Source organism: Panthera uncia (genome assembly GCF_023721935.1).
Source record: "Panthera uncia isolate 11264 chromosome D3 unlocalized genomic scaffold, Puncia_PCG_1.0 HiC_scaffold_8, whole genome shotgun sequence".
Taxonomy (NCBI): domain Eukaryota; kingdom Metazoa; phylum Chordata; class Mammalia; order Carnivora; family Felidae; genus Panthera; species Panthera uncia.
Window position 1 is genome coordinate 53028621 of NW_026057586.1, and position 144179 is coordinate 53172799.

General features: G+C 41.2%; 2 protein-coding genes and 1 long non-coding RNA gene across 8 annotated transcripts in view; 1 reads left to right on the forward strand and 2 right to left on the reverse strand.

Moving 5' to 3' along the window:
• Positions 1-2613: 2613 nt before the first annotated feature.
• On the reverse strand, positions 2614-53937 carry LOC125914436 (uncharacterized). The gene is made up of 4 exons (XR_007455306.1): positions 53645-53937; positions 52880-52947; positions 9790-9922; positions 2614-3081 (listed from the first exon to the last, which is right to left on the reverse strand). It is a non-coding gene; the product is annotated as an uncharacterized LOC125914436 (long non-coding RNA).
• Positions 53938-54052: 115 nt separating this feature from the next.
• Positions 54053-63782, forward strand: TGIF1 (TGFB induced factor homeobox 1). 2 transcript variants are annotated; one of them, XM_049619693.1, is made up of 4 exons: positions 54053-55838; positions 55950-56273; positions 61677-61903; positions 62702-63782. In XM_049619693.1, exons 2-4 carry the CDS (start codon positions 56258-56260, stop codon positions 63275-63277), a joined length of 819 nt encoding a protein of 272 aa, XP_049475650.1. In that variant the 5' UTR covers positions 54053-55838; positions 55950-56257; the 3' UTR covers positions 63278-63782. The 2 variants fall into 2 exon arrangements, with proteins under 2 accessions (XP_049475650.1, XP_049475649.1); XM_049619692.1 differs by lacking the exons at positions 54053-55838; positions 55950-56273 and having other exon boundaries at positions 60634-61903.
• Positions 63783-93820: 30038 nt separating this feature from the next.
• The window catches only part of DLGAP1 (DLG associated protein 1), a 933957-nt gene continuing 883598 nt past the window's right edge, over positions 93821-144179 (reverse strand). For 2 of the 5 annotated variants that reach the window (XM_049619698.1, XM_049619699.1), the window contains exons 7-10: positions 122470-122891; positions 105931-106022; positions 100292-100444; positions 93821-97170 (exon numbers count right to left, since the gene is read on the reverse strand). In XM_049619698.1, coding sequence (XP_049475655.1) covers positions 96961-97170; positions 100292-100444; positions 105931-106022; positions 122470-122891 — 877 coding nt within the window. In that variant the 3' untranslated portion in view covers positions 93821-96960. Of the gene's footprint in view, positions 97171-99647; positions 100445-105930; positions 106023-122469; positions 122892-144179 lie in introns of those variants that run through there. The other 3 variants (XM_049619697.1, XM_049619701.1, XM_049619700.1) reach the window with 3 other exon arrangements.

Below are 144179 nucleotides of genomic sequence, written 5' to 3' on the forward strand. Positions count from 1 at the left end.
CACTTTCTGCCCCTCCCCCACTTGTATGTGTACCATGTAGGCTCTCTCTCAAAATAAATAAACCTAAAAAAAAAGGAGGGGAAAAGGCAGTACACTAAGATTAAGGGAAACAAAAGCTACATGACCATTAAAATAGTACATGATGTTAGATTGGGTCATGGATTAAAAAGAGGAAAAAAAAAATCTATAAAGAGTGTTTTTGGAGCAATTGGGGAAATAGGATTTTTGGCTGTGACTCTGTCACCCCAATATATGCCTCTGTTGGCATATATTGGGGTGGATCCTTTGAGCTAATAGCAGAGGCAGGAAAAGCTTGAAAAATGAGGCACAAGTTTTCCTTCTGTAAAAGAAATGGAAATTTCCATTTGTAAAGATGCCTCTCCCTTCCCATAGCAGGAAGAGGAAGTCTCTTCCAATTCTTATCCAAGGAGAAAGTGCTGACCTAAATCTGCATCACAAACCTTACTAAACAACCCTAGTTTACCATAGTTTAAGGTAACCTCCTTACAACTTGCATTCCCTGCCCAAAAGCCAAAGCCACTTTTCCTTTTTTTAGCCTAAGATGGTACATGAGCCTGAGTTTTAATCACCCTTCTGGACTACTCATGGTAGGTGCTCCCATGCAGACACGAGCAGCATACATGTTAACAAATTTCTCTTTGTTCTTCTTTTGTTAATCTGTCTTTGGCCAGTCTAATTTACTAGGTCCCAGCTGGGGAACCTAAGATGGGTAGAAGAAGATATTTTCTCCTCCTCTACTGCTGTTATTTTGAATATTTTCATCATAAATGATTATTAGATAATATTATACCAATGTTAAACTTCTTGTATATGATCATGGTATATGCAGGAAAAGGTCCTTTTTCTTAGGAGTTAGGGATTAAGTGGTTAGGAATATAGTGCAGTGATGTCTGCGAGTTACTTTCAAATGATTCAGAGAAATGATCCAGAGAGACAGACGGAGAAAGAGAAAGAGAGAGGAAGCAGAAGTGGCCAAATGTTAGGCATTCGTGAATCAAGGGAATGGGTACCAGGGAGATCTTTGAGCTATCCCTGCAGGTTTTGGACGGGCGCCTGGCTGGCACAGGCCGTAGAGCACTCAGATTCTTGATCTTGACTGATGGCATTAAGTTTGAGCTCCACACTGGGTGTAGAAATTACTTAAACACACACACACACACACACACACACACACACACACACACAGAAATATTCTTCTAACTTTTCTGTAAGTTTAAAAGTATTCAACATAAAAAGTTTTGGGGAAATTGCATTAAAAGGGTCCTTACCATATGTTTCATTTATTTGTGTTTTTGCTTAAATTGTCTTTGCTGTTACCCAGTCTGGTAAGAGTCTATATTCAGACTCATAACTTATTTTCTAGTACTTCAAACTCTAGGTATTTTTGACTACATGAAATAGAAAAGTAACACCATTAGATTTTCTTCCCAGAGATTATTCTCTTGGTAAAAATACATTGGAAAAGGAATCATTGTAAGTTCCGTGTTTTAAATTTCCTAAGGAAACTGTTTTAAAGTGCAAACATTTGACCTGGGTTACCATTTGGTGTGGTTGGATGGTCAGTGGGAAGACACAACTGGGGTCATGGAATTTTAAGGCCAGAGGGATCTTCAGGATTATGAATACATCATGATTTTTGCTCGTAAGTGCTTCAATATCTGCAGCCACCAGTGAGTTGCTGCCTGGCCATTGGGAAACCCATGCAAGTTGGAAGTACAGAGACGTAGCATGCCACAGGACAACCTTGGACGTTGGGGTGGGGAGCTTATTGATGAATATTCTCTTCTTCTATCCTTCCAGTGAACAATTCTGAGGTGAATTATATATGGCTCCTCAAAGACGTTCCAGCAAGATTAAACTCCAATTTCCCAGAACAGTGAAAATGCAGTTGTCACCCTATTTCACTCTTTTCAGTGCCTCCCACCACTGGGATCACTTCCCAAGATAAAAGGTGTACATTTCCCCGGCTCTGCGTATGATACCCGTATTCTATAGGACCTTACCTGGTGCCTATGAGTCCTGATCCTCTCAGTTTCTATAGACAGAATCATCTTACTTCTCCTTGACATCTTGCTGTGCCAAAAACTGGCAGCGGACCCAGCTTTTTTGCTAAGGTAGTGAAAACTCCTTTATAAGTTTCCCCCATTGTGAGCATTCCTGGATATCTGTTGTCTGGCTCCCATCCTATACCTTTAGTCCTTGCGGGTTACAATCTTTTCCTTCCTGTATTGTTATTTTAGCTGGGGAATGCTGAAATATACAATAACCAAAATGAAAAAAAAACTCACAGAAGGGCTCAATAGCAGGATGGAATGAGCTGAACACTCAGTGAACTTGAAGATAGAACAAAAGAAATCACCCAACTGGGGGTGCCTGGGTGGCTCAGATGGTTAAGTGGCTGACTTTAGCTCAGATCATGATCTCACAGTTCACAAGTTTGAGCCCTTCATCTGCTGTCAGTGTGGAGCCAGCTTTGGATCCTCTTGTCCCCCTCTGTCTCTGCCCCTCCCCTGCTTGTGCTCTCTCTCTCTCTCAAAAATAAACATTAAAAAAAAAAAAAAGACATTACCCAACTGAACAACAGAGAGAAAATAGACTAAAAACAAACAAAAACAGCTTCAGGTGTTAGTGGGACTGTAATACAAGATCAAACATGTGCCCTTTTTTGCATTTTTTGAAATGTTCATACAGTATTTTTCCTCTTTGCATTGTTGTTAATACAGTGAGTTACACTGATTCATTTTTTGACTGTTAGGCCACTCTTGCATATCTTTGTGATGATATATTATCCTTTTCTTAAGTGTTGAATTCTCTTTGCTAATATTTTATGAAGAATTTTTGTACCTGTATTCATGGAGCTATTGAAGGAAAAGACACATGATATAAAAATATTTAAGTAACAACCCCCTGGATTATTAGAGTAGTAAAGGTAAGGGAACCCATTGTTTAAGAAATGCAAAAGTCTATACCTTTTATCTTGAATAGAGTTGGAGAGTTAAGGAGGGCTCCATATCTCTTTCGGCTTTGTCATTTACAGAAATGCAGATTTGTTTGAATCGCCTGAAAATAACCAGAAAGATCGCCATATTAGTTATACCAATGAGTATAAATAGGTTAAACTTCCTATGAAAAGATAAAGATTCCCAGACTGAATCAGAAGACAGCATCCATCTCCAACTCTATGGTATTAATAGGGACACCCTAAAATTAAGTGACAGAAAAGAGTAAAGGTAACATGATTAAGACAGTGTCTTTCTTTTCCTAGTTTTCTGAATTGTATTGAATGCCCTCTAGCATATACTGCTTTTTAAAAGATGTATTGGGAAAAAAAAAAAAAAAAAGATGTATTGGAGGAGTGCCTTGCTGGCTCCGTGGGTACAGCATGCAACCGCTGACCTGAATATTGTGAGTTCAAGCCCCACATTGGGTGTGGAGCCTACTAAAAAAAAAAAAAAAAAAAAAAAAAAAAAAAAAAAAAAAAAAAGGTTCTTTTAGAACTATAGGGGTCGTTCTTTAAAAAAAATAAAGAATAGGGGTGCCTGGGTGGCCCAGTCAGTTAAGCATTTGACTTGGGCACAGGTCATGATCTCACAGTTCGTGGGTTCAGACCCTGCATTGGGCTCTCTGCTGTCAGTGCTGAGCCTGCTTCAGTTCCTCTGTCTCCCTCTCTCTCTGCCCCTCCCTGGCTCACTCTCTCAGAAATAAATAAACATTAGGGGCATCTGGGAGGCTCAGTCTATTAAATGTCCCACTTCAGCTCAGGTCATGATCTCGCAGTTTGTGGATTTGAGTCCCAGGTCGCTCTCTGTGCTGACAGCTCTGAGTCTCGATCCTGCTTCAGATTCTGTCTCTGTCTCTCTCTCTGCCCCTTCCCCCACTTACACTGTCTCTTTGTCTCTGTCTCTCTCAAAAATAAATATAAAAGACTTACTGGACTTATTGATATTGTTAAAAGATGACTTGAAGTATATAAAAAAATTTAAGAGTTCATTTGAGGAAAAATCAATTCAAATCTGTCAGTGCCAAACAAGAAGTATTTAGGGACGCTCCATCAGGAAGCTCAGGGAAAGAATTACATAGAGTGCAAAGGCAAAGAAAGGAAATCATTGATTGGTTATATCGGAAAGCCTACTTGACTGTGATTGGCTGTCCTTAGGTTTCAATTTTGTACCTTGAAGTATTTCCAGGATTAGGTTTTGGTTTGCTTGTGCAGGCCACAGGGCTTAAGAGCCACTTCAATCCGACGGCCTCCTTGTTTAACAATATAATGTTATAGTAACAAATTTTCTCCTTTTTTAAAAAATTTGTTTTTAATGTTTTATTTATTTTTGAGAGAGAGAATATGAGCAGGGGATGGACAGAAAGAGAGGAGGACAGAAGATCCGAACCAAGTAAGTGCTGAGAGCAGCAAGCCTGATGTGGGGCTTGAACTCACCAACTGCGAGATCATGACCTGAGCCAACGTCAGACTCTCAACAGACTGAGCCACCCAGGGGCCCCTATAGTAACAAATTTTGTAACATTGGATGATCCTATAGTTTCTGATATAAACTGTAAGATGGCCAAATATTTATCAGGCAATCCTATGCAAAGAATAAATACATAAAGCAAGAAATATCATACCAATATCATGCAGCGTAGAGGTAAAAGCATAAAGCATTAACATACAAATGACTGTTTTATTTTACTTTATTTTATATTTTGCCTATTTCTTTATCTTTGAAAAATAGAAACAACATGGACAGGGTTGGGAAGCAGAGATAATACAGAATATTATAAAGTTAAAAGTTTAGTTCTGCATTTGCTCTGGCCATGGACCCAGTTCTACTCCTGAAAGGAAGCCACTGTCGAATATGTTAATAAAGGTTATAGTTCATATTCCTTTGAACTGTGAATAAGATTGTGTCAAAATATATAATAACCAAAACAGAAATTAATAGATATAATATTGACATACAGGATATTTTAAAATATGTTTTCAGTCTTTCATAAATCACACAGGAAACAAATAAGGTAGATTATGGAGGCTACAATAATAAAATGAACAAAGTACCTTAATAGCTGCATTAAAAAAAATTTTTTTTAATGTCCATTTATTTTTGAGAGAAAGACAGAGTGCAAGTTGGGGAGGGGCAGGGAGAGAGAGACACACACACAGAATCCGAAGCAGCTCCAGGCTCTGAGCTGTCAGCACAGAGCCCAATGCAGGGCTCAGGCCCACAAACCGCGAGATCATGACCTGAGCTGAAGTTGGACGCTTGACAGACTGAGCCACCTGGGCCACCTGGGCACCCCAATAGCTGCATATTGAATGTTATACCTTTCACATGGATACCTTTCCAGTGTCAGTGGAATTTATTATCAGGCAAGAAAGAACCTATTGATAAAATTTAAGAGTGGAAAGTATATAGAGCACATTTTCAGAGCCCAATACTCTAACATAATTACTAATGAAATTTTAAATAATTTTTTTTTTAGAGTTTATTTTTAAGTAATCTTTACACCCAACATGAGGCTTGAACTCATAACCGTAAGATCAAGAGTTGCATGCTCTATCGACTGAGCCGGGCAGGTACCCCAAAATTCTAAATTCTAAATAACCAAAATACTTGGAATTTAAACTAGAAATGTATTTGAACATGAAGATCCATAATATGTAGGAACGACTATCCAGATTCTAGAATCAATTTCCCTTATGTGTTTTTTTCTTTCATAGACCTATATACACACACAGAAGATTATGAATTAAACCTTAGTTTTAATAATGATACAAAGAAAACATTGATTTTTATTTTGTGAAGAAAGGCATATAAATGTTGTTGTTGTTAACCCTAATGAAATTATAAAAAGTTGAATGAGCACACTACTTATGGGAAAAAGTAGCATTTTCTTAGAATGGATTCTTTTTCTTGTTGATTTTTACTACTGTGACCATTGAACTTAATGAAAGAAAACCAAAAGAAATGCACTTTGCTTATGCACATATACCAGATAATTTATCTCCTATAGAGAAATAAAAGTGATGTTCAGGAAAACCTACCAAGATGTGGCTGAATTAAATCATATTTTCCCAACATAAGAATACGATAATGACGTCATACTCCAGAATAAAGAAGTAGCACAGTTTTCTGTTTGACTTTGAGCAGATGCCTCTTGTCTACTGCTGGTCACATCAATTGTAGCTTCATCCACCATTTCAAATGGTGCCTGAGCGTCTGGCTGATGGACAGCCAATCAGATGAGGATTTCGTCTTTCTCCATAACAAAACCTGTTGCTGGAAGTCAGGTTTTCTTAGTTTACTAACTATTGTGTGTCTCTTAATCTTAAGCACTACCACAGAAACATCCTGCCCCTAGGACTTCATATCAATATGGCTATTGTCTTACTCTCCACTCACTGCTCAGCATTTTCATCTCTAAGGGTTAATTCCAGAGTCTCCTGAACTGTAACTCTCACAAATGAAGCACCTGAAGAAATGGAGTCCTTACCATGAGTTACAGACTAGCGGGTGGAATGGTGGGGCCGGTCTGGATTTTCCTCCTTCCTTGTTTTCTGTGTATTTATGCTTTCTCCAATTTTTCCCATGATGGCCTAAGTACCTTTATTACACTTCCTGGGGTAGGTTTTGTTTAGTTCTTGTGTTCTAAGAACTGGTTAGTTATGTAACACGTTTTCTAGTTCATTTGTTTCGTTGCTATTCTTTCTTTGGAATATTCTTGTCATTCTTTAAACAACTTTTTTAGTTGTTTACTTATTGAAAAATTCTTCCTTTTCCTTGATAAGGAATGAAGGCATTGGAGGTCATGAAGTTTCCTCTTGGTATATTTTGCCTCATGTGTTTTGATCTGTATTATTACTATTTCCAATATTATCATTATTACTACTAATTTATTCTTTTCTACTGATCATCATAAAATTTCAATCTGTTGAGCTTTGCTTTGCCCAGTCACTTTTATTGCTAATTATCTTTTTTATTACATTTTTTAAATTACATTTCTGTCAGAAGAAAAAAGCAGGCCATACTCTCTTCTTTGGGGATATTTTTGAGGTGTTCTTTGTGCAATATTTACAGTAAACCACAGTAATAATTTCTTAATGTTTTCAAAGAAAATGTGTTTGAAAATGTACCCGGGGCGCCTGGGCGGCTCAGTCGGTTAAGCGTCCGACTTGGGCTCAGGTCATGATCTCACGGTTCGTGGGTTCAAGCCCCGCGTCGGGCTCTGTGCTGACCGCTCAGAGCCTGGAGCCTGTTTCAGATTCTGTGTCTCCTTCTCTCTGTGACCCTCCCCCGTTCATGCTCTGTCTCTCTCTGTCTCAAAAATAAATAAACGTTAAAAAAAAAAAAAAAAAAGAAAATGTACCCAGGTTTATAAACTGTTCTAAATTTTCTCTATTTGATGTTTTTCATATTTCAACAATAATGTATAAATGTTTGCTATATGAAGTATGACAATATACTAAAGATGTATAAATGCAAAGTTTATCATCTCCTTGCCCCTTTCCCTAAACTCTTGTTAAGAGCAAGAAAAGTTTCTTCTATTTTTTCATAATCTTTTTTTTAAATGTTTATTTATATATTTTGAGAGAGAGCGCGTGTGCGTGCATGAGTCGGGGAGGGATGGAAAGAGAGGGAGAGAGAGAATCCCAAGTAGGCCACACAGTGTCAGTGCAGATCTCGACACGGGGCTCTTGATGTCACAAACCACGAGACTGTGACCTGAGCTGAAACCAAGAGTCAGATGCTTAACTGACTAAGCCACCCAGGTGCCCCTCGTAGTCTTTAACACATACCTATTTAACCTTTTAATCATTATTTTATCCTCTTTTATCTTAGTTTTTCTTAATACTATCTGAGAAAAGGGTGTTAATTGTTCAGTTTTTATATTTTTGTTGCTTCTTATTCTACCTCTTGAAGTTTGTGCTTCATATATTTTGATGCTTTATGTGTTGTATAAAGTTCCATGATGTTTACTTATTCATTGCGCATAAATATCTTTAATTATTATTAAGTGAACCTCTTTGTCTTACGTATTTCTTTTTGCCTTAAATTAAACATCTCGCTATTACTTTCTTTTTCTTGAATTGGCTGACTACACTTTTGCCTTCTTTCATTTTTAGTCTTTCTGACATCTTTTATTTTCAGTGTACAGATGGTTGGGTTTTGTATTTTCACCTAATCAGTCCTTATACATATAAATTGATTTTTAAAATATTTTTATATTATACTTATTTATATTTATTATATATAATAATATAAATTGATAAAATTTTTAAAAGGAAGAAACTATTTTGTTCTATTTCTTTCCTTTATTTTTATGCATTAAATATAACTTTCTAACTAGGTTTCTTAAAAATAATAAGGAAGTAGGGGCGCCTGCGTGGCTCAGTGAGTTAAGCATCCGACTTCAGCTCAGGTCATGATCCCACAGTCTGTGAATTCGAGCCCCGCGTCAGGCTCTGTGCAGACAGACAGCTCAGAGCCTAGAGCCTGCTTCAGATTCTCTGTCACCCCCACCCCCCGCCCTCTGCCACTCCCCGACTAGTGCTCTGTCTCTCTCAACAATAAAATAAAGACATTTAAAAAATTAAAAAATAATAATCATAAGGAAGTAGACTTACATGGCAAAAGAAAAAAAAGGAAAAACAAAGAAGAGTGTATAATAAAAAATATAAACTACTTTCTGAATTTTTCCTACCCGTAGTCCCACTTTCCAGAAATAACTTAAGATTTTCTGGGTTTGTTTTTCTGGAGGTTATAATTAACACTTTAAAGTATATTGCTGTCTTGATTCCTTCCATATCTTTTAAGTCTCCTTCCCTTTTCAGCTCTCAATATGTATTCATTATAGTATTCTCTTTCATTATCAGTATTTTCAACACTTACATACGGTTGTACAATTTCCAGTGATTCTGTGGGTTGACTGGGCTCTGCTGGGTCAGGCTTCTGCTCTGTGAGAGGTGAGCTGACTCGGATTCTTCTGAGCTTTCCCGAGGGCTATGTCATTCAGATGGCTCACTCTCGGGCACTTGCTGGGGGCTGGAAGTTTAGCTGGGTCTGTTGACTGTAGCACCTTCAGGTGGCCTTCCCACGTGGCCTGCGCTTTTTACAGAGCGGTTTCTGGGTTCGGAGAGGTAGCTGGGTTCCAAGAGCTCCAAGAGGAAAGGAAATAGAAGCTGCCAGTCCCCTCAAAGGCTAGACCTGGCCTGATGTCACCCCCTCTCCAAGTGTGCTGGATGTTTTTTTAATTAAAACAAATTTTTTAATGTTTATTTTACATTTGAAAGAGAGAGAGACAGAGTGCAAGCAGAGGAGGGGCAGAAAGAGAGGGAGACACAGAATCTGAAGCAAGTTCCAGGCTCTGAGCTGTCAGCACAGAGTCCGACACGGGCCCTGAACCCAGGAACTTGAGATCACGACCTGAGCCGAAGTCTGACGCTCAACCTAGTCACCCAGGCACCCCTTTAGTTTTTTTTTTAATGTTTATTTATTTTGGGGAGAGAGAGAGAGAACAGGGTTGGGGCAGAGAGAGAGGGAGACAGAAGATCTGAAGCAGGCTCTGCACTGTCAGCACAGTCCCCAGTGTGGGGCTCAAACCCATGAACCATGAGATTGTGACCTGAGCAGAAGGCGGTTGCTTAATTGACTGGGCCACCCAGGTGTCCCCACTGTGCTAGATTTCTTGTCTCTGAGCATAGAGCCTCTCCAGATGCTTCCCCAGGGAAAAATCTCTCTTACTTCTGATATTTGGGGTTGTGGTATTACTTACTTTTTTTTGTCCCTGCAAACTCTTCTGTCTTCCATGAATACTTCCAACTTTGTGGTCTATGCTCTTTCTCCACTTTCCAGCACTCTTGCCATTGAATTGTCTTTCGGCTTCTTTTCCACCTTCTCAGAGGATCCTGGGGAGGAAGGGGAACATGTCTGTTTAGTCTATCACCGTGAACCAGCTACAAATGTTTTGCTTTTAGTTGGCATATTCTGTAATTTTTTTTTTATCTCCATCTATTATTGCCAAATTATTCTTATATTTTCATTGTGTAAAATAATAAAAACAGGGGCACCTGACTAATTCCATCAGAAGAGTGTGCGACTCTTGATCTCGAGGTCATGAATTTGAGCCCCACATTGGTGTAGAGATTACTTAAATAAATATTTTTAAAAATAATAAAATAAAATAATAAAAACATATTTCTTTCAGAAGCCATAATCACAATATTCAGGAGCAATGGGTACCACAGTTTTAAATTATTTAATTCTGTTTAGTAGACTATAGTATTTATTGCTAATCTATCTCCATTGTAGCTTCTTAACTTATAAATTCTAAATTTGATTATTCTCTCAGATAGCAGGGTTATTTTTAAGTAGATTTTTCAGAAACATTTTATTAATACTAAAATTTACAAAGCTCTTACATATTTAAGATTGTGTTTCTCAAGGCTTTACATTTGGAAGATATCCTGGCTAGGCTAAGAATTCTGTATCATATTTTTTTCTTTGCAACACTGCTCCATTACCTTGTTTCTAGTGTCTCTGTGGATAGACATCCAAGGCTTGCCTGATATATATTATTTTTCTTTAAAGGTGACAAGTCATTCCTGGATGCTTGTAACACTTTTTTCATACTTGAAATTCATCAGGAGATGTCTTGACCTTGATCACTTTTTGATCTTGTCTTGATCTTATCACTGTTTTCTTGATGTTTTCTTTTTTAATGCTCATTTATTTTTGAGAGAGAGGGCGCACACGTGCGCAAATGTGGGCAAGCAGGAGAGGGGCAGAGAGAGAAAGACAGAAGATCCAAAGCGGGCTCTGCATTGACAGCAGTGAGCCCAATGTGGGGCTCCAACTCATGGACCATGAGATCATGACTTGAGCAGAAGTCCGACACTCAACTGACCGAGCCACTCAGCCACTCCTTGATGTCTTGTTTTAACCTGAAGATTTAGGTTTCTTCTTTCAGGAGAATCTTCTTTTATCAACTGTGAATATATATATATATATATTGGTTCTCTTCCCTAGGAACACTTATTATGTGTGTCTTGAATCTTCCTCTTTCTTTTCATATCTATAATTCAGATGTTAGCTAAGGCCTCTTGGCCCTTTGTCAACTTCAGGACCTATAAAAGATCAAAGACCTCACAATATCAGCTAAATCCTGTATCTTTCTTTCTCCATATGTCATAGATACAAAACTATGAGCATACAAAACTACATACCCTTTTTAAAAAATTTTTAAAAAAATTTCTCCCAGAAATGGACTGACGTTGATATTTAATGACCTTTCATTGAATCTGGTTAAAATTTGAAAAGTTCTAAGGAGGGGTTCCTATCACAGGACTGGATCATCTTCTTCTCTCATTATTCTTTTTCCACTTCTTCTCCTCATCCCCTCCTTCCTTGTATTTGTGCACAGTAACTTCCCTCTTTCTTTAATAAGACATTTTTACCAACTTACCAAGCCTGGAGCCAGAATTGGGTGGAGGTGGGGACGTTAGCACTCATTTCCTACTCTTAGGATCCACTCTCCCAAACAAAGGGTTTAGTCACAGCTGCATTCAGGTGTTTAAATGATGTCATCAAGATTATATTTCCCACTTTTCCTCTCAGGTTATGTTTGTCTCTGCTTTTTTTTTTCTCTCTCTGTTCCCCTATGTGACCTAATTCTCTTCTGATACAAATAAATGCATTCTATGTAGAAAATATGACTCCTGGTAGTACCAATCATATGTATAACCATATAATTCATGGTATAAAAATGAGAGACTCCCTCTCTTTCCCAATATTTCATATATCAAATCCCTTGAAATAAATAAGATTGGATTTGCTTGGGTCAGTGCCCAATCTCATTGTGTTAACATGGCTGGGGAGTCGTGATTGGATGGAATGCCTACCCCCATCATCATTCCCATGGGAATCCTATGGGCTCTGGGAAGACCAGCTCCCTGGAGTAGCGAGTGTTGTTGCTCTGAGAAGACAAAAACAACAGGTGTTTACATACCTCACACTCTTTGATATGGAAATGTTCCCTCTCCCTCCCTGGCTCATCCTTCCTTGAGTGAAGGGTTACTTCCAGGACCTTGGGGAAACTTTTCACCTAATATCAATATTGGTATCCTATTAAAGATTTGGGGAACTAGCCTGGCTTGTGTTTTCATCTCTTTTGTGATTGTTTTTTGTCTTCTCAGCAGATTTTGGGGGGAGAAGTTACAGTAGGAAGTTACTTTTATGAAAGGTCTTTTGTTTGTAGCTTGTGAAATCTGGTAGAAACTACAGAGCAAATGAGAATGAAAAGGAATAGGGAATAGACTGAAGGAAAAAAAAATGACCTAATAAACCCCAGCCTCTCAGAGTGAAACGAATTGTAGCAGTGATTCCTCATGCAAGGGGCTCAGTGAGTTACACTGAGGCAAGTCATGGCAGGGTGATTAAATCAGTAAAAATGCTCAGTCAACTGGGTATCTGAGTGGTACTGGAGTCCAAGAAAAATCTTGCTTTGAAGCTATTTGCTAAAGGCAATACGCGTTCACTGAACACTTAAGATTTGTCAGGTGCTGTGCTAAGTACCGACTATAAACATGTCATTAAAACAGGCTATGTTTTAAGAACTTAAAATCTAGCTATTGTGTTGTATAAACTCTTTACTTCCTCCATATAGTTTATTCTTTATTGTAAGTGATGATTTTAGAAGATGCTACTGTATTTATTTCCTTTCTAAAAGATACTTTTATGCTTAGTAATAGCTACCATTTGGTGAGGTCCGGTTCTGTCATATACCCTCTATACACACTATCTCTAATCCTCCCCCAAAGCCTATGAGCTAAGTGTCATTATCTCCATTTACAGGTGAGAACAGTGAGGTTTGAAGGAGTTAAGTAAATTCCTCAAGGTCAAGAGGCTGAACCAGGTTTGAAACTCAAATCTCCAGGCTCTCTGTCTCCCACTGTGTTTTCTCCCTCATCACTTCTCTCTCTGCATGTTCTCACCTTTACCTCCCTCAGGTAACTGCTTCCTGCTCTCATGGCTTCTCAGTTTGACCCAGCTGTCCTCTCCCACTGGCCCATACCATTGCCTCCGGCCTGCACTTGGCTCGATGTCCACCTGGTTCTGTCAGTTGTGACTGGTACAGGGGGGTTCATGGGTTCAGATGAGGACGGTTAAGTTTGGCCCTCAGAGGCAGAAGTCTCCTTAGAAGAGAATCCCACACTAGTGAAGATGACTGGCATTAAGCACAGTGAAGTGTAGTAGGACGTGCCCTAAAATGTGCCACTTGGCATAAGGATTATCTTGAGCTGAGCACCACTGAGAACAAAGAGATACACGAAAAGCTCTCTGCTTTCCCCCCATTTGCCAAAAAGCAAGGCATCAGTTTGTAAAGGTGCTCCCCTCCTTCCCATCTCTACCAGAGAGGAGAGAAATTAACCCCCAGAGACAACCCTAGGCCCTTATCAGCCTGGAGATGATGCCAGAGGAATCTACCTAACAAACTTTATTAACTAGCCTTTATCTTCCTTAGTTTCCCGATTTATTTGCTTTCTTGCAATTTGCCACCACTAGGAGCTCAGAGTCATTTTCTTTTGTCTTGTCACATTTCCACAAAATTATTCTACAGAATTATTATTAAGATGTTACATAAGGGGGCGCCTGGGTGGCTCAGTTGGTTGGGCATCCTACTTTGGCTCAGGTCATGATCTCACAGTGGGTTCAAGCCCTGCATCGGGCTCTGTGCTGACAACTCGGAGCCTGGAGCCTGTTTCGGATTCTATGTCTCCCTCTCTCTCTGCTCCTCCCCCACTCGCACCCTGTCTCCCCCTGTCTCAAAAATAAACATTAAAAAAAATTTGAAAAAAAAAGATGCTACATAGGGGCGCGTGGGTGGCTCAGCTGGTTAGGAATCAAACTCTTGATTTCAGCTCAAGTCGTGATCTCATGGTTTGTGGGTTCGAGCCCCATGTCAGGCTCCTTACTGAAAGCGCAGAGCCTGCCTGGGGTTCTCTCTCTCTGCCCCACCCCCATTCTTTCTCAAAAATGAATAAACATTTTTTAAAATGCTAAATAGGGGCACCTGGGTGGCTCAGTCAGTTAAGCCTCTGACTTCCGCTCAGGTGATGATCTCACAGTTCGTGGGTTCGAGCCCCCCGCATCCAGCTCTGTGCTGACAGCTCAGAGCCTGGAGCCTGTTTCGGATTCTGTGTCTCCCTCTCTCTCTGCCCTTCCGCCATTTTCACTCTGTCTCTCTCTGTCTCTTAAAAATAAATAAACATTAAAAAAATTTTTTTTAAATGCTAAATAAATTCTCTTTGAGTTACTCATCACAGAGTACTCCCACGTGTACAATGCACACGTTAGTAAACCTCCATTTTTCTCTTGTTAATCAATTTAGTCTGATTTGCAGGGCCCAGCCACTAAAACTGAGATGGATAGAGGAAAAATATTTTTCTTCCCTACAGCAGGCCTACCTGAATGGCACACTTTTATTAATTTATCAATTAATATGACTTTTTAAAATTTTGTGTCATAGTTAGCAGGGGACTTGCCCGGAGTCATCCCACACAGATAAAAGAGCTAGCCAACATCTGAATTAAATGCAATATTGAAAAGTGACAGTCCAAATGTCAAAAAAAAATAACAGTTAAAGAATCATAGTACATAAGTTCTCATATTATATAATCATCAAGAGTTATGTTTCCAAAAAAATTTAATTTCATGGGGGAATGCTCAAAATACACTAAGTTTAAAGAAAAGCAGGATAAAATTTCTAAATACACCACATATTGTATGAACATAATGTGCATTTTAAAAAGGGAGGTATAAAGTTAAAACTAAAGACAAGAAGAAAGGAAGGGAGGGGGGGTGTAGTCCTGGAAAATGCCAATCAAAGGAGTTCTAGAAACAGGAAAGGAAGGCAAGGAAGCATATGCTTCTCAGCATCAGTGTTGTGAAAGAGGGTTCCAGATGATCCCAGAGCAGACAAACACATCGCAGGTTCTTGCATTCTGTTAAAAATACTGAGTCACAGGTTAGTTCCCTTTGTTGGCATTGCACACGGCTGATTTACGATTCTGAAGCTCACCAGGTACTTTGGCACAGGGAAGGTGATGCTCTCGCGAGTATGTGTGTCTCTTTGAGAACATGCCCCTGGCTCGCTAGAATACTAGACAGGCTGTCTGGGTTACAAAGCAGCCCCTGTTAGGATAAAGTGAGACAGTTACCTCATTCACCTCCAAGTTCACCAGGGAAGCTCTCAAACTCCAGAGCAGGGAAAGCAAAACCCTAAACCGTGGTCACCTTGCCGCAGCGAAAAGAAACCAAACAGGTTCAACCTGAAACTGCCTACCAACCTTGCCCATTTCCTCACCCCAGAGAGTCTGGAGGTCATTCAACTAAGGGACCAGCTTTTTGTATTTGTAAATGACATTTGGCCCAGAGTAAATGCTCTTGTCCTGGGATCTCATACGGAGTATAGGCTGGCTCCAAGACACAACGCTCTACTGTTCGTCCCTGACAGGCACACCCACATACATTTTGAGGTTACAGAGGTAGATTTTTGTGGATAAGGAACGAATAAATTCCATAAACACACAAACCGGGAAAGCATTGGTCAGATGGAACCACGGAAGAAAGTCTAGGAAGAAAAGCTGACCACCAGCTGGATATGAGTCAACAAAACAACAGAGAACACACATACATGCGCACACACATACATACACAGCATTTGAGAATATTCAATGAAAGCTTTGTTTCTAAGACAATTCTACTTCTTTCTCAGCCCTGTCTCTGGAGACACAAGCAGAATACTGTTACAAAGAGAGCCACAGTGACAGCATGATATCTGGTGCACAAATGAGGAGAGACTGAATAAAAACTGAGACGTTTTATAGCTGTCCAACAGTAATCGATAGATGTACAACGGCTTACGCTGAAGGACCTTGCAAGGTAGAATGAGAAGGGAAGGATTACTGGGGTTAGTTCACATCATTCACTAGCAGACACATAAAGTACAATCATAGGGGTGCCAGCCTGGTTCAGTCAGTAGAGCATGTGACTCTTGATCTTGGGGTTGTGAGTTCAAGCCCCACACTGGGTATTGAGCTTACTTAAAACAACAATAATAAATAAATAAAATACAATCATCACACTCAAAGGTTTCAGTTAAGCATTCTGACCTTAAGTAGTAAAGTCTCCTCAGGGGTGCCTGGGTGGCTCAGTCAGTTAAGCATCTGACTTCGGCTCAGGTTATGATCTCATGGTTCGCGGGTTGGAGCCCCGCATGGGGCTCTGTGCTGACCGCTCAGAGCCTGGAGCCTGCTTCGGATTCTGTATCTCCCTCTCTCTCCCTTCCCTGCTCGTACTCTGTCTCTCTCTCTCTCTCAAAAATAAGTAAACATTAAAAAAAAGAAAAGTCTCAAATCTGGGGCAAACCATCATTAAACTCTCCAGATATAACAGTGGTTAACATTTGTTGTGTTATGCCATTTCTTATGTAAACTTCTACAGGCCTTACACGTATTAGCTTAATTAATCCTCACAGAAATACTATGAAATGGGAGCTGTAATGGCACTTTTTTTTTTTTTTTTTTTTTACAAATGAGGAAATAGAGGCAAAGAAAATTTCAGTATCTCCATCGAAGTCTTGCTGATAGTGGAAGGTTTTGCACCCAGGAGACTGGAGCTCCAATTTTTATGCTCAGTGCTCACCTACAGAGCTCACTCCTTGGGCTTCCTTTTGGAGTTTAATTATTATTGTATCTCATTTAAAGAATTGTTTAATTGTTATTTTATTTTTAATACCTCCATACACTGGGACCCTGGCATAATCACTTTGGATATTATATATGACTGTGTTCAAAGGTGTCTCTTTCTTCCTTCCAGCTTCCAACCAGCTTCCAGAAACATCCCAGAATCCACAAAAACTACTTTCCACAGGACAACTGCCCATCCTAAGAATCTCTTAGGATAGATTGAGACTTAGTAATCATAACAGTGTGCATTTGCATACAATTTTATAAGTGCTTACTTTCTTATATTCTCACTTCCTGCAAAACCCTGAAAGCATATCGGAGGCTAGTATTTTCCTCCCCATTCGAAAGGTGGCGATTACAAAAGTTCTGAGAGTTCAGGTGACCTATCCGAGGACACACAGCTAACACACGACTGAACCAGGACTGGAATCCATTTTCAGTGAGTGGTCCCACTGATGGAAGCTCCGGAGGCCAGGGAAAGTCCCTATTCTTTGGAACCTCTCACGTCACTAACACGGTAGTACCTAACCCATAATAGATCTTCAGTAGGTAGTGTTGACACATATTGGTAGCAGGAAGAATTTTAAAGTGCTGATGTAAAACTGGAGCAGTGTCTGCATTCTGCACAAAAGCTTGAAAGAGACCTTTATTTTGTTCCAGGAGGGACCTTTCATGAGTCCTTTCTGTCCATTGTTCTCAGGGAGAGCTAGCAGTTGAGTAATCCCAATGCTTGTGGTTCAGACTGGGATGGGTTGGTAGGTGCTGTTTGAGAATGTAATGCTGTTATTAATGTGCCTTTCAAGGATGTAAGAGAAGGGCGGGGGGTCTTCATTTGGAGAACAGCTTTTTTTTTCTTTTTTTTCTTTCTTTTTTTTTTTTTTTTTTTTTTTTTAATTATTAGATTTGTTTCCTTTACCTGAAGGTGGTGGAGGTGGGGCAACTGAAAAGGAGGAAGTGGGCTCAGACAACACAGAGGTGGGCTGGGGGTGGGGGTCTGGGAGGGGGGCGGATACAGAACAGATGGCCCAAGGAAACCCCAACTGAAGGGTGTGGCCAATGGATGCTACTGACAGTAATAGGTAATCCAGGCTTCAGTTTCCCTTTTCTGTAAAATAGTTCCTTTGTGTTATTTTCAAGCCTTGATAACGTTTGTTTAACATGGCCGCCTTGCTCTACATCCTTTGAGAAATATGAGAAAGGGCTCTGCACGTGGAGTAAGAGGGGAAGAGATCAGATCAGAGAGAGGGGCAAGTTGTGGAGAAATGTTTGTGAAATGGGAGCGATGAATGACAAAGAAGCCCAGAGGGTGGTGGGAGGGAGGTGAGAAGTGATGACCAGAGTGGAATGTGGAAAGCATAAGCAACCCTCACCCACCCCAAGGATACTCAGAAATAGCTGGGGAGGAAAGTGGACTTGCCTACAAGCAGGCTAGGAGCTTCAGGCCGAGCATGTACGTTTTAAATAGAAATGTTCGCACTCCTCAGTTGAAAAGCTGGAGGGCCTGGGGAGGAGTCGGGTTACTTTTGCTAAACGGATGAACTTCCATATGTCTGGAATCTTAGAAGAACAACTTGGATAACCAGAAAATGATATTGCCTTACACTAAAACTGTCACTCTGGAAGAAGGGGGTTGGTGATCGATAGTAAGTTAAGGGAAATGAAACCACAGAAGTAACAGAACTGCAGCATGAGCAAAATGATTTATGCAAGGCACATGTAAATGTGTGCCCTTTTGCAACTATGACTTTGTCCCTCTTGATAATTTTAGACACCTGAAAGGGGCCCTGTGCTATAGTCTAGAGAGATCATTGTTCCAGCCAGGGGAATTCAAATTCCGTAGACATTCCCTTTTATAAAGAATACAGTAGGTACCTTAATCATCAAAATCATCCTTTATTTATTTGCATTTGTGAAATACCCCTGTCTTAATCTTTGGTATAATCTACTATCTATGCAGGGGCACCTGGGTGGCTCAGTCAGTTGAGCATCCAACTTGGGCTCAGGTCCTGATCTTGCGGTTTTTGAGTTCCAGTCCCACATTGGGTTCGCTGTGATCAGCACAAAGCCCATGCAAAGCCCACACAAAGCCTGCTTTGGATCCTCTGTCCCCCTCTTTCTGCCCTTCCCCTGCTTGTGCTCCCTCTCTCTCTCTCTCTCAAAAAAAATCTGTTTATTCAAAGAAATAAAACATTAGTACACAGCACGTACATCTAGTGTCAATGAGCAGCTAGAAGTTTCTGGAAGAACCATCAGCAATGAAACAATAAAACTTTAAATATTTAAGTGATAATAATTAGACTTGGCATTGAGATGAGCTCCACACTTATTTTAGTCATGCTTCAGAGTCTACAAAAAGGGCAGTATACTGAAGGTAATCTTTACATTCTAAAAGACCTAGTTGTCATCACAATGCATTGTTTAAATACCCTGAAATCACTTTTGGGGAGACTCTTTTGGAGGAATTAATGTAGTTCAATTACTTCTAATGTGATAACAATAACTCCTGGGTATATTTTAACGTGTGAAAAATTTAACACAAATAACAATTATCCATTGAAATGAAATATTTCAATAATATGATTCTAATACAGATTTAACACTTACAAATCAGGTTTCTTTCAATAATAATTTTACCATATTTTTAGAATATTGTGTAAGCTAATTTTATGTTAGAATTTTTAGCTAATGTAGGGGAGCAAAATCACCACCCTGCAATATGTCTCTTTGCCAGATGGATTATTTTAGGCTGATATTTAAAAAACCAAACAAAAAAACATAAGGCTCAGTAAGAACCCTTGATCTTCCCCCTAACTGCCTGAAAGAATTTAGTTAGAGGACCTGCTTCTGGAAAGGAGCTATTGTAATGGATAACTACAGTGTATATAAAGTAGGTATGGTAGACAAGGAGAAGCTTAGCAAAGTCTGTTAAAATTCCTTTCTATGTCCAACTATTCCTGTGTGACCCAGCCAACATTTGTTTATCAAATATTTACTCTTTTTTATCTTCCTGTGAATTGTCTTCCCTTTGAGGTCCCACACCCCTACCTTTTTGTCCTTAGCTCTGGAAGTCATAGAAGCCTCCATTGTCTAACTGCTTGTGGGCCTTATATTCTTATAGAGCCTCTGTACATAAGAAATCAAATTTTATTTGCTACTGTTAATCTGTCTCATGTCAACTTAATTTTTAGACCAGCCAAAAGAACTTTGAAGGGTAATGGAAAACTTTTCTTCCTCAACACTAATACTACCTTTGTTCATGAGCAAATGGTTGAAATTGAGCCTTTATAGAGGAGAAAACCCAAATTATATAATGTTATGGGTTGAATTGTGTCACCCCAAAAAGATATGTTGAAATCTTAACTCCCTGGACCTCAGAATGTGACCTTTGGAAATTAAAAATATAATTAGTTGGATTATTACTTGGCAATCAATAAGAATGAAATCTTGCCATCTGCAACAACATGGATGGAACTAGAGTATATTCTGCTAAGTGAAATAAGTCAGTCAGAGAAAGACAGATATCATATGATTTCACTCATATATGGAATTTAGGAAACACAACAGATGAACATAGAGGAAAGGAAGGAAAAATAAGATAAAAACAGCAAGAGAGGCAAACCATAAGAGACTCTTAAGTACAGAGAACAAACTGAGGGTTGTTGGTGGGGTGTTGGGTTGGGGGATGGATTAAATGGGTGATGGGCATTAAGGAGGGCACTTGTTGGGATAAGCACTGAGTGTCTATGTAAGTGATGAATCACTAAATTCTACTCCTGACACCATTATTACACTATATGTTAACTAACTGGGATTAAAATAAAATAAAATAAAATAAAATAAAATAAGTAAATTATTTTTTTAAATTTTTTAACTTTTTATTTTAATTTTTTTTTTTTGAGACAGAGAGAGACAGAGCATGAACGGGGGAGGGGCAGAGAGAGAGGGAGACACAGAATCGGAAGCAGGCTCCAGGCTGTGAGCCATCAGCCCAGAGCCCGACGCGGGGCTCACAGACTGCGAAATCATGACCTGCGCCGAAGTCAGACGCTTAACCGACTGAGCCACCCAGGCGCCCCGTAAATTATGAAATAAATACCTAAAATGAGGTCATACTTGAGCTGGGGATCAGGGGGTCGGGGGAGGGGGGTGGGGAGTACTGGATCAATTCTGACTGACATCCTTATAAGAAGATGACCATTTGAAGACAAACACACACAGGGAGAATGCCATGTGACCACAGAAGAAAAAAAGCAGAATGATGAGCAGCTGTATACCAAGGAACACCATGGATTGCCTATGACCCCGGAAGCTAAGAGAAAAGCATGGGACGGATTCTCTCCAAGAGCCTTTGAGAGAGCACAACCCTGCCAACACCTTGTATTTCTGAATTCTAGCCTCCAAAACTGTAAGAGAATGACTTTCTGTTGTTTTAAGACACCCATCTGTGGCACTTTGTTACAAAGGTCCTAGGAAATGAATACAGATTGGAATGGATGCCCTCACCTATGTTACAGAATGATGAAGTGCAAAGGGCACAGACTTTGGGGTTCAGCAAAAGTGGACATGAACCCTGACCCAACCAATTCTTTCCTGTGTGACTTTATGTAAGGTAATTACTTTAGTCTGTTTCTTTAGCAATAGAAATAAGATCCTCACAAGATTGAGAGCAATTATCATGAAACATATGAAAGTTACAAAGCACATAGTAGGCTCTCAAGAAAGGCTGATTTGCAGCCTTTACATATGAGCTCATTTAAGTGGTCCATTAATATTCATCATTTTGATATTACTGTTTACATGTTCTTTCCATTATATCTGCTGACATGGGCTTTTTCTTACGTTTATTTGACGTGTTTATGAAAGTTAAGAGCTCTTTTCTTTCTTTTCAATGTAATTATTGAAAAAAATACTGAATTTCAATTGAATAGTGAAAAATTATTTTAACACACACACACACACACACACACACACACACACACACACGTTTTAGAACTGTAAATTTCTAGTGACCTGGATGTTCAGCCACACTTTTGGCAGTAATGGTTAAAAAAAAAATTTTTTTTTCATAACTAATGGAAAATAGGCAGTAGAAACTCTAGTTCCCTGATTGTAATTTGAAGAAAATTCAGGAAAGTGAGTGGGTGAAAATTCCCAGACAAATACAGTTTGTTCATTGAATTTTATCTTGACCGTGCTGAAAAAAGTGTTTTTTTGAGAAATAGTAAGATGATGTTCTTTCACAGAATACTGAAACGTGAATTATCCAATCTAATGACCTGGTTTCAAAGTCTGAATTATTTATTAGTCTTATTAAAAGGGGATAAAACTTCTGCTTCAAGATGGAGGAATGACATATTTATGTGATCTTTTTCTTAAGGCCTCATTAAAATGACAATAAAGAAATAAAGAGGCATAATTGAGGAGCAATCAAGAGATGAGGAAAGGGCCATCGGTGATCTAAATCTTTCAATAAATTTCTGGAAGACAAAGAAGAAAGTTGTAACCAGAGAAACACAGTGAAGGTAATTCCAGCCTGAAGGATGCATGGAGAGGCCATACCTGAGAAGGAAGCCAATCTGCCTACCAATCCCAACATGCAAGGACTCAGAAAATTCACTTCCCACATCTTTTCTTAGGAAGTTACTTGGCAATATGCCTCTGCAAGACAAAGGAATAAGCCAAGGAAAAGCACTGGCATGCAGGAAATGGTGGTTTCCAATGAGGAAAGCAATTAAGGGAAGTCTCAGGGTGACAGCTGGGTAGCAGACCTGGCCAGTAAGCAAGAGGCTAGGAGGAAATTATCTGGGGAAAAAGGGAAGGGGCTGAGTGTCTCATACTAACTTTGTGATTTTAGGCTAATACAAAGATGCCAACAATGCAAAAATAAAAAGAAAGAAAAACAATTAGAAAGCCACATTATTCATGTGGATGGTTTGGCTCCAAACTATAGAAAAACTAATGTGGCTTAAAGAAGAAGGAATTTTTTATCTGACATAACAGGGGCACTGTAGGCAGGGAAGTTTCAGGCTGACTGGTTAATCCAGTGGTTCTGGGTCTTCATCAAGCACATATGTTCTTTCCATCTTTCCCTCTGCCAGCTTTACTTTGTAAGCTTTATTCAAAAGCTGGCTCTTCTCTCAGTAGCAAGATGCCCACTGCTCTTTTTTAAGGTTCACACCAACATGATAGAACCCCAGAGAAGATGCCATGTCTCTCCTGGAGAGAAGAAAACTTTCCCAGAAGTCCTCACCTGACATCTTTTCTTGTCTCAATTGGCCAAAAGTGTGTCATGTGTACCTTGAAACAATTGCTGGAAAGGAGAATGGAACCACTACTGGAGAGATTAATTGCTACTTGATATTCATTCTCTTCTTCTTCCCTTTCTATAATAGAACTCCCTTGAATTTTATCTGGATACATAATCACCAAAGTAGGAGCCACCTTTCCCAGCCTCCCTTGTTCCTACGTGTAGCCATGTGACTAAGTTCTGGCCAATAGGATGTGATTGGAGACGTGTGGGCAATTTCTAGATTATTCCTTTAAAAAAGAGTTATAATCGGGGGGTGAGGCGTGACTGGCTAGCTCAGTCAGTACAGGATGTGACTCTAGATCTCAGGGTCATGAGTTCAAGCCCCAAGCTGGGCATGGAGCCTACTTAAAAGGAAAAAAAAAAGAAAACAAGTTGTATGGAGGTGACTAGCTGGCTCAGTCGGTAGAGCATGCAACTTGATCTCAGGGTTGTGAGTTCAAGCCTCACACTTGGTATGGAGATCACTTAAAAATAAAATCTTTAAAAAAAAAAAAAAGTTGTATGCTCTCCACTGCCTCATGCTTTCCCTTCAGCAAGCACAAAGGTTTAGTGGTAGCGAGTCAGCTTCAAACATGAAGATGAGGGCAATTCCTAAGGAGATGACAGCAACAGACAGAAGGAACCTGGCACCAAGGTGCTCTCATGAAGCTAAGCTTACACTCCTACTAGTTTAGAATTTTATGTGATAAAGAAATGAACTTCTGTCCATTAATTCTGATCACTATTAAACAGCCAGAGCAATATCCTAATTAATGCAATGACCATGCTTCACTTAGACCAGTGAGTCTCCAAGTAAGGTCCCCATACTAGCAGAATTAGCATCACCTAGAACTTTGCTGGAAATTCAAATCCTTGGGCCACACCCCAGATCTACTGAGTCAGAATATCTGTGAATGTAGCTCAGCAGGCTGTGCTTTACCAAGCCTTCCAGGTCATTCTGATGCCTATTCAAGTTTGAGAAACACTGAATAGCTCACGTGGGATCCTTTGTTTGGCTGAAAATAGAGCTGACCTCTGCTGGAAATTTTGGCTAAGTGGATGAGGGCAGACACTTGAAAAACTCAGGGTCCTGTTAGGTTCTGTCAAGTGAAGATGGGATGGATGCCAGGTGGCAAACCAAGAGCATCTGTCCTTGTTATAATATAATAAACATAGTTAACTGATTTTCAACTCTTCGAATTAATCTAAAGATTTACTTACATAGTTGACTCTGGAACAACGTGGGGGTTAGGTGCACCAATTGCCATGCAGTCAAAAACCCTCGTAAATATTTTTACTCCCCCAGAATTTAACTACTAATAGCTTACTGTTGACAGGAAGCTTTACCAGTAACATAAACAGTGGATTAAAAATGTCTTGTATGTCGTATGTATTATACACTGTATTCTTACAATAAAGTAAGCTAGAGAAAAGAAAATGTTGTTAATAAATTAATAAGGAAAAGAAAGACATTTATAATACTGTACTGTTTTTTTTTTAATCTGCATATGAATGGACCTGCATAGCTCAAACCCTTACTGTTCAAGAGTCAACTTTAGTTTCAGAGCAGAATGTAAAGGTCATGGTCATTGACAATATGAAAGTATATATGGCAGACTTGACTGATGGAAATCAAGAGGAGAGGTGAAAGAAAATGGAGAGAAAAGAGATAATGTCAATAGCTGACATAACAAGAAATGAAGGTGCTCATTTAAAATGATAAATGTAGGGGGTTCCTGGCTGGCTCAGTCAGTGGAACTTTTGACTCTAGATCTCAGGGTTGTGAATTCTGGCCCCATGCTGGGTGTGGATCCAACTTAAAAAAAATTAAAATAGATAAATAATAATAACTTAAAAAATATAATTATAAATGTAACTGAGAGGAACTCAAAATAACGCAAATTGGAAGCAGTCCACCTGTCCACTGGCTGATGAATGGATAAAGAAGATGTGGTATAGGGGCACCTGGGTGGTTCAGTTGGTTAAGTGTCCAACTTTGGCTCCAGTCATGATCTCATGGTTCATGGATTCAAGCTCCGCATCAAGCTCTGAGCTGACAGCTCAGACCCTGAAGCCTGCTTCAGATTCTGTGTCTCTCTCTTTCTCTCTGTCCCTCTTCTGCTTGCTCTTTCTCTCTCTCTCTCAAAAATAAATAAATAAAAATTTAAAAAATTAAAAAAAAAAGAGGTGGCATAGATGTACAATGGAATATTATTCAGTATTAAAAGGAATGAAATCTTGCCATTTGCAACAACTTGGGTGGAGCTAGAAAGCATAATACTAAATGAAATAAGTCAATCAGAGAAAGACAAATACCATATGATTTCACTATGTGGAGTTTAAGAAACAAAACAGAGAAGCAAAGAAAAAAAGAGAGAGACAAACCCTGAAACAGAATCTTAATTATAGAGAACAAACTGATGGTTATCAGAGGAGAGAAGGAGGGGAGGAGTGTGAAATAGGTGATGGAGATTAAGGAGTGCACTTGTTGTGATGAGCACCGGGTCATGCATGATAGTGTTGAATCACTATATTGCACACCTGAAACTAATATTATACTCCATGTTAACTAACTGGAATTAAAATAAAAACTTAAAAAAAAACAAAAGAACACAAATCTATTGGGAAAGAGAGCCAAGCTAAATCTTCATCTTTCATGGTAGGAAGTCAACAAATAATTTCAGAAAATACTACACCAAGAAATAGCAATGTTAATATAGTATTTAAAGAAATGAGGCAATCACCATAAGAATAAAAATAGAAGTGACTAGAATAGTTAAAAAGAACTTTCCCTCTTGGAGGGGGGACTGCTGTTCTTTATTAACCCTTCTCTACAATTCGACTTTTATTTTTAAGTTAGGGGATGTATTTTAATAATGAAACATTTTAAAATTATGTTTTCAGAGGTGGTAGGCACAAGGTGAGACAGAGTCCTCCTACAAAGAGTTCCTTTGTGAAATTCTTTGTCCAGGAGTGGGGTCACCAAGAATGTGCACAGAGCCCCAAGTCTCTCCTTTCTTGTGAAGCAGCTTTACGACGGTTGGATTGGGACAGAGTTTCTGACAAAAGGCCTTCTCCTCATCGGCATACTCCTTTGGACTACTGTATGGAGTTCATATGTGGCCAGCCTCAATGGGAACCGGGTCAGAGGGATCTGTTGACAGTCTTGCTGCTGTCACCTTTTGTAGAATTTCCTCTCTTGACCACCCCCACTTTCTCATTCAGTTGTAGGGCACACAGCCTTAGTGGGCAAGGGATGTTTGCACTAGGAGACTTGTCCTCATTAGTCTCAGTTCTGACCGGGCAGCTGAACGCTTGCATCATGGACGGTCACGATATTTCAACAATCAATTGCCCCAAGGCACTTGAGCTGACAGCAATGGTGGTATACTATACAGGGGCAATTAAACCATATCTATGTCTTTAAATTCAGCTGGTCTGTTTCTTCTCACCATACTGTTATTTTTGCGATTTACTCTGCGCCCCAAATTACTCGTCTCACAAGTTGATGCTGGGCTCTGTGTTCTCAACAGAGTAATTATAGTTGGAAATGGGGGAGGCTGAAGTGGTTTGGGAGAAGCATGGTGCAGGGCAGTGGTTTTCAGATTGCTTTCAGTGAAGTCCTGGGGTGCTGCAGGGACACCTCCATGGAAGCACTCCAGGGAGTGGGAGGGAGTAGCCAGGACCCCAGATTCTAACTCATTCCCATTTGAATCAGAATGGCTGATCCAATCCTGTCTTACATGTTGAGAGGAAGAAGTTTCCAGAAATAACTTCCTGGAAATCACTGATGCTGAACACTGGACTAGCACGCACAAGGCCCGGGTTTGCACATTATTTCTCTTATTTACATGATGGTTCTACAACCATGAGCAATCCTATGACTTCTTTGATGATTTCCTGATTTGTAAAATGGAGATAATGGTACCTTTCCCCCTATGTCACAAGATTAACTCGATGCGTCAGATAGAAAAGGTAAATTCTAGACCATTATAAAAACACAAAGGCTTATTACCTAGAAGAGAGAAGGACACAGTCTCAGAAGAGTTCATTTAATTAGGTTAAATATTGATGGAGGATTACACAGATATATTTTTTATAGATTGACCAGGAAAGCTATGGTCAATTATCATGAGGCAGTAACTTTATTTTTTTCCTTTTGAATGATCTCCCCCCAGCCCCCGCCCCACCCCAACATTTGTAATAAATTGCACACACAGAAGAAACCTATAAGTAACCACTGTGGTAACTGCTATTTTGCAGTAATTAATTTCTCTAGAGATAGTGATAATCATCCTGAAATCCATGAGCTGTGTGTATGCTCCTGGCTCCCAAAGGCCCAATGTATTTTAAATGCAACCTTTCAGTTCCTACAACATGGAGGAAACAGAATGCAGCAAGACTGTGAAAGTATACAACTCAGATGTGCAAAAAAAATTTCAAGTTTGTTTTCCTTTTGACTGCTCATTGGCAAGCTGACTTCCCTCTCCCACTCCGCCCTTTTCATTTCTCAGGTTTCAAGAGGAAAGCTTGATTTTATTTCTTTACAATATTTCCATTTCTTCCCAATTATGCAGGTTTGTTTCAGTGTAAACAATTGGTCCATTCAAAGTTCAGCTTCCCATTAGGGCTGATAAAAATCTTTATCTGGTTAAGTAAATACTCTCTCTCTCTCTTTTTTAAAGTTTATTTATTTCTTTAGAAAGGGGAGAGGGGCAGAGAGAAAGGAAGAGAGAGAACCTGAAGCAGCCTCCATGCTGTCCCAACCCATGAGCAACGTGAGATCATGACCTGAGGGGAAATCAGGAGTCCCAGGCCTAACAGACTCAGCCACCCAGGCGTCCCTAAAATACTCTTATCTCTTGAATGTAGTCTCATCCACCTTTTCTTCTTCTGGGGAAACCGGCAGGACTTACATATTTTCTTGATGTCTTCCAGATAAAAGGTGCTTGTATGGTGCAGTGTCCAGGCCTCCTCTGACCTCAGAGACAATGTCCCATGCGTGCTCTGTAAAGTCTGAGGCTAGTCAAGCGCCCAGGGGCTCTCTCCCCTACAGTCACAACCTCTGCACCTATACGTAAGCCCCTCCCCAGTGGGTCCTCCCAAGTTTGCCCCCTTGGGACCCGCCTACGGGAAGGTCTGGCCCTGGTGACCCTTCTTGAGAACGAACAGCAGCCTGGGAACCCATATTCCATTCTCCTCTGTCCCCACCACAGTGTGTGACTTCGGCTCAGCCCAGAAAGAAAATCGCAACAAGCCTAAACATGCACTGCAATACGTCCCCCTTCTGCAATGACCCTAGGAAAAAGGGCAGGCTTTGCCCCTCCTCTTCCTGTCTGACAGAACATTCCCCTTCATCACATCCTCTTTCTTCCGGAGGTGACTCTCGCCCTTGCCCCAGGGTGGAAAGGGTTCAGGAAACAGAAACCAGCTTATCGTAAGGAAACAAAGGCCAGGAATCGTTCAAAAACATTTTATCTGTTACAAGGAGGAAAGAAGTCTCTAGGACAGCAAGGATTTGCCTCAGCAGGGAAAGGCCAGGACCTGGTGGAAGGGACCGCCCTTCACGGAGGGAGCTAGGTGCCCAGGTCGCTGCCCTGGGGGCTCACCCTGCCCTTGTCCACAGGGGTAGGAGGAGCCTGGGTCAAGAAGGACCCAGGTGTGCGAGGTCTGCATCCGCAGTATCAGGCACGGGGTCTGGGTCATTAGATTCGCGGAGAAAGTTATAGTCAATGGAGTGTAGGAATTCTGGCCTTTGCCAGCGACTCACTCTTTGGCATGGTCAAGCTTTATTCGGTGAGTATCTGTTTTTCTGTCTATAAAGTAGAGCTGATAATAAATAAACCCCACCTTACAAGGTTTTTTCCAGTGTGAAAGAGAAATTTCATTGAATGTCACTTGGTGAGCACAGAAATGTAGGGATAAAAGATTCTTAATTCTTCAATACCCCCAGATAGCAAGAAGGTAGTGACTAAAAAGAAATGTTTATTTTCTCATTGGCATTTTTTAGTAGGGTAGGAAGAATAAGAGATTTTTTTTTTCATTGAATCAGTATAACTATTTTCATGTTGATAGAGGAAAATGTGGGTGTGCCTGGCTGGCTGAGTTCCTAGAGCATTCCACCCCTGATATAGGGTTGTAAGTTCGAGCCCCATGTTGGGTGTAGAGATTACTTAAAAATAAAAATCTTAAAAAAGAGAGAGAGAGAGAGAGAGGGAGGGAGAAAGAGTATAACGTAGCAAGTGAACATTTTTATCCTTTGCAGCCTGGGTCTTAATGCAATCAAGTTTGCTAATTACTGCCCCAGACTCATCTTGTTTGCCACTCATTCCAACACAGAGATTAGGATCATTAGGGTAAAATTCTGTCCCCAAACTTGAATTGAAAATTTTTAAGCAGGCTCCCTGCCCAGCATGGAGCCCAACATGGGGCTTGAACTCACAACCCTGAGATCAAGACCTGAGCTGAGATCAACAGTCAGATGCTGCCACCCAGGTGCCCCTTTTAAATTGAGATTTGACTGGGATTTTGTTAAATCTGACATTTTATAATACTGAGCTTTCTCATTCAGGAAGATGGTAGTTCCATTCACTTACTCAGATTATTATTTTTCTCTGAGTACATTTTGGAATTTTCTTCATAGAGTCTAGTATGTTTTACATAAAGAATTTTATAAGGTTTTTTTTTCATACTATAAAAAGAGACTTTTCTCTCCATCACAGTTTAGCTGTTTATAGATGATATACAAGAAAGTTACTATCCTACTAAAAATTTGTCCTTTATAGTTGCCATAATAAAAATAACAATAAGAAGTGATAAAATTATAGTAGTACTGAACAGTTGCCAGATGGCAGGCACTATATTCTGTGTTTACATGTATTTTCCTGTTGAATCTTCACAGTAATCGTCTAGTTATTTATCACTGTTATCCTAATTTATAAATGAAAAAAACTGAAGTTCAGTGAGATGAAGTAACATGCCCAAGGTCACATAGTTCATTCCTGAGCACTCATTAATTCCCTTAGGTTTTCTAAATACACAATCATATCGTTTATACAAAATGAGATTTGTCTACTCCTTTCTGAGGGTTATGTCTCCTATGTTTGTTTCATGCTTCACTGAATTGGTCATAACTATATAGTAAAATATTAAATAGTTATCATCTCTTAAATGTTCCTGAACCCTCATACCTTCGGTGGACATGAGTATATGATGCTTAGTCAGTTGCAGTAATAACAATAATCCCTAACGCTTATTGTGCAGCTAGACAGTCTGAGTCTAGAATTGATGCTCTCCACCACACTACTAATTCAGGAACTACTCTCACTTGTTCTAGCATGTTCCATGCCACTCTAGCATGATCCTCATGCTTCAAACCTTCTCCTCTCCCCTCTCCCCTAAGTTTCCCGGCTTTGTAGCTAAGCTTCATCTCCAAGTCTAGCCCCAGTTGGACTAGTGATCCTGTTTACCATGGATTTTATTTGGTTCTTCCTCGTGATACTATTTGTAGTGGTCTCTTGGCTCTATCAATGAAATTAAATAAAGAGGTGGCCCATCTCTGTGTCTTCTTTAGGCCTCAACACCCATTCTGTTTAGGCCCACAATTTCCTTTTACCAACATACACCATTGAAGTCTCTCCCAACTTCCCTTTAAAATATCTTTGAAAACAACAACAAAAAAAGAGGAATTGCCAATTAAAAACTCACCATACCTAATGTCAGAAAGGCCAAAGAGAAGTGATACTCTTCTAACTACACTTCCATATTCTTTCTAAAGGGAAATTTGACAGTGCATGTAAAAAAAAAAAAAAAAAAAAAAAAATCATAGAATTTTCCATATTCCTTGACTGAGAAATCTCACTTGTTGGAATTTATCCCAAGTCATCATGGATGAACACAAGTATATTTCTACAAAAGTCTTTATTTCAATATTATTTAAGATGGCTAAAAATTTATAGAATCTAGATGTCCAATGATGAATGTTTTGTTAAATAAATTATACTACATCGAGAGGAATATTTCATAACATGGAGAAGTTCATGATATACACTGTCAGGTCCAAAAAAGTATATCACAATTCAACATATGGAGTAAAATCCCATTTTTGTTGTATATAGATATATTCATTTCCCTATAACTATGTGACTATAAATATCGATTGTCTATATATTTGTGTATCACTTTAGAAATCACCACAGCAAACAGAAATATACACCCCCAAATATTCAATTTTGTAATAACTGTGTCTGCGTAATTATGAAGAAGTGGAAATGTGTATTTCTTCTTTTCACTCAATGGTTTCTTTTTTTCTTTTTTTTACATTTTAATTTTCAGTATATATTTGTTTACTGGTTTCTGAATTTTCTACAATTGATATAGATTACATTTGGAATAGGAAAAAAAGTTATTCTTAAAACCATTTGTTAATTAGGTTATAAGCAAAGAGACACAAACTATAGGGCTCAAATAAGATGGAAGAGTTTTTAAATCTCCCCAAACTGTCTCAAGGTGAAAGGTCCAGTGTTATGATGAAGCTGTATTCCACAGTTATTTAGGGAGACAGATTGCTTTCACCTCGTGCTGCTATTATCTGGGTTAATATCCTTTCCATTTGGTAGAAGCTGGCTAACCTCCATATCCCTATTCTAGCCCACAGGAGACTCCAGAACAAGTACATTTGTCTCTAAGGAGATGACCAGGAAGTTGCACACTTCATTTCCATTCTCTATGGGCTTCATCCTGGTCACACACCACACCAGTCTATGATCAAAGCAGGCTGTGATCTGTATCTGCCAGCCATAGATACATGTTTAGCTAAAATTGAGGGTGAAGGAATTATTACTAAAACTCAGAAGGAATCAATTAATAGATGCTCCCTCAGATATTATAAAGCTACAATAGTTGAAATACTGTAATACTGTGGTACAAGAATAATGGAGTAGGCTGGGTATACCAAAAGCAGGCTCAAATTCATATAAGATTTAAGCATATAAAAAAAGGTAGCTTTTCAAGTTAGGATGGTTGACAGAATGAATTATTCAGTCAGTGATGTTGAGAACTGGATAACCATTTGGAAAACAACAAAATTAGATTAAATAACAAAATGTATTCCAGATGTCTTAAATACTTAAAGTGCTATAGGGAAATATTGATGAAAATGGTGACCAGATTGTAACTTCTGCTTTAGTTGGTTCCCCATTCCACAGATCTCTGGGTCTTATTGAGCTTAATTATCTCTTCATTGACCTTTGGCAACCAGAACTGCCATATACCAGATGTAGAGGGCCATGGTTGTGTTAGATCAGAAGAGTGCTTTCTATTTTGTTTTTTTGTTGGTTTGTTTATATCCTTTCTATGATCCTTTTTTCTTTGTGTCGATCTTATGTGTTGCTAAATACAATGCATAAGACTAGTAATCCACCTGAGACTACCCTAAACATGCATCTGATTGTATGTGCTGCATATAAAAAGTAGTTTCCAACTCAACAACAATAAACTCGATTAAAAAATGGGTGAATGACCTGAATAGACATTTCTCTCACGATGATATGCAAATGGCCAACAAACATATGAAAAGATGCTTAATATCACTAATCATTAGAGAGTGCAGGGGGACCTGGCTGGCTCATTCAGTAGAGCATGTGACTCTTAATCTCAGGGACCTGATTTCAAGCCCCACATGGGCATAGAGCCTACCTAAAAAAGAGAAAACAAATGGAAATCAAAATCACAGTGAGAGATATCACATCATGTCATGTTCTACCCACTGATAGGAGGATGGCTACTATTAAACATTAAAAAAACAGAACATTAAAGTATTGGTAAGGATGTGGAGAGATTGGAACCCTTGTGCACTGTTAGTGGTAATGCAGCTGCTATGGGAAAAAATGTGGCTGTTCCACAAAAAATTAATAAAAGTAGAACTACCATATGATCGAGCAGTCCCACTTCTGGGACACATATGTTTTGATTCCATTTATATGAGGTGTCTACAGTAGACAAATTCATAGAAACAGGAAGCAGAATGGTGGTTACCAGGGGTTGGGGGAAGAGGGAAATGGAGAGCTGTTTAATGGGTATAAAGTTTCAGTTTTCCAACATGAAAAGAGGTCTGGAGACTGATGGCCCAACAATGTTAGTATACAGAACACCACTGAAGTGTACATTTAAAATGGTTAAGACAGTACATTTTGTATTATATGTTTTTGACTATAATTAAATTATAATTAAATTATATGTTTTGACTATATGTTTTTGACTATAATTTTGACTAACTTAAACATATATTATATGTTTTTGACTATAATATAAAAAAATTAATCTTGGGGCAGGCACCTGGGTGGCTCAGTCAGTTAAGCATCCAACTTCGGCTCAGGTCATGATCTCACGGTTCGGGACTTCAAGCTCCACATTGGGCTCTCTGCCGTCAGCATGGAGCCCACTTCAGATCCTCTATCTCCCTCTCCCTCTGCCCCTCTCCCACTCATATTCTGTCTCTGTCTCTCAAAAATAAATAAACATTAAACACTCTTTAATAAAAAAATTAATCTTGGGGTGCCTGTGTGGCTCAGTCAGTTAAGCATCTGACTCTTGATTTTGGCTCAGGTCACGATCTCACGATTTGTGAGATGGAGCCCCGTGTTGGGCTTCACCCTGACAGTGCTCTGCACAGCTTGGTTCTCTTGGGAGCCTGCCTGGGATTCTCTCTGTTCCCCTGTCTCTGCCCCTCCCCCACTCATGCTTGCTCTCTCTCTCTCTCTCTCTCTCTCTCTCTCTCTCCAAAATAAGTAAATAAACTTTAAAAAAATAAATAAAAATTAATCTCATCACAGAGTTTGTGGTTTCAGATTGCAAGAATCAGAAATAGAGATTTCTGGGGCACCTGGGTGGCTCAGTTGGTTAAGCACCTGACTTTGGCTTAGGTCACGATCTCATGGTTCATGAGTTCAAGCCCTGCATTGGGCTCTGTGCTGACAGCCTCAGAGCCTGGAGCCTGGTTCAGATTCTGTGCTTCACACTCTCTCTCTCTCTGCCCTTTCCCACTCATGCTCTCTGTTTCTCTCTCTCAAAATTAAATAATAACAAAAAAAACATTAAAAAAATAAAAAAGAAAAGAAAGAAATAGAGATTTCTTATAACCAAGCTGTTCAATATGGTAGCCTCTAGCCACATGTGGCCATGGAGCACTTAAAATGACATTCCTACTTGAGATGTGCTATAAGTTAATAATATACACTGAAGGGGTCCTAGGCTGGCTTAGTTGGTGGAGCATGTGACTCTTGATCTCAGGGTTGTGAGTTTAAGCCCCATGTTGGGTGTAGAGATTGCTTAAAAATGAAATCTTAAAATCATCATCATCATCATCACCCATACCGAGGTTCAAAGAACTAGTGCAAAAAAAATTAAATAAAATTAAATAATGATTTTTATATTGGTTATATGCTGAATAGTAATGTTTTAGATATATTAGGCTAAGTAAAAATATATTATTAAAATTAATTTTACCTGTTTCTTTTTACTTTTTTTTTTTAATGTAGCTACTAGATTTCACAGAGATTCTGAAATTATCAGACCAGGAATTTAAAATAACTATGAATAATATGTCAAGAGGTCTCATACAGAAGGGAGACAACTTAAGAACCGATAAGAGCAGAGAGATGGAAACTCAAAGAAAGAATCAAAACAAAATATTAGAAATCAAAACCACTACGGCAGAAATGAAGAATGAAGAATGCCTTTGATGGGCTCATCAATAGACTACACATGAAAAAAGAAATCAGTGAACTTGAAGATATGTGAATGGAAACTTCCCAGACTGAAAAACAAAGAGAAGAAAAGAATCAAAAAGATGTAACAGGATATCCAAATATTACGGGACAATTACAAAAGGTGTCACATATAGTGATTGCAATTCCCAAAAAAGGAAAAAACAGAAGAAAGACTTAAACTAATAATTGCTGAGAATTTTCCAAAATTTATGAGACACCAAACCACAGATTCAGGAGCTCACAGAATACCACACGAGATAAATAACAAAAACATACACACGGGCATATTATATTCAAACTGCAGAAAATTTGAGACAGGGAGCAAATCTTTTTTTATTAAAAAAAAATTTTTTTAATGTTTATTTATTTTTGGGAGAGAGAGACAGAGCATGAGCGGGGGAGGGGCAGAGAGAGAGGGAGACGCAGAATCGGAACCAGGCTCCAGGCTCTGAGCTGTCAGCACAGAGCCTGACGTGGGGCTCCAACTCACGAACTGCGAGATCATGACCTGAACTGAAGTCAGACGCTCAACTGACTGAGCCACCCAGGCGCCCCAACCCCTAAAAAAGTCTTTTTAAGAACTATAATTGATACACTATGAGAGGAGAGAAAAACTGAATCATATAAAATGCTCAATTAAAATCAGAGAAGGCTGTGATGCCTGGCTGGCTCAGTCGGTGGAGCATGCTAGACTCTTGATCTCAGGGTCATGAGCTAGAGTCTTACATTGGGTGTAGACACCAAAAAACCAAACCAAAACAAAGAACCAAACCCCACCCCTGCCCCCACATGAAAATAAAGAACAAGAGAACAATGAATAAAAAACAGTTATAAATATGGCATATATTAATTCAACTATATCAATAATCACTTTAGGGGTGCCTGGGTGGCTCAGTTGGTTAAGTGTCTGACTTCAGCTCAGGTCATGATCTCATGGTTCATGAGTTGGAGCCGTGTGTCAGGCTCTGTACTGATAGCTTGGAGCCTGAGCCTGCTTTGGATTCTGTATCTCCCTCTCTCTCTCTCTGCCCCTCCCTGCTCACACTCTCTCTCTGTCTCAAAAATAAATAAAACATTATTAAAAAAAAATAATAATCACTTTAAATGTGAATGATCTAAAAATACCAATTAAAAGAGAGACTGTCAGCGTGGATATAGTAACAAGACCTAGCAATATGTTGTCTGTAAGATTAAATATAAAGACAGATTAAAAGTGAAGAGATGGAGAAAGATATACCATGTTAAACCCTCCCAAAAGAAAGCGGCAGTAGCTGTATTAATTTCAGACAAATTATGTCCTGCAATATCTTGGAAGGCAGTGCTCATCCAGTCAGGCTCACAGCTCGAGGAGAAGTGTTTGAGGAAGGTCAGAATGTTTATGTATGTTGACTGCTCTCTCTGTCTTTCGCTAAGTCCTATGAGAGGGATGAGTCCAGGCAAGAGTTAGGTTTGAAAGCAGAGTGAAATGGAATACATTTCTAAGGAGGGAGGTTTGGTGAAACCTTTCTCATGTGCTCTTTACCAGTCAACAGGAGCCAGCCAGATTAATAAAGTTTGGTTGCTTCCCAACCTAAGCCAGTTGCTTCACATAGCATCAGGTTATCCATCATATTTTGAGTGCGGGTGTGAGCCATGTGTGTAAAAGAGGAGACTCTTTGGGCTTTCCAGACATGATGTGTGGTTGTGGTTACTTGACCATGGAGTTGAATGGAAGGAAATATACCAGAAATGTATTAAGAATCCACAAGACTGGCCCTCAAGAACTAGTAATTCTTCAATCCCCAGGGCTCCCACAACTGAACCTACACAAGAGCATTACCCTTCAATACCACTTCAGATGTGGCTATGAAGCATGATTGATGGAAGAACCTTTCAGAGGCAAAGCTGAAGGCCACAGTGAGCAATAAAGAAGGAGATTGTCTGGCAGAGCTCGAGTCTAATGGAGAAACACACTTAAGTGCCAGTGCAGGGAGCCTTTCGCCTTAGCAAGCATTACACCATTGCCGTTCAATGATCGCTGTTTCCTTCCCTTTCTTTGTTTTTCCAAAAGAAGTTTCTTAGGATCCCATTCCTAATTCATCACTCTTTTTGGTGAGTGGAGGTGGGGAGGACAGATAATCTGTTTTTCAGAAGATGCTCACATGAAACAGTCCCAGAGAGTCCTGATGGGGGAATGCATGTCACAGAGATCCTAGATTTTGAACTGAATGCAGTGGCCAGATGGAAATTTGGGTTGTTTCACTTGAACAGGGGACAAGTGTGTTTTATATGTAGGAAGAAGGCTGAGTGTGTGTAATTGGGTTATCGTGGGTGGGTTGTGGCTGAGACTGTATGCATTTTCCCCTCTCCCTCTAGCAATAGAATTATCAAATTTTAGATTAGCATATGGTCATTCTGTCAAAGTCTATATTTCTCAACCTCCTTAGCATAGCTGGGTTAGAACATGTAACTTGCTTCTAGTTAATGGGATGTGACAAGAATTCATATATACCATATATTTTTAAGCTATTAAAAGAAATAGGCATGGCTCCCTTATTCCTTCCTCTCTTGAGGAAGCAAGAGCTGAAGTAGGCATTGTAGGTTACAAGAGAGCAGCCAGGGTGGAATAACAAAATAGAAGGGGTGTGACCCTCAGCACCTCAGAGTTGCCGTATTAGCCCTGGAGTGCTTATGTTCAAACTGATAAAGAGAGAAATGCATCTCTTTCATGTTTATTTGGGTCTTTGTTAGAGCAAATAAAGCTTATAGCCTAATTAATGCAAGCTTCTGATCAACTATCATATCTCATTGCATTGTAACTCTTTTCCTTCATTGTGATTCTTTTTTATTATAAGTAGCCAATCAGCAACAATATCAGGGAATAATAATGTGTAGCAAGTCTCTACTATAATCCAATCTCTACTATAATCTACTTGGAATCTAAGTTCAACCAGCCCTTGCAGGATCTAAAATGGGAATTAGAGAAGATATCAGGAAATGAGGTTATTCTCATCTATGCTTCTACAGACCAGTTTTCTCTGCTTTGGTTGGTATATGACCCAATGTGATTGAGTTGACCCCAACTTTTTACATCATTTCCTAACAGAGACAGAATGGGACCTCTGTTCTAATTCCAGAGTTTCCAGAATAGGGAATCTGGCCCAGCTTTGACTAGGGTCTACTTAATCCAATAGGCTGGTATTTGAAAAGAAATTTCTTAGAAAAGGTTGGTGTCAGCTTCAGAGATAGCCTATGGGTTTAATATATCATTAATTTATGTGTCTGTCTTCTGCATTATAGTTTGTTGTGAGGTTGGGAAGAAACAGGAACTCCTATTCATTGCTGGTAGAAATGCAAATTGGTATTTGCATTGTGAACTGGAATTTGGCAATATCCAACAAAACAGACACGCATTTATTTTTGACACAGCAATTGCACATCCAGGAAGTTATCTTCAGCATACATCTTCAGTAACATGAAAACAAATATGCATGAGATTGTTCATTGCAAAATTATTTGTAATTACACCCTAAATGTCCAAACATAAGAAAATAATTGAAGTATGGTACACCTATACAATGGAGTACTCTGGAACTGTTAAAAAAAAAAATAGTAAGGTTGATATCTATAAACTAATAGTGAGTGATTTCCAGAACATATTCTTTTTTTTTTTTTTTTTTTGATGTTTATTTATTTATTTTGAGAGAGAGCTTGTGTGAGCAGGGGAAGGGCAGAGAGAGAGAGAGAGGGAGAGAGAACCCCAAACAGGCTCCATGCTGTCAGCACAGAGCCTGATGTGGGGATGTGGGGCTCGATCCCACGAACCGTGAGATCATGACCTGAGTGAGTCAGACACCTAACCGACTGAGCCACCCAGGCACCCCTAAAGTGATTATTGATATAGTTGAATTAATATATGCCATATTTATAACTTTTTCATTCATCACTATTGTGTTTAGAGTAGTATCAGAGGACATGAACAATATCTGAAAACACTGTTAAAAATACTCTTCCCTTTTCCAACAACAGATCTGTTTGAGGCTAGGTTTTCTTTATATGCTTCTACCTAAACAATATACTGCAAGAGATCACTTAAAGAAGCAGAGAAGCCAGCTGTATTCTATTAAGCCAGACATTAAAGAGATTTGCAAAAAAATATAAAACAATGCCATCTTCTATTTTTTTTATTTGAGAAAGTGGCATCATTTTTCACAAAAAATATGATATATTTACATTTTAGGAGCTTATTACTGTTAATTTTAGTTGAACTAGTCAATGTTTTTACAGTTTCTCAATTTTAACTTCTAATGCAGTAAATATAATGGATGTCACCCACATAAACAAAAGCTCTTTGTTTCTTCAATAATTTTTAATAGCGTGAAGAGACCCTGAGACTAAAAAGTTTGAAAATTGCTGATCTGTAGTGTACTGTCTATTGTATAATAAAGAAACATACATATATCTAATTATTTTTTTGCAAAAAGAAACACAGGAAAGACGAGAAACCAATAATCTGGGTTAACCTAGTGGGGTTACCTACATGGTAGGAGGAACCTGCAGGATTGACCCTTCTCTAGGTAAACTTTTCACTTAGTATTGATTTTGGAACCATGCTAATGTTTCATATACAAAAAAAAAAAATGATGATAGAGTCAAAAGAATGTGGGGCAACCATAAAATAGAATATGAATTTCAAAAATAAACCTAAATATATTTCAAAAGAATAACAGTCATGTTAAAGAGGGTTGAATAGAGAACTAACTCAAGTAAACTTTTGAATGCAGTATTTTGACCTTATACCCTCAGACTAAAATAGATAAATAAACAAACAAACAAATAAATAAAATTGAATTATAATATTAGGTTTGGGGGTGCCTGGATGGTGTCGGACTCTTGATTTTGGCTCAGGTCATAATCTCAGTTTGTGAGATAGAGCCCTATGTTGGGCTCTGTGCTGACAGCGCCTGCTTGGGATTCTCTCTCTCCCTCTCTCTGTCCCTGCCCTGCTTGTGCTCTCTCTCTCTCTCTCTCTCTCTCTCCCCCAAAATGGATGAATGAACTTAAAAAAGAAATAATAGTAGGTTTGTTCTTCACAGAGGTGTGGCTGATGTATTCCAGAATTGAACATGTGCTAATTGCCTTGAGAGCAAGGGGACACAGTTTTCTCCCTGTCAGAGAAGAGCATAAAACTGTGAATACCAGGAGGACTGGAATGAGTCCTGTGGTGTTGGATTGAAATTGAAGGTATCAGTACGAATTCATGGTTTTCTGTATGTGGATATGGGTGTGTATATGTATGGGTGCGTGTGTGAGTGTGGATGTGTGCATGCACGTCTCTGTGTGCATTCTATCTCTGCCTCCTCTCATAGGTCTTAAAAGTACTGACACTCCAGTAGTTCTAAGCACACTTAGAGCCCAGGTCTTGGTTTCTAAATACTTTCTCTACTGAAAATAACTAGCATTTCTTGGAAAAATGATTGATTCCAGGGCCAGGTCACTGAAAATCAATATGGGTCCCATACCAAAAAACAAGAAAGTCCTAAAAAAAAGACAGTGTCAAGTCAAAAGGATAAGGGAGTCAGTTTGAGGAGCTCCCACTGGCCAAATAGGAGACAATCTGATCATCAAAATAAGTAACAGTGATCAGTTATAACCCACTGAATAGAAGGACTCCACAAATCTATATTGATATAAATAAACAAGCAAGCAAAAAAATGGGGAAAGGAAAAGCTCTTAGTAGAATGCCAACAATAGTAGAATGCCAACAAATAAATGTAAAAGAAATTATGGTGTGAGAAATTGATAAATATGACAGTAATATTTGATTCAAGCTAGAATCATAATGGATTAGACACCACCTTAACCAAATAATTAAAGCTAACATTACAAGTCAGCATTGAAATCAAGTGCCACCTAATATGATGTACTGAGCAGGACATAATGTCACTTTTTGTGATACATCTGTCAAAAATGCCCAGGCTCAACTATCCACAATAACCAAAGTATGGAGAGAGTCTAAATGTCCATTGACTGACAAATGGATAAAGAAGATGTGGTAAATATATACAATGGAATATAACTCTGCAATCAAAGAGAATGAAATCTTGCCATTTGTAACAACATGGATGGAACTAGAGTGTATTAGGCTAAGTGAAATAAGTCAGTCAGAGAAAGACAGATACATGATTTCACTCGCATGGAATTTAAGAAATACAACAGATCAACATACGGGAAGAGAAGGACAAATAAGATAAAAAGAGAGAGGCAGACAAACCGTAAGAGACTCTTAAATACAGAGAACAAACTGAGGGGTGTTGGGTGGGGGGATGGGCTAAATGGGTGAGGGGCATTAAGGAGGGCACTTGTTGGGATGAGCACTGGGTGTTATATGTAAGTGATGAGTCAGTAGATTCTATTACTGAGATCATTAGTACACTATATGTTAACTAACTTGGATTTAAATAAATTTTTTAAAATGCCCAGCCTCAATTTAATTATGAGGAAACATGAGAAAATGCCAAAGTGAGTGTGCTGCTGGAAAATAAGAGGCTTTTACTCTTCAAAAATGCCAAAGTCATGAATGACCAAGACAGTCTGTTCCAGATGAATGGAGACTGAAGAGATATACTGACTATATAAAATGTGTGATTCTAGATTGGGTCTTAAGTCTAGAAATTTTTGCTTTCTTATGAAAAACATTTTTTGACAACTAGCAAAATATGAATTTGGTCCATATTTTAGGTAATAGCATTATATCAATGTTAGTTTCCTAATGTTATAACTGTATTCTGTAAGAGGAAGTCCTTGTTCTTAGGAAATACACACTGCAGTATTTTGTGCTCAAGGGGTAACATATCTGCAACCTATTCTCAACTCATTCAAGGAAAATGGATATATATGTGGGAAATGATTGTGTGTGTGTGAACAATGAACCAAATCTAAAGAACCTGGGTGGTGAAGAGTATATGAGAGTGTTTTGTACTATTCTTTTTTAAAAATTAAAAAAAAAATTAATGTTTATTTTTGAGAGAGAGAGAGAGAGAGAGAGCAGGGAAGGGGCAGAGAGAGAGGGAGACACAGAATCCGAAGCAGGCTCCAGGCTCTGAGCTGTCAGCACAGAGCCTGAAGCAGGGCTCGAACTCAAAAACCGCGAGATCATGACCTGAGTTGAAGTCAGATGCTTAACCAACTGAGCCACCCAGGCGCCCCTGCTTTGTACTATTCTTACTACTTTTTTTTTTTTTTTGATAAGGCTGAAAGTATATTAAAATAAAAAATCACAAAACAAAAGTAAATGAGAAAATAATGACATTCAGACACATGTTCTAACATGGGTGGACCTTAAAGACATTATACTAAGTGGACTAAGCCAGACTCAAAAGCACAAATACTATATGATTGACTTATACCCTCATGTAAGTAGTAAAGTAGTAAAGTCATACAGATAGAAAGTAGAATAGAGGTTGCTAGGGGCTGGGGAGGGGGCAAATGGGGGTTAGTGTTCAGTGGGTATGGACTTTCAGCTTAGTATCAAGGAAAATGTGCTGTGCTGGTTGCAACACTGTGAATGTACTTAATGCTGCTGAATAGTACACTTAAAATTGCTTAAAATGGTCATTTTTACATTATGTGCATTTTACCACACATACAAAAAAAGGGAATGAGGGTTGACAGCCCCAGATTTATATTTTAACCCCACAACACCAGCGCTCCTTCCCCAGAACTGATTACAGACTGCAGGTTCATTCAACAAAACATTTAAGGAACAGCCTCCTTCCGGACCAGGGATCTTGTAACATCTTGCCAATCACAGTAAGAAACAGCCTATTTAAATAATAGTTACGAGCTGGCTCAGGAAGTAATCTCAGTCACTACAGTAATGAGCCAACAGCCTGCTTGCCGCCATCCCAAGGATGGTGACCCTGAGAAATCAAGCATTTTGCAAGCCTTTCCCTGTTGCACCCTTTGACCTCTGCAGTGTGAACAGGAAAATTAAAGCAAAGTAAAATAGCCGACTTAGGCAGTCTGAATTCTGGCACCAGCCTGGCCTGAAGTAGGCTCGTGTTCTCATCTAGGTTATTCATTATTTTTTTTATAGTATAAACAATGGTAAAGTGTCTTCTATGCTTTAAGTGTTTATAGTAACACTGTACAGCATCAAATATCAAGGCACAATAAATCTTGTCTTATTTTTTAGAAACTTCAAGTGCCAAGTGAAAAAATCATTTCCCCTTTCACAGCCACAATGAAATGTCAGGCCTTCAATTTTTTAAAAGCCTAATAACCAGACTCTTTGCCTCTGATTCATTCTGGAGACAACCGTGAACTTCGTCTTCCAGAAGTGTTGCCAAAAGGTCTTCATTTCCTACAGAATGAGGCCCCGTACCCCCACCTCAGTCTAGCAGTTTGACCTCAATATACCTTTCAAAGCTTACCTTCCACGAACCTGCTTTCTGTATCTGCCAAATTAGACCACTGAACCTTAGAATAAATCCCCCGAAGAGTGCACCCATTTTTAAGACTTCAGACATACATTGGTGAGCTGTTCTCTCACCAGCTTTGAACAAAAGGCCTCCTTTTCCTCAAATCCTTGCCAATCCTACTTTCTTCCACTTTTGAAATTCACCGCACTACTCCTCTTTTCTCCTCCTTTGAACTCCCAAGCACATTATCTATTGTTCTTCACTTGCTTAGCTTTCATATCAACCAGCTTAACACTTTACACATAGTGAGCAATCAAGAATATTTGCCATTTTTTGCCAATGTTTGCCAAGTGACGAATACCACTATTTCAGTTTCCATGCAGAACCTCTCATTGTACCTAGAACCTGATACCAAGGTCTTTCACTTAAAAAATAACACCTACTGGTGTTTATGATGATAAAATTAAGTCCAAGCTCACTGCAGTAAACTGCAAGAGAGAGGGTGGCATAATCTCACAGCGTGGGTATAGGCATTATTTACATTTAGGGTGATAAACAGACGATATAACAAATGAAGCTGAATCCTAAAAGTACCCAATTTTATTTTTGATTTGTTTCTATGCCATTGGGATAATGTCTGGAGTGGATGGTTAGAGTGTAGCTCTAGAGGCCCCGAGGTAAAAGAAAATAAATCTTCAATTTTATTAATGTGGAAGAAAGAGTACAAACTCCTGAATGTCCCCCAATCCTTCTAGGCTTTGTTTCTCAAGAGCAATCTGTAGCTGGGATGACTGCTCTGTATGATTGGAGGTGGGGTGGCGGGGGGAGGCTTCTATCCTACAACTCATGGGTTAATACATGAGGAATGAATGTCAACTTCCCCTGCCAGGATTGTAAGTTTTTTTCCTAGCTTAGACCACATGTTACCAGATAAAGATTCCTTAACAATAACTTCGTGAAATCTTCTTTACCCAACTTGAAGTCTAACAAACTAAATTCGCGTGATTTTTTTTTACTGGATTAGAGGGTGAGTTTTGTTGGTTTTTGTTTTTTTTGTGGTTTTTTTTTTTTTTGCATTTTTCATGCAAGTTACAATTTACAAAATAAGATACGTATTTTGGGAGGTTCAAGAGGGAGAAATGGGAAAAGCAAATGTACGTTTAAGTTCTGTCAGAAAGGAAATTTTCCTAAACAATATCATTAGTATGAAAAAACGGGGGCTTTATTTTGTGAATTGGATTTCCAAAGCTACACAGAAGGGCTTATATCTCAGACTGGGGGTTGGGGGTGGGGGGTGTCTCAAGAATTCTTGGAGGCTCCGCAAAATGTCAACAGAAGGCAAAGCGCACTGGTTACAGAATAATTAATCCATTTGAAAAATGCACTTTGCAATCAGACAAATAAGAAGCGACCAGTGACTGATGAAGCAGAAGTTTGTGTAGGATTTTTCTATACTCTTTCCCATAAAGAAGCTGGTAGATGAACATAGGACTTTATTAGATGAAAATAAAGTGAACCTAATTCATGAAATCTGGAACATTTTTTGAAATGGTTGCTTTGTTTAATTTTTAAAACTAAATGGGATTCTTGCAAAGTACAAAATATTTAGAACAAATCACAGATTGCTGGTTTCCAATGAGGGATAATGTGTCCAAGAATAGTGAGAGAGAGAGAGAGAGAGAGAGAGAGAGAGACAGGCAGACAGACAGAGACAAAGAGAGATAGAAAGAGAAGGAAGGGAGGGAGGAAGAAAGTAAAAACAGCTCAGCTATCTGAAATACTACTGTTTTCAAATCTAATGGTCAGAATGTTATGTTTCTACATTGTGGAATAAGGCCCATGTGTGTTTTCATGTTACCATCTGGCTGTCCTGGCTGAAAACACCTCCACACTAGATGTATCAAAGCTTTCTAGACTTTACTCCCCCATCTCCCTATTCTTGTCTCTCTATCTCTCTCTCTCTCTCTCTCTCTCTCACACACACACACACACACACACACACACACACACAGTACCCAAAGAGGAAATAACTGGCCCTAAAATCATTTGTAGACATTAATTTTTTAAAGTAATTCATTTCTTTAGGGTCAGTAAATAAAACGGTATTTCTAGAGATCTCAAAGTGAGATACTGATTTGGTGGACATGTTGCCTGAACCAAAAAAAGTCAGGACACACAGTCTGACTGTTCAAATAGGAGAAATGGAAATAAGTATTTGAGGGTAGGACTGTCCAAAAAAGAAAATTTACCTCAGTTATTGGTCTAAAAGAGGCTAGTAGAGCTAAAAGCCTTAAAATACTATCTATGGATAAAACGTAATTGTTCTCCCTGGCAAGAAGAGAACGTTTAACCATAGGAACAGAAATAGCTAGAAAGGAAAATACAATAGGGCATAATTCTGGGACTTCTTAGTCCCATTAGTAAACAAACCATTTAAACTAGGGAATAAGGAGTTGCTAGCCAGAACATTAACTGTAAGAGCTTATCCAGAGATGATATGATGTCTGGTATTTGCTTCAAAATAATACAGGAGAGAAGGGAGTATGTGAGGACACAGATAAAGCAAGAGTGTGGCCTTGGGTTGATAATTGTTGCATCTAGGTGATGGGTATGTGGGGATTCTTTACACTGGGATCTCCATATGAGACATATTTCAATTTTCCATAATAGAAAGTTAAAAAAGCAAAACAACGACATTCTAGGCATGACAAAGTCTTTGTTTCTGAGGTCACCTGGCTATTTTTCAGGTCTTTTAAAAATTTTTATTCAGGACTAGTAGACACATGTGTGCATTGTTGGCAAGCACAAGCAGAAGGGAAGAGAAAAATAGGGACTGATTTTTTTTTAATGTTTATTTTTGAGAGAGAGAGAGAAAGCATGAGTGGGGGAGGGGCAGAGAGCGAGAGACAGACAGACAGACAGACACAATCCAAATCAGGCTCCAGCCACCCAGGCGCCCCCAAATAGGGAATGATTTATACATTTCTTTCACCCTGGAAGAGGAGCCCTGCTAATCTACTCTGTAAATGTGTTGCTGAGGACAGCTTCCAAAACGGGTTGGAAAAATAAAATATGCCTAAGTTTAAAAAATAAAGTATATCTAAGTAGCGTGGACATGAATATGTTTTCCTGCCTTTTAAGGTAATATGGAAGAATTGTTTTCGCTTTTTCATGACATCCTGTGGAGGCCTGCTGAAACACTTCAGGAGATAACAGATTGTTCCCTTTTACAAATATGCCAGTAGAAGAGAAAGCCTTTACTTAAACGTTCCATGCCTTTCAGGGGATATGCTGACTCTATTCATACACCGATAGCATGTATTAATTTGGTTTGTGGAAAAGCATCTTGCCCTGTTTTTACATTTACATTACATGCTGTAATGCTTGGCCAAATTTTCTGTAAAAATTACCTGCATCAGGATTAATCTTTCTAATTTTGCAGATTTGGTCATCCAGTTCAACAATGTAAATGGTTTGACAGCCTTTGTTATTATGTCCTGTAAAAGGCAATGAATAATGAGCTCCCAGGGTGTCACTGGGGGTTATTCACACTTGCTAATGATTAACCACCCATGGCTCCTGGACCAAAGACCCAGACTTAAAGGCCCCAAATACAACTTCAGTCTTCTATTTTAGATCCCTGCTTATTTCTATATAGGATCTTCAAAAATCCCCTCTACCTCAAACCAGAACAAAACTTAAATGTCCAATATAGGAGGATTGGTACATAAATGATATCTACAGTTACAATGGACTATTATTTAGTCATTAAAAATGATGATGGTAGACCTGCCTTGCAAGAAATGTTAAAAGAAGTTCTTAAGAGAAAAGGAAAGTACAGGTGAGAAATGCAGACATACATAAAGAAAGGAAGAGTGCTGAAGAAGGAGTAAGTGAAGGTAAAATAAAATGATGTAGGCCTTCTGCACCAGTCAATGATTGCATACTTGCCTCTCTAACTCAATCTTACCTCTCTCTCTCTCTTCTCAGGCTTGTACAAAAAAAGCACAAGATGAAAAAAAGTAATAGCCCCCTTATGATGCATAATATTCCCTTCCCTTTCTTCCTCCAAAAGTAGCCGTTGTGAATACTTTCTTAATATTTGAGTTTCATTCCAAAATATATAGGCATGAAATACTTTATACAAAAGGAATAATTGTTTTGTCTTGCTAAAAAAAAAAAAAAAAAAAAAACCCTTATCAATATATTTTATTAATCTTTCCATATCAACTCAATCTAATTTACTTCATTGTTGTAATGACTTCCACATAAAATTTTCTTTTTTTTTGGAATACCTTTTTCTGATGAACTGCCTATCTACAGACTTTGACCAACTTTTTAAAAACAGGGTTCTTGGGGCACCTGGGTGGCTCACTCAGTTAAACGTCTGACTTTGGCTCGGGTCATGATCTCACGGTTCGTGGGTTCAAGCTCCGCATCAGGCTCTGTACTGATAGCTTGGAGCCTGGAGCCTGGAGCCCGGAGCGCAGAGCCTGCTTTTGATTCTGTGTCTCCCTCTCTCTCTGCCCCTCCCCTGTTTGCACTGTCTCTCTCAAATAAATAAACGTTAAAAAAATAAAAAAGAAAAGAAAAGCAGAGTTCTTTCTTCTTTCCTACAGTTTGTATGAGTTTTTCATAAATTAGGTAAATTGGTCATATGCTTGACATGAGCTGCAAGCATTGTTTCCCATTTTCTTTGTTTTTGGAAAATGTATGGAATTTTTCCTGAAATTTAAGTTTATTTATGTTTATATCTTTTATTGTTTCTTGATTTTACAGCCTGACTAAAAAGGTCTCTCTCACTCTGAGATCATATTTATGTCTTCTTCTAGAACAGGTTGTGTCAACCTGGACACTGTGGGCAGGGGAGTTTTTGCTGTGGTCTGTCCTAGGCGGGGAGGGTGCCTAGCAGCATCCCTGGCCTCTTTCCACTGGATGCCAGTAGCATTCCCTGCTCTCTGGTTGTGCTCACCAAAAATGTTTCCAGACACTGTCAAATGTCCCCTGGGAGGAAAAATTGCCACCCACACTATGCCTGGAGAACCACTGTTCTAGAACATGTGTAGGTGCCTTTTTAATTACTGTAACATTTTAATCTTTGATTCCGGTGAATTTTATTTTTGTTAAAGAAGGTGAGATGGAAGATTCAACTTTATTTTTTTTTTATTTTTATTTTTTTGATTCAGCTTTATTTTTAACTGACGGTAGTCAATTGCCCTCATTCAATTTATCCCTGATCTGAAAAGACCCCTTTGCCGAAATCTAAATCTTGGTATATGTTCTAATCTGTCTCATGATTCTTTCTTTTCTTTTTTTTTTTATTCTCAGTACAAAACTTTTACATTTTAATTACTATGAACTTCTAAACATACTTTAGGGGCGCCTGGGTGGCTCAGTGGGTTAAGTGTCTGACTCCTGGTTTTGGCTGAGGTCAAGATCTCACCGTTTGTGAGTTCGAGCCCCATGTCCGGCTCTGCACTCATGGTGCAGAGCCTCCTTGGGATTCTCTTTCTCTCCCTCTCTCTCTGACCCTCCCCAGCTTGTGCTGTCTCTGTTTCTCTCAAAATAAATAAACTTTAAAAATACATACATACATACATACATACATACATACATAAATAAATAAAATACTTTATCTGGAGGGGCTTCCATCTCTACTTTTCTCTTTCAGCATTTCCCTGGCTATTGTGAGCTGTTTAATTTTGTTTTTTTTTTTTTTTATTAAAATTTTTTTTTAACATTTAATCATTTTTTGAGAGACAGAGAGAGACAGAGCATGAGTGGGGCAGGGACAGAGACAGAGGGAGACACAGAATCCGAGGCAGTCTCCAGGCTCTGAGCTGTCAGCACAGAGCCCAACGCGGGCTCGAACTCACGAACTGTGAGATCATGACCTGAGCCGAAGTCGAACCCTTAACCGACTGAGGCACCCAGGCGCCCTATGAGCTATTTTATTTTGATGAACTGTGGCAGTTTTTAAAAATCCTCTTGGTATTTTAATGGAAATTGCTTTAAATTTAAAGATTGATTTGGGGAAAATAAACATCTTTATACCTTCACTATTGAATCTTGCTAGAAAGAATAAATTATATCTTTTATTTTACTGAAGGCTTCCTTTATGTCCCTCAGTAGGGTTTTAAAGTTTCCTTCATAAAACTTGCACATATTTCTTGTTAAATTTATTCCTAGATATTTCATCATTTTATTGCTATTATAAATGGGTCCTCCACAGTGTTGGGAAGAGGTAATGGTGATAAAATGGAAACACGTGAATAGATTAACCCTTTTGATGGAAAGGGGAGAAAGGGAATATGTTAAAAAGATATGATATTCCTGAACTCCTATTCTTACTGCATAAATATGGTACTTATTCCAAACAACATATATATTTTTTAAAAACAGACATGCTGCCTCCCTTCATTATTGTTTCACCTAACCTTGTTCCCTCAACATTAACTCACTCTTTTTAGATGAGCTTTAAAGCTAACCCCAAAACAGACTGCTTCTTAAAAAAGAAGAAAAAAGAACATAAAAATAACCAATACAATAGAATATTTGACACAAGTCATAAATAGGAAAAAAGAAGACATAAAAATGGCCAATAAATACACAAAAATGTGCTCGCTTTCTCAAAGAAATGTAAACCTTATAAAAATTAGGTGCCATTTATTTGCCTAGGTGATTGACAAATATGAAATTGATTAATAATATGCAGTGTTAGTGAGGGCATAGAGAAAAGTTTTCTCACATCCCTTTGGTGGGATTTTAAATAGGGAAGATGATTTGAGGGCTAATTTGGCAATATCTATGAAAATTTTGAATGCACATGCCTTTGACCCAGCCATACCACCTCCCAGGGACTCCTACAAAGGGACTCAAGCCCCAAAAGATCTGTACACAAGCTGACATTCTGCTGAGACACAGGAGTTTACAATCAGGAGGAGTTCCTTCGAATTGGATGATGCACATGTTCTCTCAATTGCTAAATATTTCAAATATAATTGGACTACCTTTTTATAGCTTTTTTTTTTTTAATTTTTTTTAACGTTTATTTATTTTTGAGACAGAGAGAGACAGAGCATGAATGGGGGAGGGTCAGAGAGAGAGGGAGACAGAGAATCCGAAACAGGCTCCAGGCTCTGAGCGGTCAGCACAGAGCCCGACGCGGGGCTAGAACTCACGGACCGCGAGATCATGACCTGAGTTGAAGTCAGAGGCTTAACCGACTGAGCCACCCAGGCGTCCCCCTTTTTATAGCTTTTATATTTCAAATATAATTTGACTAACTAGTCACAAATTAGAAATTATTTAAATACTCATCACTAAACAAATTGTTACATAAATGAAAAAAACATTGCAGAATATCATTATTGTTTGGATCATTGACCGGGGGTCAGAATGACAGGACAAATTATGTCATTTCCCCAGACTCCAACAACTTCCTCTGTCAGATGGGGTAATAACAAGGAATACGTCTTAAGATTGTTTTCAGTAATAAATAAGACTAAATAGGTGAAGTGTTTGCATGCTCCCTGGCATGCTATATTTAATAAATGATTGTATTCTTTTTATTAATGATTCTTACAGTCTCAATTTTTTTCTTTTTCCTTCCTTCCTTCCTTGAACTCACTACCCTGAGATCAGGAGTCACATGCTCTACTGACTGAGCCAGCCAGGTGCACCCCCTTAGAGCCTCATTTTCATGCATTATTTTGTTTAATAAATATTTATTGGGTACCTATGATGGGTGAGGCATTGTGCTCAGTGCATGAAGATTTAATAATGAGCATACAGTTTAGTAGGGGAATCAGAGGAAAATAAACAAGTTAATAGTCAAATAAGCAAAATAATTAAAAATCGTGGCTATGCAAGAAACAAAGAAACAGTTGAGCGTAGATCTGTGGTTCTCAACCGGCGGCAATCCCTGCCTCCTCCCTTCCTCCACACCATTTCCATCCCCTCTGGAGGACATCTGGCAATGTCTAGAGATGTTTTTATTTGTCACAACTTGGTGCGGAGGGTGTTACAGGCAAGTGTTGGTTAGCAGCCAGGGATGCTGCTTAACAATGCACAGGACAGCCCCCACAACAAAGAATTATCCAACCCCAAATATTAATAGGGCTGTGGTTGAGAAACCCTGAACTAGATGGTGGGGGTGGGGGGGAACCTAAATTCAGGTCAAGCGGTCACAGAAGACTTCTCTGAGGTGACATTTAAGCCAAATTTTGACTGGTGAAAAACAGCGAGACTTATAGCAGAGTGGAGTGGGCCCAGCCACGGCGGAGGGGACTTGAAAACAAAAAGTAACAGTGTGTGTCCTACACATGTGTGCCTAGGGGAAGTGAAGGGGACAAGTAAGAGAGCTTTCATGTTTCACTTTGTATGGCTTTCTTACTGAAGTTTTGAGAATAACTTTTTTTTAATTTAAAAATGGGGAAAGGGAAAAAAAAAGTACAAAAAGCAGGCAGGTTGGAAGACAGCCGCTTGCAAAACTACAGATAGATTTCAGAGAAGAGGGGGATTTTAGAACCACCCCCCCCCACCACTCCCTCCCCACCCCCATTCAGGAGGCCCTGGTGTGTAATCTGTGGTTAGTCAGTCTCTGCTTTTCACCCCTCCAAAGAATGACAGAGATCACCTGATTTAAAGCCAAATAATCTATGTCCAACACTTGGTTTTATACCTTTCAGTTCTGTTATATTTGTTGTTACTTGACTTTAAGGGGTAAAAAATAACCCACTTAGAGTTCATGTATTAAACGAGATAATTTAAATAAGTGTTCTGGGGTGCCTGGGTGGCTCAGCCGGTTGAGTGTCCCTTCTTGGTTTCTATTCAGGTCATGATCTAGCAGTTCATGAGTTCCAGCCCCACATCAGGCTCTGTGCCGACAGTGCAGAGCCTGCTTGAGATTCTCTCTCTCCCTCTCTCTCTCTCTCTGTCCCTCCCCGGCTCGCTCTCTCTCTCTCAAAAAAATAAACTTAAAAAAATAGTGTTTCATAAACTGGAAAGCACAATACAGATCCATGCTGTTGAGAATAAAGGGGGGGAAAGCTGTGCTCCACAAATAATCTTTTTGCTCTGCCCCCTTGATTCCAAACCCCCCGTAGGTAGTGAGCAATGAGGACTGGACTAGAGAGGGGAAAAGACTGAGAAAGGAAGTGCCCAGGAGAAAAGTGATTACAAACAAAAGTAGTAGCACAGTTTTACATTATTCATGTAACTGAGGCGAGGAGAGAAATCCTGATAGATAAAATCACCACAAGATGGTTGTAACCCAGGCCCTTGAAAAGACAATGGCCAACTTCTCCCTTAAGCAGCCCAAGACCCTCTGACCTGAGATGTGAAAAGATGATTATAGCGTGGTGTTTGGAGCCCTGCAGTGTGCATACTTCATAAAAGTATCTGCTCCCCAGAGACTAGAAGCCAAAGGGGTCCAGCAACTGTGAGACGCCATTCTTGCTGGAGGGAAACTGTGCCCCATCAATGGCTGTTCAGTAGATGAATGAAGTAAATACTTCTCTGATAGCTTGATAGACCTGGTATAGATATAAAAATTAACTGCACATATTGACACACTTTCCTGGCTCATTTACCTTTCTAAGTTTCTGAGTTTTTGCCTTTGAAGGGTTTGCAGGCTGTGAAGAGTAACTTAACTTACACAACTCTGTGTCTTTTCTTGGCCTTGAGGCAGCTTCAAAAGATGACACCAAATGGAACTATGTGTGCCTGGAGGGAAAAAAATAAATAATGGTGAAAAACGTTTATCGGCAGCCTTCTCCAGCACGAAAGCACTTTCTCACTTTTACTCACATAATTTTCCAATTTAACATGAATATGAATTCAGCAAATAATAGGCAGCAAAAGTGAATCCATATCATTTCTTTTAGCACTGAAAAGGAACTCAAAAGTCATTGGAACAGTTTTATGGAGAGGCCCTGCCTGGGACATAAAGGGACTGACAGAGCCAGAATTGAAACTTGTTTTTCCACCTTGAGAAAAGCAAATAAACAAAAAATATCCTAAGCAATTGCTGGTTTTTCCGAGCCCACTTTTTTGGGCTGTTTTTCTTCCCTGTGTTATGCAGACTCCAGGCACTTTCTTCCCAGAATGCAACAACAATCCAAAGCCCCAAACAAGTTTGAGACAGGCCACGGGGGTGGGGTTGGGGGTGGGGATGGAGGTCGGAGAATCCACTGGAGAGCCCTCACACGGAATGGTGCCCGTGTTCCTCTTGGGAGCATCTCTCCAGATTTAATAACAGTTTTGATAGGATTCGTTCGAGCAAAAGGTGAGCATTGGCCGGATCAAGCCGGACCTCCAGCAAGAGAGTTTAAAGTTCGGCTTTTTTTTCCTCTTTGCAATTTGAAAGAGGCTTTTAATTCTCCCCGCCCCTCCCCCTCCCCCTGTAAAGTCTGCTTTCTACCTATAAAGTCGCTTCAACTCTCGGTTTCCATCCCGGTTGCCTGAGAATCGCAGTAATTAGCCAAGCTCACTTCGACGAGGAAAAAGATACCTTTGTGTACCTAATGAGAGCCACCGCGTGGCCAAGGATAAGCACGCCGACGGAAACATTTTTGTGCCGGGCTTCTGTAAGCGGGCAGGGGGAGGGTTAAGCCGACCCGAAGGCGTGTTTTGTTGAGTGGCTTCGAAAGCCGCCGAGGCAGCCGAAGCAGCTTTCGAAGTTAGCAAACAAAGCGTCTCCCCAGTAACCGCCCGCTTCCAGACTAGGCTCCTGCCACTCAGACCGCGGAGTCGCAGCGTCGGCCGGCCCCCGACTCCTCCTCCCTGCGTCTCTCCTCCCTCCTCTCCAGTTCACCAACGGATCCGAGCCACCAATCCCAGCAACAAACAATCCTTCAAATGCTAGGACGCCGCGGCCCTCTAACGGGCGGCCTCCCGCTCGCTCCCCGCCCCACATCTGTCCCGCACTCGGGCGCAGCAGCTGATTCATCTCCAGCCAGGCCCAGGGAAGGAACTGCGCTCCAGCAAGTTGCAGACTAGCTTCCAGGCTGGTGGTTTCCCCTAGGACCATGTTTCCCCCCCCCGCCCTCTGCCGTTTTAGATGTGTGCTCTCATAGGTGCCGAGCAGTCGGCAAACCACAGAAGAAAAAAAAAGTCATAAGGTTGCTGCCTTCTTAGAATGACGCTTTTTTCCTTGTTTATTCATTTTAAGTCCTGTAATTGGTAAAACCACCCAAGCTTTGTAAACTCTGGCCTTAATTCACTCTCGAGGCGGAGGTGTCTTTTTTTTGGGAGGGCGAGTGGGTGGGAGGCTGGCTTTAATTTTCAGTGTGATCCTGAAACAGAGGCTCCAAAGTCTGGTTAGTCATCGTTTGGCCGCCTCAGCCCTTCTCGGGTTTAACATTATTTCCACGGAGCTTTTCCTGCCGGCTTCTCCATCGAGGTTACAAAACAAAAACAGCACAGAGCCGAAACTGGAGGCAGACTCAGGCGCTGACGTCTCTACTAGGTTTATTTACGGTTTGGGTGTTTTTGTTTTTTTTGTTTTTTTTTTTTTTAAGTGATGGGGAAAGTCTTAGAGAGGCATGCGACAGTTCGTTTACTTCAAAACAACGGGACACACACGCGAAAACTAGACCCAGTGGAGAGGGCGGGGAGGGGGCAGGCGTTTCTTGAAATCAGCCAAACAGCATCTGGTCTTTTAAAAGGGTAATCTCATCAAGGAACTCCTGTTGGAGTCCTAACTCTCAACCAAAATAAACTAACAGGAACATGTGTTTGCTCAATGGCTAGTTTCTGTTTGAAATTACCCGAGGGGAGAAAGGGTCCCCTAACAGGGTTTAAGTCCTAAAAGTAGACTGTTTATCGAAACATATGAGCAGCCCCAGTGTGGTCGCCCCCTTCCCTTAAAGGCGGCACTGCCGGGGTCGGAGGGTGGGGGTTTCAGGCCGATTTGCAGCCAGGCGGGCGCGCGCCCGGGCAGTCCCCAGGCTGAGACTTTTAAAGAGCATGTGAGCATGACAAGTGTCTATCCGCAACGTGTTAGATTTTGAAACTGCCGTGCAATCCATTCCGGAACTCGCAGCTTTAGCCCGGGGTAACAGACATTCGCCTGGGGTGTCTGTGTCTCACTCTCCTCCCCCACCCCGCCGTCGCTGTTGGAGGAAGAGCCCCGGGAGGAGCAGGGTGCGACGCGCCGCGCCCGCGTGTCAATGGCAGCCGCGCATTCTGGAAGAAGTTGGTTCTTGTCCTGAATACTTTTCCTACGGTGCCCCGCCCCTTGAATCAGAAGCAGCTGTCTTCTCCTTGCGGCTAGAGAGGGACGGTGGAGTTTGGGGCAGCTGTCAAAAACGAGAGGGAAGCCTTTTCTTCCCTGGGGTGGAGGAGGGGGCAGCATTTTTCCATCTGTTGCAATTTCCTAACCAAACGCACCCTCGCCAGCCCAAGGAAGAAAGGCCCAAAGGAGAAACCCAGGCATTAGGCTGGTGCAGCCGCCGCCGCCGAGCGAGGGATGCGGGCGGCGTGCGCGCTGCAGGGAGGAAGGATCGGGTTTCTGGGCTCAGCAGCCCCCACGAGTGACGGGTGACAGCGGCTAGCCAGGCGCGGAGTGAGGCAGCGCGGCCGGGGCTCTCGGTGCCGGCCTCCCTGCCTGGAAGGTGCGGGGGAGGGGCGGAGGAGCAGCGGGGCGGGCGGGGGACGGGGCGGGCGGCTGGGGGCGGAGGCAGGACCTCCTGTACCTTCCCTCTTCGCCTCTCTCACTCTGACAGCGCCGAGGTACGCCGAGCAGGAGCGGGGAACAAAGGAGACGAGTGGGGAGGGGAGCGAGTTGGGCGAAGGAGAGCCCCCGGACGACTGCCAGAAGATCCCGACAGGAGGAAGCCCAAGTGTCACTTGAATTCCACCCAAGGAGCGAGCGCCTGGGATCCGAGAGCCTTGATTAGCAATAACGGCTGAGCGCGTCCTATAAGTTAGGGGAGAGTCTGCGGGGAAGGAGGACAATCGCTTGCCCCCTCCACCCCCGCTCTTGGCCCCTCGAGACCACAGCATCGCCTAGCGCTGGAAGGGAAGCTCCAGAATGAAAAGCAAGAAAGGTAAGACTCCACGGGCTGTGCGCGCCACGGGTGCGGGTCCGGGGAAACGTGCTCGCGGGGCCCCGCCAGGCTTGGGGCGAGAGTGACTTGGTGGACTTTTCAGCCCGGGGCTCTCAGGCAGAAACCGCGGCCGTTCTCTTTGTTGAGGCTGCGTCTGAAATGGCAGTTGCTGTTTTCCTTCTAGACACAACACGAGGGGCTGTTGTGGGGAGACGGGCCTCTCCACGCTGCTGGCACGTTGTCAAGAAACACGCTCAGCGCCTTGTTTGTGCGCCTCCAAGTTTCATTGTCTCAGCCGCCACCCCACGCTCCGCGGAGCAGCCGCGTGGCTTCTCTCTGGCTCTTGCGAGCGGGGGTGTGGGCCCAGGTCGGGGGGACCCCCGCCCCGATTCTCCCGGGCTGGACCCGGGGCGGTCGGGACCACCGAGCGGCGTCGCCTTTGTCTGAAAGTTGGGCTCCCGGGCCCCCACTCCCTCCCAGCTGGGCCCCGGCACGATCTTCGCTGGGGATGGGGTGTTTTCACAATCGAAAGAATGCGCCTCTGGCCCCCAAACCGCCCTCGGGTATCGGTAGCTTTGGAAAGCTAGACTTGTAAAAACTCCCAGCCTCCAAAAGTTTTCCCACGATGAATTTGGGGCGAGATGAAGAGTTAGGACTGCGGGCAAACAGCTTAAAGCGGCGTGTGGTCAGAACGAGTCCAAGTGTGACAAGCAGGCTTGGTTGTAAGTGCACAGAGTGAGTCTGTCATTGTTTCCACGAAGCGTCCTGGAAGCGTTACAACTAAAACTTGCCGTCAGTCTGGTTTAAAAACAAAATACACAGAAAGAAAGAAAAAAAACAACCCACCGCCCCGAAAGGTCAAAGAATGTTAACTCCCCTTTGAAGTTAACTTTTGGGTCCCTGGCTGGGAGGTACCCCGAACGTTCCGTGGTGAGCCAGAGTTGGCTTTTCTGTTGTGATTTATGTGGAGTGGTTCAAAACAGAAGTTAATCGCTCAGGGAAGCCAGCGCGGGGGTGGGTTGGGGGGGGGGGGCGCTGCTGCGCATGCCCAGGAGCGTCCCCGAGTTTTTGTAACTCCACATTCTTTCAGACTAGTCCAGCGGATATAGTGAAAACCCAGTATTGTTGATGGGGCGGCCTTCAACCCGGGAGGGTGCCCTCGGCCACGTTTTCATCTTGGTGTTGTGTACCTTTCATGCTGGGCGAGTGGCTTCCCAACGCGCGGAGCTTCCCAACCCGTGCCTTCCCAGCGAGAGTAAAAGCGAAGGTCAAAACCCAGGGCAGTCAGTATTTGGGGGTAGGACACCCAGCGTCCCCTCTCCGGGGGACAGTGAGAACGTGGGGGCTTAGAGGCTCGGATGTTAAACCGGGCTCGGTGAGAAACGCGTGCGGGGAGTGCCCAAAGTGGTGTCTGGTAGGCTGTGTCACCTCAACAAGGACTGACGGGTCTAGATCCCTATTGGAAGGCGTTCTCCCTCTCCCAGTGGAACTGACGGGAGTCACTTAGGGGTTTGGGGGTTTTGTTTTGGAAAAGTCGTTCTTGTGAGCCGAAAGCAAAGCTGGGCTTCCGCCGGGGGCGGGCTCCCCCCATTGTTCGGGCTCGGGTGGGGAAGGTATTCAGCAGCCTGGCGGGTCCTCCCCGGGGCGCCCCCTCGGGTACTCTGCCCCGGCGCTCCTCGTCCCCCCACCCCCGGAGCCCCCTTCGGATGCCTCCGGGTCTTCCCCCCTCCCCCCGCCCCCCAGCAGAGAAATGAGGCTGGGACTCTCCGGCCGCGGGCTGGGAGTATTAGGGGTCAGCGGTCCCGGGGGCGCAAGGTCCTGCTCCTGAGCGCCGGCTCACGGAAACAATGAAAGGTGACGTGTTGGAGGGGAAACTTTGCGACTGGTTCCGAGCTCGTGCGGGGGAGCCGAGACTGCTGAGATTGCCCGGTTTCTTTCCCTTTTTAGGTTTTCCCGGCAAACCCTAGGGGGGGCGGGCAGACCCCTCAGAATGTTGGGGTTCACGGCCGCGCTTCTAAGTTTTTTCTTGTAATCGGAAACTCCCGAAGCCCTCAGGTTGTACAGTTGGAGGGGCCGATTTCAGCTGGGGCTGCGGAACTCGCAAGAACAAAAGCTCCCTGGCTATCCTCCCTCCCGGGCTCCTCCCTCTCCTCTAGTCCTCCTCTGTCCTGCCTCCCCGCCCCCTTCCTAAAACGACCTCGGAGGGGGCCCGCGTTCCCGGTCTGCTCAGCCAGGACCCGGGAAGAAATCTGCCCCGCCTGGCTCGTGGAGTTGGACTGCAGTCTCTTAGAAAAGTCTGTGAAAATCTTTTCAAGTTTTCTTGAAAACAAAAGCACCTTAAACTCCATCGCAGAGCCGGGGATTTCGTCCTGGTTGGTGATAATAGTATCTCGTCTTTAGAAAGCTGAGGGTGCCAAAAAGATCTTCTCACCCAGCAAATAGCTTTAGAACAAGCAAAGGCGATTCCGTGAGGAAAATCCCCGACGTCTTTTTGTACCTAGTTCCTGACAATTTGGAATTCTTGCTTTAGAATTGCTTACTGCTGGCTGGGTCCAGCCCAGCGCACCTTGGAGTCTGTGCCTGGGGTGTTAACCACGATTTCTGCGGCATCTCCTGAGATACTCTGATCAGGAAAGTTGTTAGGTTAGGTTTCCTTTTTCCTAATTGTACGCTTGAACTTTTCCTTCGATTATTCCTATTTGTAGATTCTTCTCTAGCCTCTTCTAGATATTTTTAAAAGTCCAACTTCACAACCACTGTGTCTCTGGCCTTCCCTCGCCACCCCCCACCCCCAGTTCCTAATAAGAAAAGATTGATTTTTAGAGCTGTGGGATCCATAGGCCATCTTGTGGCTTTCTAAACATTTCCTTGTATGTGGATGGAGTAAAAGAGGCTTGTGATCTCCCTCCCCCACCACCACATTTTTTAAAGTGTAAGCAGAGCAGGACCTTTGGAAACAGGCGGTAACCGGGAAACTTTTCAAAAGCTCTGTTACAATAGGAAATGAGTAACGTGGAAAAGTCTTTTTGTTTTTCCAAGCTGAGCCACAATCCGGAGGGAGAGTTTTAATGAAAACAGTCCTGACAGCAGCAAACGTGGTTTGTTGCCGTGAAATATCAGCTGGTGTGGCCAAGGAGCTGAAGTCTTAACTTCCTGTTACTTCAGCTTTTGTGCACATATTGGAAATATTTGTTAAGAGGTCCAGAGGCCTGGCATTCATTTATTTAAATGAACTGAGAACAGAGTAAAGTCACAGTGCAGTTTAGCGTTGCTTAACTGAAACCTGCTTTTGTGTGTCACTAACCTATTCTGAAAGATCAGGCTTCTTGTCAAACTAAACAAGCAGATCAAAGGGCAGGCTTCAGAGTTTTTTTTGTTTGTTTGTTTGTCTCAAACTCTTTGTTATTACCAACTTACAGTTGGGAATTCACCACTGTTCAATGAGCAAATTTTCACACTTTTTCTAGTTTAAAAGCGGGGGAGGGGGATTATAGCCTCCAGAAGAATGTCTGGCTTTTCAGACGTTGAAGAGTTTAAACAAATTGCTTTATTTAAATTTGCCTTAGTCATTCAATTACTTGACACATTTTTAAAAAGTTAGATTGCTTTATTTATCAACAGGAACTCATTTATAATTTCTTAAGGTTTTTTTTTTTTTTATTAATAGCTCTTTACCCAAATTTCAATAAAGGGTTTAAAAGTCTCTCATCTTCACAGTGAAAGCAGTTTCAGTTTTAAATGTGCCTCTTTTTTTTGTAAACTTTTTTTTTTTTTTAAAGCAGTTTCTTCTTCTGGGAAGGGGAACATCAAATACCCTGCGGTTAAAATTTAGGATTCTTGTGTGTTTTATTGATAGCCATTTGTTAAGCCTTGAGCTAAAGTGAATTTGCAAGATCATCCTACTCTTTTGTTAGAACTTGCTTTACTTTGTCTTTGGAAGGTTCCTGCGTTTTCTGTGGATACTCCCTCCAGTACCGTCTGCCCCCTGCAGTCCAAAACTAAAAATGTGTCACCAAGTCAGACTCAATTAACTGTGCGCCAGCTCATAAACAAATCTTTGAATGAGTAGCTTTTTGAGTGTTCAAATGCTTTAAAAGGATGGGTTAAAAAAAATTTTTTTTAATGCATCAAATGGGTTATCACTATGGGGAACATTGTTTTTATTTTTTATCAGGGCAAACCACTCTGAGTTGCCTCTACAAAGTCAAGAATGCGTACCTTTCCATTTCGTGTTATTTTAATTTTCTTTATATAGAAATACTGGTATTTCTAAGCATGGTATGCTTTTACATTTTAAAAATTCTAGGTTGTTTTCAAAACAGAGTTCTCAGTCATTCAGAATTGCCAGTTGTGGTTTTGAAGTTCAAAATTATGTTTAAATGTTAAGGGCCAGATCTGAATTTTTGTTGACCCCAGTCTATCATATGTGATGCAAATACTCTCTATGGCTTGTGAATTCTTAAAATTTCTGGTAGGATTAAAGTACTTACAAAGGGAGTTTCCTCTGGGGATTACGTATTCCATTTTCTTTGTCATGTAATAATTTAAGACTGAACTCTACTTATTGGTATCTAGTATTCTAGATTCCGATTAAACTGCCAGTTGAAATTTATAGGAATTTAAAAATGTAATCAGTCTGAGGTATCTTTTGACCTCTTACTCTAGTACTAGTAGTAGAAAAATATTTTTGTGTAACGAAACTGAAAACTTCAGTGATTGGTTGTATTTAGTAAAAGGTTGACCAATGCTGTCTGTGAAAAGTAGTTGCCTAAGTTTTGAAGAAATGTAGGTAGCAATGAAAAAGAAATGACCATGGAGTTTGCAGAAAATGTTAAGTGTATTTTGCCTTTAGAATACCAACTGTGATTTTTTTTTTTTTCCCCTCATAGCCATGGAAAAAATGCATGACTCTGCCTTTTTATTTAAAATCTTCAATGAACGAAGGAGGAAGAATAGCATTTAAAACGTACATTAGGACACTTGGATTGTTTTTCCTAAGTTAGCAATGACCTCAGAGAAGGTGGCTAGACACATTCCATCTGCTCTAACACCTTTCCTGTTTCGTGTGTGACAGACTATTCACTTTGAGCGCAGCTCTGTCTCTGCTGCACTAGACTTTTCTGAGCATCATTCCAAAGGAATGTAAAAAGTTAAATTCTACAGGAAAGTGCGTATGAGAGGGCATCTAACAATTGGTGGAGAATCTGTAATGTGCCACTAGTCAAATTACGCTTGAGGCTTTGCCATGTGCTCAGAAATTTCCAGACGGAAGACACTGGTCCTGTACTTGGCTCTTGGCAGCTGAGAAAACATGGTTACACACTCAATGGTCAAGAGAGAAGCTTTTGCCGTAGGTGCTCCCCTGAGAAAAGCGGTTGATGGCTGACCTTTGTCCTTTACCAGGTGTTGTGGTAGCGTCCGGCAGTGAGACGGAGGATGATGACAACATGGATATCCCCCTGGACCTTTCTTCTTCTGCTGGTGCAGGCAAGAGAAGGCGCAGAGGCAACCTGCCCAAAGAGTCTGTTCAGATTCTCCGTGATTGGCTGTATGAGCACCGATACAACGCCTATCCCTCGGAGCAAGAAAAAGCATTACTGTCCCAACAAACACACCTGTCTACACTACAGGTAAGGAAAAAGGAACAGGAAGTGTATGCACATGGGTTGTCTCTTTTCCTTTCCAAAGTCATTTTATAGCATTCCTGTATATCAAATCATGAAATGCCTCCCCACTGAAAAAAAAAAAAAGGAAGGAGTATCTTTTTCTTATAAACTTTATAGTGCTGAAAGCTAATAACTGGCTATTTAGAGAAACAGAAACCACTTGACAGTCATCTGTCAAACAACATTTCCTTTAATGCCTAAAAGAGCCTTCTTTTATGCAGCAAACATAAAGAGGAGGTTAAATCTGTCTCTATTGCCCAGGAAACTGGTTTGATATTTAAACAAGGACAGACTTCAGTGAGGTAATTCATGTTATGCCTGTTGACACAGTCATTTGAACTGGGAAAAATCAGTAACCGGGAGGAGTGGCTCTTTTCATACAGGAAAAGTTTTCCTGTAGTTGATTAACTTAAATGCTGGGGCAGTAGGTAATAGGTTAGTTCTGGGGGAGCGTTAAAGGGTAAACTTCTCTCCCTAAAATCATTTTCAGACATTTGAGAATTTTTATCCTTTTCTTCCTCCTGAAAAGGCTTAAGGATGATGAGATGAAAAAGGGAATTTGTATTAGAAAAGGAAGAGGTTTATGGCAGGAAGCAGCTCTCTTTTCTTGGCTGAGCTCAAATACCTTGAAGTAACTTTGGAAGTTCCGATTTAAGCCTTTTCACGCCTTCTTTAATGCAGAGAGAGAGATCAATTAGGCATCCCGCAGAAGGTTCTCAGAACATGTTTGCTGAGTGTTAAAGCGTACCTGTATGGTTTCAGGTCTGTAACTGGTTCATCAACGCCCGCCGCAGGCTCCTCCCAGACATGCTGAGGAAAGATGGCAAAGATCCAAATCAGTTCACAATTTCCCGCCGTGGGGCCAAGATTTCTGAAGCGAGCTCTGTGGAGTCAGCAATGGGCATCAAAAACTTCATACCAGCTCTAGAGGAGAGCCCGTTTCATTCCTGTTCAGCTGGACCAAACCCAGCCCTGGGGAGACCACTGTCCCCCAAGTCATCATCCCCAGGATCAATATTGGCTCGCCCATCAGTGATTTGTCATACCACTGTGACTGCATTGAAGGACGTGCCTTTCTCTCTCTGCCAGCCAGTTGGTGTGGGACAAAACACAGATATACAGCAGATAGCAGCCAGCAGCTTTACAGACACCTCCCTCATGTACCCAGAGGACACGTGTAAATCTGGACCAAGTACAAATACACAGAGTGGTCTTTTCAACACTCCTCCCCCTACTCCACCGGACCTCAACCAGGATTTTAGTGGATTTCAGCTTCTAGTGGATGTTGCACTCAAACGGGCTGCAGAGATGGAGCTTCAGGCTAAACTTACAGCTTAACCCTTTTTCAAGCAAAACAATTTTCACAAATGTTATGATTGTCGGGGTGATGGCAAGAGATGAACTGCATTATTTTATATATTTTTTTATTAATATTTGCACATGGGATTGCTAAAGTGAAGCTTCCTGTTACTGAGATGTCTTCAGTGGAATACAGTCATTCCAAGAACTATAAACTCAAAGCTACTGTAGAAACAAAGGGTTTTCTTTTTTAAATGTTTCTTGGTAGATTATTCATAATGTGAGATGGTTCCCAAGATCATGTGATTTTTCCCTCTCTCTCTCTCTCTCTCTCTCTCCCCCCCCCTTCCCTTTTTTTGTTGGTTTTTTTTCCCCCAGACTGTGCAATACTTAGAGAACCTATAGCATCTTCTCATTCCCACGAGGAACAGGATGCCCACATACTGTCTAATTAATAAATCTTCAGTTTTTTTCAAACAAGTATGAATCTAGTTGATTGACACCTTTTTTTCATGACATAATAAAATATTTTCTTTAAAATTTACTGTAATGCAGAGTATTTTATTGAGGAGGCACTTAAAAAGGAATAGGAATGTAGCACCCAATGAGCAGGAAGTTGGGGGTAGGGTGGAGTGTGACTTAGGGGGTGTCACCAGCTCTTTGAAGAACCGTGGACAACAAGCTAGTATGTATAAACAGGATGTGTGATATTTACTCTTGATAGGAGCTATAAGCAGGCCCTTAAATCTTTACTTACAACTGAATGACACATTGAAATGAATCATTCCGTCGGTGCTTAGCTAACCACTAAGTCCCTTGGTGATCTGTCCTGCATATTTTAGGACGTGGCCAGTGTTGAAACAAGGTCTCGAAGCACCTGATTATGGCTTAAGTTTTCAGAAGCAAACAACCCAAGCAGTCCCTCAGCATTCCCCTCTTTCACATTACCCTTTAAATTAATCTTTATTAACTGGTACGGGTAGGTTAGTCTCTACATTCAAATATAGCCTTAATTTGTACGGAAATCACCTTTGAAAACCTAAAGCATTTTCTTAAGTGATTAAAACAGTGGGGTTCTGTCTTCCACGGGATTGTTAGTGTATGAGGTTTGTTTTGTAAGGTCACAGTTGGTGAAAACTGGTGCCATACACAAGCGGAGTTTGTTGGGATAGACAATTACTTACGAGGCCAGGATAGCCAGAAGGGAATTGGTGGTGTTCCTTTCACTTACATGGTTGACCAGAGTTGTCACATGCCACAAAACCATTCTTTGGAGTCATGCTTAGTATGAGGTTTCTTTGTTATTATAGTCATGTACTTTCCAGCCCTGCTCCAGCTATGAATTGTCTAACTTTGAGAGAACGTCACGGCCTCTGTACTGTTGAAAGAAAGTGGAAAAACTTCCAAATTTAAGTGTGTCTAACTTTGTAAACCTATTAAGGAAGTCCCTACTGTAGAAAGAGCTAAACTCAAAGGCTTGTAAGTAGGAAAGAAACATGGATCAGGACAACTAAGAGGTGTAAAAAAATAAGAGCTGAAGGTGTGGTGATGTAGCCTGTGCTGAGCCATCAGTGGGCTGGTGCCAGCTACCTCAGGGGCACAGAAATAGATATAAACCAAAAAAAAAAAAAAAGGAAAGGAAGGAAGAATAGTAAAGTAAATAAAAGGAAGGTATAAAATAAAAATGAAATGAACAAAGAAAACTAAGACTCATTACCTGCTCTAACAGCTAGATCAAAGGCTGAAATTCTTTGAGTACAGATAAGGGAGACCAGCAAATCCTGAAAGACTTCCCTGGTTAAGATGTTTCATTAATCATACTAGCAGGGGGAGAGAAGGAACCCTGGGAGTGATTTAAAAGAAAAATGTCAAGGCTCAGATGAAGCCCAAAGGTTTACAAAAAAAAAAAGGTCCTCCCAAACTGCCTGTTTTATTTGAGTTTTTTTTCCCTCTTGAGGTTGATATATATCCTGGTTGATAATAACTGGTGTGTAATAAATGTAAACCATTAAAAAAACCAAAACAGGTATATGTAACTGGAATGCCAAGTGTAAAAGGCCACATAACTGTTGAAGCCAAATAGAAATGAATTTTGTGCTTAGTATTTACATGATCTTTTTTCATTTACTTACTTTTAAGCTATTTGTGTTTTTGTGTTTAAAGTGCATCCCTTTTAGATAGGATACTGTTGAGTTTTGCTTTTTTTAAATCTAGCTAACAATCTCTGCCTTTTACTTGGTGTGTATACTTGATTTATTTTTAATTTTTTGTTTCCTTTTTTAAGTTTTCATTTTAATTCCAGTTAGGTAACATACAGTGTTACATATATTTAATATAATTTTTGATATGTTTGGATTTACTTTCCATTTAGGTTTTTTCTCCCTCTGTTTCTCTTTTCCTGCCTTCTTTCAGGTTAATTGAATATTTCTAGTATTTCCTTTTAATTTTTCTATTGGCTTATAAACTATACTCTTTTTTAATGGTTGTTCTGGGGATTACAATATACATCTTTAAATTATCACAATCTATTTAGGGCTTATATTATATACCCTCATATAAAATATAGCACTTACAACAGTATAATTCATTCAGTCCTTTTGTTTTATATGTATATTATAGCTAGATACATAATCTGATAGTAAAATGGTCTAATTTTTGTTTTCAACAAGCCCACGTTTCTTTGAAAATTAAAGGAAACGGGAATGTGTATAGATTTTTATATTTGTTAAATATTGATCATTTCTGGTGCTCTTCCTGTGAATCCAAAAGACATGTTATCATTTCTCTTCAGCTTAAAGAATTTCCTTGAGAACTGTGCAGGCCTGCTTGTGACAAATTGTCTGTTTTTGTTCATTGAAAATAACTTTTATTTTACTTTCATCTTTGAAGGACAGTTGCACTAAAGATAGAATTCTGGGTTGATGGTTTTTGCTTTTTGTTTTGTTTTTTTTCCATCACTTTAAAGGCATTTGTTTTCTGGCTTCCATTGTTTGGGATGATACATCAATTTGTCACTTGTATCATTATTTTCTTGTATGTAATGTCTTTCTCTGGCTCTTTTTGTATTTTAGCAGTTTGATTATGATGTGCTTAGGTATGGTTTTGTTTGCTGCTTGGGGTTTGTTGAACTTATTGAAACTGTAGGTTGATGCTTTGTTTTATTTTGTTTTTTACCAAATTTGAGAAATTTTGGCCATTATTTTTTTTTTTCTGCTTTCTTCTCTCTAGAGCTTTAGTAGATTTATATTAATCACTTAACATTGTCCTACATGTCTCCAGGCTGTTTTTCTTCATTCTTTTATTTCTTTATTTTTCAAATTGAATAATTTGTATTAAGTTTTTTAAAAAATGTTATTTATTAGGAGAGAGAGAGGGAGAGAGCGAGTATAAGTGGGGGAGGGGCAGAGAGAGGGAGAGGGAATCCCAAGCAAGCTCTACCCTGTAAGCACAGCCTGATGCAGGGGCTCTACCTCAGGAACCTTGAAGACATGTCCTGAGCTGAAATCAAGAGTGGGATGCTTAACCAACTGAGTCATGCAGGCGCCCCATGTATGAAGATATTTTTAATTCACTAATTACTGTCTCCAGTGAATTTTCATTCAGTTACTATATTTTTTGCATATATAATTTTCATTTGGTTCTTTTTTTTTTTTTTTTTTTTTTATTTATTTTTGGGACAGAGAGAGACAGAGCATGAACGGGGGAGGGGCAGAGAGAGAGGGAGACACAGAATCGGAAACAGGCTCCAGGCTCCGAGCCATCAGCCCAGAGCCTGACGCGGGGCTCGAACTCACAGACCGCGAGATCGTGACCTGGCTGAAGTCGGACGCTTAACCAACTGCGCCACCCAGGCGCCCCCATTTGGTTCTTTTTTATTCTATTTCTCTGTTGAGATTTCCCCATCAGTTTATTAATTACAAGTATATTTTCTTATGAGCTATTTATAATAGGGGCTTTAAGTATTTGTTAATTAACATGTCATAATCAGAGTCGCTGACTGCCCTTTGCTTCAGGAAAGGTCACATTATTTTTTTGCTAGTCTGGTGATTTTTTACTATATGTTGGACATTATAGATGATACATTAATAAGGATTCTGGATTCTGCTACATTCCTCTAAAGAATGTTATTTTTGTTCTGGCAGGCCGTTCATTTGGCTGGGCTGAAACTTCAAAATCTGTTTTTCCTGTAGTAAATAGTAGCTCAAATGTCTGATCAGTTCTTTCAGCTTCCAGCTGTTGCCTTTCAAGTGAGTGCACTGGGATCTCCCTGCACAAGCCGACCGAGGATTTGGACAGTTTAGATTCAGAGTTTGAGATTTGTTCCTTTTTTTCCCTCCTTTCCAGGATTCCTCTCCTAACTTTCCATCTGCTCTGCCAACTCCAACTCTGCCCTTAATATCTCAGGCCACCGAGGCTGCAGTTTTCTGCCACCTTCTAGCCTTTTGAAGGAGGAGGAGAGCCCTCAGGCAGCAAGCCACAGCTTGCATGTCTTATCCCCTGAAGTTCCCTTCTTGTAAGGGTAAACAACCCTCTAGTTTCTACCTGCTTTAGGTCACTCTCCAGGCCTCCAATAGCTTTCTGTTTAATTTTTTGTTCACATTTTGCTATCATTGCCTATAGGGAAGTTAGTCTGAAAAGAAAAGAAATGGCTCCACCATTACTAGAAACTAGAATTTTACTGTAGTTACTTTAAAGACTTCTCAAATTTATCTGCACATTGGAATCACCTGGAAAGCTTAAAAACCAAACAAATAAACGAAAACTTGTGGCTTGGTTTATTAGCCACTGTTTCTCTACATAAGTAGAACACTAGGAGTTGACAATTCATTCTCTATCCATACTTTAAGAAAATTACTGTTTTTCTTTTTGAAATATTAGACAATTTTTGTAAAAAAAATGTAATTTGATGAAGAATTATCATTTAGGTCAAGTTGGGCAATTAGAGTTTAACGTAATTTGGTATTTGACACTGGGTTCATACTATAGTATAATAAATACAGTCCTTGCAACATGTAAAACTAAGCCACTAACAAATAGTCCTAATACTGCAGGAAGATGAACATGCATTTGTATCAAATGAAAAGATAAAGTTTATCTCTGGAAAATTGGCCAGAGTAAAAAGCAATGTTCCGAAATCAGGTTTAGTTCTCATTAAACTCATTAAGAGAAGGATATGTCGAATCTTGACCCCTAACAAAAATGGACTGCCATCTGAGATGAGTTTTATGATTCAGAGACTGAAAAAATACTCAACAGATACTTTGTGGCCGAAGAAATAGTGGCAATTTATGGTTGATGGTCACAAAAGAACAGCTAATAAATAAGGAAAGCATGATAAAGTGATGAATACAGCAATAGGTACTACAAGGATTTCATCAAATGTGAAGGAAACAGTTTTTGAGTGAAATGTTTTATGACATTAATAGAACATGCCAGCTTTGAAGCACTGTATGGTTGACTTGCAAATGAAACCAAATCCCATGGTGGGAACGTATTTGTAAATTCATTAAAAAATTTTTTTTTCAATGTAATTCATTTTTGAGAGACAGCGAGTAAGTGGGGGAGGAGCACAGAGAGAGGGAAACACAGAATCTGAAGCAGGCTCCAAGCTGTCAGCACAGAGCCCAACTCACGAACCACAAGATCATGACCTGAGCTGAAGCCAGACGCTTAACTGACTGAGCCACCTAGGCGCCCCGAGCACTGGGAACGTATTTATAGACAGACATTTAACTAATAGCATACAGGTAAGGAAAATGAAACCGTAGAGGGGTTTCAGAAGAAAACTGTTACCTTAGGAAGCTTGGGTTTGTTGTTGTTTTCTAATATCTCAAAATATTTTTTTTATAAATAAAAATACTGCAACTTGAATCTATTCACATTTGATTGGATCAGTCTATTTTATGATCTAAGGACAAATTCAGCTCTTGGAAGAGCTGCATTATTTCAAATTATTGCATATATTTTTAATATAGTTTTATAAACTATATTATAAATTAATTCTATAATTTTAATGTGAGGATAGGGCTTTCACAGACTATAAATAGATAAGCAAAAGATAGTCATTTAACTTGTCGCATATTTTTTTCAAAAAAAACCTGTCTTGCTACCTTTTGACTTGTTACTCTATCTGATTATTAATGTTTCGTTGCTTAAAGTTCTTGCCAATGATTTTTGTTTTGAAATTTGATTTACTCAAATGATTCTGTGAAAAAGCTAATGTGTATTACATTAGTTAACATTTCCCCCCAGCTTATGTGTATAGTAAATCTCCACAGTCTAGAACATTACTTATCAACAGTCCTTTCAGTTGTAATGTTTTCTATAAATATATCATCTGTAAACCCAATATTACAATGAAAAATGTGAGATTAATTAGGAAAGAAAAAGAACAGAATTTACTGAACACTATATATTATTTGCTTTATTAGTATTGTAATACTTATCGGACAGTTTATATGCATATCTCATTTAGTCCTTACAACCCTGATGGGAGACGTTATTCCCATGATGCAGCTAAGGAAACTGGGACTCGCCCAAATTCAACTTGTCTGTGGTTACTGGCTAATAGAGCCTGCATTCACTAGGTGATTCTGCAAAGCTCTCCCTCCTTCCACACACTATGCCTAAAACGAAAGAACTTGGAACTGTCCCATTTTTATCATACTGTTGTTCAATAAAGATTTGATGGCTGCTTTGGCAGATGATCACATGCAGGTTTTATTTTCTAAGTACCTCAATTTATTTTTCTGCTGTCTTATCAAACTCCCTGCCGACACCCATTGCTTTACCCTTTGGCCATCTCTGCTTCTCAGGGAGACTTGCCGGAATTGACACATCCTCTTGATTTCCTAAATCCTAAGACTAGCCGGAGCCTGAAATAATGAACTCTCCAATGCCAAGAAATCGGTCTTATAGCTTCTCTGTGTAAGTCTTAACACCTAATCTCTGATTCAGTGCCTTTCATTTCCCTTTCTAAGTATCAGCTTTCTGAGCCTGCAACCTTGGGGCTACTACTTTTTTTTAAGTACGTGTTTGTTTGGAGTGATTTTTTGTTTTTTGTTTTGTTTTGTTTTGTTTTTTGACTCAGAAACTTTAGACTTATCCTAGTGTCTATAGTTACTCTGTGCTGCTCCTTTCAATTTCCTCTGTACAAAAATTAAGTCTTCTAAGACTTCTCTGGGATGAAGGCATAGCTTCAAGAAGTAACAAACACTCCTTTTAAAAGGAAAGTGAAGATTTATGACAGTGCCTTTCCACTCTTCTCTCCTCCAACCCAAAAACATCACCTTTTTTGAAGCCAGGCCGTGTAAGCTGATTAGAGCCAGAGGTCTTAAATGGTACACACCAGGGGGCAAAGATCAGCTTTAAAATAAACACCTCCAAGCAAAGAAAACAAAGCAGAACATTATTTCCCTTTCAGAGAACCTAAGATATAGCAGGAAAAAACTTTGTGCAACTTTTCTAATGGACTGCCACCTCGAAGCTTGACTAAAAAGTTGACTTTATTTGGTGAAAAGTGTTGCTATTCACAAGCAGGTGCGCTCTGATTCACCAACTCCGTGTTAACTTGAACCTGCAGAGGTACCTTTGATCAGCTCCCCGAGAGCCTCTCTGGCTTCCCGACTTGGCTCCGCAAACTTCAAAAGAACTGTAAAGCAGACTCTAATCTCAGCCTTCCTGTCTCTACGTCTGCCCACTGGGTTCACATAACAGCATGTTTTCCTTGAAGGGCGTTTTCCACGATTATACTGACTGTCATACTGTTAAACCTGCATCCAGGTACAGGGATTCCTCCTTTTTGTAACTCAATCTCTGCAAATGGTTTCTTGGGCTCATTTGCAGTGACAGTTATGTGATTATGTAAATCAATGCCTGCTGGCCTGATGCTGGAAGTAATACTTCAGTTTAGGGGAACTCTGTTATCAGTAAAGCAGCTAGTAAGTGTGACAGATTCTGTCCATGAAGATGACACACAGACAACAGATGTGGATATTAGTTGGGACTCTGACAGTGGATTGGGAGCGTTGAGTTACAAACATAACAATGTCCCTTACCAGGGGATCCCAAGACATATTTATATTTCAAGAGCATCTCACCACCTCAAGCATGAATGGTCAGATAACATCCAGTCTTCTTTTTAAATTTTTATTTATTATTATTTTTTTAAAGTTTTTATTTAATTATTTTGAGAGAGACGAAGACAGCGTGAGTGGGGAAGAGCAGAGAGGGGGAGAGAGAATCCCAAGCAGGCTCTGCACAGCCAGCACAGAGCCCAACACGGGGCTCAAATCCATGAACCCACAAGATCATGACCTAAGCCGAAATCAAGAATCGTAGGATTAACTGACTGAGCCACCCAGGCATTCCTGGTCTTCTTTTTTTAAGTTGATCTCTCAGCCTTTTGACACTCAACTACAAGATAAGACTTACCCTTGGGCTTCATTGCCCTTTCAAAGCCCATACAGTTTTGGCCTCCAAGATTTTGTGCCCCTGCCTTTGGATTCTTAAAAAATGCTCTATTTTTGACATTGCATTGGGAGGTATTTTAGAACAAGTGGGGGTGTAGGTGAAAGAGAAATCGAACTTGTGAAGTCTCAAGCAAGTTACTTGGCATCGCGCGAAGCCTGGGTTTCACCTCTACGTCCGGTCAAAATAAATACCTAAAGTGGAAACCCTTAAAAGTTTTAGAGCAAAGCAGATTGACCTACAAATACATGTTGTCAGTGCATGTTAGATAGAAGGAATCTACCTCTCCGCACCCACCATTACCTGGGCCGGGTTCAGAGTCCCGGCTTCCACATTGCCTCCTGGCAGGTGAACGCTCCCATACCAGCTGCAGCCTTTGATCTGGTCCGGCCAACTCCACCCTTCCTGTTCTTCCCACCTCCTGGCTGCCTTTCTTACAATAGCTGCCGTTCAATTTCCTTCCCCCACTCTTAGTGCCGTCTTCCTTTCTTCTCTCTTGTTATTCAGGAAAAGTGGTGTGAAAGCTTCAGAAACAGGTTGTAGGCTAGAGAGAGTGGTGGCCCTGCTGAAGAAGGTATTCATCCTCTGTCTCGCAGACAAAGCGGTTTGAATTTCTACCTCCATTCCTGCGAAGTTCAAAATAACACCAGTTCTTCCTTACTAAGGGGCTGACCATCCAGAGAGATTTGCTTTCTCTTTCCTGTGGGTTCGCTTAAGAGAAATACTCTGAAGAAATCTCATTTTGCCTTTTGTGATTTTTGTTGTTGTTGTTGTTCTGGTGAACAAAGCTAAATGTATGATGACAGTGACAGAAACAGAGGCATAATTTGTTTTCTTGGAGGTAGAAGGACTTTTCGGGGTCATTGAGATGAGAGGAGAAAACTGGGGTTGTCTGTTAGTTAACCTTTTCAAGTTATGTGACTTCTCCAAAACTGACTCCCCTCATCTCCTTGTTTATCCTCCAGAGAATATTTTAATATACCACAGTTGGTCTTTTACTAGAAGCAATAACTAGTCAAATAGAACCTCATTTGTCTATTCTTTTTTTTTTTTTAATTTTTTTTTAACGTTTATTTATTTTTGAGACAGAGAGACACAGCATGAACGGGGGAGGGTCACAGAGAGAGGGAGACACAGCATCTGAAACAGGCTCCAGGCTCTGAGCTGTCAGCACAGAGCCCGACGCGGGGCTCGAACCCACGGACCGTGAGATCGTGACCTGAGCTGAAGTCGGACGCTCAACCGACCAAGCCACCCAGGCGCCCCACATTTGTCTATTCTTGAATGTCTTGCTTTTGCTTCATTCCCTAGTTACTTGAGGACAATGTCTCTCCTTCAACTCTTCTTTCTTTGCTCTTTGTTCTCCTTTTCTCTTTCTTTATCTCCCTGTTTAAATTTGTCAGCTTATTATAATTTTTTTTTTTAATGTGTATGTATTTTTGAGAAAGACAGAAAGAGAGAGACAGACAGAGGCAGAGAGTGAGCGGGGAAGGGTCAGAGAGAGAGGGAAACACAGAATTTGAAGCAGGCTCCAGGCTCTGAGCTGTAAGCACAGAGCTGTGCTGTCTCATGAACTGTGAGATAATAACCTGAGCTGAAGTTACATGCTTAACCAACTGAGCCACTAGGTGCCCCTTTGTCAGCTTGTTATAAAGGACAATATAAAGGATACAGATGAACAGCTAAATGAAGGGGTACATTGGGTGAGGTCCAGAAGAATCTGGAGCCGGGAGCTTCCATCCCCTTGGACCCGCCAGGCGCTACCCCACTGGGTGCCAGTGCCTTTACCAACCCACAGGCTTCTTGCCTTTTGTGACTTTGATACACAACTGAAGCTGCCCCCTGATACAGGTGGAAGAGCACTGAGCCGGACTTCAGAGGAACTAAGTGTGGTACTAGGCCAGCATAACACTAGCTTCTCGAAGCTGGTTTTCTCACCGGTAAAGCAGAGGGTAGGTTATATAGAGGATCTGCTCAGCCTCTGAAAGCACTAACCTTCTAAGGACATAAACAATAATACATATAGATCTGAAAACATTGTAGTTTATTTGAAATCAGTAAAAGGTCTGCAAGATATTGATCACAAGTAAAGGATTTACTGTGTGACGGAATGCAAATAAAACGTTTACTATTGGGGGGGGCACCTGGGTGACTCGGTTGGTTAAGCATCCGACTTTGGCTCAGGTCATGATCTCATGGGTTCGTGAGTTCGAGGCCCGCATTGGGTGAGTCAATGTCCCACTTCTCTCCCTCTCTCTCTCTCTCTCTGTCTCTCTCTCTCTCTCTCTCTCTCTCTGCCCCTGGTGGGATTCTGTCTCCCTCTTTCTCTGCCCATTGTTCACTCACACTCTTTCTGTCTCATGAATAAATAAATAAATAAATAAATAAATAAATATTTACCATTGGGGTCTCAACATGATGAAACGTTGCCTTTCTTTGGGCAAAACTATCAAGAAGGGGATTGTAACCTTCAGGGATGATGTTTCCATGTAGGGAGGAGAAAATCTATGTGAAACTATTAAATTGGAGAGGCGAAGTGTTTTGTTTTGGCATAAGTGATGTAGCAGGGTGGGGAGGGGAGGTGGGGATAGGAGGGGGGGTGCCCTGAGAGGGAGGTGGAGGTGAGAAGAGGGGTGCAGAGCACCAGGCCTGCCCTGCCAGAGACCAATGGTCACGTTTGCTCTTCACTGGAGAGAGAGCCTGGAGGATCTTAAGGATTTTCTGAGGATGACAGAGCTCCAGGAAAACCTATAGTTGATTAAGAAAATGACTGTAATTATTATAAACTTAGCAAGAATCCAGGGGGGCATTTGGAAACCGGATAGGAAAGAACCTTAAGACTCCAGGGAATAAAAATGTGAAGCCTTGCAAATTAGGATGTAGGGCTTTTATTTTATTTTTATTTTTAAAAAATGTTTATTTATTCTTGAGAGAGAGGTAGAGAATGAGCAGGGGAGGGGCAGAGAAAGAGGGAGACAGAATCCCAAGCAGGTTCTGTGCTGTCAGCATAAAGCCCACACAGGGCTCGAACTCACAAACTTCAAGATCATAACCTGATCTGAAACCAAGAGTTGGACACTTAAGTGACCGAGCCACCCAGGCGCCCTAGGATGTAGGGCTTTTAAAACAGCTGTCCTGGGGCGCCTAGGTGGCTCAGTTGGTTAAGCGGCCGACTTCAGCTCAGGTCATGATCTCGCGGTTTGTGAGTTCAAGCCCCACGTCGGGCTCTGTGCTGACAGCTCAGAGCCTGGAGCCTGTTTCAGATTCTGTGTCTCCCTCTCTCTCTGCCCCTCCCCCGTTCATGCTCTGTCTCTCTCTGTCTCAAAAATAAATAAATGTTAAAAAAATTTTTTTTAAAATAAAAAAAATAAAAAATAAAAAATAAAAAATAAAACAGCTGTCCTTTCAGAATAGCTGGGCAAACTGTATACTTTCACGTTAAGGATGTTTGAAGCACAGTGTGAGTGTCACTTGAGAGAAAGGGAGTCTCAGCTATGCAGGTCAGACAACTTGTGTGCACAAAGAACGTTTATTTTGTGTTCAGGACTCTATGAGGCAAAGGTGGCAGGGGGTTGGGGGGGGGGGCGGGCTGGCAAGAATAGAGACCTAGGAAGCCGGGGAAAGGGACACCAGGTTCTATACTCTGGCTGTGCATCGGGATCTCCTGGTGGGAGGCCTTCAAGTACAGCTATCTGGGCTCCAGCCAGGACCAGCTCCGTAACTCATAAGGCCGAGTGCAAAGTACACATGTGGGGCCCCTTCAAAGAACAATAAAAAAATACCATTAAAACTACTTGAAATCTAGCATGTTTTCCTTTCTGTTGTCCTGTCACGGTGTTTTCCATTTGCCATTTAATATTATTTTAGGCAAAGAAAAACTACAATTTTAAGTTATTAGCATGAATTTTTACTGTTCATCATTATATGGTACAATGCCTGCTTTAAATGGAAACAGTAAAACATATACAGGATCACCCAGATGACACCGTTTCTGTTTTGTAGCCTGTTACATGCACATATATCCTGTGGTAACTGGAAGAGTGGAAATGCTGTGTAAAAGTAGCTAATCTGTTTTTTATCTGTTTTTTTTTTTTTCCACTTCTTAATGTGCCCACATCCTACCAACATTCTCTACCTTTGGCTTACTGAACAAGAAAGGCCTGAAAGGAGAAGGAACTCTGGGTCTTCCTTCCTTTCCCTTTCCTTTAATGTCACTATCTTCAAAGTAAGTGGTTGGCTAAGACAGGGAAGTAACAAGAGCAAAAAAGTACCTGATAGGGTTCCTTATTCATTCATGACTCTTCAAATACCACTGCTTTCTTTCTGGCTTGAATGGAAAACACGGCTTCTTGGGGCTGTGAGCCCTTCCTGCTCCTCGGTTGTAAACCTAAGCCCCTTAACCGGCACCCACTTTGGGTCTCCCTCATCTCCTGCTATCTCCAGTAGGGATCTTCAGTGAGTCCACTGGCATCCCGTGCTCCTGGGGCAGGGGACTGCTGACTACATGAGAAGGAACGGCAAGGACACATGCGACCCGTAATTCCTCTGCTCATTAACATCCACTGCTGTCTCATTGGACTTACAAAACACAAATTCAAAGGCATACAACCATTAAGAATTTTAAGATGGTTAAAGTAATTTTTTAAAGTTTATTTATTTATTTAGAGAGAGTGAGCACGTGAGTGGGGGAGGGGCAGAGAGAGAGGGAGAGAGAGAGTATCCCAAGTAGGCTCCCTACTCTCAGCGAGGAGCCTCATTCAGGGCTCGAATCCGTGAACCGTGAGATCATGATCTGAGTCGAAATCAAAAGTTGTACGCTTGACCGACTGACTGAGCCACTCGGGCACCCCTAATTTTAAGGTGGTTAGAAAGAGCGTTAAACCAAGCACAGGGCTGTCCTGAGTATGGAGCCCTGTGCAACTGCATATGGCATGTCCATGAATAGCCCTGGCTCGACTTCCGTATTTCTTACCCTAGACTTTATTTCTAACTGGAAAGTCACCTGGATTCTATGGCCAGGGCTTCTGGAACGAAGGAAAGGTGAGGGAAGTGAGGAAGAGCCAGGTTCCATCAATGCTGCTAAAGGTCTGGGTGAAACCACAGAAGGAAAGGAACTCCGGGTTACCCTTTCTTTCCCTTTCCTTCTATGTCTCACGGTCAGTGTATGTTGAAGGTTCACCACAAGTAAGCCACAGGCCAGCACGGGCGAGAGGGAGACAGAGGATCCCACTCAGGTTCTGTGTTGACAGCTTAGAGCCTGATGTATGTTTCACACGAGATCATGACCTGAGCTGAAGCCGGACACTCAACCAACTGAGCCACCCAGGGGCTCCTACTTTACCCTGTATTCAGACCCAAATCTAGATTAGGTGGTATCCAAACTAGTTTTTGCACAACCTTTTCTGGAAATGGAAATTGAAGATAGGATTGTGGTTCGCAAAAAGAGTACTTTCAGGAGAAGCTTGCTTAAATCTATTAACATGGTTGATAAATTGCTTTTACGGATTGAGAACCATCAAAACGGGTTGGTAGTCCAGTATTTCTCAATCCTTTCTTATCATGGCAGACATAGAAAGCGGTCACGTTGTGTAGCATATACTGCTATGTTCAGCTCAAGGCTGGAGAGCCTTCCTGGGAACCCCAGCTGCCCCTAACCTTGCCTGGGGCTCTAAGGCCTGCTGAGCACTCAGTGTACCTTACTCGGTCACTCTCTGGGCCAAAACACGCTGCCTGGGAAGTTTTGCTGTGGTAGATACTTGTTGGTTCCTCCCTGGGAGCCATTTCCCCTTTCTCCTTTCTAATGGCATAAATTTTTCATTTCCATATGATGAAGGGAAAAGTGACTATTCCCAGCCTGTAGAGGCAAGCACAGGACTTGAGCTAAATCTCTTGGTGAACTTGTTGCTCTGACCTCAATGAGTGGCTGAGGCATGGCACTTTACTGGTCTGATCAGAATGAAAGTCATGCGTGGCATGCTGGGACAAAGCCAGTCTCTCCTCTTGGACACCGCATGTGTGGAAATGAGACCACGGCTGTGTCCACTGAGCCATTGTGACAGGCAGAGGAGGCCAATGCTTGAAAGAGGGCCCAAGCAAGTGAGTGGAGTCCGGGAGCCCTGATTCTACCAGAAACCTGTAGAGAATTCTAAACCTGGGGCTTGTATGGTTTTTCAACTTGGCACTTATGGGAGCCTATGAAATTATTTTATTGTTTAAACCAGGTCTAGTTACCTTGCCTCTTAATTATAACTGGCTGCATTGTCCAAGGCTCAGATTCTCTTGCACATCTAACGCTCACGTATCTCCAGCAAGCGCTTGGAGTTTCCCAGTAGCAGTAAGGGAATGTCTATCCAAATTTTTCATCCATATAGAATTGTTGCTAAGAGTATCCACTTGAGGGGTGCCTGGGTGGCTCAGTCCATTAAGCATCTGACTTTGGGTCAGGTCATGATCTCACGGTTCATGAGTTCGAGCCCCACATCAGGTGAGCTCACGTCCCATTTCAGGGGAGCTCCAGTCCCGCTTCGGCCTCTGTGCTGACAGTGTGGAGCCTGCATGGGATTCTCTCTCTCTTCCTCTCACTGACTTGCTCTCTCTCTCTCTCTCTCTCTCTCAAAAATAAAGAAATTTAAAAAAAAAAAAGAAAAGAAAGAAAAAGAGTCTGTTTCTTGTAGCGGGAAAAAAAGAGTATCCTGTTGGCCAGAGTTAGACCCACTGTCTCTGACCATAAGGTGCAGTAAAGTGAACTGGGCTATACAGAAAAACAAACCTGTGACACTGGCCAGTTGGTGAGGCTTATGAACCAACTGAGTTAAAACCACCTGTCCTGTGACACACCATAAGCCCCTGGAGACAGCCACGTGCTTCTAAGAGTGGATTGGCTCCCGTTTTAGAGACAGAACACTCATTGCTGACTCTGCAGTTTCCTAGCTCCATGACCTTATCTGAGCGTCAATTTCTTCTAAGATGAGAATAACATATTCCTTCTCTGCCTCACAGAGATTTTGTAAGGGTAAATGAGGTAGTAGATGCTGATGTGCTTCCTAAACCATAAACGTCGTACAAACACAGTAGATTACGGGTAGAGCATTTTTTAAAGACCCTGTAGACATTCACCAAAGAGTAATTCTTTCTTAGAGCACTTAGTTATTATGTGATAACATTTCATTCTTTTGGGAATTGTTGTAGAATACATATAACATAAAATTTACCATCTTAACCACTTTTACATGTACAGTTCTGTGGCAATAAACACGCTCATGTTGTTGCTCAATCATCACCATCATCCATCTCCAGAACTCATCTTGCAAAACTGACACTCTGTACCTATTAAGCCATAGCTTCCCATTCCCCCTGCCTCTAGCCCTTTTTAACCAGCATTTCTACTTCCTGTCTCCATGAATTTGACTAAAGTCTCTCATTTAAGCAGGATCACACAGTATTTGGCCTGATTGTGACTGGCGTATTTCACTTAGCATCATGTCTTCAAGGTTCTTCCATGTTGTAGCCTGTCAGAATTTCCTTCCTTTTTTAAAAGGTTGAAGGATATTCCATTGTATGTATCTACCACATTTTGTTTATTCATTTGTGTGTCGATGGACATGGGGTTGCTTCTACCTGTTCGTTATTTTGAATAATGCTTCTTTGGACAGGGCTGTACAAATATCTCCTTGAGACACTGTTTTCCATTCTCTGTGTATTCTTTCTGGGTATTTCCCAGAAGAGAAATTGCTGTATCATATGGTAATTCTATTTTTTACTTTTTGAAGGTCTATCATACTGTTTTCCATAGTGGCTACAGCGTTCCACATTCTCATCTCTAATGCACAAGAGTTTCAGTTTCTTCTCCATCCTTAGCAACATTTGTTAATTTCTGTTTTCTGATAGTAGCCACTTTAATGGGCACAAGTGGTGTCTTTGTGGTTTTGACTTGCATTTTCTAATGATTAGTGATGATGAGTGCCATTTAATGTGCTTATTGGCCATTTGCATATCTTTGGAGAAATGTCTATTCAAGGCCTTTGCTCATTTTTAAATTAGGTTATTCATTTTTGGTGGTGGCTAAGTTGTGGGAGTTCTTTATATATACTGGATATTAACCTCTTATTAGATACATGATTTGAAATACATGGCATTTTTCATTTATAATTTTTTAAAACTTATCATCTTTATCTAATGTATTTTCAACCAAGTTTGCATTAGTTTTTTCTGCGAGGCACTAATTTACAGCCAATGGAAAGATGAACCAATCGTTTCCTATATTTACAATACATTGGTTTTAGCTCAGGCTGCTATAACAAAATAGCATAGACAGTGTCTTAAATAAAAGAAATATAGCTCTTACAGTTCTGGAGGCTGAGGGGTCCAAAATCAGGATGCCACTGTAGTCAGGTTCTGGTGAGACCTCTCTTCCCAGCTTGCGGATGGCCACCTTATTACTGTGTCTTCCCATGGGAGAGAGAACAAACATGGCCTCCGGTGTCTCTTCTTATAAGGGCACTCATCCAATCGTGACCTCTTCTAATCCCAGTTACCTCCCAAAGGCCCCATGTTCAAATACCATCACACTGGAGGTAAGGAGTTCAACATACACATTTTTGGGGAGACACAATTCAGTCCATGACACCACCTAGAAGTATCCAAGCTGGACTTCAAACAGTCAAATGATGCAATTAAAACAAATATGAAATAACACTACACACCTATTAAAATGGCAAAAATCTGGAACAGTGATATCACCGAGTGCTGCAAGGATGTGGAGCAATAGAACTCTTATCATTGTTGGTGGCAAATGCAATATGGTACAGCCACTTTGGAAGCTCCTCAAAGTGCCTTCGTGTGTAAATGGAGACAACAACATTTATCTGTGTAAAAAAAAAAAAAAAAAAAAAAAGAATAAGACTTTACGTGTTTTTCTCCTTCACAATTTTTTGTGTGGCTTCTTCTGGGTTTAGCCTGAAGCATCCACAGGGCTTGAGGACCATGAGGCGTGTGATGGCAGAAGTGCAAAGAAACACACGTACATTTTGTTCATTGGTTTTACCGTCAAGGTACACTTTTGAGAATCAAAAGAGAGAGAGAGGAACAGGGAGGCTTGGGTGTATGCCCTAACAGTAGCTGAAAGCAGAAGAGTCTGGCGGGTGGGGTAAGATGAGGCAGTGAGGTGAGGTGCCATCACAGCTGCCATGGGGAGGGGAAGACACGGTGGCCTGGGGGATGGGGGGGTTGGGGGGAGCCGGCGATGAGAGGTGTTAACAAGGAGGTAGAAGATGGGGCGCCTGGGTGGCTCAGTCGGTTGAGCGTCCGACTTCGGCTCAGGTCACGATCTCGTGGTCCGCGAGTTCAAGCCCCACGTCAGGCTCTGGGCTGATGGCTCGGAGCCTGGAACCTGCTTCCGATTCTGTGTCTCCCTCTCTCTCTGCCCCTCCCCGGTTCATGCTCTGTCTCTCTCTGTCTCAAAAATAAATAAACGTAAAAAAAATAAAAAAAAAAAACAAAAAAACAAGGAGGTAGAAGAGAAAGGGTCAGGCAGTTGGAAATCTCCAAGCCAAGGCCACGCAAGTTAGCATTTGCACCTGATCTTGGGCTTTGCTGTGGAGACAATCACCCTCCTGTGATACTGAGGCCATTCCCTTCAGCTGCCAGTACACACTGCCCATGGCTCACCCTGCATACAGCACTCCAAACGGGGGCGCCTGTGTGGCTCGGTCAGTTAAGCGGCCGACTTCAGCTCAGGTCATGATCTCACAGTTTGTGGGTTCGAGCCCCGCATCCGGCTCTGTGCTGACCGCTCACAGCCCGGAGGGTGCTTCAGATTCTGCGTCTCCTTCTCTTTCTTCCCCTCCCCCACTCATGCTCTGTCTCTCTCAAAAAACTGAACGAACTTTTTAAAAAAAATTAAAAAATAAAATAAAATAAAAATACAACTCCAAACAAACTGGGCCCTGCGTGGACATCCCAACTCGTGCACTCCCAAACAAGGCAGGTTCAGTGGTGGTGGAGAGGCAAATCCCCCGGCTCCTGAACTAGGGCCGGACTGATGAACGGTGAAACCGATGCTTGTGACGTACCTTATAAATGCCTGGCTCACTCTGATCTTGTGAGTTTGAGCTTCATGTTACATAAAAATGAAATCTTAAAAAATAAGATCAGTGTGTGGGGGAAATGCTCAATAATTTCTAAGGTATTGACAAATATAATTTAATAGATAGGCTTTTCCTGGATTATAAAACTTTCACACAAATTCAATTTTACGCAAATTTCTCCTTGGAGCACATAGTAACATTTCAGATTCGTGGGAAAGTTTGCTTTCAGGCTTGTGATGTTTCTATTATCCTGTGAATTCTCAGTACTCTGGGTATTGGAGTGTGTCCCCCTTTTTGCACAACCTCAAATTGCAAGTTGTCCTGCCTCCTGTGTTTAGTCACTCTTTTTTCAAAAAAGCTTTTTAAAAGTACTATAGCCCCTGCCTGGCTGGCTCAGTCAGTAGGACATGCGACTCTTGATCTCAGGGTCATGAGTTCAAGCCCCACGCTGTGCGTGGAGCCTACTTAAAATAAAAACTAAAACAAATAAATAAAAAAGTACTATAACCCCATCTCATCTGATGGGGTTATTCATACTTGCTCTAACCAATATTTCTCAGGATTTCAGGAAAGAGGAGCCAGGGGCTTACATACTCGTTGTCACGTTTTCTCTGAGTTACTAATTTTGCCAAAATGCCACCTGCCTCTTACAATAAGTGCCCTCTCCCCATCCCGGGTCCATGCCCTTGGGATTTCATTCCTCTTTATCTAAACTAGCAGGAAAACACAATGCAATAGCAACTGACAACAGCAACAACTTTTTACAGAAACGATGAGAATAATGTATAATAAATATTACAGAAAAATGTATTACAGATTATTACAGAATAGGCAAGAAATAGCTTCAAATGCCACCCATTCCACTAATATTTATTGAGTGCCTTCTATATGACAGGCATTGTTTGACTGCTTGGAAATATAGAAAGGAATAAAACAGACAAAAATGTCCCCATTGTCCTGGGGTTTACATTCTACTTGGGACAAAGAAAGAAGACATATTTTATTTATGCATCTTGTTGATTGTCTATCGTAGGATAGATAGTGAGAAGGGGTATAGGGGGTGCCAGGAAGCTGGTCTGCAGGCTTCCAGGAAGTAAGATGCCTGCAGGATGCTTTGAGAATCCTGCTATACTTTAAGAACCATTTTATGCCCTCCACTTTTTGGTGCTTTTGACACTCACCTTTGCCTCCTCACGGCCCACATCCTGAATTCATAAAGCCTTTTGGATTGTGGGTGTGTGTATGGGTATGGAAAAGGAAAAAGGGACTGACTTTGAGGCTGATTCAATATGGTTCTAAATATAAGCATTGTATCTGTAAGCAGGAACCCAAAGGCTAAAAAGGCCACAGACTTTCAACCCTTTCTTTAGAATTAATAGACACCTAGGGCCGTTACTTTGGACTTTCACAGGTAGGGGATTGGGGTGGGGAGGAGGTGGATAGCTCAAAATAATTTCTGGGGCCTTGGAAAGCCGATATAATCACTGATATTTATGTATGCACAATTCCACATGTGCATTCCTAAATGACCGACAGGCCTCCTAGAGCTCTTTTAAAAGCAAGGAGGGACAGAGAGGATGACTCTGGAGGCCCATTAGATTTGAAAATTATAATCCATAGAAACATCTGTACAGATTTCTGGGTGAGGGAGGAATAACAATGATTTGATGAAGGCAAGAACAGTGTTTTTCTGAACCATATTAAGGCACTTGGTCTGACGAAGGACTTTTTCTCCCCCTGATCTGTATATACATCAATGTCAACACCTATAGACAAAATCTATAACATCTAAATTGTCCTGGAAAGTTCAGGACCTGTGGTTTCCTTCCTTATACAGTTGGCTTTTGAACAACGTGAGGGTTGGGGTGCCAACCCTCCATATAGTTGAGAATCCACATAGAACTTTTGACTCCTCAAAACTTAGCTACAAATAGTCTACAGTTGACCTGAAGCCTTAGTGATAACATAATCCATTAACTCATATTTTACATGTCTTATGTCTCGTATACAGTGTCTCTACGATAAAGTTAACTAGAGAAAAGAAAATATTATTAAGAAAATCATAAGGAAAATACATGTATAGTACTGTATTTATCAAAATAACTCTATGTACAAGTGGACCCGTGCAGTTCAAACCTGTGTGGTTCAAGGGGCAACCATAGTTCAAATTTCATTCTTCTATGAGATATCCAGAGAGAAATGTCAAATCTGACTGTCCAGGAAATTCATTGTTGTGAAGGTTGATTGAAATAAGGAGTTTATTCATAAACCAGAGCTTGAAGATATTTTTATGACACAAATTGTCACTTTTTTTTGTTGTGTAGGATTTGACTTCTCAGACTTTAAGCCTCTATAGGAGAAGAGCAATGATTACTATGTAAATGATTGAGTATACATGGCCAATATTCTCTAGATTCTGGGGCTATGCAACAGCGGGAAGGTGGTTGCTAGAGACTCAATGTTTGTGTCATCCACCAGCTCCTGCCAAATGCATACATTGAAACCTAATTCCCAAAGCCATGGTATTTAGAAGTGGGCCATTTGGGAGGTGATCAGGTTCTAAGGATGGAGCCCTCATGAATGGGATTAGTCCCCTTAAGAAACAGATCCCAGGGGCGCCTGGGTGGCCCAGTTGGTTAAGTGTCTGACTTCAGCTCACGTCATGATCTCATGGTTCCTGAGTTTGAGCCCCACATCTGGCTCCGCACTGACAGTGTGGAGCCTGCTTGGGATTCTCTCTCTCCCTCTCTCCCTCTCACCCCCTCTCTCTGCCCCTCCTCCACTCATGCTTTCTCTCTTTCTTTCAAAAATAAATAAATCGTTAAAAAGAGAAAAAAAAGTGTTTCAAAAATAAATAAATAAATACAACAGACCCCAGAGAGCTGCTTCACATCTTCTGCCTTGTAAAGAAACACTGAACTTTCACCAGACACTGAACTTACTGGCCTTGATCTGGACCTTCTCACCCTCCAGAACTGTAAGCAATGTTTGTTGTTTGACCCAAACCGTAACGTGGATACTCTATGGTATTTTGTTCTAGAAGCGCAGATAGGCTAAGACAATGGTAGATGAGAAAACTATCCTTTTAGGCAATTTTGGTTTTTTGGTTTTTTTTGTTTTTAGATTAAAAAAATTTTTTTTAAATAATCTCTACACTCAACATGGGGCTCAAATGTACAACCCCAATATCAAGAGTTGTGTGCTCTACCAACCAAGCCATCAGGAGCTCCTTGGTGATTCTTTCTTAGACTGATTCTGCTACATGATTATGCAAAAAAGTCTCAGGTGTGCAGTAATTGCTTCACATTTTATTGTAAAGTATGTTTTTGAAAATAAACTGATGCAAGCTAGTCAATTCACGGGAGTATGCTGTATGATGTTGAACTTCCTGCCTTCTGTGTTCTAATTCTCAGAATGAGTGCTGAAAAGCCAAACTGGCAAAGATATTTAACCTCAGTGGAAAACCTCGCACTTGACTGATATCCTTATGCTCCAGACAAACTCTCCATAGATACAAATGGAGACATTGTGTTCCACTAGTAAGCAGGTCATAAGATTCCTAGTAATGCTTCCGGTAAGGACAGATTTTTTTTTTCCTCTTGTGCAAAGTACACTAGTTCTTGTTTGTCCTTGCCCTGGCAAATGAGTTAAAATACAGTCCCCACTATACACCTGTCATTCTAGCCATACCTAATTACCTGCGATTGATTCCTTAGACATCCACTGCTCTGACCCTCCTCCATGCCTTTGCTCAACCCGTTCTTTTTGCTTAAAATGCCTCTGCAGTAAGGGTTCTCAACCTTGGCTTTACCCAGATATGCATGCTTTGGTCCTTCCCTGCCCGCACCCCCCCCCCCATCCCATTCTGATGTAAGTGATCTCCCGTGAAGATTTCTTAAAGCTTCCCAGGTTGAAGACCGCAGTTGGACAACAGTTTCTCTGAGGGGGGCCCATGAACTCTGGCATTAGATTCACAAGGTGACTTTGTTAGAAATGCAGAATTGGCTCTCAAAGCAGACCTCCAGCGTTAGGATCTGCTTTGAGGGTTGGGGTAGCTAAGTGATCCCTAAGTGATTCTTAGGCACATTGAAGTTTGAGAACCATTGTCCTGGGGGCTGTTAAAAGCCTGCAAGTCAAGCCCCACCTTCCATAAATCTTTGCCTCCTTCCCTGCAGTTAATCAATCACTTGATGCATTTTGTAAAAGGCAGAATGCTTTGGTCTATCTTCAGGTGACTGTTAGGTTTTAATCTTCTGCATCAGCAGTATGTGTCTTCTTCTCTTCCCTTCTCCCTCCATCCCCAAATGATAGAATGTGGCTGAGTGGAGGGACAGCTCAGCCCAGTGTTTTACACTAATAAAGAAGTGGTTGTTTAAATTCAGTGTCAAAGCATAATCTTCCCAAGACTGGGCCTGAAATATTAACCGGACCTTAGAACCCTAGCTGCTGTGTGAAGTCCTCTGTGGCTTTCCCACACTGATGAAGAGTCCTCTGTTCTAATGTGTGTTAAAAGGCACAGAGCTGTTTGCCTAAATGCAGCTGAAAGTGCCCTCCGGGTCACAGCGTGAACACCGGTGTTAGGTGGTGACAGCCCCGAGGGACAGCAGCGACTTCCGCCCGGCAAGAGCGGCCAAGCCTGCTGGGAAGAAAGGGTTGCAACCTTTAGTGAGACAAAGGGATGCTTTTGGGAAATGAAGAGTTCCTGCTCATGGACAAATAGGTCTTGAAAGTCACACGCTCTGATATGGGCCCGTCTGAACAGGAAAAGGAGGACTTCTTATTTGTCAGGAGGTCTGCTTGAAAAGGAAAGAAAAGAAAAAAAAAAAAAAAAAGCACCCACTGAAATATTGCTTACTTCCTAGAGGGAAGGACATATTCTTGGACTGAACTCCAAAGGATGTCGGTCTCAACAAGGATGTCAGAACTGACTCTGTCTTATTATGGGACGATTTGTTTGCCAAGAACCAGAAGTCACTCATACCAGTTAAGTCACAGAGGGCTGATTTTAAAGACGCAGTGGTTGTACTTCCTTCTATGTGGCTATTTGTCGGTGCTGTGATTAGCAAGGCAGTTGTATTGACACACTGTGTTGCAACAGATGCAAAATCATTTTGGTAGTTCTTTGAGGACAGAAGAAACTTTTAAAGTTGTGGAGTCCCCAGACTGAATGAAGACGAACTTTAAAATGCTGACCACTTTGCCGCGGCTAGCAGGAAGCCCGGAAAGAAATTTAGTATTCGTTTGAGGCCACCCAGGACCCTGGGGACCTGAGAGCTTGGTGAAGTCATCCGCCAACTTTTCCTGTCTTCCTTTCCTTGTTTGGAGTTTTAAGTTTTGTCTCTGTAAATCATCTTAAAACCTTTTTAAAGAAGAGGAGTTTCACTTTTATTTTATTTTTAATTTTTTTTTCAACGTTTATTTATTTTTGAGACAGAGAGAGACAGAGCATGAACAGGGGAGGGGCAGAGAGAGAGGGAGACACAGAATCAGAAGCAGGCTCCAGGCTCCGAGCCATCAGCCCAGAGCCCGACGCGGGGCTCGAACTCGCGGACCAGACCGCGAGATCATGACCTGAGCCACAGTCGGACGCTTAAACAACTGAGCCACCCAGGCGCCCCGAGGAGTTTCACTTTTAAAAAAACTAAAGAGGAAAGAAACTTCATGGGTAGTAGATGATATCCCGTGGTATAAACCTACTAATCATCCAAGTTCTCTGCTCCAATGCAGACATAGACCCCTAGTGAGCTTAGATCCTGCTGCCAGAGGCTGTTAGGTTCTTAGGCAGTCTAAGGTGTATGCAAATAGAGCCAGTTCCCAGATGAGTTCCCACCCCAGGGCTGACACCGTGATTACTTTTTCCCTCAGTTCTGGCAGTTATATGTTCTGGGAGTTATATGAAAGATTACATTGGAACCACCTCCACATTTCCAGACTTTTTTCCCTTCCTTGTTGAAAGCCCATTGGAAATTCTTGGGTTTGTTGTTGTTGTTATATTAAGCATTTCTCTGAATTTACGTTTTGAATGATTTGTTTCCTTGTTTGCAAAGGTAGGTGCTACAACTCACACGTGTTTGGTGAACTGAAAATCAAGGTAGCCTTTTTGGAAAGTCAATTAGCAATATTTAAAAACAAAATGTGTGGGGGCGCCTGGGTGACTCAGTCGGTTAAGGGTCCAACTTTGGCTCAGGTCATGATCTCACGGTCCGTGAGTTCGAGCCCCGCATCGGGCTCTGTGCTGACAGCTCAGAGCCTGGAGCCTGTTTCAGATTCTGTCTCCCTCTCTCTCTGACCCTCCCCCGTTCATGCTCTGTCTCTCTCTGTCTCAAAAATAAATAAACGTTAAAAAAAAAAACAACACAAAATGCGTGTCCAGTTTTCTAGGAATATGACCTGTAGATACACCTCCACATGTATGGAAGATGCACTGTGAGACGATTTTCACTGCAGATTTTGTTTGTCATAACCAGCTGTGGAAATGGCCTAAATGTCCACCAACTGGGGGGACTGCATAGTGTAATGTGGTTCGCCCATAAAATAGAATGCTACAGAGCCATTAAAGAGAATAGGTGGATCATAATGTTCTGAAACGAAGCAAGGGGTGCCTGGGTGGCTCAGACGGTTAAGTGAAATGAAGCAACACATCACTAGGTGGAAAAAAGTGAACAATAAAGGAATGTGTACCTTATGCTTCATGTTTGTGGGAAAATAAAAAATCTATAAGCTTGAGTATGTGTACATAGATTTTAAAAGGGTACACAAAAAAACGGCTCAAGGATGTTGAATGTGGCAGGAAGGAACTGGAACAAAAAGTAGGCTTATTTTCGGTGTATACCCCTTCGCTCTTTGTTGAAATTGTTGTATGTGTACCTTTTTCACTGGTGAAACACTGAAAGATAAATGTCTTTGCTTGCACGAAGAATCTAGACTTAGATTGGATTGAGACATGAGCTCTGTTACTCACCAGGGAACTCGGGATGCTCCCTGATCTAACTTACTTGTCGTGACTATCTCTCATAAGGTTACTATTAAGATTAAGTTCCGAATTGCATAGAAAACAGTACAACCAGGACACAAGGCACTTCCCTAGTAAATGTAAGTGTGTCATAATAATGGTGATGATGGGGCGCCTGGGTGGCTCAGTCAGTTAAGTGTCTGACTTGGGTTCAGGTCATGATCTCACGGACCGTGAGTTTGAGCCCCACATCAGGCTCTGAGCTCTCAGGGCAGAGCCCACTTGGGATCCTCTGTCTCCCCCTCCCCTGCTTGCTCTCTCTCTAAAAAATAAATAGACATTAAAAAAAATAATAATGGTGATGTTGATGATAATGAGAGTGAACATTTACTGAGTGCTTACCATTTGCCAAGCACTGTATTAAGAGCTTTCCATGTGTAGATTTATTTAATCCTTAGAACAATCTTATGAGGTAGGTACCGGTTTTATCCTGATTGTACAGATGGGAAAACTGAGGTACAGAGAGATTACGTAACTTGCCCCAAAAGACTCAGCTAGTAAATAGTAGAGTTAGGGATTCAAACACAGGTGATCTGGCCATAACCTGAGCTCTTTCCCATTTGCAGGATGGCCCTATGCCTGCTGGACAAACTGGACACTCTTGGCACAATGTTGAAGCTAATGAGTCAGTCCAGTTTCTAAGAGAAATGCTGGAAATATTTGTAAGCATATGATAGTGCTTTCCTACCCAATCCCAAGTCAGAATATTACAATCAAAATGGCACATGGGTCTTTCCCCTGGAGTGTGTGGGGACCCCAAGTGGATCCTCTCTGTTTGTGAAGCTGGAGTCACTGAAAGAAACCCTGCTCAGAAATTATTACTTCCGGCTGAAGCCAACAGGGATTATGGGGTGTGGCGAGGGCGAGAGACCTCTCTTCTCTGCATTTATTATCTAATAAATCTAAATACTTAGAACCATGGGGGCACTTGTCCTGTTTCATGAGGATCACTAAGGTAACGCCATTGGCAGAATGACTTCTCTCAGGAAGATACACCCCATTTCTCAGGGTAGTTAAGACCTCGTACTTCTTCAGGGAAGCATTTCCTTCATACTTAACCCAAGTTCTCTCAGTTGAATAGTTAGCCCAGTTCTAATGTGTTGCCTTTGCTGGAAGAATGGCTAGTCTTTGGCCTTCTTTTAACCCATCTTAAAATGAAGTGCCCTTGAGAACAATTACATGATGAATTCAGCCACTGACAGATCCTTAATATTCTAACACTGAAACATCTCAGGCTCACACTGGTAGGGTGCTTTGTTTTCTTTCCTTGTCTCTGGAATTACTCACAATCATCTGAATAACTATTCCTCACTTCACCTCTATTTACAAATCTCTTTAACACTCACTCACGCTCAGTTGACAAACTCCCATTTTCCGGTGCCAGAATCTCTCCCCTGTTCTAATTTTCCAAACTATTGATCAGTTTTTTTCCATTCTCTGTAAGATTTCATTTTGAACAGTCTGCTAGCCAAGGGATCCTTGGTGTATCAACTCAAGACTAGATGCAAAGACACCAGCTCTTTTGAAAGGGTCCTCCTTTAATCATTCCAGACTCATTGCCTTGCTTGATTAACTTAAGAAACAATTCAGGAGCCCCTGAGTTGCTCTTTCATGTTTGACAAGCTCAACCTTGGAAGTGCTAGGCTCACTAACACCTCCCAGGTATTACTCTGGCCAGGCGCCATGCTGTAGAGGAGAGAAAATCCCTTCATTGAACGTGCTGGGGAGAGGGGAGGCTCTTGATCAATGTGTTAAATTAAACCAAACTGGAAAGGATTCTAAGAGTAAACTATTTAACCTCTCTCCTGCTTATCTTTGTTTACCTTCTGACTTTAAGGCCTGCTTCTTCTCACACTTGGGAATTACAAACAGACATTGTATTGGCCAAGGTTGCAAAGTACACTAGGACTTACTCTAGAAAGGAAATGATGGGATGAAGCTGTTATTTAAAAAAATGTAATTCACAGGGCACCTGGCTGGCTCAGATGGAGAGGGATGAGACTGTTGATCTTGGGGTCGTGAGTTTCAGTCCCATGTTGGGTGTAGAGATTACTTAAAAAAAAAATTTTTTTTTTTAATTTACAGGAGTAAACATTATTGGTAGCAAGAGGTTATTGCTTAGGACCCCAAATCCTTTCAAATGGAGCCTCTTTTAAAGTTAGCAAAATGTTTGTATCTTAACCTGGAGAGATGTTTCTTCCAATATACTTTATGGGGCCATCCATATAGTATTATCTAACTTCCTAGATGTTTCTCCTCATTTTTCATAATAGAAAATGCTTGCAGGCATTGGACTTGAAATGCCTCCCAAGAAGAAGGAAGGATTCATCAACTGATGGTTATGTGGGTAAATCTCAGAAGGCTAGCTACACGGGAGCATTGACCTTCAGAAGCAGCAAATGCACAAGGATTTAAGACTACAAAACCTGTAATTGTTGTCTGTCACCTTCTTTAGTGTCAATAGGGAGAGTGCATCTTCCTCTTTGTAACAGAAGAGAAAACTAAGACAATTTGCTTCCCTTTCCCTCTTTCCGAAGTGAAAAGGCGAATTTTTCTATGGAAAAATCTCTTTGTTGTGATCTCTATGGAAGCTCCCCATGACAATGATTTACTTAGCAAGTCATCTTCCTCCTCCCAGAAGGAAAACTAGAAGCGTGAAGAGGAAAGAACAGCAATCTTCAAAAGCACTAGTGAAAACGTTTGGTGCCAGGAACAGCAAAACAGTTCCATCAGCTACATGGCAGGGCTTACCCTTTGGTGTTTATCAGAACGCTTTCCTGATTTCAGCCATTTGCTATAAATTTAGGCTCGTGCTCATTTACATAGAAATGTACTGAAATCATCCATTGGCAGGCTAAATGGAGACTCAGGAATCAGGAATCACCAGTACTGGGGTTTCGCACATTCCTGTGATTGTCTGGCGATGCCTCCCTAGGCCCGCAGTAAGCCCGCAGGGAAGCATATAGACCAGGAACAGCACACTATTTCCTCTCCCTGCTTTAGGGGAGATAATGAGTGACTTACAGAGCAATTTGAGACCTAGTCTGTGAACTTACAGTAAATGAGTTGGGACCCAGAGAGGGTTTTCAGACAGGGTCACCAGTTACTGTTTGCAAAAGGAGTTGATCTGATCTTGGTTTAGTGGCTAAAAGTCAAAGAGGCTATTGAGCAAACTTGAGGTAAATTTCAGACCCTTTAGTATCACTGGCATTTGAGAATGAACACATTCAGACACTATGATTTTTAAATGCCATTTATTTAAACCAAAGTCGATTTGTATTTTCAAGGGGTGGCTTTCAAAGATATAAAAAAAACTCATGTTCAGAGCAAACAATTTTGTTCAATTTCCATAAGAAACAAAATTACATTTTTGGGAGGGAGTGGACCCTGTAACATGGGCCATTGAAATTTGCTTCACTGAAATTCAAATTTTTTACATGCAATAACAAACTCACTTTGCTTTGGGATTGGCCGAAATGTTTAAGAAGCCCCAGTGAAATATAAGGATTAATTTGGTAAAAGGCAAGAAGTAAAACTGCAGCTCACACTACAGGAATAGTCAGTGCACGAACCCAGGTAATGAGATCTTTGCAGCCTTACAAGCAATGAGCCACTTGATCGATCCTCTTTTCAAACAGTTTCAGAAGTATATCATGTTATTTTGGTAATTGGTAAAGGTCTTGCTTACGTACAAAAATCAGAAAAAGAGGCTTAGCTGCTTAATTTCCATGTTTGTTACATATGGATGGATGGGTTTGCCCAAGTACTTGTGGGGAGAAAATACTGTGTAGACTTTGGCATTTTCAGAGAAGTTCAAGTCCACTTCATAAAACGTTCTAATTTACCTTTATGGGGGTGGGAGGTAAATCTGTATTTTTGTGTATAAATTAGGGTTTATGGGGTGTCTGGGTGGCTCAGTCAGTTAAGCATCGGACTTCAGCTTAGGTCATGATCTCAGGGCTCGTGAGTTCAAGCCCTGCGACGGCTCTGTGCTGACAGCTCAGGGCCTAGAGCCTGCTTCAGATTCTGTGTCTTAGTCTTTCTGCCCCTTCCCCACTCACACTCTGTCTCTCCCTGTCAAAATTAAATGTTAAAAAAATTTTTTCAAGTAAGGTTTATGAACATGACTGAGATGAAAACCAGCGGAAACAGACAGTGGCAAATAATTATCCATTTTAAATGTGGGAAGAATGATAGAGACCCTACTGAAGAGGAAGCTGAACAAAGTTTCAGATTTTTGGATTCAAATCTGTCACTTTTTTTTTTATTATTTAAAAAAAAATTTTTTTTAACGTTTATTTATTTTTGAGACAGAGAGAGACACAGCATGAATGGGGGAGGGGCAGAGAGAGAGGGAAACACAGAATCGGAAGCAGGCTCCAGGCTCTGAGCCATCAGCCCAGAGCCTGACGCGGGGCTCGAACCTGTGGACCACGAGATTGTGACCTGAGCGGAAGTCGGAGCCTAACCGACTGAGCCACCCAGGCGCCCCTCAAATCTGTCACTTAATAGTAGTGTCCCATTGGACAAGTCACTAAGCCTCAGTGAGCACAGTTTTTCATTACTTCGGGGATGAAATTAAAACCACAAAGCATTATTCTGATTTCCCCTATCTCCTCCAGGGTAGGAACCGTGTAGGAAACAAAACTGATGAAATGTTTGCAAAGAAATCCAGGTGGGTCAAATCTGTATAGATTTGCACGTTTGAGAGGCCGATAACTTCTTTCACAAATATACAGCTCTCATCTGAAACTTTCATATGTGCGTGATCGTGTATGGTAAAAGGCCATGGTAAAAGGCCTTTTGGTTTTCAGTATTTTGATCCTTTACATAGGACACAAAGTCTACCCATCTGCTCACCAGCGGCTAACCTAAACGTGTATTTTATTGTATTCTAACAATAAAAGTTAGAATGATATATTTCTTCATTGCTTAATTATTCCCTCCAAAGACAATTACTTGTATTTTGGAAGAAGCAGGGCTTTGTAGTGAAAACACACAGACCTGAAAGCAGTGCATTAATTATTTTATTAATTTCTTCTTTTTACATTATGGGAAACATTCATCTATTTACAGTTTTTTGTTTTTTTTTTTTTGTCCACACACAATCTAGGTAAATAAGCCTATGAAATTCCACTTCATAAAGCCATAAAAATGTTCCCGACCCCTCCATCTGAAGGCTTTCAAATGAATCTTTTTTTTCCAAACCAAAATAATTTTTAAAAATTACATTGGGAATTCAGATATGCTAGTGATTTACATTCCAGTTATTTAAAATATGCATCTAGACATGTTTTAAAAAAGAAATGGTAAATTCACAAGGATAAGGCTTAAATTAAAGTGGTAATGCACAGTAAAACATTAAGGAAACATCTATAAATAACAGAAATATATTACAAATAAATTAGTTCTATTTACCATTTCAAATATTAAAAATCTTTAATCCATTTCTTCATCTCTCTTTACAAAAAGGTTATGTGAATTGTATGGAAACATCTGCAAAAAATATAATAAATACTTAATTTCTTTGAACGTTTTTTGATGTGGGAGACAAACTTCTTTTGTAGTTCCCCCCCCCCCCAAGAAAATGCCCAAACAGCTTTATACCAAAGTTAAACAAAATAAGTAATTTTTCAGGGTACATACATTTTCCATTATGAACTAAAAAACATATCTACAAATTACATCAAAAAGAACAATGTGACAAAGGTTATGCTCATGGATGTCAGCTTAAGGGGGCAAATGGTTAACAAGCAGCTTTATGTGGGGTCGTGTTTTAAGATCAATAATTAGCTTTTTATAAAGTGTTTGTACAATTTGTTTTAAGGAAGGCAAGGGTCATGATGCCTGTAGGCATTCAGCTAAAAGATTTAAAATCCTTACCAAAAATAGCTTATGAATATACAAATACCATTCACATAGACAAGATAAATAGGCCTTCTCTTGTCTCTCTTTAAAATATCCTGGGCTAAACCGGTTTCCAAATAAAATACTGTAGGATGATCTTGAGTCATATTAGAAATCGATTTCTTAATCCCAATCTTCTCTCTACCTCAGGGCACGGAGCTGTAGTTGGGAACATGGGTCTTCCGATGGATGTCGCTTCCTTCACGTCAATCTATGAGTTCCAAGTCATTTTCAGGATTGAATGGGACTATAGGCTACCCAAGGTGGCAGATGGCCTTACTGGCTGCAAACTTTGTGTGACCTTCCGTTGCTGCTACAAACTGAAGAAAAGGTGTATTCTTTTTAAAACAAGCGAACCCTTGAAGTTCAAAATCTCTGTCAGCTCCAATTTTGCAAAGCACTCAAGGTGCTTTGTCCACCCTAGTTAAAAGTTGGTTGGTTGGTTTTTAAATAGGTTAGTAGCCCTTTTCTTGTAAACCACAGCAGTAAACATTTGTGCCCTGTTTATAAAGATAGCTCAAAGCATCAGTGGCTCTGAGAGGTAGCGAATTCCCTAGTGGTTTTAGAATGTGACCATGAAAATAGTTGTTGCCAGAACCCATCACTTCTCTTAATTTCATAAATAAATTAGCACCTGGCTACGAGAGTATATTTTTTTAAAAAAGTTCTGGTGCAAGCTTATTTGATGTGTGTTTTTAGTCTGTCATTTTTCAAGGGTAATTTCTAATGCTTTAGAGTGGGAGCTGGACATAAAATGTCAGTGATACTTTAAGATCACCACATCCTAAATGTTTAAACTGCTACGAGTAAGGGCGTTTAAAGATAACTTCAGCTAGATGCTTAGCGCACACTGCCCATCCGTCAGGACTAAAAGTGTAAATTCACATTCTCTGCCAAAAGCCTGGGTTTCTTTCAGTGCTTATGAATCATGACTTTCCCCCCTTCCTCGTGACTGCTGAACTGCTGAGGTCAAATTTCTTCTCTCACCACCTGGGACCTCAAGATGAGGGGCAGCTCTTTGGAACGAGGCCGCGTGTCTACTTGGGTAGAGAATTTATTTTATCGGTTTGACATAGGACGAAACCCTTATGCTGGGGACTGGTAGGACTCTGGGTAGGAGGGAGAGAAGACCAAAGGCGAAAATATGTCTGCATTACAAACTACCGGGTTACAACAGATGGATGTGTAGCATTCAAAGGGATGACAGGAAAATCCAAACTTCTCTCCGAAAACACCCTCGCTGCCACTTACAGCACTTCTTGACCAGGTGTGTACTTATAGGCGTAGTAGGTAGGCCCCCCAGGATGGACACTAACACGTTAAGAGGACCAACGCTTTCCCCTTTAAAGACCCCCCACCATCACAACAATATAATACACATAGTACAGTAAAAGTTGATAAAACATTTCAGGTCTAAATTTTCTTAATAATAGGACAAAAAAAAAAAATCCCTTACGTAGTATATCTTAAACTAGCAGTGCTTCCTTGCCTTTCTTCCTTTTATTGCCTTTCAGAATAGATTAATTTCCCTGAAAGATCGAATTTACAATCTTCTGCTGATGGAAACATTTGAAGCAGTGATGGATGGAGTAACAGTGAGGCAGTTTGTGCAGCTGTGAGTGAAGCAGGTAAGCCCCAGCACCTGCAGAGTTTGCTCCTCCCTTCCCCACTACATATCCAGCCCCACTTCGTCCCCTCTAGGATTGTCACTCATCGATTCCGGTGAGATGGCGTGATTTCTGAGGTTGGAAATAAAGTGCTCCATCTGCTTGACAAAATAATAACCGTTTAGGGGAAATAAAGGGAATCGGAGCCCTAGTTTCCTTCACGTGGAAGACGGTTAAGTCCCAAAGGCTCACCCTGTGCTACTGGATTTCTGAAATACCCTATGGTTTTATATTGCTGAGCTCTAGGGACAGACTAGCTTGGGAGAACTGAGGATGGTGGGCGACCTAAAGGGGCCATTTCTACACAGGTGGGTTTGGTTCTGCCGAGAAAAGAAAGGCCGGCTCTCCGGATGAGGCAGGTGGGTGACGCGTCCGTACGGGTGGCGAAGCTCGGTGGAGAACGTGGGCAAACCGGTCCGGGCGGCTGGGGCTACTGGGGGGAGGGGGGCGGCTCCTGCAAGACCGACAACTACACCGCGACAGTGGAAGTCACTGAGCTCCGGGACGGACGGGCTCGGAGGGCGGGGAGGGGGCGGAGGGAGGACGGAGCGCGGAGGCGGCGCGGCGGGGCGCGCGGGGCGCTCAGAGCCGGGTCTGCGCCTCGGGGATGTAGATCTCGATGCTCTCGGCGCTCTCGGTGGCCGAGTTCTGGCGGACGGACGCGGCGCGCTTGGCGGCCATCAGGCGCTTGCGGGCCTCCTGGCGCTGCGAGCTCTCCAGCGAGCGCTCCCGGATCAGCGGCGCGGGGCCCTTCGCCGGCTTCTTTGGCACTGGAGGAGGGGCCCTTCTCTCCTGATCAAAGCAGAAGGTTCAGGACATTACACAGCTTCTCAGGACAAGCTTGGGAAAAACTGGGATAGGTCAGTAGTTAGAACACGCACACTTTTTTTGATTTTGGTTTTGGGTTTTTTTGTTTGTTTTTTAAACCTAAAGGTGGTTAGTTCTGATCTGCACTCTGTATACATATATATATACACACACATATATATATATATATATTTTTATATGTACATATAAAAAATGTACATATATATATTTCTTTATTATTCTGGCTTGGGTATTCAAAAGATGCAGGGGGAAAAAAAGGAATACCGGTAAGCTTAAGGCCAAGGGTAAGGCCGAATTGCAGAACTAGTCTCTCCAAGGGAAGGATGTGGGTATTTAAAATGCCCTCTGCTGAAAGGTTGCGGCTCCCGGCATATTTAGTGTGGTTCTCTCTGGAGGCTCCAGACTCTTCCGGGTGCCAGGGATGGGTTAGGGTGGCAGCGGCAGCAGCAGCCTCTGGGGACCCTGCGTCCCCTCTAAGGAGGCGAGGCTGCGGGTGCAAGCTCGGCTCAGAGTTTAAAAACATCCCCGCCCTCTCTCCCCGGGCCCACCCATCCAAACCTAAAAGGCCAAATGAGGAAGAAGAGATGATAAGACTGTGTTCTTTAGCTTTGTTGATGCCACTGTGAGTTATACCCGTCTGCACATCACACACAAACACACAGCAATAGACTTTCCGGGGTCACCCTGGAGGGAGGACACTGATGGTTCCTCCACTCGGTGGGGGAGGGGGGTGGGGGGGGGGTGGAATCCGTTCCCAGATAGGCTCCTAAAACATCCCGCTGGGATGTCACTCCTTAGGGGCCTCAGGACGGTTGTGGTGGCCCAGAAGGCAATTCCAATCACAGGAACAGACATTGTGCTTTGAAAATTTAACCCAGGACTGAAAGAGGTCTTCCTCCTCTCAGCATCAGCAAACTATGAAATGGTTGGATATTTTAAAATGCCACTGCAGGGGCGCCTGGGTGGCTCAGTCGGTTAGGCAGCCAACTTCGGCTCCGGTCATGATTTCACGGTCCATGAGTTCGAGCCCCGCGTCGGGCTCTGTGCTGTCAGCTCAGAGCCTGGAGCCTGTTTCAGATTCTGTGTCTCCCTCTCTCTGACCCTCCCCCGTTCATGCTCTGTCTCTCTCTGTCTCAAAAATAAATAAACGTTAAAATGCCACTGCAAAAATAAAGGCCATTCAACACTTGGGTCACAGAAAAAAAGAAAATGCAGTGGGCAAGCTGCGAATCTAAACCACGAAGGAATTTAAAGAAAAGGATAATGAGTTTTCAGACTCTCCGAAAAGGTCCATATGAATCTGCTGTTTTCATTTTTAGTAAGATACCTTCAATTCTCATGACACGGATGTGACAGTTATCTTAAAATAGGGATTTTAGGATTCTCCAAAGGGGTATACTCTGTATCTTCACACTTAAACTCATTGCAGCAAATCCTCCTTGCTTGCCTGGGTGAAGTGCCTAGATAAATTTATTACATTGGAATTGCCCGCAGGCTGATTAAGGCGGAGTCTGTGTGGACAGAAAAGGGAAGTCCAGAGTGCAAACAGCATTTGGCCAACTCTGATTGTGCTCATTTGTTTCTTCCCCTCAAGTTCATGGGGTGCTGAAAAGCTCTGGTCATAGACAAAGTGTATAAAAATTTAGAAATCAAGTTCACTAATGACTCACTGTGTACGTGTCGACAGGTTACATATGTCAATTCTTAGCATCACAAATTTTGGACATTTTAAGTCTTCACTGTTGGGTAACTTGGTGATATTTGGAAAAGTATGAATATTGGAAACTTTTTAGCCATATCTTCCTTTCCTTGTACTTAAAAGAATAATATTTAAAAAAACCCAATGAGTGAGAATTAGATGGATCAGCTCTAAAAACTAAATTACCAGTATGTGTGTACATCTGTCGTGTTTTCTTAAAATAAGAACAATTTAAAAGCTTATTTAGTACATAGTTTTAAACACAGATTAAAGAAAACTAGATTGAGTGCGGGAGTTTGGCTTCCCACATAAGAGGCCACACATATATCAATGGTACTTTGATGCTTAACACTAAAACCCCTGGTCAATGGCGATAGAATTGGAGATGAGGGACAATGACACTGACCCTCTCGCTGATTATGACTCGGCCCTTGGGACTGGCTTTCTCCTGGGAGTCCACTGACTGTATGAACCCGGATACCATGATGGAGAGCAGCAAAATGGACTGGACTACTGTTCGCTCTCTGACAGGCAAGGAGATCTGAAAAGGGCAGGCTACCGGAGCTTCATGGGAACACACAAGCCTCATGTTTAGAGGCTGAATCTCTTGGACCTGTTCAACCTCAGGCCATTGGAAAGCAAAGAGTTAAAAAAGTCATGCATGACAGGCCAACCTAGGGAGGTGGATATTGGGTACCTGTGTGAGCCTGGTGGAACCACCATAATCAAATGTGAAAATTGCAGTTTATTAATTAAAGTAAAATAACTTGAACCTTTATTTCTAAACTGTTGAATGAGAAACCCAGTGAGCAATATTCCCCAAGTCAAGTCAACCAAAAGTAAAACTCTTTAAAAAAAAAAAAAAATCCCAACATTTATGATTACTGTGAACCTTTATGGTGTATATTTTTAACCTTGAACAACAGCGGTTTCTTTATTACTATATTTATGAAATGATTATCAAAGTCGGTTAGTTTTCAGGGCTTCCTATTTTTCTCAGAAACACATCCTAGGGTGTAAGGAAGTTGAACTCTTGCTCTATATAATCATGCACTGAAGATGTCATTTATTTTAGTTTAAAAAGCAAAATGGAGGCAGTTCCTTCCAGTGACTAAAATGGTTTAACTTAAAGTTTAATTAACAAAAAAGCCACATTCCCATTTTCCAATTCACAAAGACAGGTTTTTCTTTAAAAATATGCCTGAAACATATTACAGATAATATCCCAAATGATTACTATGTAAACATTGTCATTACAATGAGATTAATATGATATCAGCTCCATTTCACATTGTAAACAGCAAGACTGAATGCAGAAGCCTATTTAGACTGTCCAGTGTTTGTGCAGGTTTTTAAATGAACCATACAAAATCTACATTGTTCTACCTTCTTGTCAAGAGGATCCATCTGTTTCCAATTATTGGCCTTTAACTGATGAAGTTCATCAAATTTCATACTAATATTTTCTATGGACAACTGCAGCATGTCCCAGAACCCCGCCAGATCCTGGGAAGTGGGCCTTGGATGAGCATTGGGATTCTGTACAAGAGAAAGAAAAACATTCGTGCTTTAGAGGCAATCGATGACAACAAGCACAGGCCCAAAGGGGCATTTTCAAATATTTCAAATAACATAAGGGGGATGAGTTCCTTTTGGCTTTCAAATAGGAGATAAAAGTGAGGCTACAAATGGTAATTCTTCCTTTTTCTTCTTTTCTTTCTTTCTTTTCTTTCTCTTTCTTTCTTTCTCTTTCTTTCTTTATCATCTATTATCTATTATCTATCTATCTATCTATCTATCATCTCTATCAATCATCTATCTATCTATAAAGATTTATTACAGAATAATTGAAACATACAATTGTAAGATATTTAAAGTGTACAACACGAAGATTTGATATATGTACACATTGTATACAGACTCCTCCCATAGAATTAATAAACACATCCATCACATCACATAATTATCTTTGTGTGTGTGTGTGTGTGAGAACATTTAAGTTCTACTCTTAGCAAATTTCAGTTATACAATACACTGTTATCAGCTATAGTCACCATGTTGTACATTAAATTCTCAGACCTTATTCATCTTATAACCAAAAGTTGGTACCCTTTCAACCAATGTCTTCCCTTTCCCCCACCCCCCAAGCCCCTGGCAACCACTTTTCTCCTCTTTCTTTCTATGGGTTTGACTCTTCTTAAAAGATTTCATTTCAAATGGTAATTTTATACACTCATCTGAGTCAGTGATTCTCAAATGTCAAGGTTGTAAAACTCTTCTTTTGTAATACAACATCTATCAATGTGGTATGAGGAGAGAACCCAAACTTTTCAAAAAACTATGACAAGATGCATTAAAACATATTTAAATGAAGACACCATCTTTGGCGGGGGTGGGGGGTGGGGGTGGGGAGGATAGTGGAGCTGGAATCTGACATCATGTCATCCAACTTATTCAGAGAACAGATAAGAAATCTAAAATAAGACTTGTTTTAACAGTCATGTTGAGGGAAACGATAGGGTAAACAAATGATGAGTAAGAAAATAATTTGCATTTTTAATATTTTGTAATGTTTATTTTATTTTTGAGAGCGAGTGCGAGTGGGGGAGGGGCATAGAGAGAGGGGGACAGAGGATCTGAAGCAACTCTGTGCTGACAGCAAAGAGCCTGATGCAGGGCTCGAACTCACGAGCCTCGAGATCTTGACCTGAGCTGAAGTTGAATGCTTAACCTACTGAGCCACCTAGGTGCCCCCCAAATAACTGCACTTTTAATGTACCATGTGTTTAACAATTAAGATGTTACTAATATAGGAAGTCATTTTATCATACAAGGACTTTTTTTTTTTTTTTTTAATGTTTATTTATTTTTGAGACAATGCGAGAGACAGAATGCAAGCAGCAGAGGGGCAGACAGAGGGAGACACAGAATCTGAAGCAAGCTCCAGGCTCTGGGCTGTCAGCCCAGAGCCGGATGTGGGGCTCGAACTCACAAACCGTGAGATCATGACCTGAGCCGAAGTCGGATGCCTAACTGACTGAGCCACTCAGGCGCTCACAAGGACTTTTACTAAATCTTTGGGAAATGAATTGGTTTTAAATCAACCATAACATAAAATAGCAAATGCAAGAACACATATCTATATATTACACATAGATGTCTGTAATGACCCACTTTCTAGATAATATTAAACAGTCTTCAGTGTTTAAGGATTGACATTTTTTTTTGCCCCATCCCTATATCCCTGACAGGTACTAGAAAGTATGAACCATGAATTTATATGATGTAAAACAGAAAAAACATAACTAGGAGACTGAAGGTGTCATGCCCAATATTAATCACTACTGCCAATAGTAGCTAAAGGGATTCATGGTTATGGGGGTGGGAGCTTCCAGATGTCAGAGGCTTACATCTGGGTCAGTTTGGGTTACCTGTGGGTATTAAAGCCAATTGGATATACTGTGAAACCTCATGCCATATAATAACCTGAGGCCATTTTGTACTTTTTTTTTTTTAATGTTTTATTTACTTTTTGAGAGAGTGGGAGTGGGGGAGGGGCACAGAGGGGGGACAAAGAGGATCCAAAGTGGTCTCTGGGCTGACAGCAGAGAGCTGGATGTGGGGCTCAAACTCACGAATTGTGGGATCATGACCTGAGCCGAAGTCAGAAACTCAACCGGGTGAGCCGTCCAGGTGCCCCCATTTTGTACTTTAAAAACCAACTTTCAGGAGCACCTGGTGGGTCAGTCGGTTGAGCATCTGACTTTGGCTCAGGTCATGATCTCACAGTTCATGAGCTCAAGTCCCACATCAGGCTCTGTGCTGATAGCTCAGAGCCTGGAGCCTGCTTCAGATTCTGTCCTCTTTCTCTGCACCTCCCTGCTTGTGCTCTCTCTCAAATATAAATAAATAAACTTAGAAAAAAAAAAAAACTTTCAGGAAGTGCAAGGTCAGTGCTCATCAAAGTTAATAGGTTGGAAAAGTTAATAGGTTGGAAAGAACTTTTTAGCCCTTTCACGGACTAGCATTATTGGTCTGCCTTCAAAATAAATACAAGTTAAAATGTATTTATAAACTTATACTTCTAAAACTGTCCATAGTTCTAGAATTCACTGAAGACGTAAATTCTAAAGTTTGTCAGTATTTGGTTCAGTATTAAACCCTAGTCTAGTGATACCTGAATTAAAGAGTTTCTCTGCAGCATTTTCATTTAGTAAGTTAAAAAATGTTCTTAACATCTAGGTTTAGAACAGACAGATAATAGCTTTAACAAAGTACATTGCAAATGGAGTTTTATGGTCTTCCTCATCTCACTGGTAACTAAGAACCAAATTGCTCATATTTTGGAGTTGACTACAGTCTCTTAGGTCACAAGCCTATCGGCTAAATTGGTTCAGTGCAGCAGTGATGAAATGATTGTTTGGTAGGCCCAAAGAGTTTGTTTAATTCTGTATGATGGGCGATTTGGTCCCTCCTCACCAAGAATCACTGCCCCTGTGTCGTCAAGGGGACAGATGGGGAAGCAGACAGAAAGAGAAACTGTGGGTCATGTGACATCCCACGCACAGAGAGTTGCAGCTCTCGCCTTAGTCTGAACCAGGCCACTTGGAGGTTAGAGGTGATGGAGGGTGTGGAGGGATGAGGGGGGGCTGGGTTCCTGAGTTTAGTTTTGTTGGAAAAAGTAATGCTCATCCATTTATTCTATGCCTGAAAGTCAAGTCTGGGATAATATTCAGGTGTTTTCAAGTGTTCTCCTCAGAGTAAGAACTCAAGAAAGGAGAGCTGGGTCTGGTTGTGCCCAATCTTAGGGACGCTTTTGTGCAGCTTTATAGACCTAAGAAATGCCACCACCAGGCCACCACGCTTCCTGCTGCAGAGAAGGTGGGGCTGACTGATCTGCCCATGTCCCTCTAGGAGGGCGTGGACTAGAATTCAAATCTTTGGGGCTGGTGGTGGGGCTGTCAAACAGGCACTGAGGTCAGATAGACTGGGATTTGAATCTTGGGCTCTGCCTCTTACCAGCTGACCCTGGCCAAGTTACTGATTGATTGATTTTTAGTTTTTGTTTTTCATTCCTGACCAAGTTATTTAGCTTTTCCATGCCCATTTTCCTCAACTGTAAAGTTGTTATAAAAATAATGTCACTATCTGCTCCATAGGGTCACTCTGAGGATTTAACCAGATCATATATCCTAAAGCTCTTGCCATGGCTTCCGGCACATACTGGGCTTTGAACCTTCCCTTCTGAGGCACGATTTGACCAGCCATCCATGGCCCTCCACCCGAGGCACAGTCCCACTTCCTGCCTCTAACATGCTGCCCACATTTCCAACTAAGTTCCTCTCGCTGCTCAGGCACGTGAGCCTATCAGGAACCAGGAAACGTCAAAAGCTGGCTTTAACAAACCTTTCCTAGAAGTCTGCGAAATTTTCAAAATGTTTTGTCTGCAATTTCATCATCAAAACTTTGCACAGTGTTTGTGTTCTACTTCATAACATACCTGCTTATTATATGATTCTGTGAAAAAGTGTGCTGTTTGCCCTATAGGGCGTACATATTGGCTTCCATGTATCTTTTAGGCAGTTTGAGAAATACAGCTTTCTATGAACTTTCATACATTTGAAGAGCACAGAACCATGTTAATGAGGATCTGTGACACATTAGCAAGTTTACAAATTAGCAGGAATTCTGTTCGTGGCACTGAGTGAAGCTCAGTAAAATATTTGTTGAATTCACTTACCAATACATTTACTAACCTATGTTATCCCATAATCCAGAACAGAATTTCTGGGAAGGTGGAAGGATTTTTGCTGAGGGAGAGGAAAACAAACTACAGATGTGGGGGGTGGGTGTGAGGAGGAGGTGAAGGACAGCCCCAAAGGGGGGTTTCAGAAAGAAAAGTCTTGTGAAAAGGGACCGAGAACACCAACTTTTGCAGGCTTTCCATTTTCTCTTGATTGAACCCTGTCTTGATAGATCCCCTCCAGTCTATATTTGTCCTTGTTAACAAGATGTGGTTAAAACTCTAAAATCATAGTCAATGAGATTGCAAATAACCATGTTTTTACTTTGCACAAGATGAACAAGTGGCTTTTCATTTTATATTAGAGCAAGCGTGACCAACAACTGACCAATAAAAGCTATTGTGGAAGGACACTTGCAGAGAATAGTAGCAGTTTCTTTAAAAAGACATACGTGAGGAAGCTCTTGCCCTTGTCTTTTGTAGTCCCTTTAAAAAAAATGTTGTTGACGCTAGTGGTGTTTCTGTCTCTTCATTTTACTTTATTTGGTTTTTGTACGTCCAACAAGGATGAATTACTCATTTGTCTCAAGGAGATCAAATCTACACTTTGTGATGCCGTCCACCTCTGGCCTTAAATTAAAATCGAGAACCCTGATGATGAGATAGGCACTGATGGCTATTTCAGAAGGAACATCATTATCCAAAATGGTTTTCGGTAATATCATTTTTGAAATATCAGGCTGCTCCATACTTTGGTAAGAATACTGAAATCAGGGCTGCCCTGGGAAAGCCAGGAAATTGGAAACATTTCAGTTACCAAAAAAAAAAAAAAAGGCAGGAAATGGAGTTTTAACTTGATTGGATTTTTTCTTTTAAGATTATTTAAGTATAAAATAAATATTTCTAATTTTTTTTAATTAAAAAAAAATTTTTAACACTTATTTGTTGTTGAGAGACCAAGAGTGAGTGGGGGAGGGGCGGAGAGAGAAGGAAACACAGAATTTGAAGCAGGCTCCAGGCTCTGAACCATCAGCACAGAGCCCAATGTGGGGCTCGAACCCACAAACCATGAGATCATGACCTGAGCTGAAGTAAGATGCTCAACCGACTGAGCCACCCAGGCGCCCCTAAATACTTCTAATTTTAAGAAAAGCAGGAAATTAGATTCCTCAGAAAATTCTATTTCAGGTGAGAGAGTGTTCAAAATTAGTTGTGGCAGCCTTGACAACATGATCTCCTCCTGACTAGCTGGGAAGTGGTAGTGATGGGGAATGTTACCTACCAGGTTTTCTTCACACAGTTCTCTGAACTGGTAGAATTTCTGGGCCATGAGAAGTTGGGCACTGCCCACTGCAGTTCGGATTTTCCCTAGAACTGAAAAAAGCAAACATACAAGAAGTTTACACATTATGTCTCACTGTGGAGATTTAGTCTGGTAAAGCAAAGAGGAAGTTATGCTGCAATAATTAGGAAAAACTGCACACATACAGCACGTGAACACACACACACACACACACACACACACACTCAGCCCAGCTGCTGTGGGGCTAGTCTATGGAACAGAGGCTAGGTGAAAGTATAAAATCGACTTGGACAAAAACACATGCTCATTACACATATTTCTTAGGAATAACGGAGTTTTCCATCACAGCATTGGAGCTTACCAAGAGGCAAATAGGTTTTTCTTCCCTCCCGCCTTTTATTGCAAGGATAAGTTTCAAGTGTTTTTCAGTATAGTTATGGATTTATTTGTGTCAGCAATCATGGTCTGCGAGCTCGTTTTTCTAATCCAACTCCAAACACAAGAAAAGCAATCCTGACTTGAAGGGGCGCTCTCTTGGCACTCACCATCTCCTATCCATAACCTTCATTATTTTTCCGGAGCTCAGCCACGGGGACTGTCAGGAAAGCGCCATGGCCAGTTGAAAGATTTTCTAAGGAATGAACATTTTCAGCCTGTTGCCTAGGGAACGCCAGCACCGTTCCAGCTTTTCCACTCCACAGACCAATTTTATTGTTAATATAGGTTTAATTCCCTATGCACTGTGCTGAAAATCTCCTTTGCAAGCTACTTCTTGTCTTCCGTGCAGACTAAGGCAAGAACCTTTCAACTGAGGGCATGCTGAGACGGGCAGAACCGCTCTGCACAGAGCTGTCCTGAGGTCTGCATTGTCCCAAGGCCCTCCCTCCACCCGGTGGGGACCGGGGGCACAGCTGCACTGCTGGAGCTCTGCCACCAGGCAGTTCTCAACATGCCCTCCCTGTCGGGGAGGAAGGGGAGAAGGCGCCCTGCTCCCCCTTCCTGGCCCCCGCATAGACAGGGAGACTCCTCAGAAGGGCACTTGCTCCGTGGTGAAATCTGCATCTCTGCGGGGAGGTGGAGTAAAGGATCGAAGCAGTGTGAGTGCCGGGTTTTGCTGTGGATTTACAAAGCCTGAGACCCAGGGTAGAATGAGGTCTCTCTTTCTTGACCTCAGTCCCCACAAGGTCTGAGAAGAAGACAAAAGAAAAAAAAAAACTTTATTGTGACAGGGTTTTCTAGTAACTTTCTTCTCTGTTTAAAACTTCCAGGCTAGGGGCACCTGGGTGGGTCAGTCGGTTGAGCATGTGACTTCCACTTGGGCTTAGGTCATGATCTCAAGGTTCCTGAATTTGAGCCCTGCATCAGGTTCTGTGGCGACAGTATGGAGACTGCTTGGGATTCTCTCTTCTCCTCTCTGCCCCTCCCCTGTTCGCACTCTCTCTCAAAATATTAAAACCAAACCAAATCAAACAAAAACCTGCCAGGCTAGACCATGGTTTATGATATGCACACTATACTTAAGTATTATTCAAATATTTTGGCATTCCCACACACGGAACTCAGGGCATTTATGAACTCTCTGTCACCAGTCCCACCGAACAGCCCAGGTGCAGAAATCGCCTCCTCAGTGACAGCCAGGGGCTCCCCTTGATGGCCATGAGGCAGCAATTCCTCAGGCCTAAGTGTTTACTCTTTTCCAGTCTTGCTTATGTGAGGCCCTTCTCCTTTTCTCCACACCCCTGAAGCAGAAAGGAAGAAGCATGTGGAGACACAGAGCATCATAGTTGCTAAGGGTCCGGCCCTGAGCTGGCTGAGGGTTTTGGCCCCAATACTTACCAACCCCTGCCCTGGACAGGTCATTCAATCTCTGTTCTCTCCTATGTAACGTAAGGTTAATGGTATCTATTTGTAGGGTTGTTGTGAAGGTTAAAAGCAATAATACACAGGAAATGCTTGGGACAGTGTCTGATATGTAGCAAACAACCAATAAGTGTTTGTTATCACCTAGGGCCAGGATACTACCATTCCTCTCTGGTTATGCCACCTGTGGGTCCCACACTTGCTCTGCCCGGAAGAGAAGAGGAAAAAAACAAAGTCTGGATTATTCAAAGGTAATCAGACATCCTTGGTTGCCTGGGACAGGTATGTGCTTTGGATCACCTGTTCCAGATCTGAGACAGTTCTGAGGAGGCATTTCCTAAGTGAATATGTGGCTTAGGCAAACTCTAAGGTCCCTGGAAACATCTCTGAATTATGTTGCTGATGGGTACGGCTGTGACACCAGCAAATCCTTAGAATGAATCCTGGAAGCTTAGAACTTGTCCTGAGGGGTCTCCAATTTGTTGGCTTGTATGGCAGAGCCCCTGGGAACTGTCATAGAACCCCCAGCTATTCTGATATGCCTCAAAACTTTGAGCTAATGTTTCTCCATTACACCTGAAAACCTGAGTGTATAATAGATTACTATAGTGAGAGCAGCTGAGTAAGACAGTGATTCTCAGATGAGAAGAAAGCACTGCTCCAAACAATCTTTCAGGCAACACCCACCCACGTAGGAGCCAACTCAGATGGATGTCTTCTTGAAAGCAGAACAAGGGACATCCTCAGCATGGTCTGGCGAGAGCTGTAGATTTGGAGCAAAAGTAACTGGGATGAAGTTGTGGCCCTTCTGTTTTCCAGCTTTTTGCCATCATGTTCCTTGAGTGGAAATTCCCTACTGGCTCCGGGATTGTTTGCATTTCCAGTGTCTAAGTGATAATCTTTCCTGGGCCCAGGAAAAGGAGGTGCTGATGTGGGCTTTGGGAGAAGCCATTCAACAGGAGGGCTTGGGTCAAGCAGATGAAATTCCTACTTCCTTCGCCTCCACGCTTTTGTTTCTAGAGAACTAAAAACTCACTTTAATTTCTTTTTTTTTTTTTAAGTTTAATTACTTTGAGAGAGAGAGTGACTGGGGAGGGGCAGAGAGAGAGGGAGAGAGAGAGAGAGAGAGAATCCCAAGCAGGCTCCACACTGCCACCATGGAGCCCAAAGTGCGGCTCGAACTCACAAACTGCATGATCATGACCTGAGCTGAAATCCACATTGAGACGCTCAGCTGACTAAGTCACCCAGGCATCCCAAAACTCACTTTAATTTTGAAGAAAAAAGCTCTAATGGAGTTTGTTCTGTTTTTCCATTAGACATTCACTTAGTGTGGAGATAACTCTCTTCTTCTAAAGGTAAATTTCATATTTGTTCTGTAGTCTTTGAGGAAGAAAAAAGCTAATGAAGCAGATGTGCTCCTGGGATTGCATTTAGTTGGCTCCCTTCACACTCTGGCCCATACACCTTTTCCAGATTGTTCAGCACAGATGTAGTCAATAGTTTTTATTACCCATCACCCTTCATTGAATGCATCTTCCAGAATAATGCGTCTCTACTGTATTCCTGCAGGCATGCCACTTAATGAAGATTTATACCAACTATTTGTATTCTGTATATATATATATACATACATATATATATATTTAATGTTTATTTATTTTTGAGAGAGAGAGAGAGAGAGAGCAAGCAGGGAAGGGAGAGAGAGAGAGGGAGACAGAACCCGAAGCAGGCTGCAGGCTCTGAGTTTTCCACGCAGAGCCTGATGCAGGGCTCAAACTCACAAACCATGAGATCATGACCTGAGCCAAAGTTGGATGTTTAACCGACTAAGCTACCCAGGTGCCCCTGTGTAATATTTAATCACATTATGGGCCCTGTTTTGCGGTGCTACTCTTTTTATGTGGGTAAGTCTGGTCTCCCTAGGTGTCTTATAAAATCCCTGGTAATTAGTTTTTAAGATTCTTTCTCCCTTTCCTTTCCTCCCCAGCTGTTAGTCTGTTCCTCAATGGAAGTACAAAATAACAACCCAAAACACTGGTGAACTAAATTTCTTCCATTTCAGAAGTGGGCACCTCCATACTAACTCCCCCACTCATAACCTAGAAACTTCTCATCCTGCAGTAGATGGTTATGGGGAATCATAACAGAGAGCACAGGCCTGGGTTAGTTCATCACATAGAGCCAGGAAGATCTTTTGGTAAGTTATCACTGTTTGGTTTTTGCACAGATCTGTTTATTTATATTATTATCTTGTATTTATCTCTTTTTAAAGTTTATTTATTTATTTTGAGAAAGAGAGAAAGCACTAGCAGGGAAGGGACAGACAGAGAGGGGGAGAGAGAAAATCCTAAGCATGCTTCATGCTCAGCGCAGAGCCCAATGTGGGGCTCGAACCCACGACAGCAAGATCACAACCTGAGCCGCTATCAAGAGTCAGAAACTTAACCGACTGAACAACCCAGGCGTCCCTATTACCTTGTATTTCAAAGCACTTTCACACGTGCATCAAACCGGATCCTTTCACGACCCTGTGAGACAGGGCAGATATCATCATTTCATTTGAGAAAATTTGGGCTCAAATTATGAAGAGCCTTCCCCGGCGGCCCTATAGTGCCTGGGACTCTGTCTTCTCCCTCCCCATCCACTTGTGCTGTGTTGAAAACTGGGTCTGAATCTACTTAAATGAAGCCATGTGAGGGTGATTTCTTTCCTTTATCAACACTTTCTAGCTAGGACCACTGGACGGGGGGCGGGGGCGGCTGTAGTTAGCTTATAGAAGAATCTGAGGCAGTTCAGCAAACTCGATCCCTGCCCACACTGAGATGGGAGAGCAAAGCACATGTACACGAATTGTTGCACAAAGACATTTCAGCTGTGGAAAGAATGGAGGAACTGGGATCACTTGAAAGGGATGCTAGTGGGCGTAAGGTTGAAGTCTGGGTTTTCCTTTTAAAGATGATACATCAGAATAAGAAGCAGAGAAAGACTATTTTGGGTGTGAGATGGGTCTCTTATGAGAACTCTAATTTTAAATCTAGCTATATGCAAACAAAAGCCCAGACGTTAGGGAAGAGCACACCTCCTTCCTCCCACTGAGCCCCATGGGGGATGATTTTTATTTGGGAATAAGGAGGTGATATACAAGGCACAGGGCTGAAGAGGATGACAATTTATTTTTTTAATTTAATTTTTAAAGTAATCTCTACACCCAACGCGGGGCTCGAACTCACAACCCCGAGATCCAGAGTCATGTGCTCTGCCGACTGAGCCAGCCAGGCTCCCTAAGAATAATTTCTTTCAATCTTGCAAGTGGATCCATGGAAAGCTGCAAGCGTGCTGACCACAGTGTAAAACAAAGACCCTTTCCCTTGGGGCTATGCAGGACTTTTACCTGAGTCAGGATCAGTATCTCATATCCATAAGCATGACTGTCTCTCCCTTTTTCTGCCATTGTGGGGCGTGCGGTTGACTGCTCCTCCCCACGTCTTCTCACAAGACTTTCAGGGTCCAGCAATTCCCGGCCAAGAAAGAAAAGTGGAACCATCCCAGTCCCTCAGTGGATTCGGACAAAAACTGGTAATAAAATCAGATACAACTGCAACAGGAGACGCTGGAGAAGAATCAAGTCGGGTCTATCAGGATTCGCACATGAGACAGTACCCATATTTAAGCTGCATCAAGGTCACCAGCATCACCACTATCTGGACAGTTGGACATGCATTAAGGGGAAAGTGATTTTCTATGTTTCTACACTAGTAGGTTGCCTCAGTAAGATGAGAGACCTTCCATTTGAAAAAAGAAGTCCTTAAGCATAATTAACATATCTATCTTTTAATTTTCCAAGAAGAACTGAGTCTCTAGAATGGAATAGGCAGAAGCAGTGGTTTCCCTGACTGTTTCTGATTCTTACCTACTACGCCCAACTCCACAATCGTCAGGTGCCCACATCAGGCATCAGAAACAGAGAGGGATAGACATATTTCTATACCCTCAATGGATGGTGAAGCTTGCTACTCCCATCCAGTGGACATGCTGGGTCAAACGCTCCCCCAGCCCTGCCACCTACACCATAATTCACCTCATATACTCCTTTTCCAGTCTAACTTTTCTCTCTGCATAAGATACTGGAAAGAGCATAGGTGTGGAAGTCAGGAATGCCACTTGCCAGTGGTTGATGTTGGGAGACTTTATTGTACTCTCAGACTCTGTTTTCTTTATCTGTCAAATAATCATTATACTATCTTCATGGGATTGCTGATTATTTAATGAAATAACAGACAAAAATGGTTAGAAGGTAGTAGACATTCTTTAGTTCCTGGGCATTTACCTGGGAAACTAAAAGGTGGCATGAGCCAAAACAGGGAATTATTTCTCCTGCTAATCTTCATACTCCAACCTTTCTTGAATGTCTTTATTTATTTATTTGTTTATTTATTTATTTGTTTATTTGGTGGATTTCATTCAGGCAGATTTAGGCAGGGGTCAATAATTTCTTTGGTCTCTGTGTATAAGGAAGTCATAACAATTATTCAGGGGCCCAGATTTTCTGGCAGAGTCTGGCAGAGTTCTCCCACCTCTAAGAGCTAGAACAGTGGCCAACTGGTTGCTGGGAGACAGAGATACAGAGAGGAGACAGAACCCTAGACAGTGCTGGACACCCACACCACCCAGCTGGAGCCTTGTGCAGGAAGCAAACTCATGGCAAAATGAAGGGTCAGAGCCCTCCTCATGAGAAGCAGCTTCTCTTGCAAAACAAGGTCCATTTTCAGGTGCAGAGCAGGCCAGGTAAGTCCTGCTAGCCTGGAGAGCTATATTCCCATCTTGTGTTCCAGTGTTTAGTCCTGTGGCTCGGTGCCACTATGAACCCACAATTTTCAAACTCAGCTGATTTCATTGCTGTTCCTTAGTCCTCTGAGATGATCTCCGCTCCCTCCCTCTCCGACTCTCCCTTTCTGACTCTTGCTCACTTGCAACTCAACCCTGCCTCCTCGTCTTCAGCGATAACTGTGCCTCCTATGAGATGAAGAAAGCTGAATCACGCAGGAATATTCTCCACGTTCTGCCTCTCCTAATACTGGTCTAGTCCCCTAAACCTCTAAAGAGTGTGAGGGTTCTACATGATGGGCAAGCAGCAGACCTCTCTGGTTAGTTGGGTAACAAAAGAGATGCCAGGTGCCAGGAGGAAATTACTTACATTCATTCCTAACGTCCTCTTCTCCATGACTGTTAGCCGCTCCCACCAAAAAGACTTTCCTACATTCACTCCTCCCATCTGATTTGCCTGATTCCCTTCTGGCTGCTCTGAGAACGTGCTCCATAAGTCTGTCCCTGTCTCTGTGACCTATGCCTCTCTGTGCTATAGCACAACCAGGGATGCCTGTGAGTGTCCTCCAGTCTCTCCCACCCTAAGGGGAGAAACTCCTCCCCAATCTCACGATCCCCTCCAGCTAATATAAAATTCCTCTTCTTCCTTGTCCTGGACTGCATTGTGTGCTCCCAACATTCAAATGTTGAAGTCCTAACTCCTTATTCTTCTGGGTATCTCTTCATTTGGTCCAAAGGCTCCCACATGCAGTCTTTGGCTCTGACGCTGCATTCCTTGTTCCTTAGGGCTCTCCCTCTTTACCTTGTAGGTGCTGAACACAAAATTCAGTCCTGAGCCCACTTCCCTGATCCCCCTTGAATGGGCTCATCATTCTCATGGTTTCAGCTATTTTGGAAATTTGTTTATGTGTCCCAAATTTATAACTCCAGTGTATATCAGCCCCCCATATCTAAGTATCCACTCAATGCCTCTTGTCTCCCCAAATCCATGTTTCCCTCAGGATTCCCTAGTTGATTATCATTAGGGCTACCAGGCCATCCACAGTGTGGATGCCAGTCTTGGAGGTCTGGTTTCACTAGGGGAACTAGAGGGGCTTTTCCATGGTTCCCTATCATCCATGGGGTAAGCAGGTAACTTTCTTCAGTGGGCTTGCAGGCATGGCCCACCTGTTCAGCCTTACCTCTGCCCACCCTTTCAGTGCTCTGGGTCACCAGTTGCCCAAATTCAAAAGCTGTCTCTCTTCTCAAAGCCCTTGCTCAAGCTAAACACCAAGCTGAGGATGCCTCCTACGCTAGCCCTTCCCCCCCCAACCCCCACCCTGCTCAGGTGTACCTCCTCCAGAAAGCCCTATCTCCTTTCCCCTCTTGCTCCCCACTGCTCCTCAGATTCCCATGCAGAGAGCTGTCTCTGCCCTTCCCACATTCTTTCCAGCATGATCTATTTATATGTCTGACTCTCTAACCAGACCTCAAGCCTTTCTTTTTTTCTTTAAATGTTTTATCTATTTTTGAGAGAGCACAAGTGGGGGAGGGGCAGAGAGAGAGGGGGACAGAGGATCTGACAGCACAGCATGTTCAACTGACTGAGCCACCCAGGCGCCCCCAGACCTCAAGCCCTTCCAATGGCACGGACTGTGCCCATGTAATTCTTGGTGTCCTGTTCAAGGAATAAGTTTTGAAACTAATAGACTCGTCTACAAAGTCTTTGTTAACTAGAAAAACAAATTAGCTGCAACATTCCAGACCTTACACATTCTGATTCTTTAAGGTTTTGACCATGTCTGGCATCACTTTTTAAGTTACAGTCCTGACTAATTAATTAGCTAATATAGTCTTAGCTGGGCTATTATTCCTTTTGGGTTTCTGTTTACAACACTATTTGGGCCAATTTAGGCTGGAAGAGCCAAGCCATCTGGAATAAGATGAATGTGTCTGTGGATGAATTAAACCTCCTTATCCTCAACTTCTGACTTCTTTTCACTCACCTGGCTTCTCCCCCACCCCCAACGTTGTAGATTTTAGGGATGAAGAGGGAAAAGGAATTTGTAAAAAGTGGATCCACCCACTTACTTGAAATTTATGTGGCTTTGTCACACCAAATCTGTGGGATTTCAAGTTGGGATTATTCATGTAGAGACATTCTTATTTACAAATGTGTCCTCCCTGAAAAGAATTTCTCCAACCAATTGCCCAGCTGCTTCTCAAACACATTTGTGATCCAGACCTGCTGTCAACAAAAGGTCTCCATAGAAAACATGGATCTGTTTCATTCCTGGCTGACAGTGCTTGCTCGGCATTTTACAAGAATGCTTCCTTTTTTTTTTTTTTTTAAAGGAGCCAAAACTCAGGGAATAATGAATAGAGAGAGAATTCTCAAGTAGAAATAGTCTCATAAGCTAAAAGCTTCCAAAGGGTTAAAACATGGAAGAAAATATTGCTTTGTTTGTAAAGAGCAAGTTTTCAAAAGCTCAGCTAACTTTATTTTTTTCTCCCAGTTCATAATCCAAGAGTCTTACTCGTAAAATATGGTTATACTTCAACCCATATCTCGATTTACAACAGCCATGAAATAATAGCAGTATACACATCCCATAGAAAAATATAGTTCTTGAGCCTTTGAAAACGGAATAGAATGAAATTATAAAACAGTTCTCTTGGTAATACAGAAGAAAAGAACTGAATGCTGTGTTTGAAGTCCATTGCAATTATATCCCACATGAATAGTTGTTGTTAGAGAAAACCATCAGAGATCTTGCCTCAGTCCCTCTCTGGAATCCCTGCTTCTCTGCAGCACAGAGGCAGTCTGGAATGATGGAATCCCACTGGCCTAGAGAACAGAAGATCATTGCAGGTCACACACTCCACCTCTCCATGCCTCAGCACCCTCCTCAGCCCTGAGACCACTCCCAGTGCAACACACCCACAAAAGGATGCTCTGTAATGTCCTTCTGGCACCCAAACCTTCTTCTTTGTGCCCAGTGCTGTGCAGAGCAAACTGAACTGAGCATTCCAGAAGGTTAAACATAAGGCACATTATACACGATTTCCTTTTCATTACTGCCACTTCCTCTGCGGTCACTAATTTCAGGGTGGCCAGACCTTAAAAAAGAGACTATGGAGGGGGTGTGTGTGTGTGTGTGTGTGTGCACGTATGTGCTTGCACATGCATATATGTGTAGGGGTGTGGGGGGGGGGGGGTCCTGGGGCAGGGAGGGAATTTTTGAAGGTCACTTCAAAAGTAAGATGAGAATAAAATAGAAAGGAGCTAGAATACACCCACCTCGTCCTGCTTAGAAATACATAAGGCTTGAGGCAGATGAGTTGCAGAAATCAGAGAGAGAGCTTCTCTGTTTGCCACCCACAGGCTGCCGGGACACAACACAGGCACCTGGGCAGAGTAACCCTGGTGATGGCACCGATAGACGGTCACAACGATGACTGTGCACAGCTTCCGTAACTCAACCTGAAACCAGGCAAACCCCTTTTCAGGTTTCGTTTCCAGCCCCGCATTTGCTGCCAAGGCTCACAAGCCTTCTGGGGGACCCAAGGCCAAGTTTCACTAACTTGGATGCTGTTACCAGGCAAAATTAAAGTGGAATTAATCTGCCTCCTGCACACGCTCTAGGTTTATCAGTTTATTTCAGATAAAGCCTGAAAATTCCACATATAAGTTGTCCACAATTCAGGAGGCAAAGATAGATTTCCAAGTACAATCAACCAGTATTTCATCGTAGGGCCGCTGAAACCCGAGCCTCTGTTTTTAACCCACATTGCTAGACTGCATTCCTAGTCGGGAGCGTTTGGTTCCATCTGGCCATTTCATTCCCGGTCAGATAATACCAGACGTATCTATGTAACATACAAGCCACTGTCAAATAGCACTGAGCCATCTCCCCGAGACAGCTGTTCCACACAAGGGCTTCATTGTCTGAGAAAAGCTTGTATCATTTTACTTCAAGAGCTGGGGGAACAAGCATTCTGTCAGCTGCCAGGGCTTGGAGGAAACCTCACTCACTGCAGATTTTCATTACTTTGTTACCAAGCCCCAAACCCCACAATGGGCTGTTAGGGATGAACATTGGAAACAGGAACGAAAGTCCTCGCTCTGCTTTCATTTTATCAGGGAACATAATAGCTCCACACACCCAGAGAATTTATAGTTATGCTTTTCAAAGATAACACAACACTACCAGGCAACCACAAATGCCTTTTCTCATGCCGCCCTTGGTCGTGCGCGTTTAACCGCTTCAGGTAAACCAGGAAAGTGCTTTCCAGTCCTGGAATGCCAAAAACAACGTCCCTAGGAAGCAGCTGTCAGACTCAGGATAATGGCATCATAAAATAATTGAGAACTGAAAAAGTATTTAAAATCGGATGGTTCCTTTCTTTTTTTAACTCTCTAATCAAGAAACATTACTGCAACTACCCCACCCTGCATCTATACCTCACGTTCCCATTGAGCGAGAAGGTTCGGCTTCCAACTTCTTTTTTATCCCCCAGGAACGCAGTGTATTTTGCATTTAAACAAAATGTAACAAAATACCTTATATTCTTATGAGCCTGATGACTGTGAATGTGATGATAGGTAGCTTATTCCAGTACCTTCAGCTGCTGTAGGCTTTTTTTGGAAGGGAGGGTGGGATTTTTTGTGTGTGATAAAATATACATCAGACCTACCATTTCAACCATTCTCTCCCTCCCACTTCCTTCCTTCCTTCCTTCCTTCCTTCCTTCCTTCCTTCTTTCCTTCCTTCCTTCCATACACAAGCAAGGGAGGAGCAGAGAGAGAGAGGGAGAAAGAGAATCCCAAGCAGGCTCCACGCCCAGCGCCAAGCCCCATGCAGGGCCCAGAGCCATGACCATGAGATCATGACCTAAATCGAGAGTCAGATGCTCAACTGACTGAGCCACCCAGGTGCCCCTGAACCATTTTTAAGTGTACAGTTCAGAGGCATTAAGTATATTCACCAAACATTTTTGAGTATTTAAGAATTGGGATCATTCCAGTGCCTCAGAAAATAAATTAAGCAAGTATGGTCCGAGTCTTCCTTTCTCTCACTCTATTCTACTTACACTTCCATGATGATTTTGAAGACTACGTATCCTGGAAGGGATTTGTCAAAGAGCCACCTTCGTCATGTACCCTGAATGTACCGCCTTGTACGGGACCCAAAGAACACATAAGGTGGCTTGGCCAAGAGACAGATATATCTGGGCTTGACTCATTTGTCAAAGCTATTTTTCTGGGTGTACACAGATTTTTTTTTTTAAAGCTGGTTACTCAGAAATTGGCTGTGCCTACCAGACAGGCTTGGCCTCTCTTCCTCACCGAGCCTCTTATAAAAAAAGAAAAGGTTAAATTAGAGAATGAGTAAAACAAAGGCTCTCCGCAGCTCCGGTCCCAGTTATCAGAACAGAATTGTGGTTGCCAAGGAGCGAGGGACAGATATGTATGGAGCGCTTTAGAGGACAGCACTGAGTGACACACAAGAGTATCATTATCTTGTCAAATGTTATTCATGTTGTATCTGTTCCATCAGACACTTCTGTGTTCTGTGACCTTGGACAAGATACTGCCAGAGAGCTGTTTTGAGGGCAAATAAAACACCTGTCAGTGTCCAGCCCATTGCCTGGGGTATTGTAAGGACAAGATGAATATTCTTTCATGTGCTTCTGTTCTCCCTTCTTCCCATGGAGGGTGGCTATGGCTGTCTGGTCAGACCCTCACTGATTTGGATTTGCCTCCTTTGGAATTGGCGACTCTTTGACCTGGGCATGTGGAGTTACCTCTGCACTATTCAGAATTCTGGAATGCTGGTGAATTGAAGCTCCTGGGCCTGAAAGATAAAGCTTGCAAGTGCTTGTCGCATGGAATCACATCCCAAGAACTGGGCAGGACATACAGGATTCCTCCAGATCATCCTGCTGACTGACACAGAAGGGTTCTACCATTTCTTTTTTTTTTTTTTTTTTAATTTTTTTAACGTTTATTTATTTTTGAGACAGAGAGAGATGGAGCATGAATGGGGGAGGGGCGGAGAGAGAGGGAGACACAGAATCGGAAGCAGGCTCCAGGCTTCGAGCCATCAGCCCAGAGCCTGACGCGGGGCTTGAACTCGTGGACCGCGAGATCGTGACCTGAGTTGAAGTCGGACGCTCAACTGACTGAGCCACCCAGGCACCCCGGGTTCTATCATTTCTATGCCAGGTGTTCCTCTCCCTCTGCCAAACCCTTGTTCTGATCAGCAGGGCTCTTAATCTCACCAAGGATCCCCCCGCCCCCTTCCTACTTTTGGCAACAACGACTTCTAGTTACTCATTGAAAATTCTGTAACTACTGAAGAAAAAACATTTTGCAAGGTAAAATACTTTTGTAACACAGAATTTCCAAAATATTTCCCAGACTCAAATACATATTCACTGATCCCCTCCTATGTACCACGAACCATCAGAAGGGCAGTGTCTATAAAGATGAATGAGATAAGAATAATTTCTGTCCTCAGCTCATTTTTCAGTGGAGGAGAGAGACACATAGGCTGCTGTAAAATAATGTTGGAAAGAGCTGATAGACAGATATACAGGCTATTATGGAATCACGAGGGAGACACACCCAACTCAGCCTGAGGGGAGGCATTCCGCAAAGACTTTCAGAAGGTGAGGCCCAAGCTGAGACTTGAAGGGAGAGCCATATTTTGTAGGCGAGATGGGCTTATGTGAGTAGATGTTATGGATTTGAATCAGTTTTGTACATTTACAAAAGCATGCATAAAGGCATTTTCATCTAAACTTTGTGTTAGTTGTTTGATCTAAAGTTATAAAGTTATATTAAAAAAACTAATAATTTGGACTCTTCACTACAGACCATTGGCTTTCAAACTGTATTCTAGAAATCCTAGGATTTTTTTGAGATCGGGGGTTGTTAGGGACCTTGGTCCAAGGGACAGTGGACGCTGAGCAGACAGAACTCAGACCATCACCTCCACTGTTCTGTTCTATTTATTGCTGCTGAGTGTAACTATTTTTAATTAGAGAAGGGGTTTCTGATATTAACATATGTTTCAAACGAGGAAGGAAGACCAACTCCCCAGTGAAGCAGGTTTCACCGCATACTTGCCATCTAAGACTAATTTATCCAGCTGAGTACTTTTAAAACAAAGTACCAAGAAATACTCCCACCCCTAGTTATCTTTGTCTGTTCTGCAACCATGACCCTCACACCTCCCCCCAGGCAGCAACCTTGCAAAATAAAGTGGAGATTTGATAAAATGTATCTCTACTGCGAAGAAAATGTCCGTAAGGAGTATAGCTTATTAATGGTGGGATCTTCAGGGACAAAGACAGCAGTTTTTATTCTTTAGAAGAAATCTCATTATAGCAAAATACCTTCCTATGGAATGGATTTGCTAAATTCTATTTATAAATCAATGCTTTAAGTAACATGTGAAGTAAAATTCTGTAACAGTGAATAAATGGGTTGCTCCTTCATGTTCATTACTTTGGGACTTTTCCAAGAGTGCACATTTCAAAATACAAAATGCTTCTCTTTGATCCTGAACACACAACGAGAACCTGGTTTTCTGACAAGATTGTCACCTTTCAAATACATGTGTTTGTATCAAAACGTGGTAACTTGTTGTCAGGGCTCCTTTAGTGTTGCAGAAGATTTTCCTAAATCGTTATACCATGACTGTCCTTGTGCATCACTATAAAGCTGGGTTGAGAGAAGTAGATCCAGCCTTAGATGGGAAGAAAATACACGAGTGACTTTCCTGGGTCCTATAGGAAGTCAACCAGGAAGCTAGAATGAGTCCTGAACTAATGAGGTGAATGCACCGAAATCTGAAAATTAGCTTGTTCTGTTGAGCAATAAATACATCAGAGGCTGTTGCTCCTTAGACACCAGCATTTTTCCTAGGAAAATCTAATCAACTCTGGGTATAGCCACCAAGGGAAAAGAAGGGAGGAAGATGTTACTGCTAAGACTTCCTTACTGAAACCCACCCCATCCATTGCTGCTGGGTGGTGTCTCCCTCTCCTGTCACCAGGGCAAAAAGCTAATTCTGCTTGTGGATCAACATTCAGGTGAGCCTGGAGTGACATCAACGGTTAGTTAGGGGCAACTGTCAAGGAGATTACTCTTCCACTGCTAAGTTGTTTGCACTTATAACATGAGGAACGTTTCAGAAACCTACTTACGGGTTTTCTAACCTGCTCATCAAGGCAACAAATAAGCTAGTCAGCCAGTTGATAGGGTTCAGGCAAGAGGAATGAGTGCAGAGAAGAGCTGAGAGCAAGACACAGGGAGGAAATCCCACAGTCTGCTAATTATTCTTTTCCAGACTCAGTTTTCATAAAAAAATACTTCCTTGATGGAAAACTCACTGCCTCGTGACACAATTAGTTCGGTTCATTTAGTAAGTCTATTTACCACAATTAGACATAGGCTCAAGGTCTAATTATAAAGAAATTATTGATATTTTTATTAGGGATGATAATGTATGATGATTATGTAAAAAAAAATCCTTATCAGTGGGTACATAGTAATGTGCCACAATGCTTTGGACTTTCTTTAAGATAATCCAGCAAAAATGACTAATGGGGGAAGATAAAATGAGGCTGGCCAGTGGTGTTGGGTGATAGGTACATTGTACTAAACTCTCTACTTCTGTGCATGTTTTATATTTTTTATGAGAAAAAGTTAAATGATTTAAAAAATAGGTCTAAAAAGTCACATCATAACAATACTCTTCTAGGTAGTTCCCAGGCAAAAATGAAGATAGGCTTAAATGCTTACCCCTAAATGCCTAAATTTCTTTGATTCAAAAATATCATCAGTTGGAGGATCCACCATTCATTTGATAATTGTTTTTCAGAGGAAAATAAACACACAACACTGAAATACACGCTGATTATAAACTATATCCCAATTTCAGAGAATTGTTAAAAATGTGGAAAACATGCCTTAGAATTGAGGTAACCTGGTCATTTTGTCAATTGTGTGTGTGTGTGTGTGTGTGTGTGTGTGTGTGTTTAACGTAAGCTCTATGCCCAATGAGGGGCTTGGACTCAAGACACTGAGATCAACAGTCCCATGCTCTATGGACTCAGCCAGTCAGGCGCCCCTTGTTGTCATTTGTTAATAGGAATTATTGTGTTAAAAAGCCAAGTTTGAGAATAACAGTGTGCACGGCCCCCATCATTTATTTATTCATCATTTACTTTAACCCGTTACGTTGAAATTTGTGTTAACTTAGTGGCTGAGGGTTTGCCTTCCTAAAACCAATGAAAGTGCATGCTAAACGGGCTTATGAATCTGAATAAGCCTGGTCCCTACTGGCCTATGCATTATCGGCCTTGTTTTCATATCGTACGTTACGGAAAGTAATAAAACTGTGAGATTATAAATGCCCAGTGCACCTGCACCGGTGACCCTGGACACTCGTCAGAATTACTGTCAATCCCTTAAGAATCAGCACCCATTTCAGGATCCTCTTGGGAAAGAGGAGCGGCTGTAGGAACTCGAGCTGCCCCCCCCCCCCCCCCACGTTGAGCTTGGTACTTTTCAGAGAAGAGATCTAGAGCTAGAGGGCATGGGGCTGGAGCTGGCGAAGGTGTTACACCCGCCCAGCCGGTTTCTTTTTATCGTGCAGCGCGGGGCATCTGGACGCTCAGCCGGAATGGCCCAGCGGTCCCACCCAGTCCGGGCAGCGGGGTGCGGAGCTGCAGGGCCGGACACCGGAACCGGCAGGGAAGGGAGCGCCAAGCCTAAAGACGCCGCTCAGCCCGCGCGCGAGCGCCGGAAGTGCGGAGTGCGCAGCGGGCGTTACTTACTGTCTTCCGGCAGGTTGTTTTCCCGCTCTTCTCGCTCCATCTGCTGGCACCACCCTTCCATGCGGTCCCGCTCTGCTTGGAGGAGCTTCAGAAACCAGTGGCCGTCCCGGTGGCACACCGACCTTTGGACGGCCTCCAGGGGGTCTTCGGTGATGGAGTCAATCCAGGGATCCGGGGGAGGCAGAATCGAAGGGTCAAAATCCGCATCGAAGTCGTCGTCGGCTGCGCAGGCGTGGTAGTGGTTTCCTGAGCCCTGGATGCTGACGGTGGAGGTGCTCGCGTCCCGGGAGAACTGTCTGGCCATTGGGCCGGGGCACGAATTGTCCTCTATAGACTCCAGAGAGTTTTCCAGATTATCGTGGAAGTCCAGGTCGGCCTGTACGGCTGTCGTCACGCTGTTGGATCGAGTGAACCTGCGGAAGCTTGGAGGAATGGAGAAAGGAAGATTGAGTTCAAGGCTATTTCTCGAGGCGAGAGCATTTCTACTTTTCTTCATGGGTATGGCAGCAGGGGGTCCTACCCTCTCAGTCTGGCGGGGGGGGGGGGGGATAGGCCCTTGACACAAGCATATCGGTTGCGATAGCTCTTATATACATATCATGGCTCTCTCATTTTTGTTCAATACAATATTAAAGCATCTCTAGAGAAATGTTAGAAGCAATGTGTGTAGCTGTGAAAGCCAGCAAAATGTCCAGAGTCCAACTTCCTCCACAAAGCTGGGATGGCTCGAATTCTGATATTCAGGTTGCTGAGGGGTACGGAAACAATTCTGCGTAATTTGCTTAAAAATCCAGGAAACAAAAGCAGCCCAACCTGGTCCAGGCCTATTGTGAATCCTGCATAACCACATTTTTTTCTAGGGACAACGTTTACGAAGTAAGACTTTCTGAAAGCAAACCAAAATGTCATTAGGTTCCTCTTAAAATTAAAACTCCTTCCCCTGGTGAGGATTCATTCACCTGTCTCTTGATCGAAAGGTCATTATTACCATTTGACACAAAGCCTTTGGGGCAAAATCAGCTCACAGTTCTAGAGTTCTCTGGTACCATTCTCCTCTGCACCTTTAATTTCCCTTCCCACAGTCCTTGTACCAAGAGGATACAAGACAACCTGTTCGCAGATTCAGTCTGAGCATTTTATAAGGATATTCATGTAATCGGTGGTTTTCAACCAGATGGCTCTGACATCTCTAGTTGACCCTGACAATGAAGGGGAGGGCATATGGAAGGTGGGAGGGGTGGAGAAGAACAGAGGACCAGTGAATTCTTTCTCAGACAAGGGGCAAGGGGAGGTGTGGGCCTGAAGTAATTTAAAACACTTACAAAAAACTTCATTAGCTCGTAGAGCAGGCAGGCAACAATGGCAGAGAATATAAGTCTACTGAAGGCAGCGTCATGTGCCTGTTGCCTACTCTGTACTTTTTTTTTTAATTGTTTGTTTATTTTTGAGAGAGAGAGAGCAGGGGAGGGGCAGAGAGAGGGAGACAGAGGATCCAAGAGGGTTCAGCCACTGACAGCAAAGAGCCTAATGTGAGCTCGAACTCAGAAACTGTGAGATCATGACCTGAGCGGAAGTCAGATGCTTAACCAATTGAGCCACTCAGGTGCCCCCGAACTCTTTTATTAAGGTGACCTCTTGATCTAATATTTTTATTTACTTTTTATTGTGAAAAAATATACATAACATAAAATTTACTACTTAAACCATTTTTAAGCGTGTGGTTCAGTGGCATTAAGTACATTCACATTGTTGTACAACCATTACCATCATGCGTCTCCAGAATGTTTTCAGCTTTCTCAGTTGAAACTGTACCCAGTAAACAGCTCCCCTCGGCCCCTTCCTCCCAGCCTATGTCAACCACCATTCTACGTTCTGTCTCTATGGAATTTGACTTCTCTAGCTCTCTCATTTAAGTGGAACCATACTGTATTTGTCCTTTTAGGACTGGATTATTTCACCTAGCATGATGCCTTTTTTTACAGTTTAGTTTTGATAGAGAGAGAGGGGGGAAGGGAGGGAGAGAGGGGGAGAGAGAGAATTCCAGGCAGCTGTCAGCATAGAGCCTGAGGTGGGGCTCGAAATCACAAACTGTGAGATCATGACCTGAGCCTAAACCACCATTTGGACGCTAAACTGACTGAGCCACAGGCGCCCCTCATGTAGCAAAATGTCTTTAAGCTTCTTCCATGCTATAACATATGTCAGAATTTCCTTCCTTTTTAAGGCTGAATGATAGTCCGTTTTCTGTATATACCACATTTTGTTTATCCATTCATTTGTAGCTGGACACTTGGGTTGCTTCCACCTTTTGGCTATTTTGAATAATGCTTCTTTGGACATGAGTGTACAAATATCTCTTTGAGACTGAGTTTTCCATTGTTTTGCGTATAAACCCAGAAGAGAAATTACTGTATCATACAGTAATTCTATTTTTAATTTTTTGAGGATCTACCATACTGTTTTGCATCACAACAAATCCATTGTTTTCCCCTAGAAAATAAAGCTTTAGGAAAAAATGTGGCTGCACTATTGATCTGTGTTAGTTGTTAGGATGATCAGCATAATCAAATATGGGGTGATTCTGGCCACTCATTTTATGAAGGGAGAGCAGTCAAAAAAAAGCTGGCCCATCTCATTGTTTGCTGTCTTCAAGAAATTACTTCTGTTGAAGGTATTTTAGCTGGTCATTTTATAAGATCCTTAACTCTCAAATGGGCCAAAAAAAGAATCACATAGTGTGAAAGTCTGAAAGCCATGGTACAGATGTCTTGTACTGGAGCGAAAGGAAGAACAGTTTTGCTCACGTGATTCTTCCAATAGCCACTTACGTCTTGGCTGCAGCCGGCCTTTTCTGCATTCTTCTTATTCATCCCCCTGAATGTTAAATGTCATCTCCTGAAGCTCAGCTTTCTTTGCAGACGCAGGTGTGTGAATTGGATGCCTCTTCTTGCAACAGTTGACATTGCAAGTCAACTTGCAGTCTGGCTGTTCTACTAACACCAAATCTCAACTATGAGAACCCTGGGCTTCACTCTCCAAGATCATGGATTGCCAGAGGCATTGAATTTTCCAGACTTAAAGAAGTGCCTTATTTTTTTCTCAATCCAGCAAACTTGCCAGAGACAGAGTCTGTTCCACACACAAAACAGAGTGACCTCTCCTGTGCCTCTGTTTTTACCTACACAAAACCATACCACCAGCATTCCTGATAGAGGGCTCCTGGCTCTGAATCCTGTAAAGTATCCACCTTCTTAAGAAAAATTACTTGGCAGTAGATGAGTAGAAGTTTGCAGTTTAGTCACCCAGAAAGAAATAAAAGTTAAGGAAAATTAAAAAGGTTTGGGATTAAAAGCGGTGCCTTTGAACTCAGGCAGCCCTGTCCCGGCTGCCCTGTTTCTCTCAATTAAGTTCCTTAAGCAAGTGCTTTCTTCCACTCAGAGCTTTCAAAGAATGTTCTGCTCTGCAAAACGTTTCATGTCTTTCAAGTGCAAAGTTCCTTCTGAGTGAAGAGCACAATGAAGTTGTTATGGCTGTTTTCGAATTTTGATAGGAACACAAAAGGCATCGTTGGGTGAATTTCTGTATTTTTAAAAACACAGTGGCTCACTGGTTTGAGCGGCCAACGCTCTTTCCACTCAGGTCAGGATCTTGCAGTTTGTGGGTCTGAGCCCGAGTTGGGCTCTGCACTGACAGCGTGGAACCTGCTTGGGATTCTCTCTTTTCTCTCTCTGCCCCTCCCCTGCTTGCTCTCTGTCTATCCCTTTCAAAAATAAATAAATAAATAATCATTAAAAAAAAAAAAAAAAGAAGAAGAAGAGATCGGTTGCTGAGAGGTGGTATAAACCCATAAGCTGACCCCAGGGGCTTGCCATTTCCAAACCTACAATGCCAGTCGTAAAGCTTCTTAGTACTTCATGCCCTGAAGGCACAATGTGTAATCATGACAACTTCTGTAAAGGACCGGCCAATATTCTGACCTAAGGAGCAGGAAACCATGAAACCAAAGACTGGATCAACCAGTATGGGACACAAAACCCTGTCTGTTTGGGACAGCAAGGGGAAAGTCACTTGGTCACATTCACTCTGCTGTTACTTTGTGCACTTTCTCTGAAACACATTTATACGTGTAATAGGAGGATTTTCTGCTGCCCATCCCCTCCCGGTGACTTTTCTGCACATGGAAATCAACACAAAGATGGCACATGATGGGACTGCATTTAAATAAAGTTAAGTCACGAGCAAAACAAACAAACAAACAAACCAAAACAAAACCTAAGCACAGTCAGTGTCTTTAGGACTTGCAAGGTGTTCAACTGTGTGAGACCCAAGCCATAAACTTATCTGGAGGAGACGAACTCAGTCATTCTGTTACCGAATCCTCTAGCCTCTGGTTATCTTCTTCATCCCTCTCATTCACATAATGGTTGCTTTCCAGGGCTAACTCTAGTTTCAAAGGGAGAAACACTAGTTCTGTGCTGTTTGTTCTTTCTTTGTGGGAGGCTTTAGACATTCTTCACTAAGCCTGCTGTCAAGGCTGAATAGATGTGGGATCTGAAAATGCTACTCTTCAAAAGTGCAACCATCTGGGTATTTTGTGAAATGGCACCCTTTAACTGATGTAAAAACCCAAGACGTCTCCTTATATAAAAGATAGATCAAAAGAAAGGTGTGGGGGTGAGAGGAGATTGAGATCAAGAATTAAAACCTGCTAAAAAAGAGATTCTCTCTCATCAGATCAGCTTCCCAGTTAGAACAGCTCATGGAGGAACCTAGGCAGAATACAACCCTGTCGCAGATTCAGTGGGAAGGGACCCTCCTGCTCCCCGTTTGAGATGGTCAGCACTGTCTTATTGACAGATTTTAAAGCTACCTCAAGGGGCACCTGGATAGGCTCAGTTGGTTAAGCATCTGACTTTGGCTCAGATCATAATCTCATGGTTCAAGAGTTCAAGCCCTGTATCAGACTCTGTGCTGACAGCTCGGAGCCTGGAGCCTGCTTTGGATTCTGTGCCTCCCTCTCACTCTGCCCCTCCCCTGCTCTGTCTCTCTCTCAAAGATAAATAAGCATTAATAAAAAAATAAATATCTTTAAAAATTCATTAAAAAAATAAAACTACCTCAAAACAAGCATCCATTCATTATTCAAAATCCATTATGTCCATTCTTTTATCTGAAGATCTCTTTCAGCAAAGGAAAACAGAGTAAGTTTTCTACGTAAAAACTCCCTCTTTTGTAATGCGTTTATCAATTAAAGAAAGGGAAGAAACGGACAGTATTGACAGTGGGCTTGTGATCATCAGCTAGCTTCTGAGAGGGCCTGGCATGTTGCCAGCCCCCTTTCAGTACCAGCTGGGCAGGTGCTAGTATCCTTGATGGGCTGTCACTATAGGAACCTTGGTTAGGAGTCTCAACAAAACATCCTCGAACTGACTGCGCCCCAGTAACCAGAGCAGTAGGTCACTCCTTGACTGTTGACCCCAGGTAACTAACAAAAGCCTGAGAGGTCTCACTCATTATTCGTCTTACTGTCTTATTTTGGTGTCAAACGGAGGCCATAGGCTTGTGAGTTGGAGGATCATTTTTCTTTTGCAAACTACATTATCTGTAAAAACATGTGAAAAGGAAGAAAGAAAAACAAAGAGAGGGAGAGAGAGAAGACAGAAAGAAGAAGGGAAGGAAGGGAGGAAGGTAAGAGGGAGGGAAAAAGATGGAGGTGGGGGAGAGAGAAGAAAAAAGGAAGGAAGGAAGGAAGGAATGGAGGAGAAAATGTATGAGGCTCATCAGGAATTATGCCAAGAGTCAGGCTTTTAAAATTTGAAATGCATGAATGCCACACCTTTCAAACTCCAGTGTATTGTAAGTGCTATTTGGCTAAGTCATGGTATTGTTAACTTGGCAAGGAAAAGAAGTGATTTGCCAAATGTAATATCAAGGGTGGGTCCTAGGCTATGTAGTACTCCAAAGAAGCTGTGAACAGTGGGAATTGGTCCAAGCTTCCAGGTTGGCAAAGGAGGGCTGTCTTTGACCGCCAACAGTCTAAGTTTGTGGTCCCGAACTGGCTGTCAGAAGATGTCTCAATGTTGGCTTCTTGTTTTAACATCTTGCTTAGTTGAGGGGCACCTGGGTGGCTCAGTTGTTAAAGCATCTGACTTCAGCTCAGGTCATGATCTCATGGTTTGTGAGTTGAGTTCTGCCTTGGGCTCTGTGCTGATAGTTCGGAGCCTGCTTGGGATTCTCTCTCTTTCCCTCTCTCTCTGTCCCTCCTGTAATCATGCGCACTCTCTCTCTCAAGATAATTAAATAAACTATAAAAAAAAATCCTGCCTAGTTGAAAAGTCACAACTCACTACAAACCCCACTGTTTACGTATTTAAGTCATTTACAGTCAAAAGGATCTTTTATAGTCGTTGACTTTATGCTCAAAGAGAAAACAAGACTACCTTTGCACATGCTTGTTACATCCAGTTATGAAGCCATGAGCTTTAAAGTGTGAAGCAAGGAAAATTTTTAAAACTTAGAATATTTTGGAAATAGAGGTAATTTTGGTGAAAAAACAAGACTCGAATTATTCCTATTCACAGAGACATTTGTTTCTAGAAATGGGGAGCAGCTTTCATAATAGCTTGAAGGCAATTTCCTTCAACGCCTATGATCCTATCTGTGCATTCACCGACCTGCCGAAATGGCAGGTGTCATTCACGACCACATTTTGATGCATTTTTTCCCCTTAGCATTAAATGTGTCCCCGGGGGTCTGAGTATTATTTCATAATGTACAAAAGGTATACTAGGAGAGAAGGAGATGGCTCCACCAAATGGAGATAAGAAAGACAAGAGACTTTATGCAAATCACCCAAGTATCCATCTGCTCCCATTCCCATACCATAAATGAAGTATAAATGGAAAGATCTTGGCTTTCCCTCTGCACACATGCACCTCCAAACACACAGATCCTGCTCAAGACAATCACTGTTACCCAACTTCACCGATTTAATAAAGGAACGGCAGGCAGCCATGGAGAGTTGATGAGGGAAGGAAAGAGGTCACAAAGTGATTTCCTACCCACTTATTCTAAGAAAAGCTTTCTCCTTTAATCCCCTGGATACTGAAGACAAATAGCCCTTGCAGTAACACTGACTCTCACGTGGATGATTTCTAGATACAGATCCCAGCCAGTTAAGAAGCAGTTTACAAAGACACAGATAAAGATATTAAGGGGCACCTGGTTGGCTCAGTCAGTGAAGCACGTGACTCTTGATCTTGGGGTTGTGAGTTCGAACCCCACATTCGGCATGGAGGTTACTTAAAGATAAAATCTTAAAATAATTTAAATATATACACACCGGAAAAATAACGGTTTGGAATTTTCTTTCCAGAAAAGTGCTGTGAGACCAGGAGCTTCTCTCTGTGCACTAAAGACAGATGTCAATTTGTCAATTTGACACTGTTAATAAATAAGAGTATATAATATCAAAGCCTCTACCGCTCCTTAACATTTTCAGTTTTAGAGACCAAAGATGATCACTTTATAATTGTTCCAAGATATATCATAAATATTTACCCCCATAAAAGGTAGCTGGGTTGCAACAGGGGCAGGTAGCCAGAACCCGTATCACACACTTACCCACACTTCTCTTATTTCTGAACTAGAGATTATGACGGCAACACAGCTACCTGGGAAATATGACGATAAGCAGGAAGGCAAGATCTAGGAGATTAAACCTAGACCTCAACAAAGAGTCTCCGTCTATGTATGATGCTACTCTAAATTTGAGGAAACACTGCTGGAATGTTGAATCAGAGAACTTACACATAAAAAGAGGTTATTGATGTTAATTATATTCAACTCCCACAGTTTATTTATTTAATTTTTTAAATGTTTCTTTATTTTTGAGAGAAAGAGAGAGAGCACAAGCGGGGGAGGGACAGAGACAGAAAGGGAGACACAGACTCTGAAGCAAGCTCCAGGCTCTGAGCTGTCAGCACAGAGCCCAGCGTGGAGCTTAAACCCACAAATTGTGAGATCATGACCTGAGCTGAAGTCAGACGCTCAATCCACTGAGCCACCCAGGCGCTCCCTCCAACACCCACATTTTAAAGACAGATAGGTAGTTACTTTCAGACTGGATCTCTTGACTGGAATATTTTCCCCCCAGAGCTTCAGTACATTCCCATACATTCTAGGACCTTTCAAGCCACAGAGTAGTGCTCAATAACAGGGCTTACCCCACTTTAGGCTAAATAAAACATATATGGACGATTTCTGCTTTTGGCCAAGATGGGGTAAGAATGGCTGAATTTATTCTTCTATCTGAAACAACTAAAAAAAAAAAAAAGGAAAAATATATGAAACAAGTGTTTTCAAGATACTTGATGTCAGACAATGAAGAGCAGTGATCATGAGATGTGGGAAACAAACAAGTTCAGTGATTACCTGTGTTGACTGATCAGAGAAAATGTCCAGGCCGCAGCACAGGGAGGGGTCTCTGTGTGGTGCTAGCAGTCTCCCTGACTTGATGAGACATAGCTGGGAGTCCCAGGAGGGGACTTGCAGTGGGAGTTTGCAAGGCAGAGTGTGGCAGAAGAGAGAACTGCACAGAGAGAACCCAGAGATCCTCGCAGGGTCTCAATAGAGTATTTATCCACAGTGAATGCATGGGGTAAGAAACCTACCCATAGCTGGAGTATATTTGTCCCTCTTTGGGAAAAAAAACCCAAAAAACAACAAAAAAAAAAAAACAAAAAAAAACCCACAAAAAAATGCATCTTTTAATTAATTAATTTACTTTTTAAATTTTTAGAAAATTTTTATTTATTTTTGAGAGAGAGAGAGGCAGAGTGTGAGTGGGGGAAGGGCAGAGAGAGAGGGAGACACAGACTCTGAAGCAGGCTCCAGGCTCTGAGCTGTCAGCACAGAGCCTGTTACGGGGCTCGAACTCATGAATCATGAGATAATGACCTGAGCTGAAGTCAGATGCTTAACTGACTGAGCCACCCAGGCACCCTCAAAAAGCATCTTTTTAAAATGACAAAATAATGACTCTTGATATACAAAAGCTGTAAGCTGTCATCATGAGCACACATGCACTATAAGACAGGTTAAAAGAAGTCTTTTAAGGGTAAGGAAAATGATGCTAGATGGAAATTTGGATCTACACAAAGGAATGAAGAACACTGGAAATCATAACTTTGTGAACAAATAGGATTTTTTCCCCTTTTATTTAAATTGTGTTAAAGATAACTGTTTAAAGCAAAAATAATAATATATTATGGATTTTTAATACATGTAGAAGTAAAATGTTTGATAACGATAGCACTAATGTGGGTAGTAGAGGAATGGAAACATATTATTTTAAGATTCTTATATACAAAATGATCTAATTTCCATTGAAGGTATATTGTAATAAATTAAAGATATACATGATAATCTCTATAGCGACCACTAAAAAATACAATAGAAAGTTATAGCTAATAAGAAAACAAAGGGAATAAAATGGAATCATAAAAAGACAATCCAAAGGAAAGCAGAAAAAAATGGAATATAGGACAAAGAAGAGATAATAAATAACAAATACAAGCTGACAGAATTAAACCCAAACACATCAACAATTACATTAAATTTAAGTGGTCTAAGTATTCCAATGAAAAGGAAGAGGTTGTGAGATTTGATTAAAAAGCAAAACCTAACTATATGCTGCCCATAAAAACCACTTTTTAAAAGAAGTTTATTTATTTATTTTTTAAAAAGAGAGTACAAGTGAAGGAAGGGTGGAGAGAGAAGGAAGGAGAATTGCAAGCAGGTTCCACACTCCAGTGCAGAGCCTGATGTGGGGCTTAAAGTCATGAATGGTAAGACCATGACCTGAGCAGAAATCAAGAGTTGGACACTTAACTGACTGAGTCACCCACGTGCCATTAAAAATTTTTTTAAAAAAAGATTTACTTATTTTTGAGAAAGAGAGAGAGGGAGAGAGTGAGCAGTGGAGGGGCAGAAAGAGAGGGAGAACGAATCTCAAGCAGGCTTTGCACTATCAGCATAGAGCCCAACATGGGCCTCAAACTCATGAATGGTGAGATCATGACCTGAGCCGAAATCAAGAATTGGACGCTTAATTGACTGAGTCACCCAGGTGCCCCCCAAACCACTTTAATTATAAAGACATGAATAATTTAAAAGTGAAAGAATGAAAATGATACATCATGCTAACACTAATGAAAAGAAAATTCTCGGTACAGCATGTGACTCTTGATCTTGGGGTCATGAGTTTGAATCCCATGTTGGGTGTAGAGCTTAAGAAAAAAAAGAAAGAGAGAAAAAAAGAAAGTTCAATTGCTATCTTAATATCAGACAAGGTAGATTTCATAACAAAAAAATATTGCCAGGGAGAAAGAGGGATGTTTCCTAATGATAAAGGAGCCAATTCATCAAGAAGATATAATAATCTTAAATGTTTATGTACCTAAGAAGAGATCTTCAAAATACATGAAGCGAAAATTGATAGAACAATAAGGAGAAATAGATAAATTCACAATTATAGTCAGAGGTTTCAACATTTCTTTCTCAATAATTGATAGAATGTATAGACAGAAAATCAGAAATTTATAGAGAAATTTAAAAAACTAACCTGACCTAATTGGCATTTACAGAATACTCCACTTAAAAATAGCATAATAACATTTTATTTCAAGTACACACAGATTATTTAGCAAGATAGACAGTATTTTGGGCCACAACACAAATCTCAATGAATTTTAAAGGATTCAAGACATAAAGTATAGAGTCTGGTCACAATAGAATTAAATAGAAATCAATAACTAAATGATATTTACCAAGTCTCAAAATATTTGTGAGCTAGATAACACAAAGACTATGAACACAAATAAGGAGATTAGGAAACATTTTGAACTGAATGAAAATGAAAATACAATAATCAGAATTTGTGGGATGTAGTTAAAACAGTACTTAAGGGGACATTTATAGCATTGACATCAATAATACAAAAAAATAAAGGTCTCAATTCAATGTTCATCTGCTACTTTAAGAAATTAAAAAATAGAAGAGCAAATGGATTCTATGGTAAACAGAATAAAGGAAATGAAAAAGACAAAAGCAAAAATCAATCAAATAGAAAACAGAAAAATAATAGAGAAATATCAGTAAAGTCAAAGCTTTTTTCTTTTAAAAATTGATAAAATTAATAATCTTCTAGCCAGACTGATGAGGAAAAAAAAGAAAAGACACACATTACCAATATCAGAAAGGAGAGAGGTGTCATCACTACAGATTCTATAGCTATTAAAATTATGTTAAATGAATATCATGAACAACTTTATACCAACAAATTGGATAACGCAGAGGAAGTAGACCAATTCCTTGAAAGACAACCTATCAAGGATCAAGTAAGAAGAAATCAATGACATAAATAGCCCTATATCTATTAAAGAAATTGAATTTGTAGTTAAAAATTTTTTGCACAAAGCAAACTCCACATCCAGGCAGTTTCACTGGTTAACTCAGTTAAATATCTAATTAAAAAAATTATAACAATTTTACACAAACATTTTTAGAAAATTGAGGAGGAAAAAACACCAACGACAGCAAAGACAATACAAGAAAACTACAGAACAATTATTCTAACACCAAAGACAGCAAAGGCAATACAAGAAAACTACAGAACAATATTTCTCATGAATACAGATGCAAATATTCTTAACCAAATATTAGCAAATTAAATCCAATGACATATAAAAAGGATTATACATGATGACAAATTGGGGTTATCCCAGAATGTAAAGTTGGGTTAACATTAAAAAATCAGTCAAAAACAACTGAATAGCCACATGCAAAATAATGAAATTGGATCCTTACCTCACACCACATAGAAAAGTTTGCTCAAAATAGGTCAAAAGCCTGAATTTAAAAGTTAAAACTCTGAAATTCTTTGAGGAAAACATAGGGGCAAGTCTTCATTATTTTGGATTTGGCAATTGTTTCTTAAATATGACATTGAAAACACAAGTGATGAGAAAAACTGGACATCATCGAAACTAAAAACTTTTGTGCATTCAAAGGCACTATCAACAGAGTAAAAAGACAACCCAAAGAGGGAGAGAAGATATTTGTAAGTCATATATCTGATGAGGGTCTGGTATCCAGAATATATAAGGAACTCTTACACTACTTAACAATAAAAACAAGTAACCTAATTTTTTTAAGATTTAAAAAAAATTTTTTTTAATGTTTATTTTGAGAGAGACAGAGAGAGAGCATCAATGCAGGAGGGGCAGAGAGAGAGACACACACAGAATCTGAAGCAGGCTCCAGGATCTGAGCTGTCAGCACAGAGACTGATGCGGGGTTTGAACTCATGAATCAGGAGATCATGAATGACCTGGGCCAAAGTTGGACGCTTAAGCATCTGAGCCGCCCAGGTGCCCCAAACAACCTAATTTTAAAACGGGCAAAAGCTGGGCACCTGGGTGACTCGGTCAGTTAAGTGACTGACTACAGCTCAGGCCATGATCTCAGCAGTTTGTGGGTTTGAGCCCACAGCGGGCTCTGTGCTGACAGCTTGGAGCCTGCTTCAGATTCTGTGTCTCCCTTTCTCTCTACCCCTTCCCCACTTGTGTCCTCTCTCTCTCTCTCTCTCTCTCTCTCTCTCTGTCTTTTTCTCTCTCTCTCTCTCTCAAAAATAAACATTAAAAAATGTTTTTAAATAAAAAACTGGGAAAAGGACTTAAATAGATATATCTCCAAAGAGATAAACAAATGTCCAGTGAACACATGAAAAGATAATCAACATCAGTAGTCATTAAGAAAATGCAAATTTAAGCCGCAATGAGATACCACTTCATATCTATTAGGATAGTCATAATTTTTAAAAATGGAAAATAACAGGTGTTGGCAACAAAAAAAAATGGAGAAATTGGAACACTCATACACTCTTGGTGGGAATGTAAAATGGTGTAGTTGCTGTGGAATATAATTTGGTGCTTCCTCAAAAAGGAATCCTAAACATAGAATTAGTATATGACCCAGCAATTGTACTCCTAGGTAAATACCAAAAAGAATTAAAGACAGATGTTCAAACAGAAACTTGTACACGAATGTTTGTGGTAGCTGTATTCATAATAGCCAAAAGATAAAACATCCCAAATGTCCATGAATGGATGAATGAATAAATAATGTAGTATAACCATATTATGGTTATTCAGCCATAAAAGGGAATGAAATACTGTTTCAGGCTACAACATGGGTGAACCTCAAACCTGAAACAAAAGGCCACATATTGTATGATTCCATTTATAAGAAATATCCAGAATATGGGGTGCCTGGTTGGCTCAGTCAGTTAAGTTTCTGACTCTTGGTTTTGGCTCAGGTCATGATCTCACATTTTCTGAGTTCCAGCCATGCATTGGACTCTGTGCTGACAGTGTGGAGCCTGCTTGGGATTCTCTCTCTCTCCCTCTCCCTCTGTCTCTCTCGTCTCCCTCCCTCTCTCTTTGCCCCTCCCCTGCTCACACACATACTTTTTCTCCCAAAATAAATAAACTTTAAGAAAAAAAAAATATCCAGAATAGGCAAATCCATAAAGACAGAATACAGATTAGCAGTTTCAAAAGGCTCGAAGGGTGAATAGGCAGCGACTATTTAATGGTTATAGGATTTTTGTTCAAAGTGATGAAAATATTTTGGAACTAGATAGTGGCAATGGTTGTGCAATACTGTGAATGTACTTAATGCCACTGAATTGTACAGCAAAAATGGTCAAGGTGGTAATTAAAAAAAAGGTTTTTAAGTTTATTCATTTATTTTTAGAGAGAGAGAGAGGAAGAGAGAGCATGATTGGGGAGGAGCAGAGAGAGAGGGAGAATGAAAGAATCCCAAGCAGGCTCTGCATTGTCAGCACAGAGCCCAATGAGGGGGGGTCTCAAACTCACAAACTGTGAAGTCATGACCTGAGCCGAAATCAAGAGTTGGATGATCAACTGACTGAGCCAGGCAGACACCCTGGTCAATTTTATTTTATATGTATTTTAACATAATTAAAACAAAAATCAATCAGTGCAGTTCATTATATTAAATAGTTTAAATGAAAAACCTTGTGATATCTTTTTTTTATTTAAAAAAAAAATTTTTTTAACGTTTATTTATTTTTGAGACAGAGAGAGAGAGAGAGAGAGAGCATGAACGGGGGAGGGGCAGAGAGAGAGAGGGAGACACAGAATCTGAAACAGGCTCCAGGCTCCGAGCTGTCAGCACAGAGCCTGACGCGGGGCTCAAACTCACGGACCGTGATATCATGACCTGAGCTGAAGCTGGACGCTCAACCGACTGAGCCACCCAGGCGCCCCAGATATCTCTTTAGATAAAAAAAAAAAAAAAGCATTTGACAAAATCCAATATCCATTTCTGATTACAATTCTCAACACACTAGAAATAGACAGAAACTTCCTCAATTCAGTAAAAGGCATTTACCAAAAACCTAAAGCTCACATAATATTTAATGGTGAAAGACTGCATATTTTTACGGGAGATCAGGAAGAAGGCAAGGGTGTCCACACTGCATCCAGATGAAAAGAAGAAATAAATCTGTCCTTTTTTTTTGTAGATAACACAATAGTCTAGAAAATCGTATATAGACTCTACAAAAGTCACTAAAACTAATAGGCGAGTTTAGTGACATTACAGGATAGAAGATCAACACACAAAAATCAATGGTATTTGTCTGACCTAACAAAAGACAGGTGGTAAGTGAAGTAAGAATAAATATCCTTTATAATATCAGGAAAAAAATATCTATGGACAAATCTGACAAAGTATGTGCAAGATGTTTACACTGTGAATTGCATAATATTGCTAAAGAAAAAAAGAGAGATGGTTAAGATGTCAAATCTCCAGTGATGAATAGAGTCAATGCAGTCTCAATCAATATCCAGTAGGTCTAACAGAAATGGACAAACTCTTTCTAAAACTTATTATGGAAAGGCAAAGGACCAGGGCACCTGGGTGGCTTAGTTGGTTAAGTGCCAGACTCTTGATTTCAGCTCAGGTCATGATCTCATGGTTCGTGAGTTCAAGCCCCTCATTGGGCTCTACATTGACAGTGAGGAACCTACTTGAGATTCTCTCTCTCCCTCACTCTCTGCCCCTCCCCCACTTGTGCTCGTGCTCCCTCTCTCAAAATAAATAAATAAACAAACTTAAAAAAAAAAGGCAAAGGACCTAGAGTGGCAAAAAGAAAAAAAAACTTTGAAAAAAGGAAGTTGGAGGACATATACTAAACTGCAAAACTTACTATAAAGCTACTACAATAGTTAAAACAGTGTGGTATTGGCATGAAGATAGGCAATTAGATCAATGGAACAGCACAGAGAATGCAAAAATAGATCCATACACATATATCAATAAATATTTTCAAAGGATATCTTATTTAAATAAAATTCTAGAAAATGCCAACAAGTGGGAACAAGTGAGGCAAGGGGTAGGGGCGGAGAGGTGGGTGGGCAGGAGGGGCTGACTATAAAGGGGTAAGTGGAGACTTTTGGAGGTGATGGATGTGTTCTCTATTTTGATGGTGGTGATAGTTCCATTGCATGATAAATATATGCAAAAATTGAACAAATTATACACTTCATACGTACAGTTAATTGTATGTCCATTTCAATAAAGCCACTAAAACAATGATGGGATTTGAAGAGGTCAGATATTTGCACCCTCAAGTGCCTACCTCTGAGTTAAAGTGGTGCAGATTTTTTCAGGAGCTATTTGCAAATGGGCATCAAGAACATTAAAAAAATGTTTGAAATCTTTAGACCCAGAAATTTGAAATTAGACCCAGAAATGGAATAATCTGAAGTAGCAAAAATACTTGTTGCACAAAGGTAATCATCATAGTACTATACATTACTATTTTGGTCAGTCACTTTTGATTTTTATCAAAGCGATACCTGCACACAGTTTTAAAATATCAAGTAGTTCTGCAAGGCTGGCTAGGAAAAATGGGAATCCCTGGTCCAGTGATGCAATAATTTTCTGTTCCACAGGCAGCTACTTTTAAATACTACCTCTAAATAACAAATATTGTTATTTGTTTATTATTTAGTTTTTGTCTTTAGGAAAGGTGAACCTTTAGATTTTTCCCACCTCATCCTCATTCCCTCTTCCTCCTCATTCTCTCTCTGTCTCTGTCTCCATCCCTGTCTCTGTTTCTGTCATTCCCTCTTCCTCCTCATTCTCTCTCTGTCTCTGTCTCCATCCCTGTCTCTGTTTCTGTCTGTCTGTCTGTCTGTCTGTCTCTCTCTCCCACACACACACACACACACACACACACACACACACACACACTTCTGGTCTGTGTCATTATTTTTTCCATTCTCCTGTTATAGTTACATTGTAAATTTGATTAAATTTTCAGAACTTGCTTTTTGTGACTACATTATTATGACCAGGAAATAACATTCACAGCTGATTGTGTGTTATGGCCTCAGTTGTGCACTTCTCCCCCAGCAAATTCCTGTATGACAGTCCTAACCCTCAGTACCTCAGAATGTGACTGGTTTCGGAGGCAGGGTCTTTAAAGAGTTAATTAAAGTAAAATGAAGTCATATGAGTGGGCCCTAATCCAATGTGATTGATATCTTTAAAAGAAGAGGGACACAGACAGACACAGAGGGAAAAACATCTGAAGACACGGGGGGAAGACAGCCATCCACAAACCAAGGGCCACAGAAGAAACCCTATCAACCCTATCAACACCTTGATCTTGGACTTGTAGCTTTTGAAACTGTGAGGAAATAAATTTCTGCTGTTTAAGCCACCCTGTCTGTGGTGCTTCACTCTAGCAGCCCTAACAAATCACTATGCCATATTATATTCTCCTTCCTGCACATTTTTTTTTCCTTTTTAAAAGTTTGCTTAATTTTTATGTACCTAGCACTTACTCAATCCTCAAAATACCCTCAGATGTGTAGTTTCCTCTGCATGCATTGGAACAAACACATCAGGTATTCTACAAGTCTTCTTGAATTCATCTTTCACAGAGCTTCTGACCTGCTCCATCAGGCCCAGTCACTCCCTAGACCTGCTGCATAACTGTTACTGTTGTCTGGAGACGTCTCTTCTCCATCATCCTGAGGCCTCCGTTTCCCCCCTTTCTTGGGTTGAATTACTCTACTCGTTTCCTTGATTACTTCTTTGCTTTTCCTCTTTTGTGCTTTTGTCTGGAAATCTCTTCAATTTCTCTTCCAACTCTGCTCTGGGGATTTCCAGTTGTGCTATTAAATTTTTAATTTCTAAGAGCACTTTTCTTTGTCTTCCCACCTCACCGCCCCTTTCCCCCGCCTGCCTCGTAGCCCAGGAGGGTAAGATGCTCTGTCAGAGACCATGTCAATATTCACTTCTGTCATGAAGTATTCCTTGCCCACCTTTCCCTTCTTTTCTCTCAGGAATAACTTTTTAATTTTCTGAATGTTCCTTAAAACTTTTGGTTCTTTTTTTATGACTCTTCTCTGCTCTGAGTTTGCTGATTGTTAGCCAGTCTGCTCATGCTTGAAAGGCACAGTAAAAGCCTCCTGAGAAGTCTGTGCTTTAGGGAGGGACATATCCACTGGGACCCTCAGTGTAGGGTGATCTCAGTGGGCTCTCACCTTGCAAAATCCCTGATGTCAATGTGTCTTTGGGTCCTTGGGCTTGGACTGTCCCGTTTCCCCACGATAGATTATTCCATAGTTCTGCTTTGAAGGAATCAGACTGGCCACCAGGATTCTGGGAGCAGTGTGAACATAAGGTTTACGGCAGGGTGCCTCAGCATTGTTTATAAATTTTCACTTATCTCCCGATTTTCAGGATAGTAACGGTACCCTCAACTGTGCTGCTGTCCTCCAGACCTGAGACTCTTTGTTTCAGCCTCTGAAGAAGAGAAACCTCCAGTCTTTTGCCAGAAAGTCTTTTGCCAGAAAGGCTGTCACCCTGACTCTGTGGGTACAGTTTTTGGCTCCTTCATCCCTACTTTTCTGAGCGCCAGTGCTGTTAGGCCCTGCGCCTTTTGTGGGTTCTGAAATGCTAAGTTGAATTGTATCTTGGGTGTCTGTGTCACTGGCTTCAGATTCTGCTCTCCCTGGGCAGCTGAAGTCAGTTATCACCTCTCTGTCTGCCTCCCAGCTTCCAAAATATCGCTGTTCTTTTCTCTTTCCTCGTTCTCTTTATCCTTTGGGCAGTTTATGCCCAAACAAGCAAAACATCCTTAAACTGCCATTTAGTTTCAGAAGGGCTCAAAGATGATGTGTGTATTTTTTCCACTATCTTTAACCAGAAGTCAATCTAGAAATAATGTAGATATTCACCAGTGCGAGAGAGGGGAAGCAAATTATGATTCATACTTATTCTTGAATAGTGTGTAACCAAAAGAAATATTTGTTGTGAATTGTTAATGAGAAAGCTTTTGTTATAACATTAATTCATTTTATTTTATTTTTAAGTTTATTATTTTTTTTAGTAATCTCTACATCCAACGTAGGGCTTGAACTCATGACCCTGAAATCAAGAATCCATGCTCTTCTGACTGAGCCAGTCAGCCACTCCTAGTTGATTTTAAAATATCACTAAATTTTATTTTATTTTTAAGTTTTTTTTATTTAAGTAATCTCTACACCCAACATTGGGCTCAAACTCATGACTCTGAGATCAAGAGTCCCGCGTGCTCTTCCGACTGAGCCAGCCAGGAGCCCCAAAATATTACTAAATTTTATGCATAGAATGATTTTAATAACTTTCAAAATGTTCGTGTAAAAAGTATGGGTAAAAAATACATCCCTTTATTCATGGTTAATGAATAAAATTATGGGGAACTTCATTTCTGTAATGTATACATTTTCATAATGTATAAATAGTATCTTACTTATCATTAGACTCAATAACGCACAATTATTATAGAAAAGATAGATAAGGCTTAACACACACACACACACAGACACAGATACACACACAGTTTTTTCAACGTTCCAAGGCCTGTCAGAGAGGTATAAACTGTCAGCGTGTTGCTCTGTTTCTTCCTCCAGGTGAATTTACATACCGCTTTTAAAATGAAAATAAATATATTCTTCTTTTTTTGTGTGTCCGCCGTGACAGTGTTAAAAGTCACTAGCGGGGTAAGAAAGTCTTAGGCGAAAGAAGAAAGGAAGTATTGTATGAACCACGGTTAATACACAATTGTTCCTTGGAAGGAAAAGGGAGATCCCTGGGAGCCTCTTCTCTTTTCCACCTTAGTAAATAGGAAGGATTAGTTTACTGGATGTGCTAATTATCAGCTTGAAAGACAAGAAGACTTCATGCAAATTCCTGGGGAGCAGTCAAAAGGATGGGAGAGAATGGGAACAGGATGCTAGGAGACACTGGGATCCAGAGCAGCGGGTGGAATGGAGGTGTTGGGAGGATTTGCTGGCTTTGCTTGGGATCGGTCCTGCGTGTCAACAACTACTGTATGCGGTGTGGATCCCATCGGACGGTGTCGCTGGCCCGCCCGGGGAAACGGGAATTGGAGAGAGACAGCTAATGTTTGACCGAGATGAGATATTGCTTCGTTGGCTTAAGGGAAGCAATCTTGTTTCAAAACCACATGCATTCGTTATCCCTGGCTGGGCGCTGCCACAGCATTTAAACCAGTGACCTTTAGACGGCATTCCTCAATGCACGGTCCCCACCATGAGGTAGCCCTGGAGAGTGGATGTGGCACATCTACTGTGGATGGCATTCTGAGGATGTCTTGGCTGTCTGCAAATACACCGGCAAGACATCGAGGTTCCTCTTTTCGGAGCAGAGGCGTTACTTAGCGCATTTTACTCTTTACTAATGAGTTATTAACTTACTCCTTTTGTTTGAATGTGCAACAGTGAAGAACACCTGGATTGAAAAGTCTAACCTTCAGAGACCAATCAGGCGGATTTTGCTTTGTTAGTTTTGGTTCCTAAATTGTGATGGATTCAAAAGGTGATAATGAGTTGCTTGGCCTCTTACAAAGCCTTTTAATCTTCCTCTCTTTGTACGATCTCTTTCTTTTTCTGGCTCTATTTTCTTTCTCTAGCTTTTTTGTTAGGTTACTGTTGTTTATCAGTCTGTCTATTTGGGGAAGGAAGAGATGGATTGTACTGGCCTTTCGACGGGAAAACAACAGTCTCATCCTTATCACTAGATAATTGAAAAAAATTCCCTTACTTGTCACTAGGTAATCTCTAATGCCCAATTTTGCTTTTTTAAGATCCTATCTAAATGAATTCTACCGGCAAAATTGCAAAAAAGGAATCCTAATTAGAGACAGAATTTATAAGTAATCCCTGTTTGACAATGGATTTCTTTTAGAGAGGTTGAAAACAATCATTAACATCAATTTAAATGCTTATTTACTTTACAGTGGTTAACTATAAAGTGACCTTTGAAGAAGGGTATATTTTGAAAAATTAAGCAGGAAGGTTGGGGCTGCCAGACCTTTTGGGGATGAATTTGAAATAAACCACTCAGTGTACTGAGACTGACCATCCTACAAACTTCGGTCACTCATTAAATATTCAACTTTTTCAAAACATGATGAAAGTGGCTCATTTGAAATTTTTGGGTTGCTGTTAGGTATGTTCAAATAATATAGTATTTAGCATTACTGTAGATGGGCAAGTGTTAGGGTGTTTATTTGATAAAACAGAATAGTTGGCTGCAGGAGAAATGTTTCAAGTAAAATTTTAAAATTGAGACGATTTTCTCTTATTTTTTAAGGAAAGGTGGTAAAATTGTTTTCTTGAGACTTCAGTCTTCAGAGAGATTCTACCTGGGTACATAATAGAATAGGAAACACTTATATGGTACTTCCTATGTGTCAGGTATTTTTCTAAAAGTTTTATACGTATTAAACCACATACCCCAGGAAAACCCTCCGAGGTTAACACTATTGTCTACCACTCCTTTGTTCTTAATTAATAAGCTTTGTTTTTTAGAGCAGTTTTAGATTCACAGCAAAACGGAACAGAATGTACAATGATTTCTTATATACCCTCTGCCCCTTCCCCCACCCCCAGACTCCCCCCCACCCTTTGTCAACATCCCCTGCCAGAGTGGTATGTTTGTTATAGTGGTGAACCTATGTTGACACATCAGTACCACCCCAAATTCATAGTTGAGTTGAGAATTCATTCTTGGTGTGGTACATTCTTTGGGTTTCGACAGATGTATAATGACATGTATCCACCATTGTAGTTCCGCTGGCCTAAAAATCCTCTGTGCTCTGCCTATTCATCCCTCCCTCTCTCTTAATCATTGTTACTATCTCAGTAATTTTGCCCTTTCCAGAATGTCTTGTAGTTGGAATCATACAACTGTCTTTAAAAAACAAAACAAAACTTTTTTAACGTTTATTTATTTTTGAGACACAGAGAGAGAGAGTGTGAGTGGGGAAGGGACAGAGAAAGAGGGAGACACAGAATCTGAATCAGGCTCCAGGCTCTGAGCTGTCAGCATAGAGCCTGACACAGGGCTCGAACTCATGGACTGTGAGATCATGACCTGAGCCGAAGTCGCACTCTTAACTGACCGAGCCACCCAGGCCCCCCAGCTCATTTCTTTTTCAATGCCGAATAAAATTCCATTGTCTGGTTGTACTACAGTCTATTTACTCATTCACTTATTTAAGGACGTCTTGGTTGCTTCCAAATTTTGCAATTATGAAT

Bases quoted from the DNA above. Each gene is read 5' to 3' on its own strand.
- TGIF1 (XM_049619692.1), top strand. From the start codon at position 61,652: ATGGCTGACCTTTGTCCTTTACCAGGTGTTGTGGTAGCGTCCGGCAGT. The intron at 61,904-62,701 runs GTAAGGAAAAAG...GTATGGTTTCAG, and splicing joins CACACCTGTCTACACTACAG to GTCTGTAACTGGTTCATCAA.